Below are 144,179 nucleotides of genomic sequence, written 5' to 3' on the forward strand. Positions count from 1 at the left end.
CCTGGACATTTGGAAAAGAACTTGTATAGCAGGGATCACAATAAAAAATATTATTAGCCAGGTATGAAGGCTCATCCCTGTGAACCCAGGGACTTGAGAGGCTAAGGCAGGAGGATTGCTTGAGGCTAGGAATTCGAGACCAGCCTGGGCAACATAGTGAGCTCCTGTTTCTAAAATAAGTAAATAAATAAAATAATTAGTCAGGTGTGGTGGTGTGGTGATGTGCACCTATACTCCCAGCTACTCAGGAGGCTGAGGCGGGAGGATCACTTGAGCCCAGGAGGTTAAGGCTGCAGTCAGCTGTGAACATGCCACTGTACTCCAGCTTAGGGGATAGAGCAAGAACAGATCTCTAAAGAAAAAAAAAGATAATTCAACTTATTATTCTTACCTCTAGTGACTTTGGTATGTCTTAGGGTTCTCATTATGACATATTATATTTATGGAGCTATAGAAGACCTGGAAATATTTACTTGGATGAAATTCTGTCTCTTTTCTCCTTAGAAGATCATAGTCTCTCTGATGGTCATCCCCAACCAGTGTAGGGCTACACCAGGAGCCTCCAGAGTAAAGCCAGGAGATGCCTAATAGGCAGCAGAAAGTGTGGCTTTGGAGTTCAGGAAAGAAGTTGAGAGTAAAGGTATAGATTTGAGTAGGTACAGCAGAAGCCAGAGGTGTGGAGGAGATTCCATTGGAAGGATGTTCAGAATGAAAAGAAAAAAACAGGACTGGCACAGATTTCTGGCATGGGATTTGAGGATGGCTGAGATTTTGGAGTGGACTGGAGAGGGACAGAGCAAAATGAGTTAGCAGATATTACTCAGTGTAGTCAGACAAGTGATACCAATAGTGAACATGATTGAAAATACACTATGTGTTCCAACATTCATTGACTCATTTAATCTCCTTAACAACTGTTAGGGAGGTAGTGTTATACTTCTAATTTTCAGATGGGAAAATTGACATATGGAGAAGATAAGTAATTTGCCCAAGGTGGCAAAGCTAGTAAATGATAAAACCAGCAGAATCTGAACCTGTATAATTTCATTCTAGATCTCACCATCTCCAAGGACACATGAAAGCAAAATCAGAATAAATAAGGGCGAACAAGTTGTCTCAGTTGGTATTCAGGTGATTGATGTTCTCTATTTTTGTCTATTTGTTTTATTATTAAGTTTTTAAACCAACAGTGCATTTTTTTTTTTTTTTTTTTTTTTTTAGCAAGAATAATTCCGCAGGTGTTCAGAAGCCAAACGGCTGTGAATTGAGTCATGAAAGTGTATTGGTCAGGTTTTGCTGCCATCATACTGCTTAACAAGCAACTGCTTGTTACTTTCATAACAAGCAAGATGTTGGTAGGTTACAGCCATAAACACTTACTTTTTTGCTCATGGATCTGTGGTTTGGCTAAAGAGGCTCTGCTTTAGGCTATAAATTGGGCTTAGGTCTGCTCTACACATGTGTTAGCTTCTAGGGCTGCCATGACAAAGTACCACAGAGTGGGTGGCTTAAACAACCGAAATTAATTTTCTCATGGTTCTGAAGGCAACAAGTCCAAGATCAAGGTGTTGGCAGAGTTGATGTCTTTGGAGGCCTCTCCACTTGGCTTGCAGATGGTGCCTTCTTGCTGTGCCCATGTGTCCCCAGTGTCTCTGTGTGTGTCCAAATTCCCTCTTCTTGTAAGAACACCAGTCAGATTGGATTGAGACCCACCCTAAAGGCCTCATTTTTACTTAATCACCTCTTAAGGGCTTTATCTCCAAATACAGTCACATTCTGAGGTAATGGGGCGTAGGACTTCAACCTGTGAATTTTGGGAGACACAATTCAACTCATAACAATGTCTCTCCTCTTCCTGGGACTTGAGGCTAAGTGGGACATACTCTTCTCCTGGTAGAGGGCAGATGTGCCAAGAGGGGCAGGAAGAAAGATATGACGCTGCTCAAGGCCTCAGCTTGGACCTAGCTCTGTCCTGTCCACATTCTATTGTTTAAGACAGGTCACATAACCAAGCCCAACAGGATCTTGCTTTGTTGCCCAGGCTGGTGTGCAGTGCAATCCATGGCTCACTGTAGCCTTGACCTCCTCGTCTCAAACCATCCTCCCACCTCTCAGCCTCTCGAGTAGCTGGGACTACAGGCACACACTAACATGCCTGGCTAATTTTTGTATTTTTTCTTGAGACAGGGTTTTGCCATGTTGCCCAGGCTGGTCTTGAACTCCTGGGCTCAAGCGATCTGCCCACCTTGGCCTCCCAAAGTGCTGGGATTCCAGGTGTGAGCCACTGCATCTGGCCAAGAAGTTTTATAAATGTAGAAAGATGGGCTAGTAGCCATGCAGAGACACCCATTCCCATCGACATGTCAATGGTGTGTAACCGAAGGATTTCGTTGACCGTTTCCCAGAATAAACCTGCCAATGGGAGGGAATGGAACAGGACTGCCCCTCCCCTCCAGCCACCCTGGGCTCCTTGGCTACTCCTGAATGCCTGCTCCTTGCTCATGCTGTTGTCTCTGCTGAATGCCTTTCCCCATTTTTCTTTTCCTGGATAATTGTTATTCATCCTTCAAGACTCAGTTTAACGGTCACTTTCCCATGATGCTTCTCTTTCCCTGAGGCAAAGCAGGTACTTCCTTTTCTGTTCTCTCACAGTTTCTCTGTATCAGCTTTTATTACTTTTTAAATTATAACTTTGTGTAACTCAGAAATCAACTTTCCCCCATCCTCTGGGTCCAACATCATCACACTCAGTTTATGCCCTGGGCCCACGAGGATTTGAGGTTCAGCTCTGCTTGGTCACCACCACAAAACCCCAAATGATGCCGCCATTGGCACCTGCCAGATGGAAACAGAAACCAAGAGTACAAAGTCAGGTTCACTTATATGAAAGTATTAAAAGAGAAGTTGATTGTGGAGGGGAGGTGGAAGAAGGGTTTATGTCATACTCCAAGGCAAATAACTACAGAAATCCCTTCTTGACATTTCTTCTCTCTCCCCAAATTTCTTCTTGGCCCCTGGGGTTTCTTTGCCTGCTTGGCAATGTCCAGTCACTCTGGCTTTTGCAGGGCTGCTGGGTTGTACTGTGTAGGGGTGCCGTTCACTCCCTAGAATCTGATGTGCATAGTGCCCTTTAGAGTTGTACACTGTGGCCCTGGGCCAGTTGTGTCTTCTCTCTTGCACACCTGCTTGCACCTTTGGAACCCTCAATCTCTGTTTTCTGTTATGCATAACAATTTGGCTAGCTCCTCCACAGCATAGCAGCACTCAGCCCAGAGGAGGGAATATAGGAACTGACTTCAGAAGGCTTAGTGAGCATTTTTTGTTATTTTAGGATGCCCTTTGGTAGACTCATCTTCCTAGTGGCTCATTTTCTAAACTCAGGTGATGTCCCCTCATAAGAAATTCTTACTGTAGCTCTTAGGACAATGCTTATCCTTTCTATCTGTCTGTCTTTCTAGATAGGGTCTTGTTCTGATGCCCAGACTGCCAGACTGGAGTGCGATGGCGTGATCCCAGCTCCCTTCAGCCTCATCCTCCTGGGCTCAAACGAATTTCCCACCTCAGCCTCCCAAGTAGCTGGGACCACAGGTGCTTGCCACTACACCTGGCTAATTTTTGTAGTTTTTTTCATAGAGCTGGGGTCTTGGTATGTTGTCCAGGCTGTTTTCAAACTCTTGGGCTGAAGTGATCCTCCTGCCTTGGCCTCCCAAAGTGCTGGGATTACAGGTGTGAGCCAGCACGCCCAGCTGACTATGATATTCAAGGCAGGAATTTTGCTATATTCATTTTTTATTTCCACATTCAATACAGTCCCTGGAACATAGCAAGTGTTTCAAAAATGTTGCCTGAATAACTAATTGAGTACAGTTCAATGTTCTTCATTTTCAATTATAATCAAGAAGCCAAGGGAATGTGAATCAGAAACCAGTAAGTATATTTCCACGTTCCCAGAACTGAACTAGAATTGTTATTAAACCTGAACTTGAACTAAACTGAAACAAAGCTCTTGATATTTTCATTGTAAATTGGTTGCTTACTGGCTTGAGCCAGAGATAAACTGCAGTACTGCTGAACTCAAAGTAGTCCTAATCTGAAAAATGAACTGGTTTGATTCTTTAGTTAGGTACTTGGACATCCTATGAATATGAAACTACTATTTTGTTGACAGTGAATAGATTAACTCATAGGTGAGATCTTTTCCTGTTTCTTCAAGTGAGAAACAGAAAAAGGATCTCTTATGAGATCCTCTGACCTGAATGTAATTATTTTAGGGATCTCCAGAATATTGAGCATAGTCTTATCTCATTCATCTATTCCATGATTCCTTACCTTACTGACAACAACCTATTCTAGAATAAGATGAAAATCAATTAGTGGGGAAATCAGGAGATAGGAGTAGGGGATCTTTTGAGGCACAGAATAGCAAACTAAAGATAGGGAAAAAAAATAAAGCCAGGAAAACCTTTGTATCTAAGTATATGCCTAAAAGCCTTACTCATTTTACTAAATGGCATTATAAACTTTAACAAAATAAAAACAATAAAAATAATAATGGGTATTTGGAAGCAATGGTAGTAATATGCAGTCAAGTTGGACTTGCTAGAAGAAAATTGGATAAATTATGAGAAAAAAACATTTCAATTTTACCTACTTTTCTTCTTGATTGGAGAAGAATTTATCATTGGTTTACCAGTCAAAAAATAGCGTTTCTTCCCCTTCAGTTATTTGAATTTGCTGTCAAAGCAAACTAAAATCCAGTGAGTAATTTCTGAGCTGTGTACTTTAATTTGGCTACATAGATCAGTCTATGGAAAATATTTCTTAAAAGTGTTTGCCTTCCATTAAAAAGAATATGTATGGCCCCAAATATTCTTTATCATGAAATGATACATTGTCTCATTGGTTCTTACAATCTGGTGATAGCTCCTTTAGTTTTCCCATGATTTTATTAGAGTTTAGAAAAGGTTAATTTGTTATCCACTGATCTTAGTGGAAGAAGATTTTTTAAAAATATAATATTGCAAACCATCCTAGTAGGGTATGAAGGTAACACCACAAGGGGGTACTATAATTTTATCAAATTTATCCTGGTAAGTTGGCTCAGAAGGTGAAATGATTAGGGCCTGCAGAGTTAATTTTAATATGCTAATTCATCACAGCAAGTTGGGAACTTAAATAAAATGATACAATCAATATACTTTTATGGGATGTAGAAAGACTTAGTAAGGTCATTTGTAGATTATATTAGAGCTGCATTTAGACTTACTGGGTTTAAAATTCAGCATTCTTTAAAAAAAAAGCAGCAGATGTCTGACGTATGCATTTTAGTGACCTTTGAATTAAGAAATGAATGTCAAATTGTGTGGATCTTGATACGGGTTCTTAAAATAAATTAACTCTCTGGTCTCTCCTCTAAAAATAGCTAGGATCAAGCCTTTAGATCTTAATTTTCTTAGTGTCGCAACACAGAAAATGTTGGAGGATGTTAATCCTGGAAGGGATTTTTTGAAAGGATATTTAGTCATAGAAGACTTTAGTTTCTTAATGTGCCTCTGAAAATGATTCCACAATTTTGCTTGGTAATAAATTTGAGTGGTTTGAAGCCCCTCTTGGCTGGACAACTGAAATCTTTGAAGGTGCTTCTAGGGCCAAAGGATTTCTTTTTTTTTTTTTTTTTAATTTTTAAATGTAACATCCTGGCACCCTATGTGTTTATATGCTAATTTTAGCAGATATTCACTTGCTGAGCAAGGTGGACCATGGTATTTGAAATAAGCTAATGATTTATGTATGTGGAAGAACAAGTGTTTACAGGCTACAAATAAATAGACTGTTAGGTATTCCATCTTTTCTTACCTACTTACCCAGTAGCATAGACAGGATGTTGAACCAATATTTAGAATCATGCTGGGATTAAATGAGATAATGTCTGTAAACTGCCTAGCACAGTAGCTGGGGCAATGGTGAGGTAACCCGCAGCCTTAGGGCTGCTGGAGACCTCCTTGGCTCTGCCACGTGGCTCTCATTCTCACTGCAAAATGCAAAGATTGGAGCACTGCCTCTGTGTCCCCACTTCTCAAATATGCACAAATGTTAGAATGTTGTGCTTGAGAAGCAGAGCTGTTTTTCTTGACATTCTACTCAGTAAAGTAGGCAATTGAAGCTTCAAGAATTTGTGCTTAACTCCCACCCCAGGACTAAATACAGCTATTTTTATATTGTACTTTAAGAAAAGCAACCCATAAACGTTTTCATGTCTTGTAAATTATCCCAGCCTATAAAAGCCTATGACTGTCCAAGGACAATTTGGCAAAGGTTTTTTTTTTCCTTTCTTTTTCCCTTCGTATCTCTAACAAGGGATTGCTATTTACCCGAGGTCCTGACTGCCTCCACCCTTAGAGTGATTCAGATCTGGAACAGCAGCAGCTGTTTCATATGATATTTTTATTAGTATCACATTTTCTTTTTGGCTGTTCATTCCTCATGCTTCTTTCTCAAGTCGTTTGCCTAAATCCAATCTCTTCTAGTTCATAGTGCCCCATATTCATTTCCTTCTGTTCTCCATTCTCTTAGCCTGATTCCCTTTATTAAAAAAAATCTTTTTTAGAGATAGGGTCTTGGCTTGTTGCCCAGGCTGGAGTTCAGTGTCATGATTTTGGCTCACTGCAGCCTCAAACTCCTGGGCTCAAGCTATCCTTTTACTTCAGCCTTCCAGGACTACAAGGGGGTGCCACTATGCCCAGCTAATTTTTATTTTTATTTTTTGTAGAGACAGGGTCTTGCATTGTTTCTCAGGCTGGTCTTGAACTCCTGGCCTCAAGCAATCCTCCCACCTTGGCCTCTCAAAGTGTTGGGATTACAGGCATGGGCCACTGTGCCTGGCCCTAGCTTGATTTCCTAATGCCGACACGTGTCATTCAGAACCTGAACTCTGCTTGTCTGTCTTTCCATCTCTTCTGCTGTGGGCTGGACTCTGTTGACTTGACTGATTTCCCAGTGTTACTAAACTTTGAGCCACTGAGAATCAACCTCTTCTTTCTTTCTGAACTTTGATGTTAGGCTTTAGTATATCTTTATGGCTAATTAGAAATAGATTACAAAACAGCATGTGAGGTTCAACCCAGTTTTACAAAAATAATGATGCCTGTTATTCTTGTGGGGCCCCTTTTCTAACAAGTGGATCTTAGGAGGAAATGAGCTGTTGTGAAATTCCTACTTTGACGTATTCCCCTGGCAGAAGACAGAGGCCCCACTTCCCCACACCCTGGGAGTGTGCTTTTGCTTGTGATGGTGGAACTATAAGTATCAATGTGGAAACTAAACTCTAAGTACCATGGTGGCAGGAATTGGGTCCATTTTGGTTGCAGTTGTTTTCCCGGAGCCTAGTGTAGCACCTGTTGCGTGATGATCCCATAAGAAGTATTTGCTGAATGAATGACATGAAGAGCTAAGCCCTGAGCCACAAGGGGCCTGTTACATGACACATCCAGCCTGCTCAGATGCCTCTCCTTGACCCCTTGGCTTTTTCCAGAGCAAGCATCTTTGACAGGGACCTGCAGCACCATGTCACAGCCCAGGAAGATCACTCACAAGTCATTTGTCACTAACCATATACCTTGCTAGATAGAATATTCATACAGGTGGCTGGCATTACTAGTTCTAAACAAAAAGCCTTCATTTCCGAAATGGCCTGATGTTATTTGATCAACCCTGAAGATGGATTTGGGGATTGGGATAAATGACTTCTTCTTGCTCTTAACTCCTTCAGCTAACTTGGGGACTGACTGGTACAGAGTAGGTGTCCAACACGTCTTTGCTTCCTGGCATAGGAGAGGCTTGAGTATCTTATAGGCTGTGGTGAAAGAGTCACAGGAGTGAAAAAGAGTAATTGATGAGATAGTGTCCTGGGGAGGCAGGTGGTGATGGGGTCAGTATCACAGGCCAGAGGGGGAACACCCTTCCCAGAATTTCCTAAGTCAGAAACTAGATTCTGCCCTAACCCTGTCTGCCATATGCAACTGGACCCCATGACAAAGTATCTACTTCTTAAATATCTTGAGCTCTAGTCTCTTCCCTTGTTCTACTGCTGCTCTCTTGGTTCAAGTTCTCACTCTTTGTGGCCTGGGCTGCCATAGTGTGTACATGGCCAAGTGCTATTCTGGGCTACATTAATACTGCTAAATGCAGCCTGGTCTGCTGTAGTCCAGCCAAGTGCTGTACAGGACTACTCTAACAAAGCGTCCTTCCTTTCCTCCACTCTAACTTGCCTCAATCGAGTGTTCACCCTACAGTCAGAAGAGTGTTTCTAAAATGCATATCTGACCATGCCTATTTCCTGTTTTAAAAAGCCCTGCAGTGACTCTCCATTACCTTCTGGGTAAAACCCCAGTCAGTGCCTTAGCCTAGAATCCTAGGCTCTTTGTGATCTGGGCTATACTTACGTGTTTAGCTTCACCCCATTACAGCCCTTCCTCTCTTACTCTAGATGCCAGCCGTATATCCTGGAGCCTGTCAGCTCCTTCTTTTTTCTTTTTTGAGACATAGTCTCACTCTGTTGCCTAGGCCGAGTGCAGTGGTGTGATCACGGCTCACTACGGCTTCCAACTCCCAGGCTCAAGTGATCCTCCCCACCTCAGCCTCCCGAGGAGCTGGGACTATAGGTGCGTGCCACTGTGTCTGGGTGAAGTTTTAAATTTTTTGTAGAGACAGGGTTTTGCTATGTTGCCCAGGCTGGTCTTGAACTCCTGGGCTCAAGTGATCCTCCCACCTTGGCCTCCCAAAGTGCTGGAATTACAGGTGTGAGCCACTGCGCCTGACCCACTTTTTGTTATCCCAGCTACTGTGCAGTTCTTGAGCCTAGAATGTCTTTTCTCTCATTTTTGTGCCCCTGTACTTGGTGGTGGCAATGAGGTCTTGATGCGGGTGCCCTCTCTGCATGATGCCTGACTGCACTGTATCTATTCCCTCCCTTGGTCAGCGGCAGCTGGCCTGCCTCTTCCTGTTTTCAAAGCCTGTGTCTTGTTTTGGAATATTCACAACGTTTCTTGTTTTCTAATCCGTACCTTAAAAAATTCAATGACTTTTATGATTCACTTAAGAAATATAATCTCTAAATCCTACTATAATTTTACAGTATCAAAAGTCTTAATCATCCAGTAAAAAATCACACAGATGATTTCTACCAGATGAGAGGTCGTTCTCATGTTCATTGTCAAGGGGCAGCTGTTTTATTTTGGAGTGTTCCTAAGGCTAAGGAGATGAGGCTAACAGTTTTCTATTTGACAGAGAAAATGGAAAGAAGGGAGATGGGGAGAAAGGGAGAGGTGGTTATTCAAAAACATTTCACAGGCAAATATACTCACTGGATAACTTTTATCCCTATATTAACAGGTTTGCACCTTTTTCTGGGAATAGGTATACAAATAAAATATCTCTTTTTGAATTTCTGTGGAGCCCTAATAAGAATCATGGGGTTATTCTTGATGATTTATGTGAAGCTTTAATCATAAAAATATAGTAATGTGTTTTTGAAGCAGAAAAGACAGAGAAATAAATAATTCTCAATTTCTATTTAGCCAGATCTGATACAGAGCAGAAATAATTAGAGTGATAAAGTCTAACTGGCACTAGTAAATTTGACTAAACGCCAAGAGCAACACAGTCAGAACACTTACATTCATGTTTAAATTACTCAAGTGCTTAATTGTATAATTTCAGTTTCAATTACCAAAAGCCCTTACTTTAAAAATTAGTCCTTTGAGTATTAGCTGCATGATGTTGTTATTAAAGTTGAAAATCTGCTATTATGGTTTAAAGGATTATTGCAAAGTTGTTGGCATATGTCTTGTTTAATAAATAAGTCTAATTGTGCATGTAATCTGGTAATTTCATAATGATGAATTATATTTTAGAGAACTCTAGAATGGCCATTCTTTTTCATAGGGTAAAACAAAATTACTTTTTAGAGATTTGTTTTCTAGAGAAAGTATTTTATTATAGAAATATCTAAGACACCTCTTGTACTATATAAGCCCCTGTAAGTAGTGAGACTTTTAATGGAAATTTTCCATTAAAACCCCCCCTCCTCCCACCTCTGTATAAGCTTGAGAGAAGGGGAATGAAGGTCAGTTACAAGGATGTACTGTTTATATATTTGGTGCTTTCTCAGTTTGCCTTTCCTCTAGAATGTTGAGAGTATGACAAAGTAGCCCATACAATAGATTAGTGTGTTTTCACTCCACGTGGCACATTTCCCATTTAGATGTGAACTCAGCAGCCACTATTAATGTTAATGAGTTTCACTCATCAAGAAAGTCCCTTGAGCTCATTCTGAATTACCTTGGGCAAAACCTCTGATTGGCGTGATATCGTTCTTGCTTCCATTAACTCTAGCTGTCCTGAATTCTAGGAGGAAACATAGCACCAGTTGTTTTATTTATTTATTTATTTATTTCCTTTTTGAGACGGAGTCTTGTTGTGTCGCCCAGGCTGGAGTGCAGTGGTATGATTGATCTCAGCTCACTGCAACCTCTGCCTCCCGGGTTCAGGCAGTTCTCCTGCCTCAGCCTCCCGAGTAGCTGGGATTACAGGCATGTGTCACCACACCCAGCTTATTTTTATATTTTTAGTGGGCACAGGATTTCATCATGTTGGCCAGGCTGGTCTCAAACTCCTGACCTCAAGTGATCCACCCTCCTGGGCCTCCCAAAGTGCTGAGATTACAGGCATGAGCCACCATCCTCAGCCTGTTTTGTTTATATTTTTATTATTTTTTAATTTTTTGAGATGGAGTTTCACTCTTGTTGCCCAGGCTGGAGTGCAGTTGGCTCACTGCAACCTCCACCTCATGGGTTCAAGCAATTCTCCTGCCTCAGCCTCCCACATAGCTGGGATTACAGGTGCCCACCACCATGCCCGGCTAATTTTTGTATTTTTAGTAGAGACAGGGTTTCACCCTGTTGGTCAGGCTGGTCTCGAACTTGTGACCTCAGGTGATCCACCCACCTCAGCCTCCCAAAGTGCTGGGATTACAGGTGTGAGCCACTCTGTGAGCCACCATGCCCAGCCGCCAATTTTTTTAGACCTATGTCTCAGAATAAGACGTTTTGGAATTTTAGGATTAAAGTATATTTTCATTTCTAAATGATATTGGCCCAAGTTGATTCTTAGATGAAATCTTTGTTTTATTGACTGTTGCCTTCATTTGATGGGTGACAAAACTGAGGGACAAAAAGTTTGGTGGACTTGTTTGAGATCACATAATGAATGATAGAGAAAAGACTAAAATCTGAGGGTTTTGCTTCCGTGGCCTTGCACTCTCGTGGAGACTGGGGAGACTCTGGGAAGAAACATGTTTGTGAATCGCAGGACTGCAATATCCTTCCCGATCCTTGGGGCCAGATGAGCTTTGGCACTCAGAATTTTTGGAACGTTAAAAAGTTTCCTTCTCAGCTCTGTTAAAATGACAATTAAGGAATAAATGAGGACAAAGAGAACAATAGCAGACAGGAGTTGTCATCCAAACTTGAGGCTAAAAAGCAGATGGAAAAGTGGGTAATTAATTGAGAAAATCAGAGAAAGCTGGAATTGAGTCAAATATCACTGAGAACCCCAGGAAGCTTCACGCATTTGAAGCAGCAAGGACCTCTGAATGTGAGGTTGCAGAGAAGGGATTTGTTGAAAGTCCTTAAAAGGGGCAGTTAGGTGCTCCTCCCCCAAGGTGTCAGTCAGGTAACATTTTCTTCTCCACCCTCAGAAAAGTGGAGGTTTCTCTGGAGAGACTGAACCAGAGTAACCTTGGTCTCTAGGATTCCAGGCACAGCTGAGGGTAAGGCGATGGTGCTAAACTGAAAATGGAGATTAAGATGAAATCTAAATGGTCAATGGGTGCAACACTCCATTTCTTCTCCCCATAGCTTCTAGAAAGCCCTGGACAAGTGTCTATGCTCCTAGTTGGAGACTGGAGGTTTCTTCTGTGGGAAACTGGCCCCAAAGAAAAGAGCTACAAATAATGATGCTTCAGAGTATTCTAATGAAATAGCCTGGCTCCATTGGATCATCTCTGAAGTCAGGAAGTCTTTTCCACCTGCAGATCTATCAACTGTTTTTTCAGTGCCTCACTCTTAAATGTGAATGGACAACTAACAACCACCAGGCCTTTGAGAAAGGGCCCCAAAATGAAAGAGAATAAGATTACTGTGAAAAGGAACTCAGTGGGAACGGGGGAGAGAGAGAGAGAGGAAAATTAAAAACCAATAGAACAAAAACAAATTGTTATTAATATGGCCAAAGAGAGATGCTTCATCTATGATTCAGTTAAAATAAAACAAATAGAGAAAAAGAAAGAATTATTGGGAATTAAACATAAGATCAAAGAAAACAATTAGTAGAACGAATGGAAGATAAAATTGAAGAAATATCCTGGAAAACAGAACAAAGAGAAACAAAAAAGAAAAAGAGTAAAGATAACAGAATTCGGGATGGATATTCAGGAGCTTCAACATTCAACTAACAGGAGTTATAGAGAGAGTGAGCAGAGAAGCCAGCAGGAGAGGAAGCTATAGAAAATTGACACAGGAAAAACTCCTAAAACCGAAGCACATTGGACTTCAGATTAAAAGGGTTAATTGAATGCCCAGCACAATATGTGAATCAGGTTCTCCATAGAAGCAGATCAATAGGAGGGGTGTGTGTGTGTGTGTGTGTGTGTAAGAAAATATTTATATAGGGCCGGGCGCGGTGGCTCACGCTTGTAATCCCAGCACTTTGGGAGGCCGAGGCGGGCGGATCACGAGGTCAGGAGATCGAGACCACGGTGAAACCCCGTCTCTACTAAAAACACAAAAAATTAGCCGGGCGTGGTGGCGGGCGCCTGTAGTCCCAGCTAGTCGGAGAGGCTGAGGCAGGAGAATGGCGTGAACCCGGGAGGCGGAGCTTGCAGTGAGCAGAGATCGTGCCACTGCACTCCAGCCTGGGCAACAGAGCGAGACTCCGTCTCAAAAAAAAAAAAAAAAAAAAAATTTATATATATGAAGAGATTTATTATAAGGAATTGGCTCATCCAATATGGGAGGCTGATGAGTCCCAAGATCTAAAGGGTGAGTCAATAAGTGGGAGACCCTGGAGAACCAACGGTGAAGTTCCAGTTCAGGTTCAGAAGCTGGAGACCTGGGAGGGCCAATGGAGCAGTTTGAGTCTGAAGGCAGGAAACAGCTGATGTCCCCCAGTTTGAAGGCAGTCAGGCAGGAGGAATCCTGTCTACTCTGGGGAGGGGGAGGGGGAGGGTTGGCTTTTTTGTTTTATTCAGGTCTTCAGTGGATTGGATCAGGCCCACCTACATTAGAGAGGGCAATCTGCCTACTCAGAATTCAACAATTTCAATGTTGATCTCATCAAAAACAGCGTTACAGAAATGCCTAGAATAATGTTTGAACAAATATCTGCGCACTCCATGGCCCAGTCAAATTGGCACCTAAAATTAACCATCACACACAATGACTAAAAAAAAAAATTAAAAAAAGAAAAAAAAAAGTACATCACCATAACATTTCAAAATACAAGAGATGCAAAGAAGATCCTTAAAACCTATAGGAAATAAATAGGTAAATAAATAGAGAATCCAAATGGCTTTAGACTTTTGAATAGCAGTCTTGGCAGCTAGAATATGATGGAATAGCACTTCAAAAGACTTAGAGAAAATAATGTCCAAACCAGAATTCTTTTTTTTTTTGAGACGGAGTCTCGCTCTGTCGCCCAGGCTGGAGTGCAGTGGTGCGATCTCAGCTCTCTGAAAGCTCTGCCTCCTGGGTTCACACCATTCTCTTGCCTCAGCCTCCCAAGTAGCTGGGACTATAGGCACCCGCCACCATGCCCGGCTAATTTTTTGTGTTTTTAGTAGAGACGGGGTTTCACAGTGTTAGCCAGGATGGTCTTGATCTCCTGACCTCATGACCTGCTCCCCTTGGCCTCCCAAAGTGCTGGGATTACAGGTGTGAGCCACTGTGCCCGGCCCCAAACCAGAATTCTATACCCAGCAGGCATCAACTAAATATGTGGGTAGAAGATATTTTCAGACATAAAGTACTCACAACATTTATTTCTCCAAGGCATCCCATGCTCAAGAAGACACTCGGATATGAGAGTATGTACCATCAAAACAAGGGAGAAAATCACAAAAGAGGAAGATATGGGATCCAGCAAACATGATGCCCCACAGGAGATAAGCAAAAGACATTCCCAGGATAATGGATAATGGTGAAGGGAAGTTCCAAGATAACAGTTAAGGTGTAACCAGTTCAGATCAGAGCAGGAAGGTGAAGAGTCCCAGGAGAAATGTCTCCAATTTATATATATATATAAGTTATTATATATGTTATATATCATATCATGTACTATATAGAAACTATATATAATATATTAATATTATATATAAAAATTATATATAAATATATAATAAATTCAATTGATAGATGACCTGATTTGTTTCAACATATTGGGAGGAGATGATTTTTTTCAGAAAATTTAGGCATAAGTTTGTAATGGATCCAATAGAACAATAAGCAATTAACTCCCCACCCCCCAACAGTTATTAAGTCTATAAAAAACAAGTTGTACCAGAACTTGAAATAAATGAAAAATTATTCTTAGAAATGAAATAAATTGTACCATGAGGTCCAGGTGGAAGCAATATTTACATGACCATGTTAATTTAAATACTGATTATTGATTTAAGCAAAATTATGATACAACTGTATTGGGAAGATGAGGTAACAAAAATTGTGTGTGTGTGTGGAGTGTGTGTGTACACTTGTGTGGGGTGAGTGAGTAGATAGTGGTATAAGGGTGATAATAGAAAATGAATACATGATAGTCATGTTAGTTAGAAATACAGATGTAGAGATTACAAGAAACAGCTCAAAGACAAGTGTTGGTCTCTGGGATATTAGAGTTTGGGGTAGTGCGGTGGTTCAAAAGTATACCTACATATTCTGTAATACGCCTCACTTTAAGGGGTGAGCTAGTTTCATCTTTCCTTGAGTGTGGGCTACTCTCATCCAATGAGTAGAATGAAGCAGATGTGACAGTATGTGACTTCTCAGACTAGGTCATAAAAGCCATTGGGACTCTTTTGTGTTGCTTTGGGTAGGATCAGCTGCCATGTCAGGTGCATGTTAAGGGCACTCAGGCAGTCCTGTAGAGAGGTCTACATGACGAGGAATATGTAATTGCAACAGAGAGGAGCTCAAGAGTCTGGGGTCTGTGTCATTTAGTGGTAGACTAAGTGATCATTTTCTAAGATGGGAAGAGGAGACTTTCATATTCTGGTTTTTTTTTTTTTTTGAGACAGTCTTGCTCTGTTGCATAGGCTGAAGTGCAGTGGCACAATCTCAGCTCATTGCAAACTCCACCTCCCAGGTTCAAGCAATTGTCCTGCCTCAGCCTCCTGAGTAGCTGGGATTACAGGTGCATACAACTATGCTGGGCTAATTTTGCATTTTTAGTAGAGACAGGGTTTCACCATATTGACCAGACTGGTCTCGAGCTCCTGATCTCAGGTGATCTGCCCTCGGCCTCTCAAAGTGCCGGGATTAACAGGTGTGAGCCACCACTGGCTGAGACTTTCATATTCTGAAGCACACATTTTAATAACTGCATTTGAAAATACTTTAACTTCTTGGATATCCCTGTAAGTCTTGCATGGTAAGCAACTCTGAATGGCCCTAATTAAAATGTCTAAAATGAAAGCAGAACAGATTGTTTAAATGTTCTCAACAAATGTTATGTGGCCTCTCAGTTTATTAATTAGTTGATTTATTGGTTCTGTTTATTTTCAGATATTGAATAGATATTCCCAGCTCCAAGATCAATACAGTTAAATTTTCTTCTATAGGGTGAATTTATTTCTAGGGACCCTTTCTTAGAGAGAGTGGCCCTTTGGTATTTTAATGTTACGGGGTGGGAGTGGGTATCTCATTTCAGTTGGGAAGGCCCTAGGTCTGGTCTCCTGTGGCTCACACACCACTGCATGGTAGCTAAAGCAGATGGTCAAGGTTGCAAGAGTTTGGTGAACAAAAGCAGACTTTGGTTCTTATTTATATTTCTAGATTCCAGCTTCCACTTTGCTTTTGAGCTCTGGGGAGTCCTTTTGTTTTTATCAGCTCAGTTATGCATTTGAGTTTTATTCAAATTACTATACTTAGCATTTTTTGTCATTTGCAGTGGGAGCGTTACTTAGGGTCCCTAGTCTTTTCTACTGACAAGGAGTGTAATTTAGATAGGCTAATGTTTGTGAACAGTTGGGTCTGTGACGTACAGTGGAAAAACAGATTCCATACTTGAGCTGGGGAAGCTCAAAAGAAACTACTCCTAAACTATGGCTATGGCAGGTACTGTTGAGGCCCTGACCCCTATGCCCTCAGCCCACCTGCACTTGCCAGCAGCTGAGGCTAGTCCCAGGCAGGCTGAATTTCTTGCCTTAACATTTCCCTCTAGAAGCTAGGCTGAATACAGGTGTATCCTGTAAGAAGTTTGGAAGTGGAGTTGATTCTGTGCTCAACCCTCAGCCAAGGAGGGATGGGAGTTGATAGATAAATGCTCCACCTCGCTGTCCCCAGTTGTGTCACTTCTAAGGCGTGTGCCATGGAGTGCCTCAGACGGTTCCAGCAGGACCATGCCCTGGATGTCCAAGAGGTAACTTGCTCATTCATGCACCCTCAAACAGGCCTGTGACCACTTCTCAAATAAACGACCTGCAGCCTTTTCTCAGGATCTGCTTTTGGGGGAACCCTAAGATACCATAATATAGACATAAATCTTTTTTTTCTAAACTCCAAATAACACAATCAGGCTCTATGGATTTTTAAGCCAAGGAATCAATCTTTCCATGTGAGTTTTCCTTGCTATAATACAGAAACAACTTCTCTTTGAATTTAGCTTTAAAGAAAAAAAAAAAATTGACTTCCAATAATTTTGGATTGATTTGTGAGGTGTGGTGTTTTTGTTGTCTACTTTTTTTTTTTTGATGAAGCCTTGCCCTATCGCCAGGCTGGAGTGCAGTGGTGCAATCTTGGCTTGCTGCAACCTCTACCTCCCGGGTTCAAGCAATTCCCCTGCCTCAGCCTCCCGAGTAGCTGGGACTCCAGGTGCACACCACCACGCCTGGCTAATTTTTTGTATTTTAGTAGAGACGGTGTTTCCCCATGTTGGCCAGGATGGTCTCAATATGCTGACCTCGTGATATGCCCGCCTCGGCCTCCCAAAGTGTTGGGATTACAGGTGCGAGCCACTGCATCTGGCCTGTTGTCTATTTTAATTGAAGTCATGCAAGAGGAAAAGTGCTGGTAAAGCTACCTTTTGCCTTGTCAGTTTCTGCTGATATTTCAAGTCAGTTTTTGTTTTTGAAATGTTTTATAAGTATCCCAAACTAGCCTGTTAATTGATCAAGAAAGTAAAGTGATAAATCTTTCTGGAAATTTCCATAGATGCAGACATGGTAGCACAAAGTGATACCACAGTGATTACTGCTGCTAAAAAGGGCGAGAAACTGAGTATGAATTAATGTTAATCCAAAGCTCTGTACAACAGGAAAAGAGTCCATATTAATGTTGGTAAGGATTCTTCCTGCTATATATGTTTCTTTTTCTTTTAATTTCTTACCTTTTTCGTTTTGGAACACAGAAATGTTTTCATTTGCAGGTTAGTTTTGTAATCTTTTCTTTGTGCCTGTCATTTCAAACCCAAACTCATCTTTCATTCAAGAGTTTTCAGAAGTTCCCAAAGTTGAAAATAATTGCAGCTGATCATGTGTGTGAATAGCTTTGATTTTTTGATAGATGAGCGTTGGTGGTTTGAGATTTCCTTGTTGGTGATGCTGGAAGGGAACTTTGAATGAGTTGGAGTATGTATTATGGAGGGACAGGAGAGCAGTGTGGAAGATCATGGCCTTTGAACTCAAGTCCTCGCCCTAGTCTGTGTACACCTGGGAAGATGCTTTTTTCTCATCTGGAAAACCTGCTTTGCAGGGTAGTCATGAGGATTAAATGAGATAATCCATAGGAAGTCCTAAATAGGGTGCCTGGCATGTGACAGTTCTGTACCTGCTAACTTACTGCAAGGCAGAAACCTTGAAATGGTCTGAGTAGGATGGATCTCTTCCATTTCTATTCATGTGACTACAACTTTAATTTCTGAAGAAATGTGGGGCTTAATTTTCCAACTCTTTATGCGAACTTTTCAGACCTCCTCAATTTAGTGCACTAGCATATTGTTGCATGGTTTATTTGGGCTCTTGAAACAGCCTGTCCTGAAGCTGGAAGGATTCTCCCTCAAAATCGTAATTTCACCTCTAGCATTATCTCCAACATTGCTTTGGCTATAGAATTGTATTCTCAGTACTGTAACAGCACAGATTTGACCTACCCTATTGCCCTTGGCTCAGCTCCAGGAAAAATATTTTATTTCAGGGTTTGCCTGGATATTGTATCTTAGACCCCAAATTGTAGAATGTAAAAATGTAGATAACAAAATTTTCAAGAGTCACCAACATAATAGACATTATTTATAAGCCATGTTGGAGTGGAGTTTCCAGTTCAGCATATACTCCATCTTGGAGGAAACTGGCTTGAGATTGACAGCTACTGCAGAAAATCCAAATGTACCAGAAGAAAGTAAAGGACATAGTTTATTAGCTGCATCAAGCCTGTTCAACTGGCAGTCTGTGGGCTGCATGAAGCCCAGGATGGCTTTGAATGTGGCCCAACACAAATTTGTAAACTTTCTTAAAACATTATGAGATTTTTTTGATGATTTTTCTTTTTTAAAGCTCATCAGCTATAGTTAGTGTTAGTACATTTTATGTGTGGCCCAAGATAATTCTTCTTCTTCCAGTGTGGCCCAGGAAAGCCAAAAGATTATGCCACTGAGCTAGATGATCTCAAATAAATCAGGGGTTCTGAGGTAGGAGGCGAGACTTGACTTTGGAGGCTTGGCTCAGACAATGGACCAAATAAAGTATTAGCTAAAACAGGGATGGGGCAAAAGCAGCTTTCTTTTTTTTTTGAGACAGAGTCTCGCTCTGTTGCCCAGGCTGGAGTGCAGTGGCACAATCTTGGCTTACTGCAACCTCCACCTCTTGGGTTCAAGCGATTCTCTTGCCTCATCCTCCTGGTAGCTGGGATTACAGGCGTGCGCCACCATGCCCGGCTAGTTTTTGTATTTTTAGTAGAGACAGGGTTTCACCATGTTGATCAGGCTGTTCTTGAACTCCTGACCTCATGATCCATTCGCCTCAGCCTCCCAAAGGGCTGGGATTACAGGCGTGAGCCACTGCACCCAGCCAAAAGCAGCTTTCTACAAGACATGACCACCAGCATGTTATTTCAGTTTACCATTGCCATGGCAACACCTGGAAGTGACTGCCCCTTTCCATAACAACAACCTCATAACCCAGAAGTTACCACCCTTTTTCTAGAAATTTCTGCACAACCTGCCCTTAATTTGCATATAATTAAAAGTGGATATAACTGTGACTGCAGAACTGCTCCTGAGCCTGCTACTCTGGGCACACTGCCTATGGGGTAACCCTGCTCCACTGCTGCTGTGCACTGTCACATCAGAAAAACTTGCTTAACACCACTGCCTTGCCCTTGAATTCTTTCCTGGGTGAAGTCAAGAACCTCCCCAGGCTAAGCCCCAATTTTGGGGCTCACCTGTCTTACATCAATTCCAGCGTTTTTTATTTTTTTTTAAGGAAGATAGTGTATAACAAAGGATCAAGAGTGACAATTTCTTGTAAATGCAGTTAAATGATGCAGAAATCCTATATGCCACAAGAAAAGATAAAGCTGAATATGAAGACGATAAGATCTAGAAGTAAAAATTTCTCATGTGGTGGCCAAAAAAATGCCCCTTTTACAGTGTATTAGACAACAGCCTGTATCTATAATACGAATCAACAGTGTAGTAAACAATGGAGGAACTATATGTGAACAATAGTATTCCATCTTCTAACGAATTAATATTAGATTTTATTAAATGAATGTATATTTACATTTTAGGGTAAAATAAAATGTTTAAGATATAGACTTATTTAAAATTATTTTCCTTCATTTAACCATTACATATATATTTTTTTAGTTAACCTGTCAAACATCAGCTCTGAATCAGAAAATAGGACTTCTACTGTATTCTTAAATACCCTAAGTTTTGCTAGTTCCACTCTTGGCTTGATTCTTTTCAAGATGTATTCTACAATATGAAAGTGTTATTGATCCTGTGTTGAGGGGAGTTGAGAGGCATCCAGAATTAGGAGACTCAGCCCCAACATCATCTAAATGGTACAGTAATTTCATCACTGGCCAAGAGCAATTGTGACTGTTTAGGAGTGTAGGTGACTTGAACCTGTGGTCTTGATCCACACCCCTTAGACTGTCTTGGGACATTTCCTACACCAGCAGTCAAACAAGCTCATACCCATAGACTCTGGAGCTGAAAGCTTTTAGGAGAGCCCCAAAGTTAGCCACATTTGAGAATCTGACCGGTGCACACTGGCGCTGTATGCTCTGTAAATACAATTGGGTGTTCCTCAGCTGCAGCTTTGCTGTGATGCCAACAGGTGATGGCAGGGATGCTAGCAATTCTGTGGGCTAATAGAAATTGTTATGAGTTTATAAAACTCTTAATCTACATGCCAAGTGTTTATGTGCTCCTGTTTCAGTTACCTATGCCCTCCCCCACCCTGTCACCCGTTGGCTGTTACAGAGTTGAGGAGAGAATCCCTTGTGGATTGTATGAGCTTCAGAAAAATAAAGCAAACATAAAGATGAAAATGATTTGGCTCTCTGTTGATACTGTCTATGTGAACACCCACCCACTGCTTTCTCTCTACAATGAACAGGGCCCGATATGCATCATGTTATAAGCTGCAGAGCTTCAATTAAGTAATTTAATCACCCTGTTTTGGTCATTATGCAGAATTGACAGGAAGCGTTCCTCTTGCTCCCACAAATTGCTGATATTCCTTTGGGAGAACTAAATAAAGACACCATATTAAGAGGAATGTTAAGAAATCTGACAAATATGCACAACAGACAGCATAAGTCAGCTCATGCACAAAGGGAAGCGACCACAACCTCTGTCACTGCATTTTCACAAAAGTCCCTGTCTCAGATGATGAATAAAGTGCTCGTGTACTTTCTAATGTGTTTTTCTCATGACATGATATATCTTAGTAGGCATGTTTATGGGTGTCGTGGTCTTTTCTTTTACCAAAGATCTGAATCAGAAGATGGAATATATGTTTAAGTGTTTTTTTCCTAGTTTGTAAATGCAATATTGAAATATACGATGCTAGAATTACGTGCTAATAGCCAACACTTGTTCTCCCAAGCTTTGGATCAGAGTAGCAAGCTACTGCTCATCAGGAATACAGATACGAAATGAATATAGTTAACCATATTGTTTTGAGCTTAAAAGAATAAGATAATGAAATCAAGCAAAGATTAGTCATTGTTTTCCTACATCCCTGTGCAGCATTGCTTCAACATAAAAATCCTTTATTAATTTATTAATGTTGTGTTACTATTCCACTTCCCTTTTATTTCCAAGATCTTCCCTTTCACCCCAGTGCAGTCCCAGACCATTGTGACTATGCCTGGTTCTGTTGTTCTAAGGAAGTCCTCCACTGAACTGGGTGGGTTGGTAGGTACTTGGTAAAAGTTATTGAATGAATACATTGGGTTTCTTTCTTTTTTTCTTGTCATTTATCCCATAGCCCATCCTGTCTACTAATCTTGCCTTTCTGTTTCCCTAACGAGCATCTTCAGTCATTCTAGTCTCTGGTTTCACCCAATCTATCTGGTAGATTTCTATGATCATGTGTCTCAGGGGTGTGGTGCCCTCTCTAGTACCTTTGGTCTGTTACAGATATATTTCTGTTTGCAGTTTATCAGGCTTTCTTGCCTGTAGTTCCCCATCCTATCCCTACACCTACAGTGCACATATGCATATCTGTACACACATGCATGTGTGCACGCACACAGACGCATGCACACTTTCCCTTAACTGCATAGCATGTAGTCAATAGTCATACAGATTGAGCATCCCTAATCTAAAATTTGAAATGCTCAAAAATTGGAAACGTTTTGATTGCTGACTTGATGTCACAAGTGGAAAATTCCACACCTGACCTCATGTGAAAGGTTGCAGTCAAAACACAGGAATGCCACACACCATTTATTCAGTGTCCCCAGGTAAATAAGACCTTCCCAGCCCCCTTCCTCTGTAATGTATCTTTCCCGTGCATGCCCACAAAGGGTAAGAAAATGGCAAGTGTGCAGACCAGATACGCTAATGGCAAGTTCTGGAGATGCTACTGTGTTGTCTAGTTACCCTGAACACGTTATTTCTTCACTGTATTAATGGTATGTCATTTTATTTATTTTTTTTTTTTGAGATGAAGTCTCGCTCTGCCGCCCAGGCTGGAGTGCAGTGGCACGATCTTGGCTCACTGCAACCTCTGCCTCCCGGGTTCACGCCATTCTCCTGCCTCAGCCTCCTGAGTAGCTGGGACTACAGGTGCCTGCCACCACGCCCGGCTAATTTTTTATATTTTTAGTAGAGACGGGCTTTCACCATGTTAGCCAGGATGGTCTTGATCTCCTGACCTCGTGATCTGCCCGCCTCGGCCTCCCAAAGTGCTGGGATTACAGGCATGAGTCACTGTGCCTGGCCGGTATGTTGTGTTTTTTTTTTACAGTTAAGTACTTGTGTGTGAGTAAGTGTAAGACAGTGATTGCTTATTGGTAGCATATAAATTCAGAATGAGGAATGATCGTGATGCTTAATAACACAGATTTTGTCCACATGGTTGGCTGAGATGGTGACGGCTTTGCTCTCCAATAGTTCAATGTGCACGAACTTTGTTTCATGCACAAAATTATTACAAGTATTGTGTAAAATTACCTTCAGTCTATGTGTGTAAGAAACATAAATGAATTTTGTGTTTACGCTTGGGTTCCATCCTCAAGAGATCTCATTATTGTATACGCAAATATTCCAAAATTAAAAAAAAATCCCAAATCTGAAACACTCCAAGCATTTCACATAAGGAATACCTAACCTGTATATACCAAGCCCTGACCTCTTCCCTCTGTTTTTTTCCAAGGTTTGAATGACCAGAAGGTGCTGGTTGAGCAAAGATCTGGGGGGAAAATAATCAAGGCAGAACTAAAGGCTGGTACAAAGCCCTGGGATAGGCAGAATAATGTGAGGAAAAAATAAACCTCTATCTTGTTTAAGCCACAGTTACTAGGAATATCTTTTTTCATCCCTTTGTTCCCAACCTAACCAGGAATATTTATTTTAGGTATGTTTTATAGGAATGTTTCATTTACATAGCATCTAGATAGATTTTTTTTTTTTTGAGACAGAGTTTCGCTCTTGCTGCCCAGGCTGGAGTGCAATGGTACAATGGTGCAGTCTTGGCTCACTGCAGCCTCCACTTCCCGGGTTCAAGTGATTCTCCTGCCTCAGGCTCCCAAGTAGCTGGGATTATAGGTGCCCCACACCACGCCCAGCTAAGTTTTGTGTTTTTCATAGAGACGGAGTTTCGCCATGTCAGCCCGGCTGGTCTTGAACTCCTGACCTCAGGTGATCCGCCTGCCTCGGCCTCCCAAAGTCCTGGGATTACAGGCATGAGCCACTATCCCAGTTGTATGTACGTAGATTTGTAATCTGATTTGAGAATTTCTATCTTTTGAAATCAGGCATTTAAGTTATTTATGTATATTATAATTATAGACACAGTCATATGCCTGCCATCTTATGTATCTTTTCAGTTTACTATGCCTGTTTCCCCTTTTCCTTTCCCTTTGTTGAATTTACAACTTTTCTTCCATTTTCTTTCATGTTCTATTATTTTCTATGATGTTTTGGAAATTATGTATAACTTTTGTAGTGATCTTTTAGTAATCACCTTCAAATTTATATTTTTCTTCAATGCCTAAAATTATTCATTGTATATTTATTATTTATGTATGAAACAACAATCTTAGCATATTTTACTTATTTTCTCCATCTCATTAGTTTCTATGTTGAGATTATCTTGGATTTTAGTTCTAGATTGTTATTAAACTGAACTATAAGTTTTTTTTATTTTTCAAGAGATGGGATCTTGCTGTGTTGTGCAGGCTGGCCTTGAACTCCTGGGCTCAAGTGATCCTTCTGCCTTTGCCTCCCGAGTAGCTGGAGCCATAGATGCTTACGCCACTGCCCGTCTGAACGGTGTTTTGTTAGTTTCTTTGCTTAGCACTTATGTTGTCTTCATTTTAGTCCTTTGTGCTCTTACCTCTTTTCTATCATAATCACATTATGTGGTAGTTAATTGTGTGTCCCCTGGCTCTCTTGGTACATGATGCCTGAACACTCACTTTTGCATCTCCTGAGTTCCGCCTGTAGTAGCTACACTGTAAATGTTTGTTGAATGAATGTAAGCCCTGATATTCCATATCACCCCAGCCCTGTACTTTGATTTGCTTCTCTGTGTTTCTAGGTGACCTCATTCCTCCTGGTCTAGATCCTTAGGTGTTACCAGATCTATAAGCCTGTCTGCTCTCTGCCTGAGGTGCACCATGGTGGACTTTAGAATCGACAGGAAGTAGAACGGAACTCAGGGCTCTGGCAGATCTCCTGAGAGGAGGCACATTTGCTCTGCCATCTGACCGTCTGTCAATTGCTGGTTTATTTCCCTAGACATTTACATGTAGGGCGATACAGAGTAGTTGACAAGGTTGAGATGGCAGAAGGATGCAGGCATGAATGGAGGAGCAGCTATGTATTGAGTATTAACTTGGCAGAGGTGAGGATTGAGAAAACACGCATCTCAGGTCTTAGATGTGAGAAGAATTTTTAGACGGCTTATGCATTTATTTAGCCATATAGTCTGGATATGAGAGTCAAGGCCGGATCCTTTCATAAAGAATATTATCTACTGATTTGTCCTGCCATGTTTTGTTATTCTGAGGGAAAAATACCTTACCCCATGGGAAGAATAGGGTATAAAATCCTCTATGTGTTGGGAAGTTTACCCTAGGCCTACGTTTTACGTTGATTAAATTTCATTCTATTACTTCATCACTCAGGATACTACACTAAACTTTTCTCCTCCTTTGTTTATACCTTGAAGGCATTTATTGGCTATTTTCATGGCTCCCTAGCTACCTTGCTTGTTGTTTGGCCAGGCAGTTTATTCTTAATGTTTATTTTTGTATTTATCTCTTTAGTTCTGCCCCTATTATTTTGTATTGTTTTTCCATCTTTGGCTTATGTCTACCTAATGTCAGGCTTTGTTCCATAAGGCTTAAGAGAGTTCTTTGAGCCATTTGGGCTGCTATAACAAAATGCCACAGATTGGGTGGCTTATAAACAACAGATGTTTACTTCTGACACTCCTGGAGACTGGCAAGTTCTTGATCAAGGTGCTGGCAGATTCAGTGTCTGGTGAGATCCTGCTTTCTGGTTCATAGATGTGTCTTCTTGTGTTCTTATGTGGCAGAAGGGTTGGGGCAGCTCTCTGGGGTCTCTTCTGTAAGGGCACTAGTCCCATTCATGAGAGTTCCACCTTCAAGACCCAGTCATCTCCCAAAGGCCCTGCCTCCTAGCACCATCGCCTTGGTGATTAGGTTTCAACATCTGAATTCTGAGGGGACTCAAACATTCAGCCCATAGCAACTTCCTTTCGTTTTCCTGTTTCTTAAGGTAGAAATTACTACAAGGGACCAAGAGCAATGTTGTCACAGGGAAGGATAAATTAGGACATTCACCTGGAGTCTTTTACCTTAGAGGGGGATCCTACAGTCATCCTGGGATGGGTGGGTGGGACTACAATGAAGTGACTCCAACTGGCACCAAGATGGTCCTGCCTACCTTTCCTTTTCCACATTTCTTGTATCTACCGCCTCCCATCTTAGTTCATTCTGTGCTGCTGTAACAGAATACCTGAGACTGGCTATTTTAAAAGGAATAGAAATTTATTTCTCACAGTTCTGGAGGCTGGGAAGTCTAAGATCAAGGTGCCAGCATCTGGTGAGGGCTGCTTTCTGCCTCCAAGATGGCACCGTGAATGCTGCATCCTCATATGGCAGAAGGTGGACGGGCAAAGAGTGATGAACTCCCTCCATCAAACCCCTTTATAAGGACACCTAAGGAAGGAGCCCTCATAGCCTGATCACTTCTTAGAGGCCATCTTTTTTTTTTTTCTCGGATGGAGTCTGGCTCTGTCACCCAGGCTGGAGTGCAGTGGTGAGATCTCAGCTCTCTGTAACCTCCATCTCCCAGGTTCAAGTGATTTTCCTGTCTCAGCCTCCAGAGTAGCTGGGATTACAGGTGCATGCCTCCACGCCCAGCTAATTTTTGCATTTTTAGTAGAGATGGGGTTTCACTATGTTGTCCAGGCTGGTCTCGAACTCCTGACCTCAAGTGATCCACCCACTTTGGCCTCCTAAAATGCTCATGCCTGGCCAGGATTACAAGCACGAGCCACCATGCCTGGCCAGAGGCCTCACCTCTTAATATTACCATGTTGGTAACACATAAATTTTGGAGGGAACACATTCAAACCATAGGACACCCTATCCCCCCGCTTAAAGTCCCCTTGGAACTTAGGAGGGGACACATTCATAGTCAGGCATCTGAAGCACCAAGGAGAAACCCTGATTTTTGTTCCTAGTGACCATCAACACTTACCTTCATCACTTACAGGAGCCCAAGAAGAAAGAAAGGTTTAGACTTTCAGAAGGAGGCTGTAGGCATGTGGGGTGTGTGTGTGTGTGTGTGTAATGCTTTTTGCCATAGTAGCATGTTCAGACCTGCCATTAATAGCCTGTTAGTTGACTGAATTCTTGCCTTTCTCTCTGGAATGCCCAGTCTCTGAACTATGTAAAAGATTTAAGCATTTTAAATCTATGCCCACATGAGATTTCACTCAGTATAGGCTTTATGAATATTCATGCTGAAGTATTTAGCCTCAGGGTGTGAAATATTAATCTCTTACCTGAGTTTTACATCTAATTCTTTTTCAATGACACAGAGAAAAATTAAATGTTACCTGCCACCAGGGGCATCATTAGGATGAGCTCTTTGGGTTAAAGCTCTAAAAGAAGAGCTCATAGTCTTAAATAATTTTTTTTGCAGTTTCCCATTATGCGATAGGCAAAATTTTCAAAGGTATTATCACAGTTTTTATTAAACAGTGACCTTCTGTCTATCCAGATTTGACAAGCAAATAATATTAGAGTTGACTTCTATTGTGGTAAATATGAACAATTAAAGTTATTTTTGTTGCGTTAGAATTTGTTATGAAGAATCCATGTCAAAGGAGTGCAATGCTTATCAATAGAAACTATGGGGAAGATAGACTCACTGTGATGAATGAGCAATGAAACCAAGTACTCTAAATCGAGCAGGAGAAATTAAGAAATAACATTGAGGTTGGGTAGGTGGCTCATGACTGTAATCTCAGTGCTTTGGGAGGCAAGGTGGGAGGATCACCTGAGGGCTTGAGGATGGGAGTTCAAGACCAGCCTGGGTAACATAGCAAGACTTGTCTCTATGGGAGTTTTTTAACTAAAAAAATTTAGCTGAGCATGGTGGCTCACACCTGTAATCCTAGCTACTCAGGAGGCTGAGGCAGGAGGATCGGTTCAGCCCAGGAGTTTGAGGTTACAGTGAGCCAAGATTGCACCACTGCTTTCCAGCCTGGGCAACAGAATGAGATCTTGTCTCTAAATAAAACAAAACAAAAACCATTGGATTATGTTTCTGTTTTGGTGCATTTTTGTTTGTGCAGTATTTGTATTTTGTTTTCTGATGGTTAGTCTGAGAGTTCACCTGGGTTTTTCTGAAGCGGGTTGGGGGGTGATGAAGAGTGGAAGAAAAAAGACAGCTGAAGAGTAGTTTCTAAAACATTTGTTTTTCCTTTTTCTTGTATCAATATTTGTTGAAGAAAATTGAGAAATAATGGATAAATAGAAAAGAAAACAAAGAATACTTCTGAACTGATGACCAGGGAAATCTACAGCTATGATTTTAGTATACTTTATTCAGTCTTTTATTCTATATTAAAAATTCAAATATGTATATTTAAAAAAAGCAGAGTCATGCTGTGCTGTTTTGTAATGTTTTTTAGTAATTTAAATGATGTTCTTGACATAATTTTAAGTAGCTGCTTAGTATTCTTTTATATGGATATATTATAATTCATTTAAACAATTAGATATTTTTGTATTTAGGAAGCTCTCATTTTATACTGTTATGAATGGCATTTCAGTAAACACCCTCAAAGCTAAATTTTTGCATATATCTACTATTATTTCTTATTCTTAGGATGAATTTCTAGAAATGGAGTTACTTAATTGGAGTATATACATTTCCCCACTGTAGATCTATATTGTCAAATTGCCCTCTAGAAAGATTGTTCCAGTTCATGCTTCCACACTCTCTCTAAAGCTGGTTATTATCATCAAAATAGATATTTGCAAATTTTATAGGAAAATGCTGGTAACTTATTGCTGTTTTTAATTTTGACAGATTTAAAAATTCCACCTTAATCTCATATGAAATGTTTTTTATTAAGGGTAGTTATTTCTTGATGAAGAATAAAAGAGCACAAGAAAATCTGATTCTTCCTTCTATTGGAAGGAGATAGAATTCCTTCAAAAGAAATGATTATTTCACATCAAAGATTAGTAATAATTCCCGAGTTGTGGAAATAATTGCTTTGGTAGGGCATCCCTCTCTTGAGACACAGATCTTTTTCCACATCTTTTTATTATAATTAAATTCATTGTGATGGGATTTTACCTGTACGTAATCCAGCAAATTTACATTGAATGAATTAATTGTGGGGTTGTAGAGCGATACTATCCCATGAGTCTAATGACTTTGATAGTATGATCTGGGGTTATAATTAAGAATTGAGTGGGTGGCCTTGGGCATAGGCTCACCAAGAATAAGTAGATTACTTTCATCTTTTGGGTTTAATCCTAGGTAGAGAGAAGAATGCCAGAGAGCATGAAAGCAAGATATTCCAACCCCAAAACAGTATGTATATTCTTCTAGAAGAGTTGCTATTATAGTAATGAAAATGTTGGTTTGGGCTGTGATATTCACTAATAAAAGTTCACTAATGTGTACATGAATTGACATCTCTGGCTCAATTTTGAACTCTGTTAAATGGTTATATCCATTTATTTGGCAACTTAAGTTGGAAGATCAACCTGGGTATTAAGAATTCCAATGAAAAACTGTAGCCTGGAGGCATCCTGCTAGTTTCTTATTTAAATGCTACTGGAAGTCTGTCTGTCAGCACTCATACTTACTACTGAGACTATGATAGGTATTTGGTAAAAAACGATAGTAGATTATTCAGTTTGTTTATTGCTTTTGTTCTAAGATGCTGATAGTGATTATCTAAGATGATTGTTGTTTCTGTTACCCTTACTCACCTGTTGCAAACATTTTTTCCCCCTCTGTCCCAAGCACATTATTGCCAGGTTAAATGTACTTAAAGGGGCTGGGCACAGTGGCTTACATCTGTAATCCTAGCATTTTGGGAGGCCGAGGCAGGAGGATGGTTTGAGCTCAGGAATTTGAAACCAGTCTGGGCAATGCAGTGAGATTCCATCTCTATTTTTAAAAAAGTACTTAAAGAACATTTGCTGAATTATTTAGAGGTCATGTTCCATCATGCCAAAATCCTGTTTGAAATCTTGAAAGGCTGCCCTTACCTGTAGAATTACGTAGTGATTGTTTATCTGCCAATCAAAACCTCTTGCAAAACTGGCCAGTGCCTACTTTTTTAGTTTCATCTCTCATGGTTTATATGAAATGTTTTGTACCCTGAATAGAACTATTGCTTTTTTTTTTTTTCCTTTTTGTCTTATAAAAAGCTTCTCTCTTAACCTGGAGTGTGCTTTCCCTTCATTTGTACAGATTCTTGGGCTATGAAGTTTGGGAGAGATTTTCAATATTCATGCTTTCTGATTTTCAAGACCCAGAACATATAATCCTGTCTCTGATTTCTAGTTGAAATGACTTCTTTCCTCTGATTTTCTATGTCCTGTATTCATACTCCCTTAAGACAGCATTGACTACATTTTGCCGTATTTATAGTAGTTTATGTATCTGTCTTATTCCTCTAATAGATTAAAAATTGCTTGGGATGAGGGTCGACATTTTATTTTATTTTTTGAATTTCTTGTACTAGCACAGCACCGGGCATACATTAGCTTATCAGTAAATGCCTTAAATAAAGATGTAGTATTGAGGAATTATTAATGTGATTTTGTGGGTGTTGAATTATGACAAAGCATACATTTTGAGGAGATTCAGACAAATGACTTTGCTGAATCTCTTTTTAAAATGGCATATTGAAAAATTTTTTTTAAAAAAACCATTATATGGGCCAGGTGCGGTGGCTCACGCTTGTAATCCCAGCACTTTGGGAGGCCGAGGCGGGCGGATCACGAGGTCAGGAGATCGAGGGTTTCATGATGAAACCCCGTCTCTACTAAAAATACAAAAAAAAAAAAATTAGCCGGGCGTGGTGGCGGGCGCCTGTAGTCCCAGCTACTCAGAGAGGCTGAGGCAGAAGAATGGCATGAACCTGGGAGGCGGAGCTTGCAGTGAGCCGAGATTGCGCCACTGTACTCCACCCTGGGCGACAGAGCGAGACTCCGTCTCAAAAAAACAAAACAAAACAAAACAAAAACCATTATATGACTTCAAGTTTATTAAAAAATTTTTTTTGGGGGGAAAATTACCACTTTATTTTTTTTGAGACAGGGTCTTGCTCTGTTGCTCAGGCTGGAGAGCAGTGGCATGTCATGGCTCATGCAGCCTCGACCATCGGGCCTCACGATCCTCCCACCTCAGCCTCCTGAGTAGCTGGGACTACACGCCAGTGCACTGGGCTAATTTTTGTATTTTTTGTGGAGACGGGTTTTGCTATGTTGCCTAGGCTGGTCTTGAACTCCTGGGCTCAAGCAAACCACTCACCTTGGCCTTGCAAAGTGCAATTACAAGTCTTCTACAGCAGCATGTGAGTCTGACTTGACATATGGCAGTAAACATATAGCTTGTGAATTTTCTACTCACCCACTTTCTTGATTTCATCAATGTCATGTCCCACCATCCCCATAGGATTTGAACCTCAGATATTTTTTCCCTCTTTCCTTTAGTCACCTAGTCACGATACTTAATCTTTTTAGACAGTAGCTTGTGGATTCATTGCCTTCTCTCTAGCTCAGCCTGAATCACTTTAACAACCACCTGGATGGCCTCCCTGCCTCTTGCATCCCCATTCTTAGGGTGCTGGAAACACTCTTCAGATGCAGAAATGTCATCAATAAACCTACCCAGACATCACTCATGGGTTCCCGCTGATGAAATCCAGATTGCAGCATTGAAATCTCATCTGGTTCCATTCCACCTGTTCAGCCTATCTTGCCTTCTTTGGGGCCAGGTACTTTTCACTTAGAGAGCCGTGCCTTGGGAGTCCTTTAGACTCAACATGCTCAATCTTTTTATCAGCCATCCCCAGTCTGTGCTGCATGGAGCAGGCTTCTCTCTTCTTTCTCTCTCCCCAGGTTCTATCTCCTCCCAGGAGATCACAGAGGCTCTGGCCTCCCTTCTCTCGCCCGTTTATTATGGGGTCTGTTTTGCCCATTTGGGCCTTCCCACACAGATGTTGCATAGGCCTGGTCTCCCCAGATGGACTGGGCCCTTGCATGTGATTGGTCCTTGGGCAGATACTTTGTGATGTAAAGCAGGACTTATGATTTGTGTTTCTTTCATGTGGCCCTTGGTGCTTTGCACCATGCTTGGGATGCTTAGTGAACTTCTGAATGTCTCCAACTTGGGGAAAAGCTCTGTCTACAGTAGATCATGCTGCTTTTCTGAAGTTTAAGACATTTCCATGATAATTTTACTTAAAATCATGAATTTTTCTTCTCCCCTCTCCATTATAAAGCCATTAAAAAAACACTTTGGATTCTACTGTAGCCCTTTTCTTTTCTTTTTCTTTCTTTCTTTCTGTTTTTTTTTTTGTTTTTTTTTTTGAGATGGAGTCTCGCTCTGTCACCCAGGCTGGAGTGCGGTGGTTTGATCTCGGCTCACTGCAACCTCCACCTCCCGGGTTCAAGCCATTCTCCTGCCTCAGCCTCCCAAGTAGCTGGGATTACAGGGACATGCCACCACACCTGGCTAATTTTTGTATTTTTAGTAGAGACGGGGTTTCACCATGTCAGGCTGGTCTTGAACTCCTGACCTCGTGATGTGCCCGCCTCAGCCTCCCAAAGTGCTAGGATTACAGGCATCAGCCACCACGCTGCCCAGCTTACTGTAGCACTTTTCATATGATAACTTCAGAACATGTAACAATTAGAATGAAATGTAGCATCTTCTGGTGGACGGCCAAAGCAAATTTGTGCCTAAATCACGTATAAGTTGGCCACTGATTGGAGCTGGGTGTTGAATATGCAGCTCAGGACCCCCAGCCCTGCCTCCTGGTGTCAATTTAAAGCCATTTAAACTAACTTTCTTAAAAAAACAAAGCAGGCCATGCACGGTGCTCATGTCTGTAATCCCAGCACTTTTGGAGGCTGAGGCAGGGGGATCGCTTGAGCCCAGGAATTTGAGACCAGCCTGGGCAACAAAGTGAGACCTCATCTCTACAAAAAAATTAAAAAATTAGCCAGGCATAGTGGCACATGCCTCTAGTCCCAGCTACTTGGGAGGCTGAGGCAAGAGGATTGCTTGAGCCCAGGAGATTGAGGCTGCAGTGAGCCATGATCGTGCCTTTGTACTCCAGCCTGGGCAACAGTCACAAAAGAAAACAAAACAACCTACAGCAATTTGGGAATTCTGTAATTTCATAGGAGTTGCCGATGGGATTTGTGTGTTCTGTGTCCCAGGCTGGTCCTGTCCAGGTGGGATTGTGCTGTGGCAGCCCCACAAGAGAGAGACACTGGTCCATTCTCTGGGTGGAAAGATGGAAACAGGACCAGAGCTTTCTGATGGCCACTTTGAAAACTCTCTGTGTCTTTCTTCCTCTCTCTTTTGCTAGTTATTTCGAATATATTTATTTATAAATCTAAGTACTATTAAAAACGAATCACTCTCTCCCTCTCACTTTCCCTCCCTTTCCCTGCCTCCCAGCAAACAAACAAACAAACAAACAGATCCTAATCAATGCAATTTTTTCTTGTCTGGAATTAGTTGGTTTCTTGCAGTATAATACCTATTTAGCTCACTTTGTTATTCTGATTTTAGAGCTAGTAAAGTTCTGTGACTATCAGGGGATCCAACCGTGACAGTAAATCACACGTACCATTGAAAAAGCCAGCTGCAAGTTTTAAAAAGCCGTCATCCTATTTATATGAATAGAGAGCTCTGTATTTTCTCCACAAGAGGGCAGGAAAGTCTGGGCTGTAAATATAATTTTTCAAAAAACGTCTTTATTGGGAGAAGTGCTTTACTTTACTCTACATGCATACTTTTAAAAATATATAAAAATTTCCCGTTGAAAAAGGAAGTTCTACGAGTGGGTGATTTGGAAAGTTTCTTAAATTTTTCTGGGCAGTGGCTTTTCAGCATCGCTCAGCACTCTCTGCTTCTCCAGCTTCCAAGTCAGAGCTTCTAATTGCAGGACTTAGTGTAGCTATGCTCCTGTTAATTGACTGAGGCGGCTTGTCCTCATTGACTCATGATCTTAGACCCTTAATACGTACACAGGGCAAAGGAAGAGACCAGCGTTTCACTGGAGGCTCCTGCCAATGAGAAGATAATGACTGTGTCAAAGGAAAACAAGAATCACATAATTGACTTGAGACCAGTTCTGATCATATATACGCATTCAGACATTCTCCTGCTCATATTATTTTTTATTCTTCACTGCTTCCCACTGCCTCTCACCCCCACAGCTTTTGTCTTTTTTTTTTTTTTCTGTGAGATGTACATTATAGGCCATACTGCAATACCCATCTTAAATCTGTGATATCAAAAAACACAATGCTTCTCTCTCTTCTGGTGATCACGACAGGGTTGGCTTGACCTGTTAGGTCTCACTGTGCTGGGGTAACAATGGAATATGCAAGCGAAAGGGGAGACATTTGACAAATTCACTTTGTTTTCACAAAAATACAGTTGGTAAAATATTTGTAGCTTCAGATTTGGGGGCTGGATGCCCCTTAAATCCCCAGTACCAACTAACTAACTTCCTCCCTCTCTCCCTCCCTTCCCCCCTTTCTCTCCTTTCCCTTCTTTCCTTTTTCTCTTCTTTTTTTTATAAAGCGCTAATAGACTATTTGAAAGATAAATTGTGTAAAACAATAAAGCATTAAAGACTCAATTTTTGCTTAAGGCCGATAGTGATTCCCCCCTGTAGGGCATGAAATTAAAATGTGTGCACAGAACGAATGATTGCTTCAATATCATGTTTTTAGTGGTGGTTGTCCTCTTGAAGGAGTTAGTGCTGCTCAAAAGAAGTGAGGTGGAACAATTCAGGTGGCAAAAGATTGATTCAAAGAGGATGTTTATACAGAAAAATTATTGACAGCTCCAGACATATCCAGTTGACATAGTGTATCAGTTGGTGACAGACATAGCAAAAAGACGTGAGAAAGATATCATAGAAGTAATATGAGGACTTTCTGTGTTAGTGAGATGCAAGTGTAACTAATATCGCTAACGTGCATACCTCAAATATAAGCAACGTGGCCACCCACACGTGCTGTTTGTTGCGATATGGCTGCTCAGAAACATACAAGTCATTTGGCACCCACTCCTTTAAGCACCATGACAGTTTGTAGCTTTAGGAAAGGTTCACTTGAAAAACCCCTTATGGTTTCACTCCTAATTACAGATACAGATGGCCACATGAATTTAAAAAAAAAATTTAAAGTGTAGAACATTGAGCTGTCCTGAAAGTTCATTTCAATCCTATGAATGCCTTATGTCTGTTTTCACAGCCTGTCTTCTTTTCCAAACACAGACAGTGGGACGTATCTGTTTTTCTTTAGAAGTTTTCTTTAGAAGTAGTGTAATGGGCAGTGTGTGTGTGTGTGTGTGTGTGTGTGTGTGTGTGTATGTGTGTACCTATGTATAAATTATATATATTTTTTTCATTTTTCTTTTACATTATAGCTTTTTTTTGCCTGTACCTAATGTGGTTAGTCTTGGTTGAGTGAATGATATCACAGTGATTTTGGCTTTCTTCCAGCAGGCAGAGGGAGAAATGACAAAGTTGACCAAGAATTTCATAGCACAATGGGAAGAGGAATGCACTAAACAGACTTTACTCAAAGGAAACATGAGGAAAACGTCTTATTATAAGATATATATTTAATATGTTTTTCATATTTGGAAAGAAAAGTTAATGTCTGGTAATGCCTTTTGATTCCCTGGCCAGAAGGATTTGTGTCGTTTGACATCTCTCCCCACTCCTTCCAAGTCTTTAGATTAGAAATGATTTATTTACAGAGAAAAGAATGGTACTTTGATATACTATACTAATGTTAAACATTTATGGGGTTTAAAAATATTTATGAATGTGTAAAAGTTATTAAAGTAAATGTGTTTTAGGTTACCTTATGATCAGGTATAGTATGAATACAAAACCAGGAAATTTTATAAAAGAAAAAAAAGTAAATACATATAGATTTGTAAAGTTTAATAATCTTAGAGTATGCACATATGTCTATTTTGTGTATAATTTAAAATACACAATTTTTATACCTCCAAAAATAGGTATATTTTTGGAGTCATCATAAATTACAACGTTAAAGCTCCAAGAAAATTTCATTATAACTCTTTATTCTGAGTCACTCAAAAAATAATAAAAATTTTTCAGTAAAAACTTCCACAATTTGTTCTTTATGAAAAAATGATCATTTGGAGAATATTGGGCTGCTTTTTTGGGGGACATTAGTTTTAAAGGAAGAGAATTTTTATTTGCTTTATAAGATTTTTCAGGCCTTATGTTACTTCATAAGAAAAATGTTCAGTAAACTTACATAAAATTATACATATGAGTAGGATACAAAAAGAGAGGCCATGGAATATTTCAAGTTAACTTAAAGTAAAAATTTCTTCTATATCTTTATTAAGTCAATTTTTCTAGAAGCATCTACAGTGCTTAAAGGATAAATGCCTTTTTAGCAACATTAATAGCACACCTGATATGAGTCAAGCAAAGTCATCTTTTCTTATTTTTAAAAGTATTTCAAGGAAATCAAAGACCCCAAAATTTATTACTCCAAAAATAACAAGGTTTTAAATTCTTTCTAGTTTTCTCTTTGCATCTGGGATTTGTAAGCCTAAAAGGACACTTAAAAAATATACATATATTGTGGTCTTTATGTGGTCATCAGAAGAGTGGCTAGAGAGGTGAAGACCCACGCATGGTGCAGGGAAGTTGTCTTCCTGCTCCTGCCTTCTCTCAGTGTCCAGGCCCCCGTTGTGACTTTATAGCTAACCAGGATCCTAACATATGAAAGCCTCACAGATCTGCTTTCACTGTGGAGAGCTGTGTGTTTCTTTGGGGCAGCTGAACTTCTTTATGTACATTTTAAATAATTTTGCCACCTCAAATTCTTCCTAGGCTATTTATAATTGTTGAACACTAGACAGTTTCCGTACACATTGAGGACTGTCATGATCATTTAGTTTATGCAGGAAATGAATATTTTAATCCTGATTCTATTATTGTGGGTGGAAGATGGGGGAAGGTCAGGTCCACAGACTCACACTACAATTTTGTGCTTTGCTTTGGTGCAATAGCTGTGGCTTATACTACATTTTAATTATTGTGAAAGTGAGTAAAATGTACATACAAGGTAGAATTTTTTAAATGAAAACTTTGTATAAGGAATCACCATATCATTTAGTGAGAGTAGTAAAATTTATCATTTAGAAACCGTAGTAAAAATCTGCATGTCTAAAATGCACTCCTTTCTTCAACTTGCATTTTATATTTAATATAGCCATTTTTTTGTGGGGGAGGGATTTGAGACGGAGTCTTGCTCTGTTGCCCAGGCTGGAGTTCAATGGCGTGACCTCAGCTCACTGCAACCTCTGCCTCCCGGATTCAAGCAATTCTCCTGACTCAGCCTCCCGAGTAGCTGGGATTATGGGTGCCCACCATCATGCCTGACTAATTTTTGTATTTTTAGTAGAGACAGGGTTTCACCATGTTGAACAGGCTGGTCTCGAACTTCCAACCTTAAGTGGTCCACTTGCCTTGACCTCCTCAAGTGCAGGGATTACAGGCATGAACACCGCGCCTGGCCAAGTATAGCCATTTTTGATCGTACTTGATGACTATCAAAATCTTGAGGGCTTTTACTCTCAGAATGTTAACTGTGATTCTGTCACCTAGAGTAGAAAATAAAGTGGAGAAGTATAAAATACAGGTTGGGACTAATTAAATTGTCTAAATGGAAAATATATGTAAGAGCTACCTTTATGCAAACATTAAGTAGATGTATTTTTTTATTCCTGTAAACCAAGATACCCTGGGGCCTACCCCTCACTGAAGCACAGGTTTCAGTGTCAGGGGAAAGGTGAAAGAGCCAAACAACCAAGTCACTGCTAAGTTTTGGCTACCAAATTAAGCTTTTGGAAGTCACAGTGAGATAGCAGTTTTGAGAGCCAGACTTCGTAGTGAGAGAAAAAGGACTTCAGCTTCTCAAGGCTCCTTTCGTATGATCCAGACACAAGAAGCCAGGGCTGAGATGGGGCCAAGTCTCCAAACATGGGGAATCCCTAGGACTCCAACAGTCCCAGGAGAACAGACCACAAGTTCCACCAGGTGAGGACTTCAGCAGGTGGCCAGGAGAGAAAGAGCCATCTCTCAAGAGGCAACAAGGGCACTGAGGGCCTGGAGGACAGCTCAGGGTCTAGCCTTTGAACATAAATGTTGCAAAAACAGTACAAAGAACTCCCCTATACCCTTTGCTTCGATATACCAACTTTCCACTTACACGTTAGCATTCTCTATCTTTATATGTGCAGATATTACTAATTTTTGAACCATTTGAGAGTAGGTTGCATACATAAGGCCTCTGTTTCCCTTTAGTCTTTCTGTGTATATATTTTTAAGAACAAGGTCATTCTCTTCCATAATCACATCAAATTCATGAAGCTTAACACTGATACATTGCTTCTGTGTAATCTACAGTGCTTATTCAAATGTCATCAGTTCTCCCAATGTTGTTCTTTTTAGCATTTTCTCCCCAGTCCAGGATTACATTTTGAATTAATTTCCCTGTGAGACTGGGTCATCACTGACAAATTCTAGCCCAGTTTCTCACTCCACAATACCCAGCCTCCATCTGCCAGAATAGGCACTTCAGAGCAAGTTTCATTTTTTCTTATTTTTGCCTATTTATGTGTAGTGCATGTCGAGTGTATATCCATTACTATTTCCAAACACCGAGCCCTGTATGTAGAGTTGAGAGATTTCATCTTTATCCTGCATCATTAATTAGACTTTAAGCCAAGTAGGTGAGAGATTTTTCTTTCTTCTGCAGCCTTGGAGGGTGCCCTAATGAAGTCAGAAGAGAGGTAAGGTCATATATATATATTTTTTGTTATTTAGTTTTTATTTCATAATCATTTATTTAAGTTTTATTTCAAAACTTAACTCTGCAATCCAGCCAGGCATGGAAGGGAAGAAGGAAAATATGGAACCCAAAGGGAACTGCAGCGAGAGAACAAAGATGATAGGATACTGCGAGCAAATGGGGTGGAGGGTACTCTCCTGAGCTGCAGAAGGAATGGTCTGCTGGTTAAGATAAAACACAAGTCAAACGTATTCAAGTTGTCCACAGTCAGCAGTGGTGATCTTCTTGCTGGTCTTGCCATTCCTGGACCCAAAGCGCTCCATGGCCTCCACTATATTCATGCCTTCTTTCACCCATGCTTGCGTCCAACCACTCAGTCTTGGCAGTGCAGATGAAAAACTGGGAACCGTTTGTGTTGGGTCCAGCATTTGCCATGGACAAGATGTCAGGACCTGTATGCTTTAGGATGAAGTTCTTATCATCAAATTTCTCCCCGTAGATGGACTTGCCACCAGTGCCATTATGGCATGTGAAACCACCACCCTGGTACATGAACCCTGGAATAATTCTGTGAAAACAGGAACCCTTATAACCAAATCTTTTCTCTCCAGTGCTCAGAGCATGAAAGTTTTCTGCTGTCTTTGGAAGCTTGTCTGCAAACAGCTCGAAGGAGACGTGGCTTAAGGGCTTACTGTCGATGGCCATGTCGAAGAACACGGTGGGGCTGACCATGGCTGATAGTACGGGACTCCTGGTGGCAGCGGCATCTGCCTATTTTATTTTATTTTATTTTATTTTTATTTTATTTTTGAGATGGAGTCTCGCTCTATTGCCCACGCTGGAGTGCAGTGGCACGATCTTGGCTCACTGCAACTTCTGCTTCCTGGGTTCAAGCGATTTTCATGTCTCAGCCTCCCAAGTAGCTGGGATTACACGTGCCCACCACCAGGACTGCTTAATATTTTGTATCTTTAGTAGAGACAGGGTTTCACCATGTTGGCCAGGCTGGTCTCGAACTCCTGACCTCAAGTGATCTGCCCGCCTCAGCTTTCCAAAATGCTGGGATTAGGGCATGAGCCACCGCACCTGGCCAAAGGTCATATATTTTAAAATAATAATATTTTATTTTATTACCAGCACAAAGCACTTAATATACATACGCTTATTTAATCTTCAAAACAAATCCATGAAGTAGGTTAAAATCCTCCGTGGCTCATATGACCAGTGTTGTCTAGAGTTTTTCAGTTCCCTCCACCTGCTCATTACTTTTTTGCTCACCCAAACCTTTATGTTTTTTTGAAGGGCTGTGTTATTTTCCATCCCAGGGACTATACCCATGGCTGTTGTCTGGAAATTCTTTGCCTCACTGTTTTTCAAAGAAGCTCAGCTATGGAGGGAAGGTAAAAGTTAAACTGGTCAAGGGAGGCCAGGCGTGGTGGTGCATGCCTGTAATCCCCCGCAACTTAGGAGGTTGAGGTAGGAGAGTCACTCGAACCCAGGAGTTCATGACCAGCCTGGGCAACATAACAAGGCTCCCTTCGCAAAAAAAAAAAAAAAAAAAAAAAAACGTGTCAAGGGAGGGTTTTGTGGTAGTTCTTATGATTGTTGATGCTGCATATTGTAATGACAGCCACATATCTATTGTATAAGCTGCAGGGGAAGAGTTAAGAGACAGGAGGAAGATACAGAGGAAAAAGTAAGTGGGTGGAGGGAGGTTCCTGAAGAGGAGGGTAGAGATGAGATACAGAAGAGATGAGCTCTTACAGCTGGGAAAACTCACTGGCAGGCATGCCAGAAATTGAGGGAATTTGGCTCTGCTAATCTTTACTTTTTACTGTTAAAAGGCTCAGTCATTTCGTTGAATGTTTACACAGAGGAGGCTAAAGATGGAGGAGAGGATGGAGGATGAGGGTTGATGGACAATATGACCAAATTATGTTTGAGAAATGGGGACAAAAGGATACCTGCACCCTTGTTCTTATATGTTGGAGCCCTGGAAAGCAAGATGGTTTTAGAAGTGTCTTGCCTGAAGCACAGGGTGGGATCAAAAGAAATGTCGGTGGGTGCCCGAGAGAGCCCCATGGAATCCTGGCCTACTGGGGGACCAGTAACATTTTCCCATGATGCTAGAGTGGCACAGGTGTACTACATGTGGGGCTTATGGGGATGAGGAGGAAGCAGCAGTGACCTGTAAGAGCCGACTGGATGGAAATGAGAACATTTTAGAGGACGCCAGCCTGTGGGATAAAACTGATGACCCCATTGTTCTCCTCTGTGCCTCAGTCTTGTCTAAGACCTCCTAATGAGAGATGATGACAATCTGGGGAACACTGAAGGACTTTCCTCAGAACTACGTGCCCTAAAAAATTTAATTGGCTTACCAATAACATAGAAAATATCTTACGAGGCAAACTCGAGTTCAGCTATCTTTTAAATGGGAAACACTTCTAAATGTTATTGTTACAAGGACTGAATTCGTTGAGGAATTTCCACTGAGAATTGGAACTGAAAGAGATGTGCCGTGATAGAAATGGAAATCTTTCCCTTACGAGCCTTTGGAATATAGACCTTTTTACTTCCCAGTGATTTTCTGCCTGAAGCTCTGACATGTCTAATTAATAATAATATTCTATTAAACAGTATGATTAATCTGAGAGATCGTTATGCACAAGTAGATTAAAAAAGCAACCTAAATCCCCTTGGTCTGATTTAAGATAAAATAAACCTGAATTTCTTATCTAGGGAGATTTTTTTTTCTCCTTGTGATGTAACTCGAGGGTACGTTCTATTTCTGTGATTCTTTTGGTGTGTGTTCTTTATTATCTGATGAACTGCAAGGAGACTTTCGAATAAAGAGTACCTATTCAGTTGCACCTCTCCAATTCAATTATAATTTTGTGTAAGTATTTGCATGTGAATATTATTTTTGCAGAATATATCAGTTACTCAATATCTTTCTGTTGTTAGCTTCATATGGGGCAGAGCTGTTAATCTGAATATTTTACTAATAAGAACAAGGAATCATTTGGGAAAAATCAGGCAGCAAAGGACCCCATGGGATATTTCAGCAAATCAGGCTTTAAACTGCCTGATTCCTGAGCTGAAAAAGTGACAACAGCATTGTTTTCCAAGTTCAGTGATTGAAAACAACATAAATGTTTTTGCTTTCTCAAAAGGCTATTTTAAGGAAGTCTGGGTATTTTAAAAGTTGTTGTTCCTTGAATTTTTCATTTATTGATGGCAAGATTTTTGATAAGCTTTCCCTTACAGCCAGCCACTGGAGTAGAGTGAGTACAATCTAGCTTTGGAGGTTTTATGGCTTCAGGTTTTACCTGCTGTGGGACCTTGGCTAAGTTGGTTAATGCTTCAAGGCTCAGTGTCTTCATCTCTAAAATGGGGAGGTCACCTATTTCCTAGGCAGAACCTCCCTGATTTATCTGCCTCTCAGACAGATGTTCCAAGATGTTGGCCAGGTGCGGTGGCTCACCCCTGTAATGCCAGCACTTTGGGAGGCCGAGGTGGGTGGATCACTTGAGGTCAGGAGTTCGAGACTAGCCTGGCCAACATGGTGAAACCCTGTCCCTACTAAAAATACAAAAAAATCAGCCGAGTGGGGTGGCAGGTGCCTGTAATCCCAGCAACTCGGGAGGCTGAGGCAGGGGAATCGTTTGAACCCAGGAGGTGGAGGTTGCAGTGAGCCAAGATCACGACACTACACTCCAGCCTGGGTGACAAAGCAAGACTCTCTCTCAAAAAAAAAAAAAAAAAGTTCTGAGAATCCCCTTGGCCCTGTCTCTCTAGGACTTCAGCAGTGGGACAAACTCAGTTTCTGTATGTGTTAAGTAGTGGGAAATTTGAGGTGGCAAAACCAGTTGTGAGAATTAAAAGTATCTGATGAAGGTAAAGCCTTTAGCTCTGCTTGGGACCTCATTGTTATTCGATAAAAGCCGGCATCCATTATTACTTATTAGAAAATTCATCACACCTTCAGATCATCTCTGCATTATTTTTAGAGATAAATTTGTCTTCTATTCGATTGTCTTTCATCTGGCATTTTAACATTTCAAAGATATATCCATCAGCTAAACATTGGAGCCGTATAGCACTTACCTAAATTTCATAATAGTACTTGGGCATATATAATCTTATACAATTCACAAAACACTTTCCATATCATATTATTTTAGTATATGGTCACTATTGATTATGACCAAGTATAACATTTGATTTTGCCTAAACTGATTATCTCTGGGCATCTTAATCAATGATCAAATTTGGAAAGTTCATGAAAAGGCCACTCACAAGTACATACACACACACACTACATTCATCTATAGATGGTTTAAGATACATACACTGCTTGCTGCTTAGATATTGGTATTTATAAATGGTGTTAGAGATGTAATAATTTGTACTATTGTGTAATAAAACTACTGATTGGCATTTAGTTCCTGTAATTCCTTTCAGTAACTATAATAGGGGTAGAAAAGAGTCAACAAAAATAGCGGAAACGGCTCATAGTTAAGATAATGTAAGTGAAGTTTTATTTATTTATTTATTTATTTATTTTTAAAGAGACCAGGTCATGCTCAGTCACCTGGGCTGGAGTTCAGTGGCATGATTGTAGCTCACTACAGCCTTGAACTCCGGGGTCAAATGACCCTTCCACCTCAGCCTCCTGAGTAGATGGGACTACAGGCATGTACTACCATGCCTGGCTAATTGTTTTATTTTTGTAGAGAGAAAGTCTTGCTGTGTGTGTGTGTGTTTTTTAATCTCAAAAAAAAAAAAAAAAACCCACAAAAAACCTACTAGTTCTAATAAAGTATATTGAAATTGATGGTGATATTTTCATCATACATATCTTTCCTTAAAGTGTGCATACACTTGATAGACTGCTCTTCATATAAACATGCATGATCACATATAAACACTCTTGGTGTTAAGAGTTGTCAGCTATGATAGAAACTCTTCCCATGACAGTTTAGGACATGGAGGCCCAGAGAAATGAAGTGACTTCTCAAGGCCACATAGCTTATTCATGATAGAACAGGCACAACTAGAGCCTAAGGAATTCTAATGCAATTTCCACTGCCTTGCTCCTCCTCTGTGGGTGATTTCAGGAGAGCTTCAGAAAGTCAGATGCCTCCTGACTCAGCTAATTTGTTCTTCAGTTTCTGTGATCAGAGATTCATACCTTTTTGGTTTCATCATTGCTTAGTGTAGTGCAAGTAGCTCAGGCTTTTGAGGCAGATGAACTTGGGTGTAAAATCTAGTGCCAACACTCAGGGCTGCCACATTGCACAGCTCCAGGGGGCACCACTCCAAGGCTGTTTATGTAAATAGAGCCTCGATTAACAAGAGGCACTTAATAATTTGTTAGGAGTAGCATCAACTACTGCTTTTTGAATTTGGAAGCTGACACAAGTGGAATTTTTTCGTAGTGAGGACCCTGTGTTAAGAGCCAGTCTGGACAAGGACATGTATGTATGTGTATCTTTGCTTTAGTAAATCTCATAAATGCACACAATAAAAACTATGTGAATGCGGATGCCACTACTTCAAAAGCTGTGGTAATGGGGGCAAGAGCTGGGGCAATGGGTGTTCTCTCTCTCTCTCTCTCTCACTCACTCACTCACATTTCCTTTGAGACGTCCTGACCCACGACTCGTCTTCCCATTCCAGATCCCGAGTGAAAGGCCTGGCCACGTCTGTTGACATGGTGAGCAGCTAATGAACCTTTGGGAAGTTGCTAAGGGGACAGTTGGTAGGTATCACCTCTGTCATCGCTCAGAGGGCAGGAATGAGGATGGGAGAGCAGCTGTCTTAGCTCTGCTCTCCATTTGTCTGTGAGGTTGGTGAGAACTTTCTGAGACTCTTCTAAAACCTTTTCTATTATCCTTCAGTTTCAGAATTGCTGGGATCTAAATTTCAGTCCCAGAGGCTGGAAACCGGTGCGAGAGATTGAATTTTCTGTAATGCTTATGGTCTATTGAGCAAATGAATAGCATCTGAAAATGGCAAGACTCTATAAAATTAAGAAAATGAATTGTTTTCAAGCAGTTTTAGAGGAACCATTTACATACAGACAAGATAATTATGATATAACAAAAGCTTGTGTTATTTAAGGTGGGGCTTTGGTAGTCTAATTTAGTGGGTGTCTGTAGTAGATCATCATCATAACAGCCCCCAGTGACAACGCCTCCCAGCATCCACACCCCTTTGTAACATGATATTGTTGCTCTTTCCATCAAAAAATGGTCTTTTTTGGCCAGGCACAGTGGCTCATGTATCCCAGCACTTTGGAAGGCTGAGGCAGGCAGATGGCTTGAGGTCAGGAGTTCGAGACCAGCCTGGCCAACATGGTAAAACCCTGTGTCTACTAAAAATACAAAAACGTAGCCGGGCGTGGTGGTGTGCATCCCAGCTAATCAGGAGGCTGAGGCAGGAGAATCACTTGAACCTGGGAGGCGGAGGTTGCAGTGAGCTACACACTCCAGCCTGGGTGACAGAGCAAGACTCTGTCTCAAAAAAACAAAAAAAACAAAAAACAAACAAAAAAAGGAATGATCTCTTTCTCTATCCCCTTGAATCTAGGCTGGTCTGCAACTTGGTTTGAATAGTACAAAGGGATGGAAGTGATGTTCTCAACTTCCATGCCCAGGTCTTGTAGCTTCTGTCCCCATGGAAGGGACCCATCCATTATGTAAAGAGGGCCAGGCTCTTCTGGAGGGAGAAGCTGTGTGGAGCATAGCCAGCCCCAAAGTGCCACACGGATGAGTTAGGCAGTCTTGAATCCGCCAGTCCTAGTGGAGCCACTGCTACACTGAAACCTACTCAAGTTCTTGACTCATAAATATGTGAACAAATAAAATAGTGGTTGTTTTAAGCCACCAATAAGCTTTAGTGTGGTTTGCATGTGGCAATAGATAATGAATACAGTCACAATTCTAGCTGCTAATCAGAGTCACCTTAGGAGCTTTTATAAAAAGCAGATTACTTGGCCGGGTGCAGTGGCTTACGCCTGTAATCCCAGCACTTTGAGAGGCTGAGGCGTGCAGATCACTTGCGGCCAGAAGTTCGAGACCAGCCTGGCCAACATGGCGAAACCCTGTCTCTAGTAAAAATACAAAAATTACCTGGGCATGGTGGTGGACTCCTGTATTTCCAGCTTCTTGGGAGGCTGAGGTGGGAGAATCGCTTGAACCTGGGAGGTGGAGGTTGCAGTGAGCTGAGATAGTACCACTGCACTCCAGCCTAGGTAACAGGGTGAGACTCTGTCTCAAAAAAAAAAAAAGCAGATTACTGGGTTTTGTCTCCAGAGTTTATGATTTGGGACATCTAGTGGGGAGAGGGCTGTCTCAGGCCTCTATAATCCACATCTTCCCCCACCCCCATGCAATTTTTATTTGAAACAAGTTCAAATCTATAGAGAGGTTGAAAGAATAGCACCAACATCTAAAGAAACTTCTTCTGGATTCACCTATGGTTAACATTTTGCCACATTTGTATCAATCAATCAATGTGTTTATCTTCTTGTAAAATCATTTGAAGGAAGTTGCAGATGGCAAGTCACTTCATCCCTTCTCAGGGGTATAAGGGATTCTTCCATCCCTGTGTAAGAAAAGAACATTTTGTTACATGACCACATTACCATTCTCACGACCAAGAAAATCCACATGGATTCAATCGTATCATTTAGTTTATAGTCTATATTCAAATTTCCTCAACTTGGAAATGTCCTTTATAGATTTTTTTAGTTTTAATTTTATTATTTATTTTTATTTTGAGACAGGGTCTCACTCTGTCTCCCAGGCTGGAGTGCAGTGGCGCGATCAGGGCTCACTGCAGCCTTGATCTCCCAGGCTCAAGGGCTCCTCCCATCTCACCCTCCCAAGTAGCTGGGTGATAGGTGGCTATTTATTTATTTTTTATTTTTTTGGAGACGGGGTTTGTCTATGTTGCTAGGGGTGGTCTCAAACTCCTGAGCTCATGTGATCCTCCTACCTCAGCCTCTCAAAGTGCTGAGATTATAGGCATGAGCCATGGTGCCTGGCCTCACCAGCAAATTTAAATCGTAAAAGTTGCTGATGCCAGCTGTTTCTACTTCCTTACTTCTCATTCTCTTCTTAACACGGTTGTCCGTCTTCTGTCCTCTCCACTCCACTGAAATTCTAATGTCACCAACAACCTCAGTGATTTCCACCCCAGTGGTTATTTCTATGTCCTCACTTTCCTCGACTTTTCAAGTGCTTTCCCTGTAGCTGACCACTTCCCCCCTCTTGAAACACTATTTGTCCCTTTGGCTTTTGTGACATCACACTCTCTCCCGGTTTCCCTCCTACCTCGGTGGCTGTGGCTTCTTGGGCTCTTTTGTGGATCTTAGTCTTTTCTGCCTGACCTCTGCGTGTGGGGGAGCCTCTGGGGTCTCTTAACCTACTCACTTTTCCCCAGCTGATCTCATTCAGTCCCGTGACTTTTCATCTATATACTGACAGACTCCTAAAGGATTATCTAGCCGTGCCTTCTCCTCTGAGTTTCAGTCTCATATAACCGACTGCCTACATGGTACCTCCACTTTGATGTATAAGAGGCGTCTCAAACCTAACATGTTCCAAACCATTTTTGATCTCCCTCTATCTGGCTTCTGCCCTGGAGTCTTCCCCATGTTCATTGCTTTATCTACTCAGTCCCTGAAGCCAAAGCTTAGGGATCCATTTCATCTGTTTTCCTCACTCTGCACTATCAATCCTTTAATAGGACCTGTCAGTTTGAAAGGGACTCTGAAAGTGTCTGAATTTTCTCACCTGCACTGCTGCCTTTCTTGGTTGATGGTCCAAGCCACTGTTATCTCCAGCCCAGGTCACTGTAAGCCTCTAAGCTGGCCTGATTCCTTTTTACTTGCTGATCTATTTCTCTAATGATCTTTTGTTACTCCTCTGCATAAAACCTGCACAATTTCTAACCTGGGCAACATAGCAAGACTCTATCTCTAGAATAAATAAAAATATTAGCTGGACATGGTGGTGCATACTTGTAGTCCCAGCTACTCGGAAGGCTGAGGTGGGAGAATTGCTTGAGTCCAAGAGGTCAAGGCTGCAGTGAGCCATGACTGTGCCACCACACTCCAGCCTGGGTGACAGAGCAAGACCCTGTCTCAAAATTAAAATAAACATTAAACTCCAGCATATTTAAAATCCAGGCTCCTTCCCTGGGCTGTAAAAACCTATGTGATCTGACGAGGTCAGGAGATCGAGACCAGTCCTGCTTGCCTGCCTGTGCAACTTCCCCTCACTCACTGTGCCATAGCCAAATCGGCCTTCTCTCGGTTCCTTGAACCCGCCAGCCTTGTCCCTTCCTCAGAGGCTTTGCACGTGTTCTTACTTCTCCCAGAGTGCCCTTCCCCTGGGTCTTTGCACGGCTTTCTCCTCTCCAGCCTTCAGGTTTTGACTCGAGGGTCACTTCTTTAGAGAAATCTGTCTTGACCACCCAAATAGAAAGTAGCCACCCTCCCCAAGTTACTCTTTCTCACATCTTGCTGTTTTATTTTCTTCAGAGCACTTATCTATTTTAATATTGCTTCCTCATTTGTTTACTAGTTTTCCATTTGTCCTTTCTACATTTAGGGAGTTGGGTTCTTTTGCGATTTGTTTACTGTTGTGTCTCCAGTATTTTTAGAAGTGTGCCTGGCACGTATTAGGTAGTAAATGACTGGAAACAGTGAATGGGCTGGTAGACAATCCCAGTATTAGAAACCCGGGATTCACCCTGCTCTCCTGTGCTCCTGCTTTCTGTCCAGTAGCCAGGTGCTATTCATTTTGTATTCTTGATTTTTCTTTTTTTTTTTTTTTTGAGACAGAGTCTCGCTCTGTCACCCAGGCTGGAGTGCAGTGGCGCAATCTCGGCTCACTGAAAGCTCCGCCTCCCGGGTTCACGCCATTCTCCTGCCTCAGCCTCTCTGAGTAGCTGGGACTACAGGCGCCCGCCACCACGCCCGGCTAATTTTTTTGTATTTTTAGTAGAGACGGGGTTTCACCGTGGTCTCGATCTCCTGACCTCGTGATCCGCCCGCCTCGGCCTCCCAAAGTGCTGGGATTACAAGCGTGAGCCACCGCGCTCAGCCTGCATTCTTGATTTTTCTGAGCTCTATCCCCCTTCCCAGCTACTGCCACTGCCTTGGTTTATTCCATCAGCACCTAGACAGTTTCCCAGTCACTGGTCAAGGACTGATCCCTGCATGTATTTTTTTTCCCCTCTTCCTCCAGGAAGAACAAATCAAACACTCTCTGTGCCACCACGATGTTCCCAGACCTACTTCCACAGGACCCCTGAAGCTTTATTGCGCAAACCCTTTGCTGTGTTTGCCTCCTCCTATTATATTATAATCGCCTTGGAGTCAGGGATCCCATCCTCCTGTTTTTTTTCTTTTCTTCTTCTTCTTCTTTTTTTTTTTTTTGAGACAGAGTCTTTCTCTGTCGCCCAGACTGGAGTTCAGTGGCACAGTCTCGGTTCACTACAGCCTTGACCTCCCAGGGTCAAGTGATCCTCGCACCTCAGCCTCCCAAGTAGCTGGGATTATAGGCAGGTGCCACCACGTCTGGCTAATTTTTGTATTTTTGATAGAGATGGAGTTTCGCTATGTTGGCCAGGCTGGTCTCGAACTCTGAACTCAAGTGATCTGCCTGCCTCAGCCTCCCAAAGTGCTGGGATTACAGGCATAAGCCACCACACCTGGCCTGTTTTATCGTCCCAAATAGTTAACAGTGTGCCTGGCATGTAGTAGATGTCTGATAAATGTTTGAAAGAAGAGGATGAATGAATACAAATGAATGAGTTTGACTAAATGGGTCTACATAAAAACAGCTACAGTAAAGCACAAACCTAAACTTTAGATTTAAAATTAGTGATGTCCAATTTGTGAATTTAAAAACAACTTTAAAATAAGGCTTACCCATGACAGTTAAAGCTCAAAGACTAGTGATTGACAAACTTGCTTTTGAGGTCATCGTGTTCTTCATTCCAATGTCTGCAGTTCTTGCTCTTCATTTTTTTTTTGAGATAATTTTATACATAAAAATAAAAGACTAGCCATTCCCATATTTTTCTCATAGAGATACAAAAATAAAGACGACTTAGTGCAAAGAACCCCATGCTATATACAAGTTTTAGAAAATCTTTTTTTATTCCCTTTGTATCTTTTGTTGTCTTTTAAATATGTTTCACATATCTAAAGCAATTTAGGAAAACTACGAACAAAACTGTTCACACATCCTAGGACCCTAATCTAACCTCAGAAGATTCAAGTTTCATTCTTATTTTTGCTACAATACTCACTCCATGTGCATCTTTTGTGTTTCTAAATATTGAAATCAGAATACGTGTCCATATCTGTTAGTGAAATAGAGGAAGCTGTAACTGTATAGTATTTCCAGACAATGAATATACAGTAAATTTTGCATGTAATTTTTATCTCCTTCCATCAAGTGTAACAATATGTTGAATTTGCCATGGGCCTTTAAAGCTTCAATGTTGTGAAGAGCTCTGCATGAAATTTTAAAGAGACTGGACCTTTCATCTGCACAACAGCAGGGCACCTCGCTATAGGGACAAGAAAGGAAGAGAGAGAGAGAACATTTCTGAAGTAATAGTGAAAAATAACAGCAGAAGCAATTATTTCATCAAAGGTTGATTTTTCCCCCCTATTCTTCATATATATATTTTTTCAAATTTCTTAGCTGGAGATTGTCTACCTTGTTACCATCCTCTCCTGGCATATATCAAATTTGCAGGTTTCACATGGTCAAAATGGGGGAGAAAATTCATAAATGAAAAGGTGTATTTTAAGAGGTGATGTTATTGATGATTGCATTAAATGTATTTGCAAGGGACCTGCAAGTGGGTAAAGTTGCAAATAACTAAATTTGGCACTCCCCAGCGTCCTGAGTCTGTTTGCTTGGGGATATGAATGATGCGGATATGTTTTCTTCCTCACTTTGTTTTCTCCCTTTTCTCCCACAAACATTAGCACAAACTTTGACTGCTGTGGCAGGGCAAGAGAGTTTTCTCTTTGCATCTCTGTGGCTAATACTAATATGCTTTTTTTTTTTTTTGTCGTTGTTTGTTTAATCTTGGGAGTTTGACGAGCCCTCCCGGCTGTGGAGTCAGTTTGTACCACTTCTGTGAGATGGATGTTATCCTACTGGCAAAGAGGACAACCAAATACAGAGCCCCATCTTCTTTTCCTGTGTGTTTTTTTTTTTTTTTAGATGGAGTCTTGCTCTGTTGCCCACGCTGGAGTGCAGTAGCACTGATCTCGGCTCACTGCAACCTCCGCCTCCCAGGTTCAAGTGATTCTCCTGCCTCAGCCTCCTGAATACCTGGGACTACAGGTGTGTGCCACCATGCCCAGCCAATTTTTGTATTTTTAGTAGAGACAGGGTTTCACCATGTTGGATGAGCTGGTCTTGAACTCCTGACCTCAAATGATCTACCCGCCTCGGTCTCCTAAAGTGCTGGGATTACAGGCGTGAGCCACTGCACCTGGCCTTTTTCTGTAATTTTGATAAATCATCAAAATGAAATGCCTGGGTCTGCCTTGCTGTTTGCTTTCATTTTGGATGACTTGCTTTAACCTCCCTCTTCCTCCATTTTCTTTCTCCTTTGTCTGATGTTGAGAGGATTGATAAAACACTATTTATTTGGGCTTTAAGGACTTTGGAGAAAATGCCCTCCCTCATGTTAGTTTCCTACCGGCGCTGCAATAGATTCCTACAGATGTAGTGGTCTAAAAGAACACAAATGTTTTCTCTTACAGTTCTGGAGGCCAGAAGTCTTATGGGGCTCAAGGTGTTGGCAGGGCTGTGTTCCTTCTGGAGGAGTCCCCGGGAGAATCTGTTTCCTTGTCTTTTCTAGCTTATAGAGGCTGTGTTCCTTGGCTCGTGGCTTCTTCCCCATCTTTAAAGTGCATTGCTCCAGCCCCTGCTTCTATATCCCATACCCTTCTTCTTGAGATCTTTAATCATATATGCAAAGTCCCTTTTACCATGTAAGGGAGTGTATTCACAGGTTTTAGGGATTAAGACTGTGGACATCTTTGGGGGCACGTTATTTGGCCTACCATTGTGCCCTTCAACTTTATACTAAATAAAATTTTTGTAATCTTCATTCTATTTCTTTCCATTTGTGGATGCGCAGATCACTCCATTCTCAAATGGCAGTGACAGTGAACTTCTTGTTCTTTGTTTTTTGAGATAGTGTCTCATTCTGTGATCCAGGCTGGATTGCAGTGGTGTGCTCACAGCTCACTGCAGCCTTGATCTCTCAGGCTGAAGCCATCCTCCCATCTCAGCCTCCCTAGTAGCTGGGACTACAGGCATATGCCACCATGCCCAGCTAATTAAAAATTTTTTTTTTGTAGGGATGGGATCGCACTATGTTGTCCAGGCTGGTCTTGAACTCCTGGGCTCAAGCAATCCTCCTGCCTTGGCATCCTGAGTAGCTAGGACTACTGGCATGCACCACTACGCCTGGATAATTTTTTGTAGAGACAGGATCTTACTACATTGTCTAGGCTGGTCTCGAACTCCTGGGCTCAAACAGTCCCCCTGCCTTGGCCTCCCAAAGTGCTGAGATGGGAGTTGTGAGCCACCACGCCAGGCTGTGACAGGAGAACTTCTTAAATGCACACGAGAGAGTTTTGTTTGCATCCTCTCCAAAGATTCCCCTAAGAGTCAAAACTGTGAACAGATTCAGGGGAGCAAACTTCTTTCAGCGCTGGCTCCCTAAGCAATTGGAGCTGTTTCTCTGTGTCTTTCAGAGGCTTGTGGAGTTTTGAGGAAGTAGATTTTTAGGATTCATCACTTCAGGCTCAGCCAGATGCTTGGAGATACACTTATGTTATAATCTCAGCTATTCTAAACTTCCTCATTGGATACAGATCTTTATTCTCTTCATCTTGCATTTATTAAAGATCTCTCCTCATTTTTTCGGTGATCCCCTCTCTCACCAGCTGACTGTGGTTTTAGGAAGATCTCTCCCTTCTCTGCCAAACTTACTCACTCCATCCTCTGTGTTCCCATAGCGTTTTGTGCATTCTTTTATTGCAATCTCCATCTTTTAGGATTGTGATGATTTGTTTCTGTGTCTCCTACTAAAGCTTGAGGGCAGGAATCTTGACTTATTTACGTTATTATTTCCTTCATTAGCACAGTGCCTGGCCCAGAGTAAGCACTTACTGTGTATTTTTCAACAAGTGAATTACTAGAACACTTTTTTTTCTTTGAGACAGGTTCTCACTCTGTCACCTAGGCTGGAGTGCAGTGGCAAGATCACAGCTTACTGTAGCCTCGACCTCTCAGGCTCAAAGCCATGCTTCCACTCAGCCTCCCTAGTAGCCGGGACTACAGGCATGTGCTACCACACCTAGTTAACTTAAAAAATTTTTTTTTTGGTAGGAATGGGGTTTTGCCATGTTGCCCAGGCTGGTCTTGAACTCCTGGGCTCAAGTGATCCTTCTGTTGAAATGGTGTTCCCTGATCTCCCTCGCAGGACATGTGACAGGAGTGTGGCTTGTCCGGTTGCCGTGGCAGCTCAAACCCCTTACGGGAGGGAGAGCACGCAGACAGACAGGTCTGGGAACCCAAGGGGTCATGTATTACAGTGTGCCCTCTTAGCCCTGCTGTCTGCGGACAGCTTGAGTGTTAACTAGCTCAATGGACCCTCTGCCTTTCTGCAAGGGCAGAGCGCCAGTGTGAAAGCTTTCTGTATCCCGAGCTCTTGTCCAGCATCCCAGAAAAATCAGATCACACACAGACTGGAAGGATGAATGCGGGATTTTATTGAGTGATGGATTTGGCTCTCAGTGGGATGGATGGGGAGCTGGAAGTGGGGGATGGAGTGGGAAGTTGATCTGACCCTTGGAGCCTGGCCATCCAGCAGCCAAACCCCGCTCTGACAGCCCCCAGCCGAACTCCTACTGGTGTTCAGATGTTCCTCCTCTTCTCTCTTTCTCTGCTGTGTTGTTCTGCCATCTGTCTACTTGTCTCCTCGCCTGCTCATCTCCTTGTGGAGCCTGGGGTTTGGGGTTTATATGGGTACAGAATAGGGGGTGTGGTGGGCCAAAGGCAGCCTTTTGGATGCAAAAACAGGAATGCCTGTCCTCATTTAGGGCCACAGGTCTTCAGGCTTGAGGGTGGGGCCTTTGCCAGGGAACTGCCCTCTTCTAACCAGTGTTTCCCTGTCTCCTGTCCATATCACTGCCTCAGGCTCCCAGAATGCTTGGATTTCAGGCATGAGCCACCAGGCCTGCCGTTAACAAGTTTTGATGGATCCCTATCCCCTATTCAGTGAAATACAAACCTTAACAGATCATGAAAGCTCCTTCAGCTCCTCGTCACCCTTCTTCACTCTCCTGCCCCCTCTGTGCCTACTGCTTTCTCTTCTCCACACTACTTTCCATCTGATCTTCATGCCTTTGCTTCTCTTGGGATAATATGTAAGCCAACATCTGAGGATGATTACTCTGTGCAAGCTTCAGTACCAAGCACTTTATGGGCATTTAATTCTCACCATACTCCTGTGGTTTCCATTTTACATATAAGAATCCTGAGGCTTGGATTGGGGCGGGGGACCTAGGGGGAGGTAATTGAATCATGGGGGCCAGTCTTTCCCATGCTATTCTCATGATAGTGAATAAGTCTCACGAGATCTAATGGGCTTGCCAGGGATTTCTGCTTTTGCTTCTTCATTTTCTCTTGCCACCACCATGTAAGAAGTGTCTTTTGCGTCCTGCCATTATTCCTAGGCCTCCCCAGCCATGTGGAACTGTAAGTCCAATTAAGCCTCTTTTTCTTCCCAGTCTTGGTTATGTCTTTATCAGCAGCATGAAAACAGACTAATACATGTAGCCTCCCCAAGACCACATAGCTAGAAAGGAGTAGCTCTAGGGTTTGAACTCAGATGGTTTAGGTCTGGAGCTGTATTGATAGCTACCTCTGCCTCCTGATCTGGGTCTCCATTCCAAAGGGATTAATCAGCATTTCCAGAAAATCCTACATTCCCTTTGTGTCTATCATAATGCTTAAAAGGGCTCCCTCTATTTAGGATTGGGGTTAAGAGTGAGGGTTTTAATTATAAGGGCTCTTGTATGGTTATAAGTTAGACCCGTAAGAGAACGCTGGATGGAGCCACTCTGAGGAACTTCTTGGAAACTACTCCCAACCACATGTCTCCATCAGCCATAGCTATGAAAGTGCAGAATTGATTTCCAAAGAATTCCAACACTATTTCCAATAGTCATTACATAGCTGGGCATCAGCCATCTCTTGCTTCTACTTCACTGGTGTCCAGACATTTTTGTTTAAAGCTATGGTCCTCATTCTTCAAAAAAATTCACATGGAGCCTCAACGTATAAAACAGATAAACACGGACATGAATTTTCCATCAGTGTGCCTTACCAGAATTGTTCCAAATCTCTTTCTCAATCGTAAAGACTCAGCACTCTCCCTCCCACCCTTCCTCCCTAGTTCTTTTTTTTTTTTTGAGACAGGATCTTTTTTTTTTTTTTTTTTTGAGACAGAGTCTCGCTCTGTCACCCAGGCTGGAATGCAGTGGCGCAATCTCGGCTCACTGCAAGCTCTGCCTCCCGGGTTCACGCCATTCACCTGCCTCAGTCTCCTGAGTAACTGGGACTACAGGCACCTGCCACCATGCCTGGCTAATTTTTTTTTTTTTTTTTGTATTTTTGGTAGAGACACGGTTTCACTGTTAGCCAGGATGGTCTTGATCTCCTGACCTCGTGATATGCCTGCCTCGGCCTCCCAAAGTGTTGAGATTACAGGCGTGAGCCACCGTGCCCGGCCTGAGACAGGATCTTACTCTGTTGCCCAGGCTGGAGTGCAGTAGCATAATCACAGCTCACAGCTCACTGCAGCCTGACCTCCTGAGCTCAGGTGATCCTCCCGCCTCAGCTTACTGAGTAGCTGGGACTACAGGTGCATGCCCGGCTAATTTTTTTGTATTTTTTTTTTTTTTTGGTAGAGATGGGGTTTTGCATATTGTTCAGGCTGTTCTCAAACTCCTAAGCTCAAGCAATCCTCCCGCCTCAGTCCCCCAAAGTGCTGGGATTACTGGTGTGAGCCACTGCACCTGGCTGCCCTAGTTCTTTATGTATTAACTTGGTCTGTAGGGGAATCCAATTGACCTGGGTTTGTGACAGTTTTGTGGGAAACATGTTCTTCGACAATGCCTGTGTCAATCATGTAGACTGTATGAATTCCAAACAGGCCTAAGGTAACAAGAGACAGTGGGAATATCCCAGTTGGACCATAGATATTCCAAATATGAAAAGAACTCATGTGGGGCTCGTGGATGAGCTGTTTGTTTCTTAAGAGGCTTCTTGGGATGACATTACCTCAGTGAAACCACAGTCTAAGCACTGGCATTTATCCTGGCAAGCTGAGAACTTTGATTTTTGTCTACACATCGTGTGGCTTAGTTGGCCTGTTGCTTGAGCCAGGGACCCTGTTGCCCGGGAAGCATTTGAGTCGGCACTATTACTGTGTGCTTTTCTGAAGCTGTTGGCTATGTACTTCCATGGCTAAGCAATATGATTTTTTTAAATTGATTCATTGTATCCTGTTACACATAGAGCAAGGATATAGTCAAGTATTGCCAACCCAGAAGCCTTTCTGTGTCTGTTAAGGGAGAGAGCATACCATGTTAGTTAAGAACATAGGCATTGGAGGCCGGGCACGGTGGCTCACGCCTGTAATCCCAGCACTCTGAGAGGCTGAGGCGGGTGGATCACGCGATCAGGAGATCAAGACCATCCTGGCTAACACAGTGAAACCCCGTCTCTACTAAAAATACAAAAAATTAGCCAGGCCTGGTGGCGGGCACCTGTAGTCCCAGCTACTTGGGAGGCTGAGGCAGGAGAACAGTGTGAACCCGGGAGGTGGAGCTTGCAGTGAGCTGAAATCGCGCCACTGCACTCCAGCCTGGGTGACAGGGTGAGACTCCATCTCAAAAAAAAAAAAAAAAACCCAAAAACATAGGCATTGGAATTAAACAGAACTGAGTTCAAATCCCTGGCACTGCCCCCTAGAAGCTATGGAACCCTTGCCAATTTCTTGAACTCCTCTAACCTTATTTTTCCTTTCAATAATAATAAGCAACCTTAGGGGCATTTTGAAGATGAAGTGAGATATACGGTGTGAAAATCCGCGGTGTTTGGCACAGGGAGGTTGCCTGGTAATTGGTAACTTCTAGCTTCATTATGATGTAGGTGACCTCTCATCTCTCTCTCCTCTGATCCAGTTTGTGCTGATTTTCAGGTTTAACTTTCAGGAGCTCATCTTATTTATCTTGATTCCAGATTCCAGGGGGAGGCTCCTCTGTGCTCCTGAGACACTGAACACGGGGTCCCCAGCACAGCTTACTGCTCGGTGTCTCCTGTGCCACGGAGGAAGACATGTGGCAGGAGCACCCGGGGCTAATATGTGTTCATGTCTATGGTAATGCTGACCATCCGGCTGGTCTGAACCAGGATAAAAGTGAAGACTTCCTCTGTGAAGACCCAGCTCTTTCTTTGGCTCCTTTTTTGAATCCCTCTTTGCTCTGCTCTCCTCTGCTGCCCAGGTATGTGCAGTATAAACAAGTTACACACATATCACATAAATCCATGCTTCTGAAAAATCCAAATAATGCATAAGCATGTAAAAATTATTGTCTTCCTTTACTCTCTCAATGGCCCTCAACCCATCCCATTTACTAATCATTATTAATAATACAAATACATAATTAATAAATTAGTATTATTTTGATGTATATCATTCTAGACTTTTTTCTATGCATTTATATACTTCTTTCAAAAAATGGTATTACACTATGCACATTTTTTGGCAAACTGCCTTTTTTTTTTTTTTTTTTGAGACCGAGTCTCACTCTGTCACCCAGGCTGGAGTGCAGTGGCGCGATCTCAGTTCACCACAAGCTCTGCTTCCCAGGTTCAAGTGATTCTCTTGACTCAGCCTCCCGAGAAGCTGGGATTACAGGTGCCCACCACCACACCTAAAAATTTTTGTATTTTTAGTAGAGATGGGGTTTCACCATATTGGCCAGCAAACTGCCTTTTTAACTTAATGTTGCTTGATCTTTCATGTCAGTACATAAAATTCATCATATTCTCTTTTTTTTTTTTTGAGATAGGGTCTTGCTCTGTTGCTCAGGCAACAGTGGCACAATCACGGCTCACTGTAGCTTTGACCTCCAGGGCTCAACCAATTCTCCCACCTCAGCCTCCCAAGTAGCTGGGACTGTGGGGGTACACCATTATGCCTGGCTAATTTTTTTGTAGCGATGAGGTTTTGCCATGTTGGCCAGGGTGGTCTCGAACTCCTGGGCTCAAGTGATTCCCCTGTGTTGGCCTCCCAAAGTGTTGGGATTATAGGCATGAGCCACTGCTCCTGACCTTGTCACATTCTTTTAAATTTTTGCATAGTTTTCTATGCAAAAAGATTTCGGTAAATATTTTTGGGTTACAAGCGATGTGCCTATTAACATTTTGATAGATGTTGCCCAACTCTCCTCCTATAAGCCAGTTTATATTCCTATCCACAGTATGCAAGAAGGCGCATTTCCATATATACCCATCAATATTGTATTTTCTTTAGTCTTTTTACTAAATGATAAAACGCTTATTTTAATTTGCATTTTGCTGGTTATCTGTGAGTTAAGCATCTTTTCAGTTTTTTTACTGGTTCTTCTGAATACCATAAGTTTATATCTTTTTCCCAGTTTTCCATTGCTTCATAGGAGCTCTTTGTCTATTATGGATTTTTAGTTTTTTTCTCTGTACTTTCTTCCAGTCACTGTCTTTTAATTGCTTTTTTTGTGACTTTTGCTATATACAGAAATTTTCAATTTTATCTGGTTGTTTTTTGCTTTCTTATTATAACATTTACTCTATTTTATATTTGTAAAGGAGTGTAAAAGTTTAAAAATTACTCAATCTCCCCTGTGGTAACACAGGATAATATTATTTACATGTAACAAGAAAAGTTTAGCACATGAAGTTTAAAAGTCTTATTGCAAACTCTAGCTACTTTCACATCAAGCATTTATTGAATACCTACTATGTGTCTAATGTGTTAGATAATAAAAATTAACATAAAACATGGTCTCTGCCTCTATTTGTATGTGAAGCATAATAATTATATACACCTTAGAAAATCATATAGGGAATTGGTTAGCTAAGTGCTGAATTTTGTTACAGAAAAAAGTGGCATTAGAATTCAAAAGGAAATAGGTCAAAAGAGTATATACGCTAGTACCTGAAAAAGGCTATAATGGGAAACTTAAACTGGAGCTTAAAGCCTGGAAATATTGGGTTATGAGGTTATAGAACCTATATTAGCTTTCTATTTCTGCATTATGAACCACCCCAAAACTCACAGTTTAAAAAACTACCCATTTAATGTGGCTCATAATATTGCAGGTTGACAATTTTGGCTGGGTTCAGCTGGGTGGTTCTTTTTTCTTTTTTTTTGTTTTTCCCTTGAGACGGTGTCTTGCTCTGTCGCCCAGGCTGGAGTGTGGTGGCGTGATCTTGGCTCACGGCAACTTCCGCCTCCCAGGTTCAAGTGATTCTCCTACCTCAGCCTCCTGAGTAGCTGGGATTACAGGTGTGTGCCACCATGCCTGGCTCATTTTTGTAGTTTTGGTAGAGACAGGGTTTCACCATGTTGGTCAGGCTCGTCTCGAACTCCTGACCTCAGGTGATACACCTGCCTTGGTCTCCCAAAGTGCTGAGATTACAGGCATGAGCCACCGCACCCAGCCAGATAGATGGGTGGTTCTTCTAGTGTGGGCCAAACCTGGTTAATCTTGTCTGAGGTTGCTTGTGTACTTGTAGTTAACTGATAGATTGTGTGGGCTGACTGGTTTATCAGAGCCACATCTGGGACAGCTGGGATGATTGGGACCTTTGACCACATTGGCTCTGAACCTCTTTCAGCCCACTCTGTTTGTTCCCATGGTGAGCACAGAGTTCCAAGAATTTGAGAATGGAAGCTGTAGGGTCTCCTAAGGCCTCAGCTCAGGGTTGATATGCTTCCATTTGTGCACATGCTATTGGTCAAAAATACCCATAAGATCAGCCCAGATTAAAGGGGTGGGAAAATATACTCTACCTCTTGATGGGAGGAGCTTAAGTATTATGGCCATTTTTGCAGTCTACTGCAGAACTCCAATTCAGATTCATGTTTGCTTACGGATTTAGTGCTTGCATTTATGTTTGATGATCCTGCTCAAAAATATCTTTGGCAAGGCCAGATAAAGATATGAATAGTAAGAGAGTAGAAGTCTGTATACAAATAATATTTTCCCATGTCAGAATGCATATTGGCTTTTTAGAAAACCTTTCTTTCATCCTGTTTCAAATAGGATGGTTAGGAACATGGTGTCTGGATTTCCTTGTTTGTTTGTTTGTTTTTTCTGTCTAAGCTCACTGCAACCTCTGCCTCCCAGGCTCAAGCAGTCTTCCCGCTTCAGCCTCCCAAGTAGCTGGGACTACAGGTGTGTGCCACCACAACCCGCTAATTTTTGTATTTTTAGTAGAGATGGGGTTTTGCTGTCACCCAGGCTGGTCTTGAACTCCTGGACTCAGGTGATCCACCCACCTTGGCCTCCCAAAGTGCTGGGATTACAGGCATGAACCACTGTGCCCAGCCTGATGTCTGGATTTCTAGATTGGTTAAAATGACTCATGATAATCCTGTTCCCCTGTCCCCACCCCCTCATTTTAAACATAATGAAAAGGTGTTGGGATGTGGTTATTCAATTGTAGTAATAAATGCCGTGATCATTAATGCAAAGTATTAGACTAAAAATTTATAAGTGAGAAATCTCCAATTTAAAAAAGCCAACTTCTAGTATTGATTTCTTGTGTTAATCTTTATTTTCAAGTTAGTTGACATTGCTTGCAATTTCTGGTTTAAATGGTTGGTATAAACTCTTCTTCCCTAATTCTGGTCTTGTAGGAACAGTCCTAGGAATTCCATCAATTCTTGTTTTTACTATGTGGAGTAAGGGGTGGTGGCCAATGAGTCCTTTGTCTAAGCTCCTCTCCCTTCTAGCAATCATGAGGCTTCTCAGTTCATGCAATAGGTGTGAGGCTTAGGAATAGACTTACAGACCTGCTGGTTCATGTTTTCGTTTATAAATTTATGGTCTTATGGCCAAATCTTTAACTCAGAATGAAGCATGAGTAATGTCTTGGTGTATCCTAAAATATATTTATACAAAGATAGTACTTTTTTGAAAATGCAAGGTTATTTACTATTGTCCTTAGTTCGTTCTTAAGGAACAGAGGCACCTTGAAAATTAGATATATTTATACATAAAAGCCTGATTTCCTTTGATTCTTATACATGTACAAAATGATGCTAATTAAAAGAAATATGCTGTTCAATAAAGGAACAGTGTATGATGAGGGAGCTGTCCGTGAGTGCTGGAGCCAGAATCTTGTTTGAGTTAAGAGGATGTCTGCTTAGTTAAGGCACCCCATGGAGATGTATAAGGCCAGAGCTTCCAGCAGTCCATACTGTCTTTATTGAGAGACATATTTATATCTTCCAGACTAGTAATTAATCACTCAGTGGGGTTTTCTTGGGGGGAGTCATGCGCTCACAGAGAATCTTTTTGTACTGCCAGGAACCACAAGGCATGGGCACAATTAAAATGCTGATTCAATTTATTATATTGAAGCATGGAACAGGAATGTTTAAATGATGTTGAGAGGGCCAGAATTTCAAACCACCTTTTTAAAAATAGAAAACAAATGCCTGTCCCCTTAAATTAAATTATATTAATAACATGTCTCTTATAAGTTGCTTGGAAGCAAAATAAAGCTCTTGACATTAATTAAAATCTGAAGATACATCATTTGTTGTTAATGTGCAGTCTTTGTTAGGGGAAATACATTTCAGCGTGATCTATTTGTGAAAATTAAATGGGGAAAATTGCCTATTGGGCACATGTCAGTTAACAAGGCTGCTTTTCTTAGAAATATGGATTCTTAAGTAACTAAAATGTTTTTATACTCCAATAATGGTTTCTATTTTTGATCCTCTCAAAAATTGTCTCTGTTACTTGAATTTTGATATTTCCACAAAGAATTCTATTGTCAGGGGGTTTGTAAGCTCTAAAAACCAGGAAGGCCTTTATACATTTTGAGGTGTTGGGTAACATACATTTGCAATGAGAATTTCATCTGAAATTGATGTGGTTAGGTACATGGACCTCCTCCAAGTACCTCTGCAGGACCAGGAGCCGAAGGGCCCCATTAGCAGCCTTTAACTAGCTCTCCTCTAACGAAGGCAATGTTCTGTTTTTTGAAACTACACGTTACTGGTTTCACATGAACTACAAAGTGCCATGAGATAATGGGATAGCTGTTGCCTTGCTGTACCCCGGGGATGAGAGGTAACAGAGTCACCTCTGTTGAGGACCTCACATGCAAATAATATTCTGAAAAGGTATACATCTCCAGGGTCATGAAGGAAAGGCTGTTTTTTACCCTGGTTTAGGTCTTATTTTCTTTTGGTGATGGCACAAATGCATTTGACTTGGGTTTTCAAAGTTGATATCTAACAGAACTCTTAGACAATGTTAAAAGAATGTGTTCTTCAGTGGATGCAATAAAAAAACCCATCAGTGATGCATGTTGTCCGTTAGCCCCTTCCTACCATCTTTGTGGACTTTGATAGTCTAACTATGGCATGGAGACTAACTAACCTCTGTTGGTCTTGAGAATTCAGAGATAGAAGTGCAAATGGAATGGAAGAAAGGAGTCATTTGTCTACGTGTGTCTCCCCACTGGTTAAAATTAAAGCAGCCACAGCGAAGTCAATATTTATTTTTGTGAACATTTATGTGGTATGAGTTTTCTTTTGGGAAATGTCCCTGTTTTTGTGGAAAAATTCTTATGACTTAGGTAATAAATAATAATGAACCGTTGTTGATGTTGTAAGAATTGTTTTTCTCTCCTCCCTTTACTCATTCCCCTGCATCCATTTAATCACCAATTCCTGTGGCTTCTACTCTTTGATATCTTAATGTTACACTTCCCTTCCCCCTTCCTGACCCCAAGGGCTCCTAAACTCCTGTCACCGCAAACACTGATTTATTCATCTGCTCTGTTAGAGGGCATGAATCACATCTGATTTGACATGGCCAGTGTGTGGCATATAGTAGGTGATCAGTATATATTCAATGTATTAATGAAAGTTTCCATATAAATCATTTAATTCATTCATTCTCAGTGGGGCAGACGGATGGGTGTGTGTGTCACTTCCCCCCTACCCCAGCATTTGGCAGCATCTGGAGACACTTTTGGCTGTTATAACTGAACTGGGGAGTGTGTGTGTGTATGTGTGTGTGCATGTGTGTGCATGCGTGCTACTGGCGTTGTGAGTAGAGGCCAGACCTGTTGCTAAACATCGTACTATGCACAGAATCACAACAAAGAATTATCTGGCCCCAAACACCAACAGTGCCAAGTTTGGGGAACTCTGCTCTAATTCGATTTCAAAATATCTATTTTAAATAGGTAGGTAGCAGAAGTTTCTTTACTCTAGATATGAGAAAACACACTAGGAGAGATTAAATGCCTTATCCAAGCCCACCCAACATAAGGTAGTCACAGAACCAGGAATTCAACCCTAGGCCGTTGATTCCAAATCTAGATAATAACTAGACTATTTCAATCACTAAGATGATTATTGTGATTTTAAAATAGTATCTGAACAATAGCCCTATATTTGAGCCTTGGAAGTCTGTCCACACTCTACTCAAAAGTAATATACAGGAATTAAGTCAGAAAATATTTTGTATGCATATTTGAAAGGTATCTCTGAGATTCTTTTAGATCTTGTATAAACAGTTTGAATCTGCTAGGCTTACATTTTTCTACAGAGGGTAAATTTCTTCAGTGAAGTGAGTCAGCTCATCCATGATCCCATTGACACAGTTCTGAAAGATAAACGTTATTAAATATTTTTGTATTATTAAAGTTGAAGCCTGAAATGTCTGAATTGACCATTAGGTATTTGAGCGAATGCCTAATTAATTTTTAACACAGTACTTATTTACATTCTGGGAACAGTACACGGAGCGCAGCTGCTTTGACTGCATGAATCTGTTTAGCACCTGAGATATAGATTTGAAATAAAACTATTGTGTGTCTGTGCCTAGACCACTGTATATTGTTGGGCCATTGCCTTTCTAGAAATAGCAGTAGAGATGGATGAGGGAAGATGCAGATTTGGGTAATTAAACCAGTCAAGGGGAAAAAACAGTTGATTTAAACAAAAAAGAGAGATCTGGTGTACACGAATGTTTCCAGTGTACAAGACCCTGAGGGGGTATTTTTTATATCGACAAAGAAATAGAACAAAGATAGTCAAGACATACTCTTTTTTCTTAAGGAGTGTTTATATAGGTGACAGGTATGTACATATCAAAACTAATTAATGAAATAAGGCAGCCTGAGGGTTGAGTGAATGGCAGTAGCAGGGAACGCAGAAGGGGAGAGATATTTTATATTGGTGAACTCTGGGAAGGAATTAGCTGACAGGAGACTCAAAATACACATTTAATCCAAATTGGAAAATATAAGTCATGAGCCTTGGTTAAAAAATATTTCATAATAAATTATTCTAGATAAGGTATTTCTTTAAAAATTTTGTTTTATTGATTCATCATATCTGTACATATTTATGAGGTGCCTGTGATTTTTTTTTTTTTTGAGGCAGAGTTTGTTGCCCAGGTTGGAGTGCAATGGTGAGATCTTGGCTCACCGTAACCTCCACCTCCCAGGTTCAAGCGATCCTCCTGCCTCAGCCTCCTGATTAGCTGGAATTACAGGCACGTACCACCATGCCCAGCTAATTTTCTATTTTTAGTAGTGATGGTGTTTCTCCATGTTGGTCAGGCTGGTCTTGAACTCCCGACCTCAGGTGATCCGCCTGCCTGGGCCTCCCAAAGTGCTGGGATTACAGGTGTGACCCACTGTGCCTGGCCGCCTGTGATATTTTTTTAAATGCATAGTAATGGTCAGGTCAGGGCATTTAGGATGGCCATCATCATAAGCATTTATCATTTGTATATTAAGCAGTATTTCTTATTTTTTATATCGACAAAGAAATAGAACTCTTTTCTGCAACTTCTGTTCATATCTTCTTTGTGATATTTGGATGCTATTCAAAAAGTAAACATCTTTTTGGAAAGGTTTTACTTACTCTTTAAAATTCTTTCTGTACCATCAAGTTCTGATCTTTACAGGTGCTGAATTTTTCTGGACTCCTTAGGGTTCTCTGCCATATCATGAGACAATTTTAAGTACTTTCTATATAAATATTATAAAAGTCACTTGAAGTAGAACTTAAAGAATAATTTAGAAGAATACAAAATATCTTTATTTCTATTCTGCCTTTCAATGTCATCTTGACTTTGCATGTAAACGTGTGGTTTTCCAAAGTTGGGGTGGGTGCTGGCTATTCCAGAATGGCTGAGTCAAAAAAGGTGAAAAGATAGTCTTGGAAATAGATAGAAGTTCATTTATTTATTTAGTGGCAGGGTCTTGCTCTCTTGCTCAGGCTGGAGGGCAGCGGCACAAACCCAGCTCACTGCAGCGTCAACCTCCTGGGCTCAAGTGATCTTCAGCCTCCTGAGTGGCTAGGACTATAGGTCTATAGGTGCATGCCACTATGTTCAGCTATTATTATTATTTTTTTTTTTTAAGAGAAAGAGTCTCACCATGTTGCCCAGGCTGGTGTTGAACTTCTTCTGGGCGCAAGCAATTCTCCCACATCAGCCTCCCCAAGTGTTGGGATTACAGGCACGAGTCATCTCTTCTGGTCTAAAGTTTTCAAAATTACGAAAAAGAACATACAAGTAGAAAATTATACTTTAGTTCACAGTAGAGAGGAAAACATTTGAAAATTATTCCCATGGGAGGCAGAAGAAATAAAATTGCTAACTAACAGCACTTCTGCTTTATCTTTTAAAATCCAAATTAAGTAAGCATTAGATTGAATCATTTTGGCCAAGAAAAATGGCAATTTTGTGGTCAACCTAACAGTGGCTAAATATGCGGGAAATTTAGAAAACACCAATTTAAAAATTACCAGTGGGGCCGGGTGTGGTGGCTCACACCTATAATCCCAGAAACATTCCGGCTGTATTAACAAGACACATTATGAACACATTAACACAGACATCACATTCATAAAAAATGTGTCACATCCCAGAATGCCAACATTTGTAAAGGTTAGACTAAAGGCTACCAAACAGTCAGTGTCCATCTGATTCATAGCAGAGTACAATGATACTTCATTTAAAAATTATAAAATTGAGAAATCTCAATTTTATTGAAAAACACCAGGTAACTTGGTGATTTCATCCCCCAAATCTTATTTAAAAAATCTTTCAGTCCAGCTTGTTTAAAGTTCTGCATTTAGCAGGAATGTTTGAACATATTATTCAAAAAAGCAAAATTAAACAGACCTCAAGGTGACATTATTTTACACTGAGATATTATACAAATTTTTTTTAGCTCATGGGATATGGCAGCCGAAAGGATTAATTTTAAATTTCAGTCAAACATGTCTAAATTGTAAATAGTAGAAACTGGTTTCTAGATCACTTGAAATCTTTTATTCAGCTGAATAGAGAAACATATTATATCCCTTTAAATGGGGCCAGTGTTGTGCAGAACTGTGAAGTAGGCAAATGATATTTTCTACCTGGTTCCAGGCTCTCTTTCTATGTTGTTTAGTGTCTACTTCTGTCAAGATCTACTTTCAGAAGAAGATCAGGCTGGGGGCGGTGGCTCACACCTGTAATCCCAGCACTTTGGAAGGCCGAGATGGGAGGATCACTTGAGGCCAGGAGTTCAAGACCAGCCTGGGTAACGTGGCAAAGCCTTGTCTCTACAAAAAATACAAAAATTAGCCAGGCATGTTGGCACGTGCCTGTGGTTCCAGCTGCTTGGCAGCCTGAGGTGAGAGGATTGCTTGAGGCTGGGAGGTTAAGGCTGCAGTGAGTTGAGACTGCACCACTGCACTCCAGCCTGGGCAACAGAGTGAGATGCTGATGCTGGCTTTTTTTTTGTGTGTGTTTTTTTTTTTTTTTTTTTTAAGGCTGGGTGTGGTGGCCCACGCCTGTAATTCCATCACTTTGGGAGACTGAGGCAGGTGGATCACCTGAGGTCACCAGTTCGAGACCAGCCTGGCCAACACAGTGAAACCTAGCTCTACTAAAAATACAAAAATTAGCCAGGCATGGTGGTGCATGCCTGTAGTCCCAGCTATTTGGAAGGCTGAGGCAGGAGAATCGCTTTTACCCAGGAGGCAGAGGTTGCAGTGAGCTGAGATCATCGCTACACTGCACTCCAGCCTGGGTGACGGAGTGAGACTCTTGTCTCAAAAGAAAAAAAAAAAGAAAAAAAAAGAGGATTAGATAAATTCATTCATGCAGAGTAGAATGTCTGAGGTTTACTCTTTGACCGTTTTCAGAAAAGGCTGGTGAAGGCACTAGAAGGTCATGTCATGATTTCACAGAAGGTGAACTTTCCCTGACTGCTTGGTATTGGGAAGGGTAGGAAGATGGGGTGGGGCATGACATCTACAAGGCTACCATGAGAGGATGCACAGAGCGTAGCACAGAGTTTATCATCATACGATGTAATCAGCACTGATCATGAGAGCTGTGGGCTGGGTGCAGGGGCTCATGCCTGTAATCCCAGCACTGGGAGGCTGAGGCCAGAGGATTTTTTGAGTCCAGGAGTTTGAGACCAGCCTGGGCAATGTAGTGAGACCCCATCTCTACAAAAAAAAATAATAATGAGAACTATAATTATTATAAAGAGGAAGAGGGATTCAGTCTATGGCCCCCAAAATAAAAGAATAGATGAGTGGAAGACCTCAAGGATGCAGATTCCAGTTGAATGGGAGGAAAAACAATATTCGAATAGAGATTTCTAAAAATTAAATGGGCCAATCTTTGGTGTGGTTGTATGTAATTCAGATCTGTCACTCCCAAACCAGGTACACATCAGAAAATCTGGGTGGGGGGGCTTGTTAAAAATACTCCAGTGTTTCTGACTTAGTAGATCTGGATGTGGCTCAGAACCTGTATTTTTATCAGCACCTGGGTTATTCTGAGGCAGCTGGTCCATGAAGCAGCATTTGGAAATGACTTGTCCATATGACCACCTGATGAAGACATTATGAAGGGAAGTGAGGCGTTGGGCGGAAGATTGGGGAAAGATTCAATTTCATTTCATTAAATATATTTTTACAATGTTTTTGGAATGTGTGATTCCTATTCTCTTTTCCCATTTTATTAGGAATGTTTTCAAACACACAAAAAATTGAAAAAAATTTATGGTGAACACCCATATACCCACCACCTAGATTCTCTTATTAGCATTTTACTATACTTATTTTGTCACATATATATTGGATGAAGTTTACATACAATGAAATGCACAAACTTGAGCGTAGCACTTCTATGATTAGGAAGGATGAAAATGTGCATTGGAGCCAAGGGGAGTGTGTGGGTGTTGATGAGTAAGTAACAAGATCAATGGATGAAAAATTGAGAGAGGTCAGAGGATGTGCAAGGTATGTATCAAATTGGGCTATTGAGGAGGACATTTGAGATGGAGATAAAGTCTATGTTTATTATGACAAATTCTGTATTTGTGAAATTGCCTATTTGCAAAAATTTCCTTTTTGCAACCACGTCAAAGATTGGGAAGTCCTCTCCTGGGTTGGCCCATTGCATTTTTAGGAAATTCTATTAGAATGTTGTTTTTCTCCCCATCCAACTAAAATCTGCATCCCTGAGATCCCCCAAATCATGGTGCCTTTGCAGTCATTTGCGGACATGCGTAGAGTGATGAAAAATTTGTTGATAAAAGTACAGATTCTGAGCCCCATCTAGATCTACTAAGTCAGAAACACTGGAGTATTTTTAACAAGCCTTCCATCCAGATTTTCTGATGTGTACCTGATTTGGGAGTGGCAGATCTGAATTACAAACAACCACACCAAAGATTGGAAAGTATTCTCCTGGCTTGGCCCATTTCATTTTTAGAAAGCTTATTAGAATGTTGTTTTTCCTGCCATCCCACTAGAATCTGCATCCCTGAGATCCCCCAAATCTGTACTCATGGTGCCTTTGCAGTCGTTTGTGGATAAGTGTAGAGTGATGAAGAATTTGAGTTATCTGATGTGGATGTTCCCAGATGATGTTGAATAAGGTAACGCTCTATCTTCTTGTTTCAGCTCTTGTAAATAAGTGTTTTTAAATTTGCAGTCTGCTTAGTGCCATATTTTCCACATTTTTGTGCTATTTCCTAGTGATTTTGCTGTTTAAAATGCCTCCCTCCTCCGAAGCTTGGTATTGAAGTGGTGTCCAGTATTCCTAAGCAGAAGGCTGTGAAGTGCCTTACAGAGAAAATACCTCAGCTTCGTTGAGGTAGGAGTTAAGGTGCTTTAGTTCTGAGTTCAGTGTTAATGAATCAATAATATATTAAATAAGGTTTATTTAAACAAACACATAAAGCAAGGTTATGTCTTGATTGATAGAAATGTTGTGATCGATGTTTGCAGGAACCCAACTCTGTATTTCTCCTGGGATCTATGGTTCAGTGTTCCCTAATTCAGTGTTTCTGTTATGTTCAGTAGAACGTAACTACCAAGAATAGATTGTAACATCTGGGGTGGGTCAAAGAAATTGATTGGACACTTCAGTGTTTCTCATCTTTGAAGCTCCGATACTTGGAATTTTCTTAGGCACAAACGTATTTGCAAGAGCACACTGGCAAATCCTAGGCTTTAGAGTGTGACGTTTTTATGGAATAATTATTCTACTTGTATGAGAAGTTGGCAGGCTAAACATTCCATTTATTTAAACATTCTGCTAAACTAATAATTTGGGGATTATGTTCTTTGATTTCATAGATATTTGTTATGTGAAAATGTGCTGCATTTTTCTCAAATATAATCCTAGTAGAAGAATGGTTTACATACCCGATCATATCACCTTTTTACTGTGGCTATATATAGAGATTTGTTTGTTTTCATACTTTTCAAGATTACTTCTTGTCCAGAGCCTGACTCTCGGGGCTGGAATTAGAACTGGGTATGCAGCTTATGAGAAGGGGATAAAATGATAGTTGTGGAACCAGAGAGATAAATGTGTCAGGGAACCTCAGACCTGGCCCCACCTACAGGTGTGTGAGGCCTGAAAGGGGAAGCTGAGCCCAGTGGGGAACAAGCAGCTGAGAGTGTGGATGAAGGTCAAGGTCGAGTTCAGCAATGGACTCCACATCTTTTACTGTAGGCTCCCTCTTCTTGGGCCTGGGACCTAAACGTAGCAGGTCAGAGCTGGACATTCCTAGATTTTTTTATTATTTTAACATTAGTAACCAAATATTTTATTATGCATCTGTTGTGTATGAGATATAAAATACAGACATTACAGACCTTATTTTGAAGGATCGACAATCTGTTTGTGGAGGAAAAGACAAATTACACATAGAGAATTGTAGATAACAAAATAATATGTGGATATGATATTGTAACCCAAGATCCCCAGGTTTCTGGGTATGCACCCTGAAAAAGCACCCACTTGTAACTGTTGCATCTTGAGTTGTTTCAAAAAGTTCCAGAGTGAAGCTCAGCTCTAGATGAAAAAAAACTGGTTGAGTCCAGAGATGCCTGAGTTGGAGATGAATCTTGTGAACTTTCCTCATTACCATACTAAAAACCCCGCCCAGGAAGGAGCTTATCTGCCATTTCCTACACATGTGACATGGAGAAGCATGATCAGCTGCCTCACAGGCTCTGCCTTTACTCTACTTCTGCATACAATGGCTCAGCTAACCAGCCTAATGAAAGCTGTTTTCACCATTGTTTGGGAGGTACGGGTTTGGGAAACTGCCCCAGCTGTCCTCCTTACTTGTTGCAGGAAACAAAATCCCTTTGTTAAGTGCTCGTTGGTTGTGGTCTTTGGACTGTCACCCACCAAGTGATAAGACCCTCCCATTGTGTGGGTAACAATATTATCTAAAATTCAATATGTAAATGCTGGAGAAAGGAAGTATTAGAGTGGGGAAACTCCATGATCTCATTTTGCTAAATGTAGAGCCAGTTTCACACATTTTAAAAGATTTTTATTTCTGAAAAATAAAAGGTAGAGAATATAAATTTTAAAAGCTTCATAAAGCTAATCTAAAAGTAATTTTATATCTTAAGACTTTGTATGGCCTGTAAGAAAAAGTTTACTGATCCTATGCAAAAAAAAATCATGTAAAAAGTAAATCTGCTCCAAAGTCAGAAGTGCTTATTGAAGACCCATGCTTTGTCAAGCAACGTAGAAGAGGATAAATGTAATGTTAATACAGTGTTAAGACTGGGTCTCTTCCCTTAATGTCTACAGTCAAATAAGGGAGACAAAATATATGAGGAAACATTAAACATAAAATTTAAGTTGCCCAATGTGAGGGTTACAATTTTATGGTTTTAAATGAAATAAGTGATGCTACTTTAGATTCTGACTTTCTTCCTCTTAACGCAATGTCTCTTTTTTTCTCTGCCTGTCTTAAATATTTTTTCAGCAGTTTATGCAATATATCAGTGTTTTTTAATTTTTGTTTTCCTTTAAAAAAATCTTGCTTATGATTCTCTGGGATTCTTGGATCTGTGGTTTGTTGTTTTTCATTAACTTTGGAAAATTCTTGTCCATTATCTCTATTCTTGAACTTCAGTTACACATACTTTAGGCCATTTGATTTGCCCCATAACTCTACTTTTTTTTTTTAAATTTTCTTTTTATTCTTTTTTCTCTACCTGTTTTAGTTTGGAAATTTCTATTAATCTGTCTTTACATTCACTGTGTCCTGTCTGCTAATAAGCCTATCAAATGAATTTTTCATCTCTAAAAATGTTTTAATTTCTAACATTTCCACTGGACTCTTTTTATAGTTTCTATCTCTCTGCTTAAATTTCCTATCTGTTCATGCATGTTGTCTAACTTTTTCACTAGATCATTTAACATAGTAATCATAGTTATTTTAAAGTCTCTGTTCAATAGTTTCAGCATCAAAGTCATCTCTGTGTTTGCTCCTGTTGGTCGATCATTTGACAATAGCATGCTTTATCTTGCTTTTTTGTGCGTCTTGTACTTTTCTATTGAATGCTGGACATTGTATGGAGAAGAACTGAAGAGACTGAGTTGAACAGGCTTCAAATCCCTTGGTGATGGCTGCCATTCCTTTGAGCTTAGAGTGGGATCTGGAGTCCTGGATGACTTTTCTCAGTGTTCCCATTCTACCTTGCTTGCTTGAAACACAGAGGGTCTCTTTTCATGTTCTTGCCTTCCCAGTGTTAAACTACCGTTGCTTGTTAATTGGTTTTGGGCTTGGGTGGGGGCAGAGGGGACTCTGTCTTGTAATGGTCCAGCCTCAGTCTTAGGCAGGCCCTGTATGCCTGGGCCTCAAAACTGGGGTTTTCTCAGCATTCCTTCATCTCCTCTCTATGTCAACTGGATTCTGCCTTGTTATCTGTGGTTGCTCTTAGGTGGGAGAGAATTTTTTGTCTCTCTCCTAGCAGTAGCTGACCTGTGTCTGAAATCATTGCAGAGTCCTGGGCCCAAGATTTCCTGCCCAACTCCACAGACAGATGTGTCTGCTTGAAAGGGTCTTCATCAGTGCCTGTCTCCATCAGCAGCAGATGTGTCCCTGAAGGATGGCTCTCTCAAGTTTCCAGCTCTGGTCCGTCTTTGTCTTCGTATGCGTACCCAGGGGGAGGCTCATGAAACTGAGGTTGAACCTGAGATTGTGAGTGAAACTTCCCCTGTGTCTGGGGCTTCTAGCTCTTCCAAATTGACATGCCAGCCCACACTTGCCCTTTAAGAATTCATTCAAATTTTGGCTGATTTTTTTCTTGCCTAGTTGAATGGTGACCACCTCTGTCTCCCCTGCTCTGCAAAGAGCTTTGTGTGCAATCTAACTTTGGAAAGCTTGTCCCTCTTTGGAATTCAGGTTACTTGGCTGTGTTGTGACTTCAGCCCTCTGATGGGCTCAAGAATACTTACAGTTTTGTAGGTCACCTGACTCTTTTGTGGTTGTTAGAGTGGGAGCAATATTCTTTTTATGGCATTCATCATCCTAAGTAGCAATGGAACTCTGAGTTTTTTAGTTAATGTGTGTGCATTGGTATTACCATGCTAATCAAAATGAAATCTTGGGATCAGCTAGAAAGCACTAAAAAAAAACTTGGAGGAGAAACATAACCACTCTTTTCTCCTTAGTATCTGTAAGGTAGTTGAAATAGTTGAAACGGTATTAAGTGTTAACCTTGAACTTCCCTGAAGCTATTTCTGAATCCGGAGTCCTAATATCTTAAAATTCGAACCCACCCCTATCCCTCTTCCTTCCTCCCTCCTCTAAAGGAATCAAATGGAGTGGAAGGATTGAGGCTGAATGTCTCCCACTGCAAACTGGGCAAAGGCTCTAGAAGCTGGGTAAGCATTGTAGAGATTGATGGGGGCTCTAGCAGCAACTACAGCAGCAGCTGTGTGCGTAGGAAGAGGCTATCTGGAATTAAGGAACAAAGCAAGAGAAAAGGAGGAGGGACTATTTAAAAAAATAGTGCCTGCATCATTACAGATCAAAATCAGGCTAGATCTTTATCAGGATGCTATTTTTGTGTATTTTCTAAAGTTTCACTTTTTAAATTATAAGCACTTTTTACTTATGTAATCAGTAGAACAGCAATACACTTAAATAAATAAATATGTAAGATCATAATGGAAAAAATGTATTGGAAAATACAAAATATTTCTGAACATGTATAGATAAGTTAATTTTCCATGTTTCTTGTGAGATGTCTCTTTCTTCTTCTTTAAAGAATTCATTATACATTTGATACTCTTAAGAAGTATGCTACTGTATTCCAGAACTATTGTCAAGTTTTGTTCCTATGTGAATATATGTATAGATAAGATTTCACTGTATTTCTTCAAATCTAAGATGCACATTTTTTCACATTTTAATATCTCTGAAATTGGAATGTGTTTTAAATTGATCATATGCCATAGCTTAATTGGCATAGCTTTTTCTTTTTCTTGCTAAATAAAATAGTAGTATGTCTTAAAATGGATGGAATCTTCGATTTGAGGAAATACAGTATTATGCAGGCTATTTCACAGATTAAGAACTAATAACCATGTGATTTATTTTGTAAAAGTGGGTAGAGCTTTCTTGACCTTTCCTAGACTGATCCACCCACAAAGAATGATGCATGCCAGTGTTTGAGATGTTTACACATCCATATTTGGATTTTTAAAAGGAACTAAATTACACCAACTTTCAATTATAGCATAAAATGTAATGCCTCTATTCCTATGTATGTATAATACTTTTATTTTCCCCTCTGCTTTTCATTTTAGTTATAATCTCTTTAGATAGTTGACCATTCTGTTTTTATTCCCTCTATAATTTCTCAGCAACTAAGTGCCTGTATTTGCTGTTTGTAAAAGGGTCACCCAATATTACATAAGCATAGAGAAATGGTGAGCATTAAGTCCTCTGGTTCTCCCCTTTCTGTAAAGGGGACAAGTGTGTCTGGAGGACAAGACTTTGATGTCATCACCATGTAAATCGTGGCAGAATTCTACAAGAAGAACTCTTTAGCTACATTATAAATTAAAGTTTTGTTTATTCTTATGGTGTGGTAAATTATAATTTGTTGTCTTTGACCCATAGGAACCCAGTTGTCTTGATTACAGTGTCTGGATATCAAAGGATGAATAAGCTTTATTTCCCTCTCTGAAATGAAAGACTTGTAAAATAATGTTTAAAAAACCCATTCATAGCCACCAATAGCTTTAATTAATTAAAGGTAGAGGATCTTAGTTACACAAAATATATGCACAACTTTGACTTCAAAAACTGTCCTTGTGTCTTTAGTGGATTTGTTAATTGTCTTTGATGTTGGATCACCAATGTATACAGCTGGTAGGGTCAAATAATTTGGGAAAGTAAATATTCTTTCTCACTATCAACACAGAGTTCAGAGCTGTTCTCTGAAGAGCTGTCACTGACAGAGGAAAATACGGCCGTGCGAAGAAAACTCTTTCCTTCCATACGTGGACTTAAAACATCTGATTTGGTAGCTTCTCTTAGACACAATCTCAGTCTTTCCCCTTCATGTATGTACTCTTTTCTCCAGTATTACACAAGTTCTTGGACCTCGAGGTTTTCTGAATAGACACATGGAGAAGATCAACAAGATAAAATTATGTAGAGCAAAATGAGCACATTCAAACCAGAATTTTAACACATGTATTGAAACAATGACCAGGAACTGCATTAGTGTGTTCTTGTATAGAACAGACAAAGAAATACCTGAGGCTGGGTAATTTATAAAGAAAAGAGGTTTAATTAGCTCATAGTTCTGCAGGCTGTACAGCAAGCATGGTGCTGGCATCTGCTGGGCTTCTGGAGGGGCCCCCAGGAAACTTACAGTCATGTAAAAGCTACACACTTTTAAACAACCAGATCTCTCGAGAATGCACTATCAGGAGGACTGTACCAAGGGGGATGGTGCTAAACCATTCATGAGAAACCCACCCCCATGTTCCAAACACCTCCTGATATGGTTTGGATTTGTGTGTCTGCCCAATATATCAAACTGTAGTCCACAGTGTGGGAGGTGGGGCCTGGTGGGAGGTGATTGGATCATGGTGGTGGATTTCCACCTTGGTGCTGTTCTCATGATAGTGAGTGAGTTCTGGTGAGATCTGGTTGTTTAAAAGTGTGTGGCACCACCAGCCCCCTGGCTCCCACTCTGGCCATGTAAGAAGTGCTTGTTTCCCCTTCACCTTCCACCATAATTGTAAGTTTCCTGAGTGCCCCGCCTTCCCACTCCCACCCCCCGAAGCAGATGCTGCCATGCTTCCTGTACAGTCTGTGGAACTTTCAGTCAATTAAATATTTTTTCTTAAATAAATCACCCAGTCTCAGGTATTTCTTTATAGAAGTGCCAGAATGGCATAATACACCTTCCACAAGGTCCAACCTCCAACATTGGGGATTGCATTTCAATATGAAATTTGAATGGAGACACACATCCAGACTATATCAGGAACCATAACTGGATCTCTCTTCAAGCCAGTAGGTTTATTCTGGGGTTCTCTTTATTTGAGAAGTTTTTTTATTCTTCAATGTGAACCACATATATTGAATAAAAAACAAAACAGAGTTAATACCCATGATATTTTAACACATTGGATGAGAAGAAAGTTGAAAATGAGTTCTGCCATGTAAATATAATTTAAGTAAAATGCTTTTTGAAGGAGCAATGTGAATGACTAGACTTAGGAAGAAGCAAACGTTTGGGAAATTTTGGACTTAGGTCTGGTAAAGTATAGTTTGATTCTATTTTTTTTTGTAGTTTGATTCTTGGCATTAGTGGAATAAAAAGAAATTCAAAAGAACCTCATTAGAAATTTCTGGGTTTCAGTGAATCTGGTGAGCTAGCTTTGGGTTGAAAGGAAGGGTGAATTGTAAGGAAATGAGATATTTAGCAATCATGTCACAGGCTTTAGAGATAGAGTCTACCAAAAATTCATAGAAATGCTCAACCAGAAGATCTGCCTTTTCCCCTTATATTTAATAATTGCAAAGTGTAAATGTAATTTGCAGTGAATGTTTATATGTCATTAATATTTTTAGTTAAGAAATCAAAAATAAAAGGGAAATAAGGAAGAGCTGCCTCATATAATACTAGATGTGTATGAAATGCTCTTTGGAATTGGCTTAAAGGAATCCAAAAGGATAACACATATCAAAACATGACACCAGAAGGGTGAAAAGTATTTAAAAGCCTAATCACTATAAATCATGCAATAGTTTCCATTTTTCTCAAATGTACAAGAATGTATTGAAAATAAATTACAAAGTTCTATGGCTTCAATGGAGTTTCATTCAGAGAAGGGGGAAAAGCCCTTTGTAAAATATGGAAACCATCTTGAGTTAAACAAATGCCAGAAAAAATTATAATTGTAAAAATAAGATGTCGACTATCGTTATTACGGTGGCTGTGTTGTTTCCAATAACAATTTGGCATTTTATTTAGTCTGTAACAATCTACAATTGAAATATAAAATAAAGATTTTTCTTTTATTTCCTTCTGAAGTTCTGTGCCAAGCTAAGCAGAACTGAATGAAACATCTGTGGGTGATTAAAACAAGCTTTCCTATGGGGTTCTGAATAGAAAGTAAACATGGATTTTATCCATAGTCAACAGCATTTACAAATGTAAAGAGAGGAAGCTACTGAGTTTTTGAAGAATGAGCTGCTAGACAGGAAATAGAAGTATGGAACGGCAGATGGCGATAATTAGTTCCATACGGTAAAAGGCTTCCATTAAAAAAAAAATGACAACGAGCTGCTCTGGTTGGGTGATGTTTTATTGACACAATCTTTGTGTCTTATTTCCTATCTTTGTCTTTTGAGAATAGTCTCATCTCCCAAGGCTAAACAAATGTGACTAATGTACGTGAGGGATTTTCTCTTTTGAGTCTACGTTGGCCCTCATGAGTGGAATGACCCTTCCTTAGGGGTCACCCAGATTGATAAAGCACCCTCCTGGATGCCCAGCCATCTCTTGTACCTGAGATCTTAAATTCTCCAATCTTTCCTGCTTAACTTTATTTTGGGTCAATCACAGTTTCCTAACTTCTTGAGAATATGTCATTGAGAATATGTCCAGACTGCCTGGATTTGAGTTCTGCCTCCCCAACTTACTAGCTGTGAAAACTCAGGGAATCACCTAAACTTTCTATGCCTCAGTTTTCTCATCTGTACAATGGGGACAGTTATTAATATAATGCCTGCCTGAATATATTACGCAACCTAATAGTAGAATTGTTGTAAAGATAAAAATGAATTAATACATATAAAACATGTCTACCAGTGTTACCTGGGGAGTTATTAAAAATACACATTCTAGGGTCTCACTCTAGAGCTACTGAATCAAAATCTCTGCACTTTCTTGATCACATACTACTCATCATAAAGAAAAGTTTTCTGATATTTACTTTCCCTATGCTTGTTCATGTATTTAGTAATCTACATATTGTTTGAATGTAGTTTATACATTTTATAACACACACAAGATAGACATTTAAAAAGAGTGAGAAAATAGCAAAGACATGGAATCAACCCAAATGCCCATCCGTGACAGACCGGATAAAGAAAATGTGGTACGTATACACCATGGAATACTATGCAGCCGTAAAAAGGAATGAGATCATGTCCTTTGCAGGGACATGAATGAAGCTGGAAGCCATTATTCTCAGCAAACTAATGCAGGAACAGAAAACCAAACACTGCATGATCTCACTTATAAGTGGGAGCTGAACAATGAGAACACATGGACACAGGGAGGGTAACAACACACACTGGGGCCTCTTGGCAAAGGGTGAGGGGAGTGAGAGCATTAGGAAAAATAACTAATGCGTGCTGAGCTTAATACCTAGGTGACGGGTTGACAGGTGCAGCAAACAACCAAAACACACATTTACCTATGTAACAAACCTGCACATCCTGCACATGTACCCTGGAACTTTAAATAAAAATAAAAAGAATGAGATAAAAAATAAGTATAGGCCAACATGGTGAAAGGATCACTTCAGCCCAGGAGTTCGAGACCAGCCTGGGCAACATAGTGAGACCTTGTCTACAAAAAATAAAAAAAGTAGCTGATGTGGTGGTCTGGCGGTGTGTGCCTTGGTCTCAGCTACCCAGGAGGCTGAGGCAGGACGATCGCTTTATCCTGGGAGGCCGATGGTGCGGTGAGCCATGATCGTACCACTGCATTACAGCCTGGGTGGCAGAGTGAGACCCTGTCTCAAAATAATTAAAAAAAGAGAAAGCATAAAAAGTTTAGATGTCTTTTTCTTGTATCCTGGGGGCTAGGATTCAGAGGTCACTGGTTGAGAATGTGTTTTGTGAGTTGAACTAAACTGAAAGGAGGAGTTCTGAATTCCACTAGCCAAGATCTTCTGCAATGACAGCAACATAGTGCCAGCGCTGTACTAACCAGTGTCTCCATTCCTCATGCACATGCCAATGCCAAATGTGAAATTCTGTGCCCAGTGCCTTATGTTTTGCATTTCAGCCATCTTTTTGTTTACTTTTATCCCTTTGCTTTTTGTACTTTTTAACATTGCCAGCCAACTCAGTATTTGCAGTTGCGACCTTGACAGTGTTCAAAACTCTCTGTTCTTAACCAGAAATATCTATGGCTTTCAGAAAGATAAAGCAAACTTCGTGTATTTTGTTTTTTAAAGTTTTTAATTTTTGAGGATACATAGTAGGTGTATGTATCTATGGGGTACATGAAGTGTTTTGATGCAGGCATGCAATGTGAAATAAGCACATCATGGAGAATGGGGTAGCCACACCCTCAAGCACTTATCCTTTGTGTTACAATCCAATTTCTTTTAGTTCTTTTTTTAATTACTTAATTAATTAATTTATTTATTTTGAGACGGAGTCTCGCTCTGTCGCCCAAGCTGGAGTGCAGTGGCACGATCTCGGCTCACTGCAAGCTCCACCTCCCGGGTTCACACCATTCTCCTGCCTCAGCCTCTCGGGTAGCTGGGACTACAGCACCCGCCACCACACCCGGCTAATTTTTCGTATTTTTAGTAGAGACGGGGTTTCACCGTGTTAGCCAGGATGGTCTCGATCTCCTGACCTCGTGATCCGCCCGCCTCGGCCTCCCAAAGTGCTGGGATTACAGGCGTGAGCCACCGCGCCCAGCAAATTTATTTTTATTTTATTTTATTTTTTTGAGATGGAGTCTCGCTCTGTTGCCCGGGCTGGAGTATAATGGCACAATCTCAGCTCACTGCAACCTCCGCCTCCCAGCTTCAAGCAATTCTCCTGCCTCAGCCTCCTCCCCAGGTGGTGGGGACTACAGGCACCCAATACCATGCTGGGCTAATTTTTGTATTTTTAGTAGAGACGGGGTTTCACCATGTTCGCCAGGTTTGGTCTCGAACTCCTGGCCTCAAGTGATCCGCCTGCCTTGGGCTCCCAAAGTGTTGAGATTACAGATGTGAGCCACCACTTCCGGCCTCTTTTAGTTATTTTTTAAACTCTGTATTTTTAATTGTTGAGGAAGGTTTCCTTACTCCTACCTTATTTCCATTTTCTTCCCAATTGGCAGAGACTGTAGCAGCTTTCTTTGTTCTTGGTGGCTGGTGGCCCTGACTCAGGTATGCTACGTGAGTGGGCACAGATGTTAAACTTCCTCTATTCTCTCTTGCAGCCTCTCTCTAGCTTTGTATTTGCCATTACTTTCAATGGCAAAAATTGCAATTACTTTTGCACCAACCTAGTAATTACCCAGGGTGGTAACAGCTCTTAAGAACACACTCTGTCACCTTGAAATCAAGTGGGTGTTAGCTGAAAATTCAGGCAAGGTCTTAAAGATGTTGTTTCTTTCAGCTGTGAATAGTGAGGGAGAATTTTAACATGACAGTTCTTGATCGTAATGATATTTAGATGATGGATTCCCATTACCCTGCATAATGTGTGATGCTGACATTTTATTCAAACTTGTAATCCTTGTCATTGAGTGTGGGAAGGAGAGAGATTGCTACCTGGAGTAGGGGCAATACAGGATGGCACTACAGAGAAATGACATAAAGCCCTAAATAATAGCAACGATCATTCTTCACTTCTTGTCATTTCATTTTTAGAGTTCACATGATTTTAGAGTTTCTGTGGCACCATCTTGATGATTCTAGGTGGCTGCTGTGGTTCTGAGCAATGGTTTAGGGCATACCTCATTATACAGATGCATTCAGTACCCATGAACATTGATTATATTTGGTTAAAATTTTTGATTCATGTCCTTAGAATCACATCTTGTAATCAGAAGAAGTTCATTGTTGAATTATTTATAGATAATCTCATATTTGGGTTATAATGCATATTCTTTTATACTGTTAATTTGTTGGAGATAGAAATAAATAATTACTGGCCAGGCATGGTGACTCACACCTGTAATCCCAGCACTTTGGGAGGCCAAAGTGGGTGGATCACCTGAGGTCAGGAGTTTGAGATCAGCCTGGCTAATATGGCAAAACCGCATCTCTACTAAAAATACAAAGTTAGCTGTGCATGGTGGCACGTGCCTGTAATCCCAGCTACTCGGGAGGCTGAGGCAGGAGAATTGCTTGAACCCGGGGGTGGAGTTTGCATTGAGTGGAGATCGCACCACTGCACTCCAGCCTGGGCAACAGAGTGAGACTCCATCTTAAAAAAAAAATCATCCTGGCCTCTGCATGAGGAATGATTTATAGGCTGGCAAGTGTGGAAGCGCGAGGACCAGTGAGAGAGCTATACCGTGGTCTATACAGTGGTCTAGAGGAGCAATGAGAGTGGCTTGGATTCAGGCAGTAGCAACAAAAGTAGAGGAAAGTGGTCAGATTCATGATATAGATTGTTCCTTGGGCTTGTTCATGAGTATGTGTGGTTGGTAATGGAAAGAAAGGAGCAATATATGGCCCTGGGGTTTCTTTGCTACGGTAATGCATTACCTGAGCTGGGAAGGATGAAAGTTATTCAGAATGTGGAAGAAGTAGTTCTGATCATTTGAGGTTTTAGGTTAGTGGAGTTGGTGGTAATGGTAGTTAGGATCTACTCCTTTTTTTTTTTTTAAACTAAAGTTTATTCCTTAATCTGGCAAAACCATGGGTTCGGTTCCTAGAAGGCTCACTTAATTTTGCTCTATTTCATTGGTGGGATGGGGAAGGGTCTCTGTCTCTGAAAGAACTTGCCATTTGTTACGAAAGAAAAAATGTGTCAATGGATTGGTGAAAATCCACCACTATGCTTGGCTGACAACACAGAGCAGTACCTTACTATTGCTAATGAGTTGAGGATGTAATATAAAAGAAATTATGCAGAAAGATTTTAAGAAAATAGATATTTATACTAAGTAATTAGGGCTTGCTATAATAAGTTTAAACAATATGAAAGTAGAAATTGCAATTTTTTTCTCTCTCCTAATTCAGTGCCCCAGAAGTGACCCCCATCAGCAGCTGGAAGTTTTCCTTCCAGGCACCTATCTATGTATCCTTGTTCCTAACCTTCTCTACACATACACATAAAATAATATAGTTTAACAGTTTTTTGGGGGTAAAAATGGGAGTGTATTAGTTAACCACTGCCATGTAACAAATTTTCCTAAAATATAGCAGCTTAAAACAACAAACATTTATTGTCTCACAGTTTCTTTCAGTCAGAATCAGGCTGTAGCTTAGCTGAATTCTCTGCCTTAAGGTCTCTCATGAGGTTGCACTAAGGGTGTAGGCCAGGGCCGTGGTCTCATCTGAAGGCTCTATTGGGTAAGGATTGGTTTATGAGCTCACTCATGTGGTTGTTGGCAGGATTCAGTTCTTTTTGAGGCTGTTGGATTGAAGGCCTCAGTTATATGCTACCTGTTGGCCAGAGGCCTCCTTCAGTTCTTTGCTACACAGGCCTCTCTGGCCTCCATTACAGTAAACAAGAAGAAACTGCCATCTCTTTGTACACCTAATTGTAGAAGTGATATTCCACTACTTTTGCCATGTTCTATTAGTTAGAAGTGAATCACTAGGTTCAGCCTACATTCAAGAGGAGGGGATCACACAAAGGTATGGATATGGGATCACTGGGGGCCATCATAGAGACCACCTCTCATATGGATCATAGTATATATATAGATATGCAACTTGAGTTTTTCACTGAATGATGTACTGTAAATATCTTTACAAGTTAGTATATATAGATCTGCCTTAAGTTCTTTTTAATTGTTTTATATGGATGTATCAAAATTTATATAATAATATTCCACTGGGTAAAATTTAAATTGTTTTTATTATTTTATAGTGAATACCACATATATTTCTTGGACATTAGTGCAAACTTTTAAAAGTATAATTCTTAGAAACGTATTACTGGACAAAAGGTAGGCATATTTTAAACTGTGGTAGAAGTTGCTAGATTGCCCTCTAAAAAGATTACACTAGTTTAAAATTGTTTCAAGAATGTAAGAGATTGCCATTTCCCCATATACTCACCTGCACTGGGTGTTAACAATCATTGAGATGTTTGCCAATCTGTTAAAAGTGACATTTGATTGTTTTCATTCCCATTTAGTTTACTAATATTGACATTGAATACATTTTCATATGCTTATTTGCCATTTGTATCTCATTTTTCCTAATTTCCTATTGTTTGTGTTTGAATTTTGCTCATGAAGTAGTTCATCATTCCTTCCTTCCTGCCCTCTGCTCCCCTCCCCTCCCCTTCTTTCTCTCTTTCTTCTTTCTTTCTTTCTTTCTTTCTTTCTTTCTTTCTTTCTTTCTTTCTTCTTTCCCTTTCTTTTCTCTCTCTCTCTCTTTCTCCTTCCTTCCTTCCTTCCTTCCTTCCTTCCTTCCTTCTTTCCTTGCTTCCCCTGGCACAGTTTACGTAACAAGGTTTATTAGAGGTGAGACTCACCTTAACAAACTTAGGTCAATTACACCCTTACCCTAACCAACAGAGGTAAATTGCACCCTTACCCTAACTAAGTTAGGTCAGTTGCATCCTCTGGCAGGCCCTGCTCTTACTCAGCTTTATTTTTTTTCCCATCTGCATTAGTTTCCTATTGCTGTTGTAACAGATTAACATGCATTTAGTAGCTTAAGCAATACAAATTTATTCTCTTACAGTTCAGGGAATCAGAAGTCCTAAAATCAAGGTGTCCACTGGGCTGATTATTTCTGGAGGCTATTTCTGTAGGTTATTTCTGGAGGCTGGTTATTTCTGGAGTGAATCTATTTCCTTGCCTGTTCCAGATTCAAAAGGCTGCCTGCATTCTTTGGCTCATGATCCCTTCCTCTATCTTTAAATTTCTCTGACTCTGACCTTCCTACCTCCCTCTCATGAGGGACCCCTGTGTTCACATTGGGTGCGCCCAGATAATGTAGGACAATCTTCCCAGTTCAAGATTCTTAATCACACCTGTAAAGTCCCCTTTATCATGTAAAGTCACATATTCACTGGTTCTGGAACTTGGGCATCTTTGGAGTGGTGGGGGTGGGGGGAAGGGCATTACTTAACCTCCACACCATTTAACATATGATGTATTTTGCCTATTTATGCTATTATTGTCTGTATTCCCCCTTCATCCCAATCATCACTAGAATGTAAATTCCAAGACGGCATGTTTTTTTTTTTTTTTCTTTTTGAATCCTCATCATTGAGAAGAATAAGAATAAGAATAAGAATAGTGCCTGGTTATATTGGTTTTCAATTTATATTTTTGAATCAATAAAAGAAAGAATAAATGAATAAAATAATCCAGACTGATGACTTTTGGGGTTAGATCTTAAACTACCCTTTCTATTTATTTTGTGCTTATTGGTAGGTTTGTGTTTTATGTCCTTAAGTTGAATCATTTTTATTATCCTAAAAATCATCCATTTTATCTAGAGTTTGGTTTTATTGCAACATAATATTATTGATTATTTTGTGTTTAAAATTTCTTTTGTATTTGTGAGTATGGCCAATTTTTCAATTTCAACATGTTTATTTGGGTTTTATTTCTTATTTTCTTTTTTTCTTTTTCTTTTTCTTTTTTTTTTAGACGGAGTCTCGCTCTGTCGCCCAGGCTGGAGTGCAGTGGCGCAATCTCGGCTCACTGCAAGCTCCGCCTCCCGGGTTCACGCCATTCTCCTGCCTCAGCCTCTCCGAGTAGCTGGGACTACAGGCGCCCGCCACCACGCCCGGCTAATTTTTTGTATTTTTAGTAGAGACGGGGTTTCACCGTGGTCTCGATCTCCTGACCTCGTGATCCACCCGCCTCGGCCTCCCAAAGTGCTGGGATTACAAGCGTGAGCCACCGCGCCCAGCCTTATTTTCTTAATTATACTTAGCAGAGATTTTTTTATTGGTGTTTTGAAATGACAGATTTTGGGTTTATTTTCAAGTGTGCTTTTTAAAAAACTAATTTCTACTTTTATCTTGATTAATTATTCCCTTCTTTATTTTGACTAATTTTGGTTTTACTTCTAGCTTTTAGAGTTGTATGTTTATTTTACTATATGTCTTTATTTTTTTAACTTTTAGGTTCAGGGGTATGGGTGCAGGTTTGCTACATAGGCAAATGCATGTCATGGCGATTTGTTGCAAAGATTATTTCATCACCCAGGGATTAAGCCTAGTACCCAATGGTGGTTTTTCCTTATCATCTCCCTCCTCCCACCCTCCACTGTCAGGTAGGCTCCAGTGTCTGTTGACTCCCTCTTTGTGTCCATGTGTTCTCATCGTTTAGCTCCCATTTATGTGTGAGAATATAGAGCATTTGGTTTTCTGTTCCTGCTTATTTTGCTAAGGATAATGGCCTCCAGCTCCATCCATGTTCCTGCAAAGGACAGGATCTTGTTCTTTTTTATGGCTATATAGTATTCCATGGTGTGTATATACCACATTTTCCTTATCCAGTCTACCTTTGATGGGTATTTACGTTGATTCCATGTTTTTACTATTGTGAATAGTGCTGCAATTAACATATGCATGCATATGTCTTTGTGACAGAACAATTTTTATTCCTTTGGGCATATACCCAGTAATGGGATTGCTGGGTCGAACAGTAGTTGTTTTTAGCTCTTTGAGGACTTGCCACATTGTCTTCCACAATGGTTGAACTAAATTACACTCCCACCAACAGTGTATAAGCATTCCATTTTCTCTGCAATCTCGACAGCATCTATTATTTTTTGACTTTTTAATAATAGCCATTCTGGTATATCTTGTTTTTTTAAAAAATTAATTTAAGGCATCCTCCTCTGAAAGCCAAAGTGACATTCATTTTGATATGTGGTACTTTCACTGTTACTCATTTCTTTAAAAAAAAAAGCCGTTTTTATTATGGAAAATTTCAAACATACACAAAAGTAGACATACACAATCAGAAATTGTGGATCTCTTGAAATGACATAATAGAAAGTGCACAACACCTAGAATAATGAAGCGTTGGTTTTATTCTACCAGTTTCAACAAATATGGTCAATTTTGTTTATCCCTAGCTTTCTGGATTATTTTAAAGCAAAGCCAGACATTTTATCTGTAGGAACTTCTTTTTGCATCTCTAAGATTCAGACTTTTAAGTAAACATTATCTCCAAAGGAAAAGTGACAAAATTTCTTATATCATTTAATAGCCAGCCAATGTTTACATTTCCCACTTATGAATGTCTTTTTAATAGTTGGTTTGTTTGAATTAGTACTCAAATAAGGCCTGTATGTAGCATTTAGTTGACACATCTCTTTCCACCTGTAGCAGTCCTTCTTTCTCCTTCTCATTCTGTTTTTACTTTTTTCTGTGGAAAAATAAGGCATTTGTACTATAAAATTTCCCAATTCTGGACCTGCCTAATTGTATCCTCATGGTGTTGTTTAACATGTTCATCTATCCGTGCGTCTCCTGTAAACTGGTAGTTACAACTAAAGACTTGATCAGACTCAGATTTGAGTTGAAGATTTTTGGCAAGAATCTCTCATAGGTGGTGCTGTGCAGTGCAGTTTGTCTTACATCATATCAAGAGACCCACAATGCTTGTTTCTCTTCTTATGATATTAACATTGATCAATAGGGGCAGATGTTTGGAGCTTGATTCATCCATTATAAGGTTCCTCATCAGTCTTACCTGATGGTTTTATCAGTCATCCTTGATCATTGCCCGGATAGTTTATTTCATTGAGGGTTGCAAAATGGTGAGTTCCAATTCTATTATTTCCTTATAGCAACTAAATATTTACCCTAAAATAAATTTCACAGAGAAGGGCAGGATAAATTTTTGAATATTTGATTTACCATTTTCAGTATAATGAATTGGTGCTCTAGAAACCTCTAGAACAGACCACTTTTAAAGTATTATTACAGATACATAGATTTTAATGTGTTTGATGTGTTTCAGTCCATGGTAGTCAGTACTTTTTTGATGTTCATGTTGTCCCATCTTTGACCAGTGGGGGCTTTAGGTTCTTTCCACGTGACCTTTGTGGTCTTTGATAGCTTTCTTGTACAAGAAGATGTCCCAGGCTTATCTTGTACAGTTCCTGCCCCAGATCCAGATCTGTTGTTTCCCCAAGACGTTCTGGTTCTTATTAGTGGGAGATATCATTAATTTCTAAATAGTCTGTAATTTCATTCTTAGATGTTGAGTTACTCAGAAGGATGTTTTCAGATTTCTTTTCTTTTCTTTCTTTCTTTCTTTTTTTTTTTTTTTTGAGACGGAGTCTGGCTCTGTCACCCAGGCTGGAGTGCAATGATGCCATCTCAGCTCACTGCAACCTCCACCTCCCGGGTTCAAGCGATTCTCCTGCCTCAGCATCGCAAGTAGCTGGGATTATAGGTGCAGACCACCATGCCTGGCTGATTTTTTGTATTTTTAGTGGAGATGGGGTTTCACCATGTTGGCCAGGCAGGCCTCGAACTCCTGGCCTCAAGTGATCCACCCACTTTTGCCTCCCAAAGTGCTGGGATTACAGGAGTAAGACACTGCACCCAGCCTGTATTAAGATTTCTAAGTGGTTAGTTTTTTTGATTTGTATTTGTTGTTAATTTCTTCATTTGATTGCCCTGTGATCAAAGAATGTGGCTGCATGATTTTCATTATAAATTATCATTAGATTAACTAAAAGGGTTTTAATAAAAGGTTGAAAATAATTCCATAGGGTTATTGAATTAATTCTTTAATTATTATTCGTAGACAGTACTCATTTTTGTTTACTTATTCTGTAGAATTTTAAGAGAGTTGTGTTAAAAACAATTGCTCTTCTAGTGGTTTTCAATTCCTTTATTATTTATTTATTTATTTTATGAGACAGAGTTTCGCTCTTGTTTCCCAGGCTGGAGTTGCAATGGCGTGATTTGGGCTCACCACAACCTCCGCCTCCTGGATTCAAGCGATTCTCCTGCCCCAGCCTGGAGTTGCAATGGCGTGATTTGGGCTCACCACAACCTCTGCCTCCTGGATTCAAGCGATTCTCCTGCCCCAGCCTCCCGAGTAGCTGGGATTACAGGCATACACCACCACGCCTGGCTAATTTTGTATTTTTAGTAGAGACGGGGTTTCTCCAAGTTGGTCAGTCTGGTCTCAAACTCCCGACCTCAGGTGATCAGCCCGCCTCGGCCTCCCAAAGTGCTGGGATTACAGGCGTGAGCCACTGTGCCCAATTCCCTTATTTCTAAAAATATATATTGGTTTGTTTATTTTGAAGGAATGTTATTTGGGTTTATAACATTAGGGTCCAGGTAGAAAATCTAATTATTTTCATCTGTAAGTTGGATAATTTGAAACAATATAAAATTAAATTTTCTTCTCTTTATTAAGGATTAGATCGTACAGAGCACAAACTTAGATTTTTGCTCTTGTGAAAAAGGGTTTGGATTTTGTTGGTAGCTCTAGGAGGAATTGGAGGTGTCATTTTTATGGGAGTTGGATTGCTAGTTCATGTATGCAATAATTAATGGTATAGTGAAATGCAAATAGTTGGCTGAATAAATAAAGGAGAAATTACTGGAGAGTGGCCGGTATAGTTATTATCAGTTGTACACATTTTCTTTGAATGCTACTCCTTGGTAACCTGGTAGTCTCAAGAAAATAAAGAGATTTTCAGAACCTGAGTGCAAAAAGGGTGCTTGTGGGCTGTGCCTTTTTCTTTCCTGGAATGCTGTGACATTACAAGAGTGTCTGCATTCAGAAGGCCCAGTGCATTGTCTGAACATCCGTGGTAAGGACAGCCTCACTCGTGCCAACAAGAGATGTGAGACAGGCAGTGTTCGCGTGACATTTCAACACATGGTTGTGGCCTAGCAAAGACAGCCTGCCACCTATGAGGTTTCCTTTCATTTCAACTGTTTAAAAATACAATTTCACACATTCTTTCATTTTATTAATGAAATGCTATGCTTCAAACCCAGGGGCCTGCCTGCCAGGTGCAGCTATAATTATGCCTGGGCAGTCTGCAGCTGTGCTTAGTTATAAAGCTTTAACTAAAGCAGATAGAATTGGAGTTGCTTTTATGCATCTCATAGTATTTCCCCAAATTAGTACATTTATATGACAGTAAAATAGTTTCTAAAAAGATTACTGGCATTAAATTATTATGGTTATTTTTAGCCAAGACATTGGAAACTTGGTGCTAAGAAAAGACCTATTTTGGGGTTATCGTTTCACAAAACGAGCCCCCAAATTATCCTTTTATTTTCTTGGAAACCGTGTACTTCCACCTCTTTCTTGACTCCTCTTTTTTCCCACCCACTACCCCAATTATTGGCAAATCCTCTGGTTCTGCTTTTGAAATAGATCCAGGAGGCAGCTACTCCTCACCTCCTGACTACGACAGCCAAGTCCGGGCTGCAGCATCTCTTGCCTGGACTCTGCTGCAATAGCCTTCTATCAAGGTTCCTGCTCCTGCTTCCCTTCCCCGATGTGTTCTACAGCCAGCCACACCCATCTCTTAGAAAGGTAAATCCGGCTGTGCCTCTCCTCTGCTCAAAGGCTACTTTGCTGTCTCCTTTCACTTAGAATAAAATCTAGTGTTGTTGCCATGGTCCGTCAGGCTGGAATCTGTCTAGATACCTCTAGATATCTGTTGTCATCTCTCCACTCTTCCCTTGGCTGCTTCTACCCCAGCTGCACCTGCCTCCCTGCTAGTCTTTGGGCACAGTGAGCGTGATCCCACCTCAGAGTTTTTGCACAGGCCGTTCCCACCACCTGGAATATCTTCCTGCACATACATGTGTGGTTTGCTCCTGACTTCATTCAGATGTCCACACAGATGTCACCTTATCAGAGAGGCCTTTCCTAAAATGGCCTAGTTACTGTCTGTCTCCTTACTTGGATTCAGTTATTCTTAGCTCTTATTAGTATGATAGCGTGTCTCTAGTCATGAAGATAAGAGTTCTAAGAGAGCGGCTGGGCGCAGTGGCTCACGCTTGTAATCCTGCATTTTGGGAGATGGAGAAGGGTGGATCACCTGAGGTCAGGAGTCAGAGACCAGGCTGGCCAACATCATGAAACCCCATCTCTATTAAAAATACAAAAATTAGCCTGGCGTGGTAGTGCCTGCCTGAAATCCCAGCTACTCGGGAGGCTGAGGCAGAAGAATCACTTGAACCCAGGAGGCGGAGGTTGCAGTGAGCCGAGATTTTGCCACTGCACTCCAGCCTGGCTGACAGAGCAAGACTCTGTCTGAAAAAAAAAAAGAAAAAAAAAGTTATAAGAGAGCACAGATTGGCTGGGCACGGTGGCTCACACCTGTAATCCCAACACTTTGGGAGGCCGAGGCGGGTGGATCACCTGAGGTCAGGAGTTCGAGAAAAGGCTGGCCAACACGATGAAACCCTATCTCTATTAAAAATACGAAAATTAGCCTGGCATGGTGGTGCATGCCTGTAATCCCAGCTACTCGGGAAGCCGAGGCAGGAGAATCGCTTGAAGCCGGGAGGCAGAGGTTGCAGTGAGCACAGATTGCGCCATTGCACTCCAGCCTGGGTGACAGAGCTAGACTCTGTCTCAAAAACAAAAAAAACAAAAAAAACCAAAAACGATAGATTGTGTTTTGTTCATGTGGCGTTTCCGTGTTGAGGAGAGTGCCAGCTACATCACAGATGTTCAGTCAATGTTTGTGGAATGCATACATGAAGGTCAGTGTCTGTTGAGTCTCCTTCACTTGGACTTGGTGCCCTAGTTCTGAGAAAGTCACAACCCACATTCATGCTTCTGAAAAGCCAGCTAGAGCCAGCCAGAGCCACTTCTGTACGGGATTATCATCTTACAGTGTGCAGAATGGCCTGTTGAATAATAATTTCTCACATTTGCTCCATGTCCAAGGATTTATAAGCCCTTTCCCACATGCTATGGATTGAATGTGTCCCCTCTAAACTCATATGTTGAGGCTCTGCTCACCATTGTGGTGGTGTTTGGAGGTGAGTCTTTGGCAGGTAATTGGATTTGGATGAGTCATGAGGGTGGAGTCCTCGTGATGGGATTGGTACTCATAGAAAAGGATGAAGAGACCAGAGCTCTCTGCCATGTGAGGGCACGGCAAGAAGATGGCTCTCTGCAAATCAGGAAGAGAGTCTTCACCAAGAACCAGACCAGGCTGGCTGTCTGATCTTAGACTTCCTAGCCTCCAGAACTGTGAGAAATAACTGTTGTTTAAGCCTCTCAGCCTATGGTATTCTGTTATGGTAGCTCAAGTCAACTAAGATATCACATATGATTGCGTTGAATTCTCGCAATTATTTTTCTCATTTTATTTTAATTAATTAATTAATTTTTTTACAGAGTCTCACTCTGTTGCCCAGTCTGGAGTGCAATGGCACGATCTCGGCTCACTGCAACCTCCACCTCCTGGGTTCAAGCGATTCTCCTGCCTCAGCATCCCAAGTAGCTGGGATTACAGGCGCCTGCCACCATGCCCAGCTAAGTTTTAGTAGAGACAGGGTTTTGCCATATTGGCCAGGCTAGTCTTGAACTCCTGACCTTAGGTGATCCGCCCTCCTTGGCCTCCCAAAGTGCTGGGATTATAGGTGTGAGTCACCGTGCCCGGCCTATTTTATTTTTTTTTGAGACAGAGTCTCTCTCTGTTGCCCAGGCTGGAGTGCAGTGCACAATCTCGGCTCACTGCAACCTCCTCCTCCTGGGTTCAAGTGATTCTCCTGCCTCAGCATCCTGAGTAGCTGGGTTTACAGGCACCCGCCACCACACCCAGCTAATTTTTGTATTTTTAGTAGAGATGGGGTTTCACCATGTTGGCCAGCCTGGTCTCGAACTCCTGACCTCAGGTGATCCATCTGCCTTGGCCTCCGAAAGTGCTAGGATTACAGGCATGAGCCACTGCGCCTGGCCATTTTTCTCATTTTAGAAGTGAGAAAATAGAGACTCAAGTAATGTGGCAGAGTCAGGATTCAAACCCAGGTTTTTAAGTGCAGAGGGCTTCTGGCTTCCTTCAAACAAATAAAAAGATGTGTGGGCTCTTTTTATCCAGATAGACTTTTGAGCATTTTAAGGAAGTTGACATTTTTTATTTGTGAAGAATTACTTTAGGCATTAAAGCCTATAGCCATTGGGATTTGAAGTGGTCTTAGTTATTTAAAACCATCTCTAGCAAGAAAGAAGGTAGAAAGAGCATATTCTGAGGGTGGGTTGGGCTGTGTCCACTTGCCAACAGCATGGGCAGGTACGTTCTAAGAAGGGGCATTCCAGAGGTGAGACGAGAGTTGCAGATCTCTTAAGGCCAAGCCTATGATGTTGTACAAAGTCACGTCCATCACAGTCAGACTGGTCCTGTAATCAGAATAGGTCCCAGGAAAGGCTAGACTTAAAGAGAGGTGAAGTAGACTCTATCTTTTGACAAAGAGGTGGTGAGGTCACACTGCAAAAGGTGGGTTGTGGCCAGCCTTAGAGACACAATCTACCCCCCAAAATCATTCTGAAAAACCATCATAATTGCATCACAAGGAGACAATAGGAGCTTTATAAGATGACAATGAGACTCACACTATTGAAAATTGTGGGCTTTCTTTGGTGTACTGGATTTTTTCTTTCTTTATTTTTAGACAGAGTCTTGCTCTGTTGCCCAGGCTGGAGTGCAATGGTGCTGTCTTGGCTCACTGCAACCTCTGCCTCCTGGATTCACACAATTCTCCTGCTTTGCCTCCCGAGTAGCTGGGTTTGCAGACATGCACCACCATGCCTGGCTAGTTTTTGTATTTTTAATCGAGACAGGGTTTCACCATGTTGGCCAGGCTGGTCTCGAACTCCTGGCCTCAATTGGTCTGCCCATCTTGGCCTCCCAAAGTGCTAGAATTACAAGCGTGAGCCACTGGGCCCTGCTGGTGTACTGGATTTTGAAGAAAGGCGTCACCTCTGACTAGTATCCTTCTCATTGGGTATACCAGTAGGTCCAAGGGAATATTGTTCCTTTTAACTGTGGCAATATTGATAACACTTTAGAAAGAAAGAATAAAAACTAAATTGTGAAATCCAGCTGAATTCTCCATATTTTATATAGGTAGCTAATATTTGTACTTTGCAACAGGATTCAATGAAACTGGTATTATACCGTTTGTCACAAGGAAGCTTTGACAACAATGTGTAGAGCAATTATTACCATTCATTTCCATTAGAATAAAATTTAAGATAATATTAAAATCTGTGTTAGTAATACATGATCTTGCCATGTCTGCTGAATCTAGAAATTGATCTGTTGTTAGGGTGTAGTGGTCTTTCTAATTATAAAAGTAATAACTATACAGTTGGTTTTAAATTTATTATTTATTTATTATTTTTCTTGTTTCCAGCGGGGTTAGATACATTTATTATTTCTCTTCAGCATTTAGAAGTACTTCTTGCCACCGGGCATGGGTGGCTCATGCCTGTAATTCCAACACTTTGGAAGGCTGAGGTGGGAGGATCATTTGAGCCCAGGAGTTTGAAACCAGCTTGGGCAACATAGCAAGACTTTGTCCCTCTGGGGGGAAAAAAAATTAGCCAGGTATGGTGGCATGCACCTGTAGTCCCAGCTACTTAGGAGGCTGAGGTGGGAGTATTGCTTGAGCCCAGGAGTTCGAGATTGCAGCGAGCTATGATTGTACCAGTGGACTCTAGCCTGAGCAACAGAGGAAGACCCTGTCTCTAAAAAATATAAAAAATAAAAATAAAAGAAGAAATACTTCTAGTACATTCTAGGGTTTCTGGGAAACCCTGAATAAATTTTTGCAACTGTTGGATATTATATTTCCAAAATCAGCTTGTTTTGTTCTAGAAACTTCTTTTTATGGGGAACAAATGAAATAATGTGATTAGGCTGAGCATGGTGGCCCATGCCTGTAATCCCAGCACTTTGGGAGGCCGAGGTGGGTGGATCACTTGAGGTCAGGAGTTAGAGACCAGCCTGGCCAACAGGATGAAACCCCATCTCCACTAAAAATACAAAAATTAGCCAGGTGTGGTGGTGGGCACCTGTAGTCCCAGCTATTCTGGAGGTTGAGGCAGGAGAATCACTTGAACCTGGGAGGTGGAGGTTGCAGTGAGCAGAGATTGCACTATTGCACTCCAGCCTGGGTGACAGAACCAGACTCCGTTTCAAAGAAAAAAAAAAAAAAAGAGAAACAATGTGATGAACTCTAACTGTGGCCTTACCAGGCACCACCTTTCTTACAGGCATATGTAAACTGTATAAATACAGTCTATCTAGCCATTGTTGTAACTTGTACTTTATCACTATGATTTTTAATTTTTGACACCCTCATCTCATGTTTTAATTTCTGACCCTATCCCGTCTCCCCCAGTTCACTCTCCACTGCTTGGCAGGACACTCCGTCTGGAATTGCTGAGTTAACAACTTCCTCTGCTGTGATCATGAAATTCTAATCTTTCCCCTCACGAGAGAACTTTCTGTGAATTCTATGCCCATATGCTGCATATTCCCATCTTGCTTCTGAAGTGAGTTCCAGACACGTGACAATTGTGGTCAAACTATTTACGGCAAATGTCCACAGGAGCATTCAAACTAAGCAACTGGGAAACGGGGGTTGATTCGCAGAAAAGTTTCTGTTTGACTTGACTGTCATAAACAATGAGATCACAAAAGTAAATACTCCACATCTGGCTGTCTGGATTCTTACTTGCCTGGATATTTCTGAAAAGAAAGAAAGAAGCCATGTGGCTCAGTCAGCATCATGTTGTCCACATAATTATAATATTTTCTAAGAAGTAAAAGAAAAATTGGGGGGTTGATTCTTTAAATAGCCTTCACTCTCATGATATGTGGGCAGTCGTGGTGTTTGAATGAGCACAATGTAGGCAAATTAAAGAGTTGGAGTATTTCAGTATGATATGGGGATACTTGTGGTAGAAACAAACACGTAATTATTAAGTTCATCGGTTACAATCTGGGCTTACAGCAAGAAAACAGTTGGTTAGCTGCCCCAGAATCTATAGTTGTCTTTTTTTTCTTGTCTTTTAATTAAATGATATTTTCTTAAGATGCTATTGAATTGAAAGAGAAAAGTGCTTGTCTACATTCAGAAATATTTCTCAGTATTCCATTTCATAATGAAGGTAGGTACAAAAATGCCAAATTGGTTATCTCCTTATGATTTAACCAAACATTCAAGTAGTTAAAACTTTATGGGTAGCCATTAGTTACGGAAATACAATTCAGTTAAATGTAAATAAAAATAAAGAATTCTAATAATAGGCCTAAATATATGTTAAAATACATATATTTTTCCTGAAATGTGTTTGCATTAGGGATAACCTATATTTGTTGATTTTTCAGCATACTATTTGCACTTCAAATTTTTTTCTCCTTATAATGCACAGCAATAAAAAGTAATATTATATTTGGAAGTGTGATGGCAGGGAAACTGGTGGAGTTAATCCAGTAACTTGGAGTTCCTTGGAGAAACGGCTCTATAGAAACACAATGTATTGTTATCAATATTATTGCTCTGTGGAGCTGGAAACCTGTCTGCCCTTTGTAAAAACTAGCCATTTAAGAAGGAATGCAGAATTGCCATAGAATGAGCTGTGAGTTTCATATTTTCAAAAAATGCACACAACTAATAGAAAAAATTTTTTTAAATTTTCCTTTAAGAAAATGGCTTACATGGATTTCTTATTATTGTTCTTCATTTTTGAAGCCGATGCTGTCAGTGATTATTTTCCAGGTGTAACATGTAAGTGAAAATCTCAATGCTTAGGGGTATTACTGGTCAGACTGAAAATATGATCCTTTAAATTAGAATTTGTAACACATTGACCCTTGGGATTCAGATGAACACAGACTCCCAGACGTACAGAAGAATTTACAGTTTTACATTAATATTGGAACACTGTGAATAGGAATCATATACTTCTGTATCTTAGCTGAGGATGTGTCAGTATTAGGGAGGCCATAAGTGTAGTGGCTGAGAAGATCATCTCTGACATTTAACTAGCCTCCATTCACGTCTTGACTTCTGGTCATGTGACCTTAACAAAGTCATTAATTTCTTCAACCCTCAGTTTCTTCATCTATAAACTAGGTATGATGAAATCACATCAAAATCAGTGCCTTGCACATCGATGAGTTCTCACACATGGAGGCCATTGTTTCAATTAAATGTTACCATCATTCCAATTAAGGTAAATCTAGAACTATACTTATAACAATTAACTCAGTTGTTACCAAGATAATTATATAGTGTCTGCACACTTCAGATCACTATCTTTTATTTTCTGCCATTGGTCTCTTTAGAGAATGAGAGAAAGGAGAGGTCATAGAAATTAATTCTCCAAATAGGAACACTTTTACACTGTTGGTGGGAGTGTAAATTAGTTCAACCATTGTGGAAGACAGCATGGTGATTCCTCAAGGATCAAGAATCAGAAATACAATTTGATCCAGCAATCCTGTTACTGGGTATATACCCAAAGGGTTATAAATCATTCTACCATAAAGACACATGCACGCGTATGTTTATTGTAGCACTATTTACAATAGCAAAGACTTGGAACCAACCCAAATGCCCATCAATGATAGACTGGATAAAGAAAATGTGGCACATATACGCCATGGAATACTATGCAGCCATAAAAAAGAATGAGTTCATGTCCTTTGCAGGGACATGGATGAAGCTGGAAACCATCATCCTCAGCAAACTAACACAGAAACAGAAAACCAACCACCACATGTTCTCACTCATAAGTGAGTTGAACAGTGAGAACACATGGACACAGGGAGGGGAACATCATACACCGTGGCCTGTCAGGAGGTGTGGGGAGTGGGAGGGAGAGATCAGGACAAATACCTAATGCACGCGAGGCTTAAAACCTAGGTGACAGGTTGGTAGGTGCAGCAAACCGCCATGGCACATGTACACCTATGTAACAAACCTGCACATTCTGCACATGTATCCCAGAACTTAAAAAGTTGCAAAAAAAATTAATTCCCTAGTTTTGAAGGTGAGAGGGAACTTATTCATAAAATAAATATATGGCTTTAATGTAAGTTTTCACTGTATAAATATGATTTAAGGAAATGAGAAATGCAAGTTAAGAGCATATTGGCTAATTAGCCAGATACCTGCATCTTTTTTTATTGCATCATTATAAATGTTGCATTACAAGTTCTTTCCTGGATGTCATGTTGTAAATAATCTCTTTAGGGCCATATTTTCAAAACTACTCTAGCAGTATTTCGGCATTTATTTATCAGGTATATATACTTATTCTAGTCATTTTAGTTACCTTGTATTTTAGTTATCTCACAAATCAAAAGGAAGTGTGCTTCAACTTTTTCTTCTGCAGGTATGTGTCTTAGGAGAGGGTATTTTAGTATTCCCAGCTAACCTTAGATAAAAGAAATAGACATTACCCAAGTTCATTTCTATATGTGGTCTTGTGCCTGAAAATAATTATGGGTGCAAACATTCTGCATTTCCAAATATGTTGCACATATTTAGGGTGTCAGAGTGATGGTTTAAAACTGCATTGACTCAGCCATGTCTAACTACAGCTTTGATGAAAATACTGGGTTGATATTGGAAGCCACTGATTTTATTGCTATGGACTGCTCAGTAGGCATATCTTTATTCAGCTGAGAGAAGTGTGAACCCAATTCTTATTTCAAGGTGGTATTTAAATTGGACCGAGATAAAAACCTTACAGTAGCTACGTTTCACGGAAGACCAATGCATTCTCAATTTTTTTTTTCTTTTTTAAGAATATACGTTGGTTCCTTTGCTATACAATTTCACTCATGGCTCTCCATTTTTTACCTAAATACATACATACCCACATGTATTCCTTTACTTTGTTCTTGTTATTCTCTTTTGTTAAATTATATATTTATTCATTCTCTCTTAATTTTTCCCTTGTCTTCTCCCTGCTGGTGTCAAATGAATTCCTCTTTCTGCAGAAGCTCAGCTGGAAATGGATTAATGCAGCTGGAACACAACTACTGTAGTGTCAGGATGCTGGGTGACCTCTGTATCTGAAAAATAAAAGAATTGAAAAGTATCTGGCAGCTAAAAGTCGGGGGGAAAAATCTTGATGCATCTTGTTCATTTCCACTGTGGAAGTGTTTGCTGCATCTCCGAGGTTTATCTTGTGACAGAAAAGTCATAAACACACACACATATACACACATACACACAAAAACTTTAAATGAAGATGAAGTGGTCAGGCAGAAATGCTGAGTCTGGGATATGTTTTAATACATTTCAAATTAGCAGCTCACAAGGAACCTGGAATACTGAGGCGCATGCTTGATATGGCTAGAAATGTGACATTGTTCCTGCCCCATCCACTCATATTGTATTATTTCCAGCAGTGAAAACCACCTCAAAAATTCATCTTCCAATGGCAAAACGGGTTCACTTTTCTAGCCATCCTTCATCAATGTCAGGCTGTGATAGTCGGTCATTACATGGGTATCGCTGCTGCTGAGGCAAACAGCAACTTAGCTAGGACTGAAAGGATGTCCATATTCTCTCCTGCTGGGTCACTTGCTTGCCAAGAGTATTTTTTTCCATGACTAATATTCAGTAAAATATCTGACGGTTAAAAACAAGATTGCTTAGCTTTGCAATTGTTATTAAATTCTTTTCCTGGGCTATAATGCATAGGCTTTGATCTAAAGTCCTACCGTTGCTAGAAGGACTCGCATGATTACGATAATGTGCACTGCTCTTTTTGCTATTCCTATAGGGGAAATAAACCCCACATTAGTTCTATATTAGTACCTGACTTAGAGAAGTTAAAAAGCACCAGAAAAAGGTTAAACAGAGTCAAGTACACATAAGAGAGCAGTGGTTATTAGTGTTCAGGGAGCCATTAAAAAATTCTGCTTATACAGAAGAATTTATTGGTGCTCCTGCTTTTGGCTGCTTTATGCATTTTAATAAAGAAGTAGACTCTGTGTGTGTGTGTGTGTGTGTGTGCACTCTTGCACACATTTTATGGCTATGATTGAACAAGGACTTTAGCTATTTGGTCTGTCATTAATTTTATCCTTTTTTTTCTCTCCTTTCCCCAAGTCTCCTTCTTTACTCTTCAGCTTCCCAGACAATACTATGATTCTGAAAATCCTTCAGTTCCATTTTTATGAAGGCAATGCAGGAAGAATACGCCTATTAATTCTATGGAGTTTTTATTCTGATATATCTATCTATCATCTATCTATCTATCTATCTATCTATCTATCATCTATCTATCTATCTATCTATCTATCATCTATCTATCTATCTATCTCAGAAAAAAATGTATATGGAAGCCTTTTTACTTTAGCTAGATGTTTGGAGGTAATTAGAGAAAAAACTAAATATGCAGTTTCAAGAGGCAAGAAACGTTTGTGAAATTCTGTATTTCTATGTGCTTTGAAATTAAAACAAACTTTATTAGAAAAGACATGTGGGTTATGATTTAAGGAAATTATTTGAGCATATGCATTTAACAATTCCTTTTAAATGCTCATTGAAACAACCAAAGCAATAAAAAATTAGAGAAAAAGGTAAGCCAATGTTAGAAACTAGGCTACAATGCTGCTGACATTCAGGAACTTGGAGAGATTTTTGCAAAATACACTGTAGAAAAGATCGAACTATGAGGAGAGCCAACTAGCACGTGAAAGAAATGCCTCCCTTTCCTTCAAAGCGGAACAACTCTAAGAAAAACCCAAGTGTAAGCTTGAAGAGTCAGGGGGTTGAGGGCAAGAGTGATCTTTAGAAATTGGGAGTTGGGGGGAAAATATTAGTCTGTCACATATACCAGGTACAGCATTGTACAATACTCATTGCTAATTTACACTTGGGCATATGTCGGGCTAAGTTACATAGAACTTACTGTTACAACTAACCACAACCATCCTATTTCTGTGTGTTTCTTTTAATGCCTTTTCATTGTGATCAGAGAACATATTTTGTATGACTTAAATCCTTTTAACTTTATTGAGATTTGTCTTATCTCAATGAAACAAGATAGACCCAGAAAATGGTCTATCTTAGACCACAGGTGCACAATGTGTATTTTGCTATTGTTGAGTGGAGTCGATTAGGATGTGTTGGTTGGTGATGTTGTTCAAGTCTTCTATACCTTACTGATTTTCTGTTTATTTTTCTCTGAATTTTGCTTCATATGCTCTGAAACTGTGCTATTAGGTGCATAACAGTTTAGGATTATTATGTTGTATTGACAATTTGATCCCCATAGAGCTGTGATATTCTTTACTCTGTAATCTGCTTTGTCCGATAATAATATTATCACTCCAGCTTTTTTTTTGATTAGTGTTAGCATGGTGTATCTTTTTTCATCCTTTTATTTTTAACTTATATGTGACTGTATTTAAAGTATGTTTTTGTAGGCAGAATATAGTTAAGTCTTGCTTTTATCTTCAATCTGACAACCTTTCCTTTTTAATTGGGGTATTTAGACCATTTATACTTAATGTGATTATTTATTTGTTTAGGCCTAAATCTATCATCTAGCTATTTGTTTTGCATTTGTTCCATTTTTCTTTATTTTCTCTTCTTATTCCTTTTGGACTAATTGAACCTTTTTAGTAATTCCATTTTATCTCCTTTTTTGGTTCATTAGCTATAACTCTAGTTTGCTTTTTTACATCTTTAATATATCACATTTTACTTTTGGTACATCTTTAATTTATCACAGTTTACTTTACTTTCAAGTGACATAAAATCATTTCATGTGTAGTATAAAAATCTTAAACAGCATATTTCCATTTCTCCCTCCCTGACCTTTGTGTTACTATTGTCATGTTTAACTTTTACATATGTGACAAATCCATACTATATGGTAGTTATTTTTATTTAAGCAGTCAAGTATCTTTTAAAGAGATTTAAATGATAAGAAGAAATCTACATATTTATCCATGTTGTTACCATTTCTGGTAATCTTCATTCCTTTATATAGATCCATATTTCCATCTGGTATTATTTTCCTTTTTTCTGAAGGCCTTCTTTTAACATTTCTTATAGTGCAGGTCTTACAGGTAATGTATTCTTCCAGCTTTTATATATCTGAAATTCTTTATTTACTTTTGTTTTTCAAAGATGTTTTCACTGTACATAGAGTTCTATATCTCCTCATCAGGGCATTTTCTAGGTGCTGGCTCAGTTTCCCCTTCCTGCGCCATGGCCTAGAAATTTTCTCTAGGCTGTAAGCTGAGGCAATCTTAGGGCTCATTTTATTCATTTTGTATCTCATAGGGATTACCGTTTTCCACTGCCAAATGTCCAGTTTTTCATAGATTTTGACCATTATTTATTTGTTTCTGGCAGGAGGGTTTATCTAGTTCTTGTTACTCCATCTTTGTTAGAAGCGGAAGTCCCTGTAACTGGATTGTAAATAAATTTGCATTAAACTTTTTTTCTTCATATATTTACCTCCCATATGTTTGATGCAAGCAGGTCTATAAATGTTGAATCATTAAATGTTGAATCATTACAAAAATTCAACTTTTTATTACATAATTTTGCTTTTTATTTAGTACTTAAATTTATTTTTCTTTTTTTGTGATTAATATTGCTAATTTTGTTTTCCATCTGTCTGGAATTTCTTTGATCATCCCATCATTTGGTTTTATTGTTTTAAATTTACATTTTATTTTAATCAAAGTACATAATATCACATAATGAATGCAGAATATTACAAGGCCTGTGATATATAATATTGCAGGTGTCCTTAGTCCTAACTCCTGTTCCCTGGTGGCAATTACTTTCAAACATTTTAAGTATTTTCTCTGTTATTTTCTTGGATATTTTAGAATAAAACAATACTGCATTGGGTGATTTTTTTCATTTTTAGACATTATCAATGGACTTCCTATTAGTGTTGATAAGTTTTAATTTTCTTATGTCTTTCCCCCCTCACAACCACACACAGTTCTATTCCTTCTGTCCTGTCATTATAGAGATGTCATGTTTGGTTAAATCAATAACCAGAATTTTTATTATCATGATGACAGAAACATATACAACTATATCTTTTTTGTGTGTGCTATGTCAACATTATCTTGCATGTTTAACCTTTTGTTTTTCCTGGATTTGGTAATTACTTTGTATTTCTCATTTTATGTTCTATATATTAATATGTATTACCAATTCAACCTCACATTCTTTGCCAAGTTGCGAAATGTAATTAAAAGCTACGGATAATTTCTCAATGATATTTATTTTCATATAGGCATTTCTCCTGGAACCTTCTATCATTGTGCTTCACTATGGACTGCTTGCTTTCCAAGAATGTTGCAGAGTCATCAACCTGGGACTTCCTTCAGCACCATCCTGTAAATTCCTGTCACCAATCCTTTGTGTTGGATCGCCTAATTTTTGTATCCTGTCTTCCTCTTCCTTGCTTTAAGCTTTCAGTTTTGTCATATCTCATAGCTTCCCGAGAAATGGTACATTCGAGGTAATTTTTCCTGAGGTCTTGCATGTTTGAAAATGTCTTTAGTCTCCTTTCGTTTTTCTTTTAGAATTTTTGTGAGACACACTTGCTTTTGGCATTGCTGTTGAGAGGTCAAATGCTATTCTGAGTTCTTATACTTTGTGTGAGACATATTTTTTCACTTTGAGAGTTTTTAGATCTTTTCATTTTTAAAACAGATTATGTGCTCTGGAGGGAGTCTCCTTACATTCATTATACTGGACACCAGCTGGAAACTCATGTCCTTTAATTATGAATTTTTAAAAATATTATAATTTTGATAATTTCCTTTCCTCTATTTTTTCTTTCTGGAGCTCATACGAATACCTAAACTTTATTCAGAATTTACTATGTGTGGCAGACCCTCTTCTAATGGCTTCACTTGTATTAGGTTGAAGTAGGTATCACTATCATGTTCATTTTCCAGATGAAGAAATTGAACTCAGAGAGGTCAATGTGTCTCAGATTATGCAGGTGATACATATTGGAACTGGGATCCAAACCTTGGCTGTGCTGAGTTGGAGCAGGGATTTTAATTCCTCTTTATACAAACTTTCAATGCCCTGAACCCCAAACTTCAGAGTTGCCTGGTGTCTCTCTTGAGCCTTTCTGAAGTTGTGCAGCTACGACTAGCCCAGGTTTTGCTTTCTCTGATCAGCTGAGTCTACTAGTCTGACAGCTTTCCAGGTTCAAATACTTTGTAGTATTATTTTCGGATTTAAAATATAAATATTAAATACCATATAACTATTGTTTCTTAATGCATTTTGACAGTGTCTGTCTCTTAGTGCAACACGCGATTAGCTTAATTCTGTACATCTCACTTTATGTTTATTGCTTTCTTTTAATTTTACTCATAGAGTTTTCATGAGGATTAAGTGACAATATATGTACTGCACATAAAACAGTGTGTGGTACATATTACACACTATATAGATAACTATCATCATTATTATTTCATATTAAAACAAGATATCTGCAAGAGACACTATTCTCCCAACAAATTAAACTCTTAAGAACATTTTCAGTTCTCTACTCTACTTTCTCCTTTTCTCTCATTCTCAGGGAACAATAAGGAATATTTTATTTCTTCTCATTCCTCTTCCACTCTCATTGTCCTACATTTTGCTGAGATAATTTACTACTTTATCCCAGTTTGTGATCAGAACTTCTATTGTATCTTGGGTGATATTTTCCCTGACTTATTACATGTTTACAAATGTTTTTCTTTCATATTTTGACTGGGTCCCCAAATTCTTGGTGTTCATTCTTCCCCCTCACACTAATCTTAAAAATATTATTCCATTATCATCTAGGTTCCAGTGTTGCAGATGAAATGTCTGATGTCAGCCTCATTTATTTTTTCTTTATTTGTAACTTGCACATACTGTCTTGAAAATTGTCATATTTTCTTTTTATCCTTGGAGTTCAGAAATTTTTCAGGATGCCTGAGTGTGTGTTTCTTCTTACTCTTACCTGAAACTACACGAGCCTTTTCCCTCTGTAGGCTTTAGCTCAGGGACAGTTTTTCATGTTATTTAATTATTGCCTCTCCTCTATAGTTTTACTCTTCTCCTTGTGTAACTGCTATTATTCACCTCCTGGATTTCCAGTGTCTATTTCCCCAGGCCTTGGATCTTTTCCTTTTTGATGCTAATCTCTGTTTTTATCTAGATTTTAAAATATTTCTTCTGTTTTAACTGCTATGCCATTATTTCAGGGCTCAACAATGACTATTTACCCTTCCATTAATGTAATTATTATTTATGTAATCTTAATGTGCTGCAGGGCTTTCTAGGCTTATTACTAAAAGATAAAACTAGAAAGAAAAGTCTGGTTGTGGTGGCTCACGCCTGTAATCCCAACACTTTGGGAGGCCGAGGTGGGTGTATCACCTGAGGCTGGGAGTTCGAGACTAGCCTGACCAACATGGACAAACTCCGTCTCTACTGAAAATACAAAATTAGCTAGGCATGGTGGTGCATGCCTATAATCCCAGTTACTCAGGAGGCTGAGGCAGGAGAATCACTTGAACCCAGGAGATGGAGGTTGCAGTGAGCCGAGATCATGCCATTGCACTCTAGCTTAGGCAACAAGAGTGAAGCTCTGTCACAAGAAAAAAAAAACAAACTAGAAAGAAAATTACTGGTAGCTTTGTCTATATAAAACAAGGACAAGAAATAAATTCATAAAATAACTGTAATACATGTGCCAAAGTGCTAGTATTCTATATATGAAGTTTTTACAAATCAAGAAGATAACCATATCAATTGAAAAAAATATATTAGCAGAAAATTTACTGAAGAAGAAATGCATATAACCAGTAAATTTCTGAAAACATTTTTAACCAAATTTCTGAAAACATTTTTAACCTCACTAGCAGTCAACGAAATGCAAATTCAAATAACTTTCTATAAAATGACAATAATTTAAAAAGATTATTGTCATTAATTATGAAGAGTAATATAGATACTCTCCTATTGCATGAGGATATATTTGGTTACAAGTAATAGAAAGCCCAATTCGAATAACTTAATAAATGAGATTTATTGGCTCTTGTTATTTGAATTCGAGAGGATTGGTTTGTTTCAGGGACTCAGCAGTATTATCTAGAACCTAGTTTCTTTTTCTTTCTCCTCTCTGCTTTCTAAAGTGTTGGCTTCTTCCTAAGACTGGCTTCTCATTGCTGTCACCAGAAGATAGATTATCAACATTTCCTGAGACTCTCTGCTTCCTACTTGCAGGGTAAATGAGAGGGTTATTCTGGAAGCTTTCTCAGAAGGGGAGCAGTTTCCTTTGACAGAATGCCAATTTCTTTTTTAGATCTTTTTGGCCCAACTTGAGACATATGCTCATCCCTGAAACAACAGCTGGATCCATGTGGTTACATTACTTAGCTAAGGCTTGAGCTACATCTCCCATCTGGGATCAAGAGTGGGACCACCTTCCCTCAAAGTGTGTGTGTTGGAAGAGGTGAAAATGCCTGCATAGGAAATTGGGGATGCTGTCAAGAAACAGACAAGAGATTTTGGGGAAGCACATAGAATGTCCACTATCCATGCATTGCTTCTGGACATAAAAATTGACATATACTTCCTGTTATGAAATTGGCCATGGGAATTAAAAATTTTAAAATGTGCTTATAATGTTATTCAGAAATTCAATTTCTTGGAATTTATATCAGAGAAATAGTTATGGATATATAATACAATAATATCTGGCTATTATGTAACTGAAGCTGCATCATTTATAGTAACTAAAAATTTGGAAATATTTAAATGTCTAACTGCATGGATTTGATGAAATTGTGTATTGAACAGTTAATATTCATACAATGAAATACTATTTAACAATGAAAAATGATGCTATTAAGAATATTTAAGGGCATGGGAAAGAGTTCACTATGTCTTATTAGGTAGAAAAAGCAGGCTACAAAATCTATGTCTTTTTTGGGGGAAAAAGCATATATATATATTTATAGAAACTATAGAAGAAAGAAGGCTATATAACAAAATATTAACAGTGGTAGTTTGGGTGGTAGAAATACATGCTTGCATATCTATATTTTCATACATTTTTTGCAATAAGTCTTTAATATATTAATTTCTTCTTCTCCAATCTTTATGCATCTTTTTCCTTATTGCACTGGCTAGAACCTTTAGTACAATATTGAAAAGGCTTGGTAAGCATGGACACCCTTGCCTTGTTCCTGATCTCAGGCAAAAAGAGTTACTGTTTCACAATTAAGTACAATGATAGGCATGGGTTTTGTAGATGTCCTTCATCACATTGAGAGAGTTCTTTTTTTACTTCCAATTTGCTGAAGTTTTATCATAAAGTGGTGTTGAATATTGTCAAATGATTTTTTAAACATCTCTTGAGATGATAGTATGATTTTTTTCTTATTCTGTGAATGTGGTATATTACACTGATTGATTTTAAAAAGTTAATCAACCTTGAATTTATGAGATAGACCCTACTTGGTCATGGTGTATTACTGTTCTAATATATTGCTGAATTTAGTTTGCTAACATGTTGTTAAACATTTTTTTAACCTGTGTTCATGAAAGATACTGATCTATATATTTTTAATTATAATATCTTTGTCAGGCTTCTGTGCTGCTATGTAAAACAAGTTGATAAGTATTCTCATCTTCTCTATTTTCTGAAAGAGTTTATATAGGATTGATATTACATCTTCTTTAAACATTTGGTAGAATTCACCAGTGAAGCTATCTGGTTTGGAAGATTTTATTGTGGAGAAGTTTTTGATTTTAAATTCAGTTTTTAAATAGATACCAGGTTATTTAGATTGTCAATTTCTTTTCATGTAAATTTTGGTAATATGTACTTGTCAAGGAATTTTTCATTTCATCTAAGTTGTTAAATTTATTGAAACCTTATCATTTTAATATCTTTAGAATCTATAGTCACATTCCTGATATTGGTAACTTCTATTTCTTTTCTTGAATAGTTTTGCTAGGGGTTTATCAACTTACTCAATTATTTTAAAGAACCAACTTCGATTTACTTATTTTTTCTACTAATTTGTGTGTTTTCTATTTCATTGATTTCCATTCTAATTTTTATTCTCTCCTTCCTCCTACTTACTGTGCATTCAATTTTCTCTATTTTGTTTTAGTTTCTCAAGATGGAGCTTAGATTATTGACTTTATACCTTTCTTTTTTTTATTATTATACTTTAAGTTCTAGGGTACATGTGCACAATGTGCAGGTTTGTTACATATGTATACATGCGTCATGTTGGTGTGCTACACCTATTAACTCGTCATTTACATTAGGTATATCTCCTAATGCTATCCCTCTCCCCTCCCCCCGCCCCACAACAGGCTCTGGTGTGTGATGTTCCCCTTCCTGTGTCCACGTGTTCTCATTGTTCAATTCCCACCTATGAGTGAGAACATGCGGTGTTTGGTTTTTTGTCCTTGAGATAGTTTGCTGAGAATGATGGTTTACCTTTTTAAAAAAATTTTTTATAAAAAAGCAGTTAAAGCTAAAAATTTCCCTTTAAGCACTGGTTAGGCTGTATCCCACAGTTTTGAAGCACTATGTTTCTATTATTTTCTCATCTTGTGATTTCTTCTTTGGTCATTTGTTATTTAAAAGTATACTGTTCAAATTCCAAATATTTGAGGGTATATTCTTGATAGCTACTCATAATTGATTTTTAATATAACACTTTTATGATCAGAGAATATACTCTGCATAATTTCAATCTTAAGATATTTATTGAGACTAGTTTTATGACTCAGCATGTCTGTTTTTGTGAATTTTCCTTGTGGACTTGAAAAGAATGTGTGTTCTGCTGATAGCATTTTTATAATAAGAAATCCCATAAAATTATTTTAAGATCACTAATCCTGAGACATGTTTAAATCGACTGCTTTTTGACAGAATAGCAAAACAGTTAATCTTTAGCTCTCCCAGGGAGATTATTCTGTTTTACTTGTTACCCAAAATTCCCTGCGCTATGTTTACCCTTCTGTCAGTATGTCTTTCAGATCTTATTTGTTCGTTCTTTCTTTCTTTCTTTCTTTTGAGATGGAGTTTCGCTCTTGTTGCCTGGGCTGGAGTGCAGTGGCGTGATCTTGGCTCACCGCAACCTCTGCCTCTTGGGTTCAAGCAATTCTCCTGCCTCAGCCTCCCGAGTAGCTGGAATTACAGGTGCCTGCCACCATGCCTGGCTAATTTTTGTATTTTTAGTAGAGACAGGGTTTCACCATGTTGGCCAGGCTGGTCTCGAACTCCTGACCTCAGGTGATCCATCCGCCTTGGCCTCACAAAGTGCTGGAATTAAGGCTTTAGTCACTGCACCTGGCCCAGATCTTTTCTTATATCTGTAAATTATACTAGCATAAGTTGCTGGTGTAATTTATGATGACTACTTAAGATAACACTTTTTATATTTTTAAAAGTATATCTTAAATTCTTATACTGAAGAAATAGAGTTATTACATCAGTATTTGAAGAATTCATGGACCCAAAGTGTCTCCTTCTATACTAAGTTATACAGAAATATCTGCTATGAAGCTGGTGCCCTATTCCCTGTTTTCATTCTCACATGTATGAGTGAATTAATGAGGTGAAAGAAATAAATTTAGTCATCGAATTTTGGGCACACTGAACAGGTATATTAATGCTGGTAGGACTCTTCTATACCTCAGTCTATATTGAACTTTCCTTGCAGACAGAACAAATGCTCTGTGATGGGTGTGAGCCTGTTTCACATAAGGAAGTATAAGGGGCCAGTGAGGTGGGAGTATGGAGAATAAAAGGAGATGGATAAGAAAGGCAGGGCTGAACTCAGAGGGCTTTGTTGGTTTGTTGAGGATGTTGATCTTTATCCTAGCAGCAGAGAGACACTGTAGAAGGGATTTAAGCCAGGAGATCGTGTGATTCAGAAAGACCCCTCTGGATACATGATGGAACATTGAATGGATTCAAGAGGGAAAGTAAGAAGAAATTGGGAAATGATTGCTAGTTTCTAGGCAAGAGATAATGGCAGATTGGATTACGGAGGTGATGGTGGAGGTGGAGAGAAATTGAGTTGGTAGTGTGTGTCTCCTTCCACCGCTGCCCATTTGTGTCTCCTTAATCTACTGTAGGACCCAGGCAAAAAGAAGATCAAGAAATATCCCTAACAGGAAGGCCAATAAAAGCGAAAAAAAGGCTAACCTATAACAAACTTCAAATACTCAGAGGTTCTTAGGATAGTACTTGCAGGAAGTAAACCATGCTTAGTTTCAGTAAGTGCTAAATCTCTTATGGATTACATGCATGTTTAGCTTAACAGATGCGTCAGTAAAGCTCAGTCTCGCACTCCTGTAAGGGTACAGGAAGCCATCTGTTCAACAGTAATTTTAAATGTAGAATGTTGAGGCAACTAATATGAAAGGACAGGTAGTAGCCTTTGATTGATATTTTTAATGCAACCCATTAAAAATACTGGGTAAAACAGAGTGATAAATGGCATTATTTTTGTATCTCTGTAGGTTGTAAGGCCAATGCTTTACATTGATATGTTTCTTAATTAACACAGCTCTTTCCAACTTTCCATTTCTGTCTTTTACGTATAATTTCAAACAAACAAACTATAGTGGCTCCAGCATGTTTTACTGTCTTTCTCAAAGAATGAGTAAAAGAAAAATGTACACGAACAAAGATATCCTTTGGTGTTAGATCCCAGCAGCACAGCATCATGACATCTACCTATAATGTATCCAACAAAGACCAAGAGGAAAAGCCAAAATGTGTGTATTTGTACGTGGAGGTTTTTTCCTTGCAGATGGACAACATTATTAACAACCCCATATGAAGAGGATTTTGAGTGAGTGATTCTGAGTGAATAGAAAATAGAAGCCATTAAAAGAATAAAAGGACAGAGAGCCATTTCTTGAAAAGGACACAAAACATTTATATTATGCTTAGTATTTTTTGGTTCTTGGCAAAGTATTGTTTATTTTTTTTAGAATCATTTCCTACTGAGTTCAAGTAATTCTTTATACCTTTTCTGTGATTTCTGTGACTTTAATTATGTTATCTGCCTAAAATGACAATTTCATCCATTACCCAATATAATTGTTATGTTCTGATCGGTTTCCATTTTTAGGTTAATTCTCCAGATATCCTATTTATCAAATTGTGTGGGGGAGGGCAGGAGAATGAGGTCTTTGCCATTTTTTTTCTCTTTCTCTCTCAGTCATGTATGTTTTAGCTGGTGGTTACATAGCCTTTTACTTTATTTTGTGGCATGTAGATTTGTCCTTAATCAGAATAAAAGCTATTATCTAGATTTCCCTATATTAATAGAAAGATTATGGTTTATGTTTCTCTTTCTATTATGTCCTTGGTTTGCTACTCCAAATATTGTCATTCAGTTGAGTTGACTTGAATGGTTATAATCCACAGAAATATAATTAATGTCAGTGATGTTTCCAACACATTGTCATTTTGAAGAAAACATGAAGTTTTTTTTAAAGGAATGTGATTATGTGAAGGATGATCTCCAAATATTCTGTATCTTAATAGAATACATAATCAGAGAATGCCAAATTCATCTGAAGTAATGACACTTAGCTGACAAATTGTCTGAGTACCTGTCTCTGGTTGGTGGGGCAGAATCAGCTCTGCAGGGTGGGCAGGCAAAGAAAAGAATAAAGGTTTTAGAGAAAACTAATCTGGCTGATGGGAGAGCCATAGAAAGAGGCTGGCTGATGGATTGGCTATTTCCTCTAAAGTTGCAGGTGATGCTGAAATCTGGAGTGTGCATAGTAAGATTTCATCAGAAATCCAAGGTTCATAGGCCAAAGCCAGGAGGCCAAATAGATCATTGAATGAGTGAAGAAATCAGAGTCAGATATCAAATTCCAAAGCATGGAACCAGGCTATGGAAACAGGTGGCAAAAGGCCACCTCTAGGCAAGTGGCCCTGGGTCACTTGGGTTATCCTAGTACAGACATGAGTTCATCTGGCCTACCTTCTCTTTTAGTGGTTTGTTCAATGCCAGAAAGTACCTAGGGGGTTTAAAGGGCCAGAGACAAAGCTGAGGAATAACAAGGATGACTTTTCTAACAATAGACCTGATGAAGTACTGGACCAGCCAAGGGAATATCAGACAACTGCTTCCTAGACATTTGCTGAACAACTGGCTTTAGATGAAGTCCTACTCATAGGTTAGGAATTTGAATTACTAGCTTATTGACATTTCTTCTGGCTTCAAGAATTCTATGATTTTGTCTTTTATAGTATATTATTGGAGTATACAGGGTCAATTTCTTATTCAGGAAGCATATGTTGAACAGTCTTTTTAATAGAAGTACTCTTAAGCAGCTGTAAAGCTGTTAAATGCCCCCTGCTCTAGAAATGACAATCCTGCGTCATAGCAGTCTCAAATTACAATGTCCGTTCATTAGGAAGAATGGTATTACTTAAGCAGACAAATGGATTTTTCTTTCCCTTTCAGGTACAAGATGATGTTGGTCTAGCTACATTTATTTTTAATTTTTATTTTTATTTCAATAGTTTTTGGGGGTACAGGTGGCTTTTTGTTACATGGATAAGTTCTTTAGTGGTATTTCTGAGATTTTACTGCACCTGTTGCCCAAGCAGTGTACACTGTACCCAATATGTAGAGTTCTATCCCTCACTCCCATCTCAACCTTCCCTCACCCGAGTCCCCAAAGTTCATTATGTCATTCTTATGCCTTTGCATCCTCATAACTTAGCACGGTCTGGCTACATTTAAACGGCATGGTATACTAGGTCCATTGGTTTGTCATCTGACTTTAGAGGTGACAAATGGCAGTGTCTAAGCCTGCTTTCAGTTCTGACCACCTTCTGATAATTCACATTGGATGCCATGGGACCACCTTAGTATAATCACAATCCCTTTTTCTCTTGAGATACATTACCAGGCAGATATATGGGTATGTGCATTGACCAGTGGCCAGACCAGCTTCTACAATACAAGTAGTGTTCTGTCAACTAAACACAAAAGCTTAAATGGGACTTTCATAATTGCCAGGTCCTGTGAGGTTTTGTAAGAAGGCAGTGGAAAACCAGTGAAGGATTTCAAGTAAGGGACCCTATTGTTTAACAAATATTAATAGCATCAGGCATTGTGCTAAGAACTGGGGATTCACAAGTGAGAGAGCAGACATAGTTCCTATTGTCAAAGAACCTATGTAGATAAGAAAAAAGGCAATTACAAAATAGTGCGATAGATGCTATAATGGGAAGAATTACAAGATGAGAATATTTAAGCAAGGAAAATAACATGGAATTAGATGGGGGGGGTGGTCAAGAAGTCATCTTAGAAGAGGTGATATGTAAGACCAAGGAGCCAGATGACAAATAAAGAAGTGTGTCCCAGGCAAAGGATGAACATATACAAAGAATCAGGGAGACAGAAGATGGAGCACTGTGAGAAGTGAAGATTATTGAGGGTGGTTGGAAGGTCAAGTGCTTTGATCAGAGTAGTCTATGTGGACTCACGAGTCAATACTCATAGGGTTTTCTAGCCTGAATTCATACTGTCTAAATATGAAGAAACTTTAACCTAATCTAGGTATATATAAGTTAGGAGTAGATGACTGAAAGTCAAGTGTTCTAATGCTCTTGTGGTGTTTTTGGTGAACTTTTGACTTGGATAAGTTTTTGTACACCTCTTAAAGAATAAAAACAAAATACATAATTTTTAAATCAGTAGAGGAGAAAAATGGAAAGACAACGAACAAAAACCCAAAAGAATACAAAAAAGTGGGGAGAGGAAGGGAGAAAAGACTACATAAATAGAAAACCTGAAATAAGACTGTAGATATAAAGACAAATATGTCAGCAATTACATTAAGTGTAAATGGTCTAAATTAGAGGACAAAAGTTATCAGATTGAGTTAAAAAAGAACAAGCAAAATCCAACAATGTGTTATTGATAAGAAAGACGTCTGAAACATAAGCAAATAGACTGAAAATAAAAGCATGGGAAATGGTATACTAGGAAAATTTGAAACGAAGGGAAGATTGTGTAGTTATATTAATATAAGATGAAATACATTTTAAGACAATGAATATTACTGAAGATAAAGAGGATCATTTTGTAACTATAAAGTGTCTTATTCACCAGGAAAATATAACAATTACAATTTTTATTCACCTAGTAACAAAGTCTCAAAATACATAGAGCAAAAATTGAAGAACTATAAGGAAAAGTAGATAAAACCACAATAATCTCTCAGAAATTGGTAGCTCAAGTACACAAAAATTCTGTAAGGGTATGGAAAATGTGATCAACACAATTAACAAACTTAACCTAATAGACATATATAAAACACTCCACCCAACAACTCCAGAATACATATATTTTCAAATACATATGGCATATTTATGCAAATTGACCATATTCTGGATCTTGAAGCAAGTCACAAAATATTTGAAGTCATTCAAATTATATAGTCTACATTCTCTGATCTCAATGTAATCCATAATAAAAAATAACTAAAATTACCTAGTATAAATTTATCAATGTTTAATAAGAACCATTTTGGGTATTTCAAAAAGGATTCAGAAAATGTGTTGCAAAGGGGTTGAAAGGCTTGGAAAAACAAAATAGAATATACGGTTATACAAAATTGATGATTTATGTGCCTTTGGGATGCCACCTTTATGCCTTTGCTGCTACTGCCATCACTGCCAGAGGCACAGCCAGAAGCACTGGTAGAGGCCAGGAGAAAGTAGTTTCAGCCAGGAGAAAGTAGCTTCTTCCTTCCTCTGCCTTCCAGTCTCTTATTAGTGCCTCTCACTGGCAGGCCCAATAGGAGGACAGCTGGAAAGGGAGTCTGGGAAGTGTAATTGCAGGCTCCCAGTCCTGGCATTAGAAAGAACATGGCTGAAGAGCAAATGCAGGACAGCAGACACTGTTCAGCCCAATCCACTCCTTTGGCTACTCAGCACCCATATATACACTCTTATATTTAAAACAACAATAAAAATAACATTATGCTTCTGCCTAACAGTGTGAAAATATCTTTTATACAAAGATGCAGTCGCTTTCTCCCTAAAATGGAAGATACGTGATCCTATTACTGAATCCATCTCAGAATGTTGTTAATTTTTCTTCTAATTCAGTAGCAATTCCTCCTGGATATTCTGTAACATAAAGGCTAAATTTACAATTTAGCCACTTAACATGAAATAAAATGATGCGGAAAGGGAGGTAGATGTAGGCAGGATGGGGGGAAGGGGGGGCAGATGAATATATACAAATATGTAGATACAAGTAAGGAAAATATGCTTGGATGTTATAATGTAATTATAGAAATAAATAACTAAATGTAATGAAACTAAATGTATAATGCATAATAACTAAATGTGTAATGTAATTTAGAAATCAACAACTAAAATGAATCTGGAAAAATCAGAAAAAGCATATGTTAGGAAATGAAAAAATAACAATTAAAAGATTCAATAAATGAATTAGAATGAGAATTAGAAAATACTTAGAACTGATTTATAATAAAAGTATTAAATGTCAAATCTGGTAGAAGACAGCTAAAGCAGAACTTAGAGGGAATTTTATGGCATTAAAAGCTACAATAGAAAAGAAGGAAGGATAAAAATTAATGCAACAAGCTTCCACCTTAATTAAATGCAAAGAAAGTAGAAGGAAGAAAGTAATAAGTGCAAAAACTGAAATCAATACAATAGAAATTAAGCTTTTAATAAAGGTAATCTACAAAGCTAAGTAAGTTATTTGAAAAGACTAATATAATTGACAACCCCCTAGTGATATTGATCAAGGAATAGTAATCATTATCATGATTGAAAAAACCTTAATTATTGATGTTCTGGATATTACAATGACAAAAGATTATAATGATAAATTTCAAGCTGTAACTTTGTGTATTAGTCCATTCTTATGCTGCTATGAAGAAGCACCCAAGACTGGGTAATTTATAAAGAAAAGAGGTTTAATTGACTCACAGTTCTGCATGGTTGGGGAAACCTCAGGAAACTTACAATCATGGCTGAAGGCACCTCTTCACAGGGTGGCAGGAGAATGATTGCAAGCGGGGGAAATGCCAGACAATGCTTATAAAACCATCAGATCTCATGAGACTCACTCACTGTCATGAGAACAGCATGGGGGAAACTGCCCCCATGATCTGAATACCTCCACCTGGCCCTGCTGTTGATGTGGAGATTATGAGGATTCCAGTCGAAGGTGAGATTTGGGTGGGGACACAGAGCCAAACCATATCACTTTGAAAGTTGTTAAGAAATGGGCAAAATCTTAGAAAAATACAGTGGACCCAAACTGACTCAAGAACAAATAGAAAACCCAAGCAATAACAAGATCATTAAAACAATTACGCCATAGTCAAAAATATTTCCACAAACCCCCTCCAATCCCAGCAAAATCAATCATTCAAGAAAAAAGTTCAAAATTTACTATATTTCAGAGCATAGAATAAAAATTAGCATGTCTTTGATACCAAAACCTGAAACAGGTAATATAAGAAAGAATTACAGACCAATATTATAATGAAATACATGTAGAAATCCTGTTCAAAATATTAGCAAACCCAAACGAGTAATATATATAAAGGGTAAAGAATCATGAGCAAACTGTTTTTGTCACAGGAATATAAGGTTGGTTCTACTTTAGAAAATCAATTGTTATTTACCACATTAGTATATTAAAGATAAAAATCATATGATTACCTTAATAGATGCAAAGCATTGAATGAAACTCAATACAATTAGGAAATACTCTTAGCAAACTGACACGAGAAGGGAAATTCCTTAAACTGGTTAAGGGTTTCTAAAAAAAGAAGTACTTTCATACTTCTAGTAAAACTTTGACCTTATATTTGAGATTAGCAAAAGACAAGAGTGTCCCTATAGTTACTTTATTCAACAATCTATTAAGGCCGGGTATGGTGGCTCACACCTGTAATCCCAGCACTATGGGAGAGGCAGGTGGATGGCTTGAGCTCAGGAGTTTGAGACCAGCCTGGGCAACATGGCAGAAACCCATTGCTACAAAAAATTAGCCCGGTGTGGTGGCATGTGCCTGTAGTCTCAGCTACTCGGGAGGCTGAGGTTGGAGGCTCTATTGAAGGTCTCACAAGTACAGCAAAGAAAAGCAAGGAATAAAAGGTATCAGGAATGGATGGGAGGAAAGAAACCTGTTACTATTTACAAGTGATATGATTATGTAGAAAACACAAAGGAATCTGCACATAATTTATTAGAATTAATAAGTGAGTTTAGAAATGTAGTTAAATATAAAATCAATGTACAAAAATCAATTGCATTTCTACATGCATGCCAGCAACAAACATTTCGAAAATGAATAAAAAGTGCTTGTAAGAGCTTAAGATATGAAACACTGAGGAAGAAATGTAACAAAACATATGCAAGACCTTTATGGAAAAAGTGCAAAATTTTATTGAGAGATATTAAAGCAGATCTAACTAAATAGAGAGATAAGTAAGCCCTGCTTCTGAATCAGAAGACTCAATATGGTTAAGATGTGGATTCTCCTATAATTGATTTACATTCAATGTAATTCTGTTTAGAATACATATAGGATTTATTTTTCTTTTGTGAAATTTGATAAGCTACTTATAAAGTATATATGGCAATGCAAGGGACTGAAAATAACCCCAGTATTCTTAATGAAAAAACAGAGTTCAGGAAGTTGCCTACCAAGATCAAGATTTCAAAGCTATAGTAATTGAGATGCTTTGGTGGCGTTACAGGCATAGAGCAGCAGGAGAGCAGAAGTAGCCCAGTTAGAGATCCACACATATGAGGGCCTTTGATACGTGACAGATGTGATATTGCAGATTAGTGGAGGGCAGGACTAATGGTGCTGGGACATTGGAGTATGGATATGAAAATAAATTGGAATTGTACCTTTATTTTGTACTACATGGAGAAATCAATATCAGGTGCATTACAGTCCTTAATGAGTCTTTAAACTATAATTTTTAAACAATAAGACTTTCAGAAAATAACGTAGGAGATTATTTTCATGACTCCGAGGTAGGGAAGGATTTCTTAAACATGAAACACAAACCCTAAGTGTAAAGGAAGAGATTGATGACTCCTTATGTACCCTAAACCTCAGCATCATGCAATATACCCATGTAACAAATCTGTGCACGGCCCCCTGAATCTAAAATAAATGTTGAAATAAAAAAATTAAAAAAAATAAGAATTCATCCAAAGCTAGCACACGGAGAAAAATATTTTACACATATATTTCATATATAAAAATCAAAATAAAGTGAGAAACAAAATAAAAAGGAAAGAACCCTCCCCTTAGTAATTGCCTGAACTGTTTATTCATTTACACAACAGGTTGTTTTTTTTCTAGAGTAAGACAAAAATTTAAATCGTGCTTGGATATCTGGGAAAAGTAAATAAAATGATATTGATGCATAATTTTGATATGAGTGTTCCTGACATGTAGACATAAACTTTTGGCTATTAAAATAACAAAATGAAACTAAGAATTGGATATCAGCCAGTATATTTATAGGATAGAAACCTCTAATTTAGGCAGACATGCCTATCAGTCAGGAAGTATTTATTTGAGTACCTGTTATATGTGTAAGGAAATTTGGGAGTATAGAGGAATATTTAATCTAGTTATCAAGATGGGATCAATATACCAAACAATAACCTAAGACATTGTATTATTTTTCACTAAATTGTGTGGGACCAATAGAAAGTGCTAACAGTAACGTCTGAGAATCTCAGATATGGTGCACAGATATAGTCCACGTCTTTATTTTAGAATCAATGGTAACCTGAGTGTGGTGTTTCATAGTCAGTTTTTATTATCACATTAATGGGAAAGATTATGCAAAATGGTTTGCTGTTGTGCATTTGTATGAACATACGAATACTAGGTATCTTCAACGTTTAGTAATTTCACAAACACTCCAGCCAATATGCCCGTCTTCCACTTTATGATTCTTCATCTGCCCAGAGTATTCCCATGATTTTCTTTCCATATTAAATAGGCAGAAAATACTCTCAGAAGAGTGGACCATTCTTTCTATATTTGTGTTTTACATATTCTTCCGTGTGAATGAGATGATTAAGTATTTTAGTTTAAAACTCCCAGCTGGGCTGTACACAGTATAAGTAATCAAGAGACAAGGAATACCACAACTTCTATAATTTTTAATTTATTCTGGTTAATTATTTCAGTAAGAACATGAAAACAAAATAAGCTAGTAATTGGGAATTGTCTTCATTAAACGAATTAAAGGAAGCATTTAAAGTCACTTTTGGGGTAGATTTTATGTTTGGTAGTGCTTTTCTGTGTTTTAAGATGTTGATCAGCAATTCTGATTCGTACACATATATCATCAATTGTGGAGAGTTTTCCTTTGGAGCTCTGGAAAGAAGGAAAACCACTTCAAAGTCTTGTAGCCAAATGCTCTTCTACTTGAGGTGTACACAGCTGGCAAGATCCAAGAACAAAACTGGCTATGTTTATTGCTTGATACAGCTCTACTTTTCATAAATACATTTTGAGAAGCAAAACATTTAGTTTTTGTGCTGTACTTTGATGTATGGCTAGAGCCCAAAATAAATGGTGTATTTTAGTAAACTATTGAAAAGTGTGACTTTACTATAATAGTGACTCGGTTCTTTATTACTTATGGATTTGCTTTGAAATATTTTATCTTTGGAAATATTTGCATAAGCTTGCAATGCAGTAGTAGTTCCATTTGCTCTTTTGCTAAATTCTCTCTCTTGCCCTTTCCCAATTCTGGTCACCTCACCCTCCCAAGCTGTGTTAATATTGAGAATTATCCAAGAGGAAAGGTGGAAATGAGACAAGAATGGCCTCAGAGGTGTGTGTTTATCTTTTGCTTTATTTTATTTGACATTGTTTTGGCCTTAAGCAAAAAAAGGAAATTTGCTTTTGTGATACACTTGCTTATATAAAGGAAAAAGAACCTTCTGACTTTTTTTTTTTTTAAAGAAAGACATCTTTAATAATTCTGTTTTAGGATTTCTTCAAGGAATGACATATACCCTAGATTAAAGGTATTCGTATAGTCAGCAGGAATCTAGCCTCAGTTCAAATTAATGTCTACAAGAGTCGATTCTTCTCCAACACTATTTCTAGGGATGAAATTAACAGCAAGGTGCAACAGCTCACAGATGTCAGAATAATAACTGGCCATTTGAATGTCAAGAGTTGGTTTGGAGCCATATCTCCCTGGGAATGTTAAATGTCCTGAAGGGTTTACAGAAACTTGGATCAGTCTCAGTCTGACTTTGTTTTCTCCCCAGTTGTTCTCATTGGGAAGTTTAAGCTACAAGTTCCGTTCTGTGTTTAAGTAGGTTATTCCTTGCAGTATACCAAAATGAGCAGCAATTATGTTAGCAGGGGATAGGTGTATGGGAATATGGTTTAAGAAAACTGCAGCGTGCCCAGAGGTAATGATGTTTAGACAGATTGAAATTCAGTGAGAATGCAGGATTCCTCAACACACTTCCAAAGGATGTCCTTCCAGTTTTAAGCTCTTTGAGGTATTTAGTAGAGAGGCACTATTCAAATGTACATTTAAATAAACACTTTCCATTCTGTTATGATTCCTGAATTTTTCATTTATGTTAACCAGGCCTGGTTAATATTTTTTTCCTTCCATATACTGAGGGTTCCTTAATAATCTCCTTGAGGGAAGGACAGTGTCACTTTCACTGTATCCCTAGGGTGCTCAAAGATATTTGTGAAATTTAAGACCCAATAAGAGTATCCATTTGGCTTAAAGGAAGGCTTGTTCTCCCATTTTGTAACTACTTCTGAAATAATTATTCCCTTCCTCCTCTTATTCCTCTGTTATCTCCAAAAAAGCATTCATTGAGGGCTTGTGTTGAGTTTTCACAAATGACACTATGCATCCTGTTGGCTAGGTTGTATTCATAATCTCAACAAGGAAGAGTTTCATGTTTGAAGTGATAGGGTTCTCTGCAAGGTGTCTGCCTGTTTGTTTGCAGACAAATACCCCGCCTTTCCCTACTCTTCTCTGTATCATAGGGCCAACACCTGCAAACCACATTTCTCAGATTCCCCTGCTAACTGGTTTGTGGCCAGGATTGGCCAATACCAAGAGAATTGTAGGCAGGAGGAAGGGAAAAATCAGGGGGTTCTGCTTATTAATGAGTGCCTGGCTGTGACTGTGTCCCCTCCCTGGGGCCAGCTCCCACCGCATGCTGCTTCTGTAGTGGCTCCAGTTTCTGCTAGGGGCTCTGGCTCTTAAGTTCTGGTAAAACCTCATCTCTTTGTCTCTCTTGCCCAAGAGATGATCAATGATCGTGGCTCCTTTTTCTCATCTGCTTCTTTTCTTTTCTTTTTCTTTTTTTTTTGAGACAGAGTCTCACTCGGTCGCTGTTGCTCAGCTTGGAATGCAGTGGCACGTGATCTCAGCTCACTGCAACCTCCGCCTCCAAGGCTCAAGAGATTCTCCTGCCTCAGCTTCCCAAGTAGCTGGGATTACAGGCACGTGTCACCATGCCTGGCTAATTTTTGTATTTTTAGTGGAAATGGCATTTCACCCTGTTGGCCAGGCTGGTCTCAAACTCCTGACCTCATGTGATCCACCCACCTCAGCCTCCTGGTGTTGGGATTACAGGTGTGAGCCACCGTGCCCGGCCCTTTCCTTCTTTTCTTTCTCCCTCCCTCCCTTCCTTCCTTTTGAGATAGAATTTAGATTCTATAAAATTCACCCTTTTAAAATGTACAATCCAGTGAGTTTTAATATATTCACAGGCTTGTGAAACCATCATCACTATCTAATTCTGGAGCATTTTCATCATCCCCCTCAAAAAAACACCCCATACCCATTCGCAGTCTCTCCTCATTCTCCTCTCCCCAAAGCCCCTGGCAACCATTCTTCTACTTTTTGTCTATGGGTTTGCTTATTCTGCACATTTTATTGGTGGAATCATACAACATGTGGCCTTTCATGACCAGCTTCTTTCACTTAGTGTACTGTCTTCAAGGCTCATCTGTGTTGTGGTATGTATCAGTACTTTTTTTTTTTTTTTGTGAAACAGAGTATTGCTCTGTCACCCAGGCTGGAGTGCAATGGCATGATCTCGCCTCACTTCAACCTCCATCTCCTGGGTTCAAGTGATTCTTCTGCCTCAACCTCCAAGTAGCTGAGGCTACAGGCACCTACCACTCTGCCTGGCTGATTTTTGTATTTTTGGTAGAGATGAGGTTTCATCATGTTGGCCAGACTGGTCTCGAACTCCTGACCACAGGTAATTTGCCCACCTTGGCCTCCCAAAATGCTGGGATTACAGGCATGAGCCACCATGCCTGGCCAGTACTTCATTTTTATGGCTTAGTAATATTCCATTGTGTGGACATACCACATTTTCCTTATCTAGCCATTCATCAGTTGATGGACATTTGCATTGTTTCTGGGTTTTTTGGGGCTATTATGAATAATGCTGCTATAAACATTCATGTACAAGTTTTTGTATAGACGTATGTTTTCAATTCTCTTGGATACCCATACCTAGGAGAAGAATTGCTGGATCCTATGGCAACTCTGCATTTAACTTACTAAAAAACTGGAGAGTGGTTTCTTTCTGTTGCAAATGTCTCCATTGTCTCATTCTTTTCTTTGACGATTTGTTTTTCCAGCCGCTTTATAAGTAGTTCCCTATATAAAATATCCTGCATTAAAATTCCAGGCATGGACTTCTATTTTCTTGATTGAGCCTTGACTGAGAATTTCTTCTATGTTATACATGAACGTGAAGGCTATTTTCTCCGGCCCACCAGAGTTTCTTCTCTTTTGTATAGATGATAGTGAAAGAAGCCAAAAGTTATTAGCACTATCCAGCAACAGAGTATCTGATTAATGAGATTTTGCAACAATATTTAGTAATTTGCTGCCATCACTAACCTGGTGGCAGTTCTTTTAAATTCACCTTATTTCCTCAATAGTCCCCAAATTTGAGTGTATGTAATACAGACAGGAGATAGAGAAATACTGGCTAGAAGAGGGCAGTTCCTTGGCAAAGGCCCCACCCTCAAGCCTGGATACCCATGGCCTTAAATGAGGAAAGGCATTCCTGTTTTTGCACCCAAAATCTGCCTTCTGGCCCACCACACCCCCTAGGCTATACCCACATAAACCCCAGACACCAGGCTCCAGAAGCAGACAAGGAGATGATCAGACAAATGGAAGAGTGGAACGGCACAGCAGAGAAAAGAGAATAGGAGTCTGAATATCGAGAGGAGTCTGGCTGGGGTTGATCATAGGAGACTGGCTGCTGGACAACCAAACTCCAGGGGAAGATCATCTTCCCACTCCATCCCCCTTCCAGCTCCCCATCCATCCCACTGAGAGCCACCTCCACCACTGAATAAAACCCCTGCATTAATTTTCAAGTCCGTGTGTGACCCGATTCTTCCAGGATGCTGGACAAGAGCTTGAGATACAGAAAGCTGTCATACTGGCCCTGTGCGCTTACAAAAATGCAGAGGGTCTACTGAGCTGGTTAACCCTTAAGCCATCCACAGATGGCAAGGCTAAAAGAGCTCACTGTAACACATTCCCGTTTGGGCTTTGGGAGTCACAGGCTCCTACTCCTAGATGCTGCTGTGGGGCCAGAGTCCAGCACCCTGGCTCCTGCACCTGCCTATCTGCATGCTCCCCCTCCCATAAGAGGTTTGAGCAGCAGCAGCCAAAGAGATGAGCCACACCCCTATTGCACATCCTGTGAGAGGAGTCAGGGAACTCTCCCGTATCACAGGTATTTGGAAAGTGACTCCAGGAAGGGTATGGGGAAGTGAGACAGAGGAGGGAAAAGGGCCAGTCAAGGTGCATTAATGAGAAGGTGACTATTGAGGGCAACTGGGGCTCAGTTCTGCTGAAGACCTTGGAGGAACTCTACAGCGTATGTCTGAGTTGTCCTGCCTGAGGGACAAGGAAGCTGGGCTTTCTGTCTACTGTATTTCACTGGTCATTGGTCGAGGGCTACTCACCAAGGAATTACTTTCCTGAGGACTTCAGGTCTTGTGGCCAGAGAAAGCTCTTAGACAGAGTCCCAGGCATTTGCAGAAAGAGGCTGTGTGTGTGTGTGTACGTAAGAGGAGTCTGTAAACTCCTTGAGTATGAGACCTTGCATTTGTACGTAACTTTTACTTGTAAATAATGATTTACAAGTAAGTGCATTGATTTTATGCATTTATGAAGGAAACTGCTCAGGAAAAGATGCTTCCTGAATTGTATATAGGAACTGTCACTCTATGTTTATCCTGGAACTTTTCTTCCAGGTATTGGTTGATCTCACAATTATGTGTTTCTAGAAAGTACCACAAATTCTCAATTTGTAATTAGACTATGAGCTGCACTGTCAACATGCTTTGAAAGAAGCCTCATAAAAATACAAAGTTCAAATGTTCTAGATGTCTTTAGCTGCAGAGGATAAAACCTAGAAGGGAAAATAACATCTCATTCCCAGACTTTTCACAGGCACAAAGCAGAATACTTCAGAAGTCCCTGAGAAATGACAGGTGTTTTTTATTTTTATTATGTATGTATTTATTTTTGAGATGGAGTCTCTCTCTGTTGCCCAGGCTAGAGTGCAGTGGCGCAATCTCGGCTCACTGCAACCTCCGCCTCCAGGGTTCAAGCAATTCTCATGCTGCACGCCACCACGCTCAGCTAATTTTTGTATTTTTAGGAGAAACAGGGTTTCACCATGTTGGCCAAGCTGGTCTCAAACTCCTGACCTCAGGTGATCTGCCTGCTTCAGCCTCCCAAAGTGCTGAGATTACAGGTGTGAGCCACCGTGCCAGCTGATGGCCCTAATTTAGGCATTCACTTCTTTCACTCTCAGAGACCCACCCTTCCCCTCTGCTTTCCAGCCCCCAACTGGCTACTCATCCCACCATGGATTTTCCTGCAGCCCAGCCACATGGATTCCCCAGGCAGAAGCAGCCCTGGCCTGGTGACTGAGGCCAGTTCTGGGATCTGGAGACAAGGTGTTATAGGAAAAGTGAGATGGAGATGTAGCCCCCAATTCTGGTTCATGTTCCCATGAGATCATAGGTGCTAGAAGCTCCCACCTAGGTTGGAGTTGTCACTTTTCTCCTTAAGGGTAATATAAGCTTCAGCCAAATCTCACCATCTCTCTGAACCTCAGTTTCCCCAGCAGATAATAGTAGCTACTTTGAAGGTGTTGTGAAAGTTAAATGAGAAAATGCATATTGGTGGCTTTATGCAATGCCTAGATATAGTAGTGCTGAGTAATGGTAGCAGTTATTATTATAAGCTGGACCCTTTAACCCCATTCATCTGTTCAGCAATATGGAAAGCCTTTTCTGAAAGACCTGGTTATTAATCCATCTAAAGAACCCATCTGAGGCCTGGTGCATGGTGGCTCATGCTCATAATCCCAGCACTTTGGGAGGCTGAGGTGGGCGGATCACCCAAGGTCAGGAGTTTGAGACCAGCCTGGCCAACATGGTGAAACCCCATCTCTACTAAAAATACAGAAATTAGCCAGGCATGGTGGCATGCTCCTGTAGTCCCAGCTACTCAGGAGGCTGAGACAGGAGAATTGCTTGAACCCAGGAGGTGAAGTTGCAGCTACTGCACTCCAGCCTGGACAACAGAGCAAGACTTGGCTCAAAAAAAAAAAAAAAGAACCTGTCTGAAGAACTCATCAACAATTGTGAACATTATGAGGAGACACTGGAACTTGCTAGAAGGTCCTTGTAAGGATTTTCTCAAATTGTGTGCCAGGGGTGAGTATATAAGGATCTTTCGTCCATTATTTTTCACATATTACCAAATACTTGAAACATCTAGGTAGAACAAGTTTCTGGTGCTTTGGTCAGAAGCCTTCTTCACACCAAGCTAATTTTTGTATTTTTTGCAGAGACGGAATTTTGCCACTTTGCCCAGGCTCATCTGGAACTCCTGGGCTCAATCAATCTACCTGCCTTAGCCTCCCAAAGTGCTGGGATTCCATGCTTGAGCCACCGTGCCTGGCCTGAGTTAATCTTTTTTAGATTCCATGTATAAGTGAGATTATGCAGAAATACAAAAAAGAAAAAGAGATTAACCTTTTGTATTTTTGATAGAGATGGGATTTCACCACGTTGGCCAGGCTGGTCTCGAATTCCTGGCCTCATGTGATCCACCTGCTTCGGTCTCCCAAAGTGCTGGGATTACATGTGTGAGCCACTACACCTGGTCTTTTTGTTTGTTTGTTTGTTTGTTTTTTTGGTACAGAGGGAGGCTCACTATGTTGCCCAGGCTGATCTTGAACTCCTGGCCTCAAGCGATCCTCCCACCTTGGCCTCCCAAAGTGTTAGGATTACAGGTGTGAGCCACTATACCCAGCCTAAATCTCTTATTATATTAACTGATTATCAACAGTTGCAGTCTCATCACTGAGGAATCTATTTTGGGGTATGCATTTTTATAATTCAGATTTATTATGCTGTGTATTTCATTATTAAAATTCTATTTTCATTGAAAATTTGATAAACATTTTATGGATACCTTAGAGCAAGGGACCTCAACTCCTGGGCCGCAGACTGGTACCAGTCTGTGGCTTGTTAGGAACCAGCCACATACATATATATGGGAGTTTATTAAGTATTTTTTTAAGCAGAAATGTTTTTATTTTTATTTATGTATATATATATTTTATTATATTTTAAGTTCTAGGGTACATGTGCACAATGTGCAGGTTTGTTACATATGTATACCTGTGCCATGTTGGTGTGCTGCACCCATTAACTCATCATTTACATTAGGTGTATCTCCAAATGCTAGCCCTCCCTCCTCCCCGAACCCCATCACAGGCCCTGGTGTGTGATGTTCCCCATCCTGTGTCCAAGTGTTCTCATTGTTCAATTCTCACCTATGAGTGAGAACATGCAGTGTTTGGTTTTTTGTCCTTATGATAGTTTGCTGAGAATGATGGTTTCCAGCTTCATCCATGTCCCTACAAAGGACATGAACTCATCATTTTTTATGGCTGCATAGTATTCCATGGTGTATATGTGCCACATTTTCTTAATCCAGTCTAGCATTGTTGGACATTTGGGTTGGTTCCAACTCTTTGCTATTGTGAATAGTGCTGCAATAAACATATGTGTGCATGTGTGTTTATAGCAGCATGATTTATAATCCTTTGGGTATATACCCAGTAATGGGATGGCTGGGTCAAATGGTATTTCTAGTTCTAGATCCCTGAGGAATCGCCACACTGTCTTCCACAATGGTTGAACTAGTTTACAGTCCCACCAACAGTGTAAAAGTGTTCCTATTTCTCCACATCCTCTCCAGCACCCATTGTTTCCTGACTTTTTAATGATGGCCATTCTAACTGGTGTGAGATGGTATCTCATTGTGGTTTTGATTTGCATTTCTCTGATGGCCAGTGATGATGAGCATGTTTTCATGTGTCTGTTGGCTGTATAAATGTCTTCTTTTGAGAAGTGTCTGTTCATATCCTTCACCCACTTGTTGATGGGGTAGTTTTTTTCTTGTAAATTTGTTTGAGTTCATTGTAGATTCTGGATATTAGCCCTTTGTCAGATGAGTAGGTTGCAAAACTTTTCTCCCATTCTGTAGGTTGCCTGTTCACTCTGATGGTAATTTCTTTTGCTGTGCAGAAGCTCTTCAGTTTAATTAGATCCCATTTGTCAATTTTGGCTTTTGTTGCCATTGCTTTTGGTGTTTTAGACATGAAGTCCTTGCCCATGCCTATGTCCTGAATGGTATTGCCTAGGCTTTCTTCTAGGGTTTTTATGGTTTTAGGTCCAACATTTAAGTCTTTAATCCATCTTGAATTAATTTTTGTATAAGGTGTAAGGAACGGATCCAGTTTCAACGCTTTCTACATATGGTTAGCCAGTTTTCCCAGCACCATTTATTAAATAGGGAATCCTTTCCCCATTTCTTGTTTTTGTCAGGTTTGTCAAAGATCAGATAGTTGTAGAAGTGTGGTATTATTTCTGAGGGCTCTGTTCTGTTCCATTGATCTGTATCTCTGTTTTGGTACCAGTACCATGTTAACTCACACGATCACAGGGTCCCACAATAGGCCAACTGCAGGCTGAAGAACAAGGACAGCCAGTTCGAGTTCCAAAACTGAAGAACTTGGAGTCCAGTGTTCAAGGGGAGGAAGCATCCAGCATTGGGAGAAAGATGTAGGCTGGGAGGCTAGGCCAGTCTCTCTCTTCACATTTTTCTGCCTGCTTATATTCTAGGTGCGCTGGCACCTGATTAGATGGTGCCCATCCAGATTAAGGGTGGGTCTGCCTTTCCCAGCCCATTGACTCAAATGTTAATCTCCTTTGGCAACACCCTCAGAGACACACCTAGGATCGATACTTTGTATCCTTCAATCCAGTTAAGTTGACACTCAGTATTAATCATCACACCTTCTGAGACCTGCTCATCATCACACTCATTCTTAACATTTCCTGAAGGTGCGTGGTGCTTCCAGGCTTGTGTTCTCGTCTTCCTCACCCCCAGCTTCATCTCTGCATAGTCAGTCTTTCATTCCTAGCCCTTTACGGCACTTATTTCATTGTCAGATTTTCCTTTCCTACAGTGCTTGACGTAGCTTGTTGTTCAGAGTCATTTCCTGTATTAACCCATGGACATCCTAACGGTTGAGATTATTTCATCTTTTTATTCCCACAACTCGGGATATGACTGGCACGTAATTGGCTCCCACTCAGTATTTAATGAAAGTTTCTCTTTAGTTTTTTTTTTTTAATTTTTGGTCTCTATATTTTAAAAATCAAGCCCATTTCTTTCATTCTCTTTGGAAGATGTGTGTGAAAATAAATGCCACTTTGAATGTAAAAACAGGTCATCGTGAGATCAAAAGTTAAGTCTTCCTGGCCTGGCTATTAGAAACTGCTATTTAAAATTTGCTTAATTTAGAACTGATTTTATTTTATGAAGATAAATGATGGAGTAAAAGGAATAAACCAGTAAATAACTGTCTTGAAATTGTAGAGAGTGAAAGCCACAGTGGCTTCATTGAAGGCTATTGAGAGCAAGGTCACAGGCAGCAAATCAGAGAAATATTTCTACCTAATTAATTGAGGTGAGTTCATGTTATTAAAGACCTGAAAAGCTTTTATGCCCAGAATTATTCTTCATACTATCTCCTGCCACAGTGTGTGGGAAATGGGTCAGGGAAAAAATTTGTGGGAAGGGGTGAAAAACTTTTTTATATTCCGTAATTAGTTGAAGGTGATAATAAGACAGCCAAGCCATTTAAAGACTAAGAATGATTTTACTCTAAGGAAAGAAAGAGAATTACAAAAGAGAAGTCCAAGCATTTCAAGGACTCCATGTCTGTTGAATAATCTTGTGTTTTTGAACCATTTTATGCCATCATGGCATTGGCTGCTAGTTAATTAATTTATTATTCACAAAGGGGAGGAATACCCTGAGTCCAACATGTCCTGAAACCATAAATCAAATCCCAGTGAAGTTATGAATTTGAAAGGGCTGACTGTGGTTGTATCTTAAATATCAGTTCTGTGTAGGGAGAGAAAAAATATTAGCCAAGTGGCTTTTGGTAATAAATTCCGATTTCCTGAAAGTGAGACATAAGTTGCAAGTTGTTTTTCTATGAGCTCTGTCAGAAAGATTTTTAATAAAACATTCTTTCATCTCTAGTAAGAAAGAATTGCCCTTTTACCAGAAGCATTCTGGCTGTTTTCACCGGCTGGGTCCCTTCTTGTAGCCTCTAACCAGTGAATCTGGGGTCGTCCTACAAAAAAAAATTGTTTTTGGAATCACAGCTCCTAGTGCACCTACACCAATAATAATCTGTTAAGAGAGGAAAGACAAGGCTGGACATGGGTGGTGCCTGTAATCCCAGCACTTTGAGAGTGTGAGAAAGGAGGATAGCTTGAGGCCAGGAGTTTGAGACCAGCCTTGGCAACATAGTGAGACCCTGTCTCTACAAAAAATAATAAAAAAATAGCCAGGTATGGTGGTGCTTGGAGGCTGAGGTGGGAGGATCACTGAAGCCCAGGAATTTGAGGTTGCATTGAGCTATGATTATGCCACTGCTCTCCAGCCTGGGAAGCAGAGTGATACTCTGTCTCTTAAAAAATAAGAGAGAGACAGAAGGAGAGAGAGAAGAAAGATGATTTGATTAGCAGGTTCTGATGGTCTTAGACTACAGATAATTACAGTTCATAGTTGGCAGGTTTAGACTCTGTTTCATGTATCTATTGCCCAAAACTTTAATTGTTTTTTTTTCTCATGATTCTGTGGGTCTGTGGGTTGACTGGGCTTAACTGGGTGGTTTTCCTGCCTCATATGTCAACTGGGTTTACTCATGTTGCTACATTTAGTTGGCATCTTGGCTAGGCTGGAAGCTCCAAGAAAACTTCGCTCAGTGTTTCGGCTTTGGTGCTTCTCCAAGTGTGCTTGTCAGTTGCTAGGTTGGGCCTCCTAACAACATGGAGGCCTCGACTTGGTCAGACTTCTTACACTGCAGTGAGGTTCAATGGGGAAAGCAGTAGCACCATGCCTCTTCAAGGGTGGGCCTGGATCTGGCACAGTGTCTCTCTCACTCAAGTTAAAGGGCCCACCCAAATTAAAGGGAAGGGAAGTGGACTCCACTTCTGGATAGGCAGAATGACATGCTTCTACAGGGAGAGGAGGAATTGAGGGCTGCTGTCTTTGGAGAAGACCTATTACAGCCTCATTATTCACTTTAAATTAGCACCATTTAATTTTTTAAAAAAATTATTTTTTATGAATACATCATAATTATACATATTCATGGGGTTCATGTGATATTCTGATGCAAGCATACAATGCATAATGATCAAATCACAGTAACTGGGATCTCCATCACCTTAAACATTTATCATTCCCTTGTGTTAGGAACATTTCATTTCTACTCTTTTAGTTATTTTGAAATATGCAATAAATTATTGTTAACTATAGTCACCTATTTTGCTATGCAACACTAGATCTAATTTCTTCTATCTAATTGTGCTTTTGTACCCCTTAACCAACCCATTTTAGTCCCTCCTTCCCCTCTACCCTTCCCAGCCTCAGCCTCTGGTAACCATCATCTATTCTCCATCTCCATGAGATCACCTTAATAGCTCCCACACATGAATGAGAACGTGTGAATTCTTCCTTCCTTTCTTTCTCTCTCTCTCTCTCCTTCCTTCCTTCCTTTCCTTCCTTTCCTCTTCCCCTCCCTCCCTTCCTCCCTTCCTTCCTTCCTTCCTTCCTTCCTTCCTTCCTTCCTTCCTTCCTTCCTTCCTTCCTTCCTTCCTTCCTTCTTTCCTTCCTCCATCCCTCCCTCCCTTCCTTCCTTTTTCCTTTCTTTTCTTTTCTTCTCTTCTCTTCTTTTTCTTTTCTTTTCTTTTTTAACAGAGTCTTGCCGTGTCACCTAGGCTGGAGTGCAGTGATGTGATCTCGGCTCACTGCAACCTCCACCTTCTGAGTTTAAGCGATTCTCGTTCCTCAGCCTCCTGAGTAGCTGGGATTACAGGCTTGTGCCACCATGCCCGACTAATTGTTGTATTTTTAGTACAGACAAGGTTTCATTATGTTGGCCAGACTGGTCTCGAACTCCTGACTTCAGGTGATCCAACGCCTTAGCCTCCCAAAGTGCTGGGATTACAGGTGTGAGCCACCATGCCCAGTCTTGTCTTTCTGTTTCTGGCCTATTTCATTTAACATAATGTCCTCCAGTTCCATCAATGTTGCAAATGATAGAATTTCACTCTTTTTAAATAGCTGAATAATATTCCATTTGTATATGTACCACATTTTCTTTATCTATTCATTTGTCGATGGATATTTAGGTTGTCCATCATACCTTGGCTATTGTGAATAGAAGCACCATTTAATTACATAAATTATATTTTCTCATGTATCTTCAATTCTCCTTATAAAAACAATCTTACATTCACTTTCTAGTTCCAGCCATCATTTTCTAGCCCTTTGGGAAAGGTGTTCTTAATTATTCTTAATAATTTGTACTATTTAGGCCTTACTATGTACTCAGAACTGAGTTTAGTTCTTTATGTACATGAGCGAATCCTTTCAACAACTCAGTGAGGAAGATAGCTCTGTTTTCTTGGTTTAAAAAACTTGGTCTTTGAGCAAGCCAGAAACTTGTTCAAATTCTTACAGCTTATAAATTGGCAGAGCCAGCACTGGAAACCAGAAGTTACTGACTTTAAAGTTGTTGTTTTCTTTTTCTTTCTTTCTTTTTTTTTGAGACAGAGTCTCGCTCTGTCATCCATGCTGGAGTGCAGTGTCCCAATCTTGGCTCATTGCAACCTCTGCCTCCCGGGTTCAAGTAGCTGGGATTACAGGTGCCCGCCACCACACTCGTCTATTTTTTTTGTATTTTTAGTAGAGATGAAGCTTCACTATGTTGGCTAGGCTGGTCTTGAACTCCTGACCTCAAGTGATCCACCCGCCTCAGCCTCCCAAAGTGCTGGGATTATAGGAGTGAGCCACCCTCCCTGGCCTGTTTTTTTTTTGTTGTTGTTGTTGTTTGCACTGAAACATGATAGTTTTTTTTTTTTTTTTTAGGTCTGCTATGAAGTTTCTTTTTGATTTCGTTTCATTTCATTTTTTTCATTTTTGTGGGTACATAGTAGGTGTATATATTTATGGGGCCCATGAGATATTTTGATACAGGTATACAATATATAATAATCACATCAGGGTAAACGGGGTGTCCATCACCTCAAGCATTTATCCTTTCTTTGTGTTGCAGACATTCCATTTATACCTTTGTAGTTATTTTTAAATGTACGATAAATTATTGTTGACTCTTGTCACCCTGTTGTGCTATCAAATACTAGATCTTTTTCATTCTACCTATTTTTGTATCCATTAATCATCCGCCTACTATGAAGTTTGTATTTGAAACTGCTGTCAAATTCTTCTGTACCAGATTTGTTAATTTCTCTGAATTTTGCTTACAGAAATTCCTTGTAATAGTTATTCTTGTTCTCAGCATGCAGACTGGGACAAGGTCTATGAGATTTCTCCGTTAACGGAAACTACTTCCAAGCTTTGTGATTTATTGCTTCTCTAATAACAAAAACACTTTTCAGGACTTCAGGACTTCTGCAGTTCTACAATCCTCTTCCACCCAGCCAAATAAACCTCACCATTCCATGTTCAAATATTGCCCACTTGAGTGGTATGGAAGGCATTTCCACATTCCTGGGTCTTAATTTTTTTGTCCAATATTAGCATATCTTAATTACATTTTTGCTGCTGAAGTCTTAGACTGTGGCTGTCCAGACTAGAGAGAATTTTTCAGTGAATTAAACAAATAAAAGATTGACTTTTACTATTTTGAGCATTAGATTCTTGTCGAGTTCTCTTGTGAGCTTTATAGTCTGTTAAACCCTCTGCTGCATTCCTTTAGGCTCTCAGTACTTTCTGAGCCTTTCTATATTTCACTTTGATGTTAATATTTTATATTTCTGGTCATGTATTTACTGTTCACTATCACTAAAAACAGTTAAATTACTCAGTCTCAGGCTTGGATTTTTAGTATAACTCTTCAATTCCCTGAAACCTGTTTCTCTGGTAGAAATGACAAATATATCCAGAAATTGGTTAGAGTTGGGTGTTTGTTTAAATACTATAATCCTATTATAATTTTCTTGTATTTCTCAGAGAAGGCAAATAGAGGTATAACTAAAAAAGATCATAAAAAGACCATAAGTAGATTAACTTCCGTCTTTTTATACCATGAGTACAAAAGTTGGGCAGTTATGATGACACTGTTCTATTGTTTCAATGCCAGGGTGAAGATTTTTAGTCAACGTTGAAATTGGTACTGAATCTTAGACCTCAAATACTGGATGAGCCTCCTAAATGTAATCCTAGTTACCATCATTGTTTTAGAAGAAATTTTTGATTCCAAGAAATACAGTGAAGAATAGAGCTACAAATTTCAATATGTTGTGCTTTCATTTTCACTCAATTCCAAATATAGTGTAATTTCTGTTTGATTTCTTCCTTTACCCATGTATTATATTCATGTGTATAATTTAGTTTTCAAACATTTGAAGATTTTCTAGAAATCTTTCTATTATTGATTTCTAATTTTATTCCAATGTGGCCAGAGAAGAATTTATGTGACTCGAATGCTTTTTAAATTTATTAAGACTTCTTTTATGATCCCACGTATGGTCTATCTTATGTATACCATAGGCATGTGAAACAGATGTCTATTCTGCTGTCATTGGGTGGAGTATTCTATGAGTGTCATTTAGATAAAGTTGGCGAATAGCATTTTTCATAAGTTCTATGTCTTTACTAATTTTCTGTCTACTTGTTCCATCAATTATTGAAATGAGTGAATATCTTAGAGTATAATTATAGATTTCTCTATTTTCCTTTTTAGTTCTTCCAGTTTTTGCTTCATGTATTTTGAATCTCTGTTATTAAACACACAAATATTTATGACTTTTATGTCTTCTTGATGAATCAAGTCCTGTATTATTATAAAATGACCTTTTTCATCCCTGATAATAATTTTTGCTCTGAAATCTACTTTGGCTGATATTAATATACCCATTTTTGCTTTCATTCAACTTACATTAGTAAGAATTTATTTTTCCATCCTTTTTACTTAAAAAAAAAAATGCAGCAGCATAGAGTGGGTGTTATTTTCTTTCCTCCTAATCTGATAATCTCTGCCTTTTAATTTGGTTGCTTAGACCATTTACATTTAATGTGATGAACTAATATGATTGATTTGAATCTAAAGTCTTGCTGTTTGTTTTCTGTGTGTCTTTTTTGTTCTTTGTTCTCTTTGTCTTCTATTTCTGTATTATTTTAGATTAATATTTTTATAATTCTATGTTTCTACTTTATTTGCTTATTAGCTCTGTTTTTAAAGAATTGGTTGCTTAGGAATTTATATTATATACTTTTAACATATTATAGTCTATCTTCAAGTGACTTTGTACTACTTATAGTATAAAAACCTTACAATAATATATTTTAATTTCTCCTTCCCCTCCTGGCCTTTGAGCTACTGTGATCATACATTTCACTTTTACACATGTTAAAATCTCTATAATATATTGCTATTATTTTTGCCTTAAACTGTTGATTTTCTTTTAAAGAGGTTTAAATTTAAAATAATTCTTTTTTTTTTTTTGAGACGGAGTCTCGCTCTGTCACCCAGGCTGGAGTGCAGTGGTGCAGTCTTGGCTCACTGCAAGCTCCGCCTCCTGGGTTCATGCCATTCTCCTGCCTCAGTCTCTCCGAGTAGCTGGGACTACAGGCCACCACGCCCAGCTAATTTTTTGTATTTTTAGTAGAGACGGGGTTTCACCGTGGTCTCGATCTTCTGACCTCGTGATCCGCCCTCCTCGGCCTCCCAAAGTGCTGGGATTACAAGCGTGAGCCACCGCGCCCGGCCTAAATTTAAAATAATTCTTTATATTTACTTTTGTAGTTTCTATTTCTAGGATTCTTCTTTCATTTGTGTACATCTGGTCTCACTTGTTTTCTCTTTGAAGCACTTATCTGTCATTTCTTATAGTGTCAGTCTTCTGGTGATTAATTCTTTCAATATTTGTGTGTCTGGAAAATGTCTTTATTTCATCTTCATTTGTTAGCAATTTTCACTGATTTCCTCCCCTATATTCCAGCCAGTATTTTAAAGATGTTGGTTCACCATTATCTAGCTTATATTGTTTCCAGAGAGAAATCTGCCCTCCTCTTTATCTATTTCTCCATATACAATATGTCTCTTTTTCTCCTCTCTGGCTGCTTTTAACATTTTTCTCTTTATTGCTGTTATTAAACAGTTTGATTATGACATGCCTTTATTTTGTGTTTCTTATGCTTGGAGTTCATTGAGCTTCTTGGATTCACAGGCTTATAGTTTTTATCAAATTTGGAAAAATTTCAGCCATTAATGATTTCTTTAAATATTTATCTCCTCTGTATTCTTTTAGGGATGCCAATTACATTGTATTTGGCCATTTGAGGCTGTCTCATAGTTCACTAATGCTTTGTTCGTTTTTTCCTGTCTTTTAATTTTTTTAATTGGTGTTCCGTTTTATAGTTCCAGTTTATAAACACATTGCTATATCTTGAAGTTTGCCAATCCTTTCTTTTGCTTTGTCTAATCTCCTGTTAATCTCATATGGTATATTGTTCATCTCAAACATTATAGTTCTCATCGCCAGAAGTTCAATTTGTATCCTTTTTCTTTATATCTTTCAGGTCTTCACTTACTATGTTCAATCTTTTCTCTGTCATTTCTTCCATCATTTTTTCCTTTTAATTTTTGTCAGTTTTTAATTTTTATATTTTGAAGCTGTATTGTGTTAGGAGCATACAAGCTAATGCTTTGTGTGTGCTCATTTGCATGTATGTATGTGTGTGCATATGTGCGTGTGTGTACATTACTAAAATTACTACACCATCTACCAACTTTCTTCTGGTTAGTATTTGCCTGGTAAATTTTTTTCCCATATGTTTAGTTTCAGTCTTTCAAGATCCATAATTTTAAAGCACCATAGAGCTGAATTTTGTTTTAATCATCTAATATGTCATTGAATTAGAAAGTTTAATCTATTTAAAAAGTTTTGCTCTTAGTCATCTCAAGGAATCAGACAGGGAGTTATAAAAATAACTAAAATGGGGGGAAGATGTTTAAGAACTCTTACAAATGTCTTGGTCACAGGTCCCAACTTTAATGGTTTCTGACTTCCTTTCTTGAGCAGGGGCTGGAATTCCACTGACTCCCATCAAATCATCTCTCCTCTTGCCTTGTAGGCCTGAAGGTGTAGATAGAGAAAAATGACCTTACTTTCCTTTTATTGGAGACTGTACTCAAGGAACTCCCTCAGCCTCCCATCCTATACAAAAATAGATCTCTTTAAAACACTTATGCAGAGTATTATTTTGTATTTTGCTTGAAGGTTAATTTTAAACAGTATGAATCTTTTTAAAAATAACTATTTGTCAGCATGTAGGCTTTCCAGTTGTCTCCATATCCTTTTTTATATTATGAGTTGCTTCTTGGCCATTCCTTTTTAAGATGTCCATATACCAAGTTTACCTGATCAATGTCAGGGTGAAATTTTTTTTATTCTAATAGACTATACACCATGCAGGGTTATTTATAATGAATACAAGGTAACATGCCTATTACATAAAAATAAAATAATTGTTTTTGTGAAATGAATTGGAAGATGTGGCATAATTAAACAGTGGGCATTTGTATTCTCCTATTAGCACTTTAGAGCTGCAAAAAAAAAATGGAAGTAATTTATTTCATCTTGGTAATGCTCCTTCTTTCTGGTCCAACAATTTATCAGAAATGTTAATCCAGCAAGCAGTAAGTGGAAGGGGGAGAGGAGAGAGGGGATTTAAAATTAGCCTGGAAATATTGCATAACTCATTAAAAATGTAATCATGTGTAAAATGAGATCAATGAAAATTTATCTAAAAGTGCAAGGAAAAGGCATTTTCTAGTATGATACTGGATTTAATAGACTGGATTTTAATTTAGTCAGTTTGCTACAAAAAAATCCCTCCAGGCTAAATAAACCCGTTTTCCCTCCCAGTTATTGTACAGACAGCTAATTTTCAGACTCCTTTCTGATATTCAATCTTATCTCTTGCTGGATACGAGTTTCAGTATATTGCAGAATTTGTTTTCTTTACATTTTCCATTACTGCTTTCATTTGCATGATACATGATTAGAAGTAGAAACAGGAAAAAAAACTCATGCAGAACAGTTCTTTATTAATTTTGTTTAAATTAGAGTAACTTTTTAATTCACCCATACCCCTTCCCATTTAACAACCAGTGTATCTGAGAGTTATTTTAATATTTTGTTGTACAGCTAGTGAAATGGGTTACACATTTTTTGCCTTGTGCTTTCTTCGTGTAGCATTTTATTTCATTCCTATATTTGTCGTTTACTTTTTGCTTTCTGTCTTGCACTGCCAATGACATTGAAGAGTTTTTCTTTTAAAAGAGACCCCTATGTTTAAGGCTGAACCTAAGATGCAGAGCTTTAAAATATGTTAATATTGGTGAAGGTAAGAGCTTTAAACATTTATTTTATAGATGATAGCATCACAATTCCTAAACAATAAATAGAGTTTGTAAAATAGGGCTTCATTTAAGTTCTTCTGCCCCTTCCATCTTAGCTATTTTTCTAGTCTGTAATTTAGAAACGTGAAATGATGTAATTAACAAAACACAATGAAAATCATCTAATGCCTTACTTTCCCTTCAGGTTCTAAATCAAAAGAAGCTAGGTTTATCAATAAAAACTTGCCTGGGCAAAAATTATTATACAAACTCAATGAGTGGTTTCTACAAAATTTATCTTTAAGAGATGACTCATGTATGATCACCTTAGAATCATTCACATAGTGAACTTTTCTTTTGCTAGTACCCAGATATTAAGTAAATATCTTCCTGTTGTAAAAAACCATCAAACAGTAGAATTAGTTGAATGTCTCCTTGATCTTTCCTTCTCTCCTATTCCCTTCCTTAAAAGTAGTACACTGTTCAGCATCTATCCTTCCTGACATTTTTCTCTGTAAAATAGAATATGTACCCGTAGAAATACAATAGTTTTAATTTTTGTTAAATTATAATAAGTATCACACCTCCTTTATTTCTGCATTTTGTCTATTTTACTTAACATAATGGCTTGGAAGTATTACCATTTCAGCACACATGACTCTACTTCATTCTGTTTAACTGTTGTATGGTATTCTATAGCATGGTACTAGAAAGACCTGGAAAAAAACCTGTGTTCATCAATAGAGGAATGGTTAACCATGACAAACAATAGTGCAATAAAAACCTTTGTACAAGTCTTGGCGCACAGTGCAAATGTTCCTTTGAGGAAGATACCAAGAAGTGGAAGAGCAGGGCCAGAAGTGCTTTTAAATTTTCCTTAAATACTGTTTTACCTAAATCACGATGGCCTCATCGTCATTCATTTCTAAATGTAGTTTGTAAGTTCTGTATTGATTTTTCTCCTAAACATAAGAGTTATTCTCAAGGGCATTTTAAAGTTTCTAAGTCTATGGATTTTTTTCTATCTTTTTGATGATGAATCTAATTTTATTTCATTGTGATCAATCAATATGGCTTATATGATTTCTGCTTTATGGGAATCGATGAGATTTTTCTTCATGACCTAATACATGATCAATTTTCATTTGTGAGTGTCCTGACTGTTCGAGAAGGATGTTCTTCATGGTGTTCAATGTTATATTCTATATCTATTAGATCAAACTTGTTAATTAGATTAGCCAAATATTCTATATTCTTACTTTTTGTTCATCTGTTTTGTCTACTGGTTCCTGAAAGCTGCAATTGTCAAATATACCCAAAAGTGTATATGTTACATCTTCTTGGCAAACATCCGTTTTTATCCTTTTGCTGCATTTGCCTAAAATTCTATCTTTTTTCCTGATATTCAGAATTGCTTGGTGTATCTTTTCTTATACTCTTATCTTCTCCCTTTCTATCATCTTTAGGTATGCCTTTAAAAATTAGCCTGTGTTTTTTTTAATTGCAAAATGAAAATTCTGTTTTAATATATAATTCATCCTTCACTCAGATTATTATTACCAATGTGCTTGAACTTATTTATTTATTTTTCTGTGACACTGTGCCATTTTAGTTTCTCCTCTTTCTGCGCATTTTTGGTTGACTGGATTATCCCATCTATTTTATTCCATTTTTTCTTCTAGGTGGTTTCTAAGTTACACCTCCCATTCTTGTTCTTCTACACTTAGACTTTTAATACACATATTGATTACACGTCTTCCCACCATCATGTAGACTACTGCTATGTTTTGAATGTGTCCCCTCCAAAATTCAGGTGTTGAAACTTAATAGCCAATGTGATGTGGAACCTTTAAGAGGTATTTGGTTTTGAAGGTTCAGCCCTCATGGATGGGATTAGACCCCTTACAAAAGAGCTGGAGGGAAGGAGTTCACTTTCTTTTCCTCCTCCATCATGTGAGGACACAGCTTTCCTCTCCACTGCACAGGATGGAGCTCAAGGCACCACCTTAAAACAGAGAACAGTCCCCACCAGACAACGGAGCATACTGGTACCTTGATCTTGGACTTCCCGTTCTCCAGAACTGTGAGAAAATAAGTTTCTGTTCTTTGTAAATTACCCAGTCTCAGATATCTTGTTATAGCAGCATAGATGGTGTGATGATTAATACTGAGTGTCAACTTGATTGGATTGAAGAATGCAATGTATTGATCTTGGGTGTGTCAAAGGATATTAACATTTGAGTCAGTGGGGCTGGGAAAGGCAGACCCACCGTTAATCTGGGTGGGCACCATCTAATCAGCTGGCAGTGTGGCTAGAATATAAAGTGGGCAAAAAAACATGAAAAGACTAAATTGGCCTAACCTCCGAGCCTACATCTTTCTCTCGTGCTGGATGCTTCCTGCCTGTGAACATCAGACTCCCAAGTTCTTCAGTTTTGAGACTTGGACTGGTTCTCTTTGCTCCTCAGCTTGCAGATGGCCTATTGTGGAACCTTGAGCAAATTAATAAACTCCTGAATGTGGAGAGACATATATATACATATATATATATAGAGAGAGAGAGAGAGAGAAAGAGAGAGAGAGAGAGAGATACACACACACACACATATATATGGAGATTATATATATATACACACACACACATATGGAGATATATATGTATATACACACACACATATATATATATATATTTCTCCTATTAGTTCTGTCCCTCTAGAGAACCCTGACTAGTACAGGTGGACTAAGACAACTGCCATTCCCCTGTCCCTGAATAAGGTGAAAACTTTGATGTATTTTTACTTCCTTTACTTCCTATCTTCTCCAACATTTCTCAAGTCTTTAGTTCCAAATTGTTAAAAGATATTTTTCTTTGCAATCAACATTTATTTAAATTTAATTAGTTTTCTGGTTTCTTTGCTCACCCCTGCCTTTTGTATTCAGTTTCTCTCTCAGATTCTTTTTTTCTTCCTGGAGTGCATTCTTTAAAAATTCTTTTAAAAGTTGTTGGTTTAAATTTTTTTTTGGAAAATTATGGAATGTTTCACAAATTTGCATGTTATCCTTCATTTCCATTTTGGTATATGTGCTGTTGCAGTGAGTATGGGAAACTTGTTGGAGAGTTTGTATATGACAAACGGAGTCTTTGCATGTCAGAAAGGTCTTTATTTTGAAAAATATTTTTACCTCTTACAGAATTTTAGATTCACATCTTTTCGTCTTTGGACATTAGTGTTGTATTGTTCCATCAGAAATCTGAAATCAGTCTGTTTCTTATTTCCTTTTAGGTTATATATGTTTTCCTCTTTGGAATATTCCAAATTTTTATTTTTTGTTATAGGTAATACATTTACATAATTCAAAATTAAAAATAATTAAAAGTTACACTCAGAATTCTTGCTTCCATCCCCTTCCCTCCACATTGTTCTGCCCTCTGTTGGTAACAATTTCTATTAGATTCCTGTTTCTATTTTCAGTGTATCTTTCATCAAAGGAAAGCAAATATAAATGTATATTCATTCGTTTCTGTTATTGAAGAGGTAGCATACTACACAATTAGCTTTAACTTTTGCTTTTTTTTTAAAACAACAAATATTTTGGAGGTCTTTCCACATCAGTAAGTAGAAATATTGTTCATACTTTCATTTGATTGCATAGTATTTGACTGGGTTAATAGATCCCTAGTTTCTTCAGTCAACCTTCTATTCATGGACCGTTGGATCATTTCCAATCTTGTGCTATGGCAAATAATGCTGTAATGCATAATCTTCTACATATGCCATTTAATGTGGGTAGATCTATCTGTGGGATAGATTCCCAGAAGTAGAATTGCTAGGTGAAAAGGCAAGTGCAGTTGTATTTTTGGTAGAAATGGCCAGATTGCTCTCCATGGGAGTTGCACAATTTTCTCTTTCTCACCAGCCAAGTGTGTTAGGTATTTTTTCCCTTCAGCCCCACCGACAAGAGTGTTGTCAGAGTTTTGGATTTTTGCCACTCTAATAGGTGGTAAATGGTATGTATCTCAGTGCAGTTTTATTGACCTTTATCTTACTGTGAGCAAAGTTGAGACATTTTTCATATGCTTGATGGCCATTTTCATGCATCTTGCCTGCAACCCCTGCAAGGACTGTTTATGTCATTTGTCATCTTTATTTCAAATTGTTGATCGTTTTCTTTCTGAATTTTAGGTTATCTTTTTTTTTTTTTAAAGACAGAGTCTCACTCTGTCACCACGCTGGACTGCAGTGGCGCAATCTCTGCTCACTGCAACTTCCGCCTCCAGGGTTCAAGCGATCCTCCTGCCTCAGCCCCCTGAGCAGCTGGGACTACAGGCACCCACCACTATGCCTGGCTAATTTTCGTATTTTTAGTAGAGATGTGGTTTCACACATTGGCCAGGATGGTCTCAATCTCTTGACCTTGTGATCTGCCCGCCTCGGCCTCCCAAAGTGCTGGGATTGCAGGCGTGAGCCACCGCACTATGCCAGGTAATCTTTATAGATTAGGGAGCTCAGTCTTTGTAATATAAAGTGTAACCTCCCCATCTTCTCCAAATTAGTCATTTGCCTTTTCATTTTGCTTATGGTGATTTTTTTTTTTTTTTTGGCATGCAGAAGGCCTTGATTTTTTTTCAGTCAAATTTATCAACCTTGTATTGCTTCTGAATTTTGAAGTCTTACCTGCAAAGGCCTTCCCCACTCCATTTTTAATCTTCAGCACTTCTAGCACTTCATTTTCTACCTTTTAACATTGAATTCTTTGGGAATTTATACTTGTGCACAATGTGAAGTAGGGGACTTACTTTATCTTTTTTGCCCAGACTGCCACTCAGTTGTCCCACTGTAATTTATTAAAATGCCCTTCTTCATCTCAGTAGTTTGGAATGTCCTCTTTATGATATAATACATTCCTTTATAAATTTTGGTCTATTTCTGGACTTTCTATTCTCTTCCATGTGCTTATATGTTTCTTCAGATACCAATTGCACATTTTAAATTGGTGTATTTTGATACCTAGTAGGTCTGTTCTATAATTTCTCTTCATTTTCTGGCTATTTAAAATTTTATGTTTCCATGTTAATTTTAGAATCAATTTGTCTAGTTCTAGAAAAAAAATCCTGCTGTTATTTTTGTTGGATTGCTTTAAATGAAGAAGAATTGACTTTGAGTCTTCCTTTCCAAGAATATGCTGTTTCTTTTTCATAATACTTTTAAAGCCATTAGTAATACTTCCAAGTTTTTCTCATATTATTTGATTTTGCACATTTTTAGTTAAGTTTTCTCCTAGCTGAAAGTGGGGTATTCCATCCTATTATATCTTCTAACTGGTGTTTTACTATATAAAGGGTAATGATTTCTCTCTCTCTCTCTCTCTCTCTGTCTCTTTCACCTGCCTGCCTGCCTGCCTGTCTTCCCTCCCTCCCTCCTTCTCCTCTCCCCTCCCCTCCCTCCCCTCTCCTCCCCTCCTCTCCTCTCTTTCTTCCTGATTTCACTCTGTCACCCAGGCTGGAGCGCAGTGGTGCAATCATAGCTCACCGCAATTTCCACTTTTCAGGCTCAAGGGATCCTCCTACCTCAGCCTCCCTAGTAGCTGGGACTCCAGTTGCATGCCACTATGCCTGGCTACTTTTAAAATTTTTTGTAGAGACAGGGTCTCTCTATGTTGCCCAGGCTGGTCTTGGACTCCTGGGCTCAAGCAATCCTCCCACCTCGGCCTCCTAAAGTGATGGGAGTACAGTCATGGGCCACCATGCCCAGCCATGATTTCTTTTTAATTAATTTTACATACTGCTATTTTAATGAATTATCTTATATTTTGTTGTGCTATTTCAGTTACTTTATTGGGCTTATGAATACGAAATCGAATCATCTCAAATTAGAGATAGCTTTGCTCTTTCCAATCTTACGCCTCTAGTTTTCTTATCTGGTCTACTTGTATTGGTTTAATACGGTGTTAAATAGAGTGGTAATTGTGAGCATCTTTGCATCTAACAGCAGCAGGAATGCTTCCAATGTTTCTCCCCCATGTCAGAAGCTGGCCTCTGCACCAATTTTACACGGATATGTGCACACACATGCACCTGCCCACCCAGATACCAGCAGCCACCCCAGAGGTCGCCTGTAGATAGTTCCCATCCACACGGCAAACTTCCTGCCCCTTTCTGCTTGAGCACATTCTCCAGCAGTGGGAGGGCGTGGCCCTGTGTGGGCAGACTAGGTATCCTGTGAAACTACAGCCTCTAGAAGGGACTCCCAACCAATGATGTCTGGGAGTCAATGGATAAATACTCCCACTTTTCACCCTTCTAGGGAACAACTCAGTTGTGTGTTCTACATGGGCTCTCAGAAGATATCAAAGGGGACTGAACCTCAGTTGCCCACAATGTTAACCCCTCATGCACCTCTCATTAGCTTTACTTGTCTCAATTCCCTACTCCCTCACGGTGCCTCCTGAAAATCACCTCCCAAATCAACTACTTGTACACACATCCTGGTCTCGGGGGACTCAAACTAACAGAGAAGTATACAACTGATTCTATTGTTTTTGCTTTAAAAATTTTTTTCAACTTTTATTTTAAATTCAGGGTCCATGCGCAGGATATGCAGGTTTGTTACATAGGTAAAAATGTGCCATGGTGGTTTATCGCACAGATCATCCTCTCACTCAGGAATTAAACCCAGCATCCATTAGCTGTTCTTCCCGATGCTCCCCCTTCCCCCACCCCCAACAGGGCCCAGTGTATGTTGTTCCCCACCCTGTGTCCATGTGTTCTCATCAATCAGCTTCCACTTATAAGTCAGAACATGCAGTGTTTGGTTTTCTGTTCCTTTGTTAGTTTGCTGAGGATAATGGGTTCTAGTTCCATCCATGGCCCTGCAAAGGACATGATCTTGTTCCTTTTTATGGCTGTATAGTATTCCATGGTGTGTATGTACCATATTTTCTTTATCCAGTATATCACTGATGGGCATTTAGGTTGATTCCATGACTTTGCTATTGTAAATAGTGCTGCAGTGAACATATGCATGCGTCTATCTTTATGACAGAATGATTGATAGTCCTTTGGGTATACAGCCAGTAATGGGATTGCTGGGCCAAATGGTATTTCTGACTCCAGGTATCTGAGGAATCGCCAATTATTCCTATTATATTGCATGTTTTTACCTGGACTTAGCTCTGAATTTTGTCACAAGTTTTTCCATCTGTGGACTTGATTATAGAAACTTTCCTCTTAGATTGGTATAGTGAATTTTACTAATGGGCTTCCTAATATTGAATATTTCTTCCATTCCTCAAACTCTTGTT

General features: G+C 39.5%; 1 long non-coding RNA gene and 1 pseudogene across 1 annotated transcript; one reads left to right on the plus strand and one right to left on the minus strand.

Moving 5' to 3' along the window:
- Positions 1-38,857: 38,857 nt before the first annotated feature.
- Positions 38,858-39,347, minus strand: LOC116471453 (peptidyl-prolyl cis-trans isomerase A-like; annotated as a pseudogene).
- Positions 39,348-50,879: 11,532 nt separating this feature from the next.
- On the plus strand, positions 50,880-102,218 carry LOC131383853 (uncharacterized). The gene is made up of 3 exons (XR_009214238.1): positions 50,880-51,004; positions 56,990-57,252; positions 101,997-102,218. It is a non-coding gene; the product is annotated as an uncharacterized LOC131383853 (long non-coding RNA).
- Positions 102,219-144,179: the final 41,961 nt, after the last annotated feature.

The sequence above is a fragment of the Hylobates moloch genome, unplaced genomic scaffold (assembly GCF_009828535.3).
Source record: "Hylobates moloch isolate HMO894 unplaced genomic scaffold, HMol_V3 SCAFFOLD_6, whole genome shotgun sequence".
Classification (NCBI taxonomy): domain Eukaryota; kingdom Metazoa; phylum Chordata; class Mammalia; order Primates; family Hylobatidae; genus Hylobates; species Hylobates moloch.